Here is a 105,127-nt window from a genome sequence, read left to right on the forward strand (position 1 = left end):
GTCACGATACCAGCGCTATTACCCTGCAGTAACGTAAGTAGAAGCAGTCCTGCTGTCAGACCAGGTCAGCAGTTCAGTACCACCAGTGCTCACTAGTTTCATAAAGAGTTCCTTGATGCTGTATGCATCCCTCAGGAAAAGGACATTGTTAAATTAAAAACAGTCCTATTGGACTTGCACAGGCTTGCTTTACCTCATTTTTTCCTAGAGTGAAGGCAAAAAATAACTGGTGTGTGTAGTGTCTTTCTGCCCTGCATTGGCAGCCTGATGCCCCGTACCCACTCCAGGAGCCTGACTCTCTTCTGTTAATAACAGATCTTTTTGGGAAGCATGCAACTTATTTTCACAGTGGTAAGATGCTTCAGGTCTGTTCTGCATGAGTCTTGTGTTTTCACTGGGGTAAGAATGGAGCAGCAGCAAAAGAAATCAGCACTCTGTGAAACACTAATTAAGAGAATGGCCAGAACCCTCTTTATTCTGTAGCAGTTGCATGTTTCTCTTTGAGCAGGAAGGCTTCTAAAAGCGAAACATAACTAGCGTACATATGCAGTGACACAGGAGGGCTGCACATAATGTTCAGGAAGTATCCATGGTTTGGACAGTTTCATCCACCACCTCAATTTCCAGGAGTGCTACGTGTTCTGTGAGAACAGCAGTAGTTCCTTTTTCACACTTGTATCTACCATACCTGTTAAAGAAAACATTGAAAGTTGAGCTGAAAGATGGTACTACCTAGGAAAACTCATTTAAAAGTTCAGAACTAATTAGCTTTCTGTGATGTGGAAGTTTCTTACACTAGTCCAGAGTGACACTGTGCTTATTGTAGAATCTAAACTGATTGCAACAACTAATAGTTTTAGCTAACCTAGCATTTTTATGAAATGTATGGTCTTTAAAAAAAAGTAGCAGGGAACTTGAAAGGCTTTGTAGAAATAAGTTGGATCTCATTATAGCATAGGCCATTGTTGCTGTTACTCCTGCTCAAAGCACAAGCTTTTTGTTCTTCTCTAGATTAATTTTACCAGTGTATAAACTTTGGGTTTCCATGCTAACTGTAGCTATCATTTAACACAATGACTGCCTATAACCAAGCCATATTTCAGAAGTTTTGCTGCATCTGACTGTAAAGGAGTTGTCACTCTTTTCCCATTTACACTGTAGAAGCCATAATCTCACTTAAAATGTTCAATAAGATTCTTCTGGCTAACCACCTATATAATGAGAAGTTCCTGCCCAGAATAAAGGGTCGTGCATACAAGTTTGTACAGTAAGAAACCAAAGGATTTTTAAGTGAAGCAGTGCAATTCGTTTTGGCTATGGCCACCTGCATTAAAAAGAAGGGGAAAAGAGATTCCTTTGAAGTGCACTATTCTGGTAGCGTACTGAGAAGTTGCACAACTTGCTACACATAACATAGGAGTACATATATCGCAAAATCCTTTAACTGGGGGCTGTAATTTCACTGACGAGGCAATGTAATTCACCGAACAACACATCTGAGCCTTTAGAGGTACAATTTGTCAGCTCTCCTAACACGCCAATTCTGCTCACTTGAGAATCTCAGCACCTCTGTACCCTGAATAGTCTCAGTGACGCAAGACAATATTACATACTTAAATGTAACCTTGTTTCCCAACAACTTCCAAAGTTAGAATGGTTACAAGCATTCAAAACAAGTCACAGAATAATGTCATTTTCAATAAATACACGCAGTGAACACCGAACAACGAATACAGGCTGGGCTGCACCGCGTGCTCCTTTTTCAAATCCCCACGCTACGATTACGCAGAACTGCAGTGGGAACATGGTGATACCACAAGTGGGCACCACACTCTTCAGCAAACATGCAAAGCGGGACCTTCTTGCTACCTGATAGATCTAGTCAGTCACAAATGCGAACCTTCATCACACACAAACTGCCTGAAACGCCACAAGCAGTCTCTGAACATAGCAGTGAGGTGACAGGTAAGCAATCAGTTTCTTTCATACACCTCTAAGTGCAACTAAGCCCCTTGTCAACTGCCTAGTACAGCCATTAATTTTGTTTTCTCGTTTAGCTGAAATTCAGTAGAGAGATCTAGAGAGTACTAGGACAACATTTAGTATTATGGAAAACAGGAGAGGTTAGGAGCAGCCTGGGTAACGCACAGCGTCAGAAACACTAACCTTTCGCCTTTTCTGTTGGCCACATCGTATGGACGGAGGAAATCCAGCTTATTCTTGCTTATGACACAGATATCTATGTTACTGCCAGAGCCCAGATCATTGTATATGCCAGCTGCGATGGCATCTCTCACAAGCTGTTTGGCTTCCTCTTCCTGTAAAAGTAAAAAAAAAAAAAAAAAAAGCTGTCAATGCACAAGCGTTGGCATGTCACAGAAATGTTTGTCCATGTGGCAGGGGAAGCTGTGAGCACTCACAACAATAAATGAGATAATCACCAAGCACTACAGAGCACGAACAGCAGCCTACTGAACAGTGGGACAGCCTTCACCCTGTTTGGGCTCCATCCCTCTCTCGCCTGAACATAGAGGCATCAGATTTAGTAAACACAGTCAAGGAAACAAAATTAAGATTTTTGTCGCAATGAGTGGAGAAATTAAATGTGTGGATTTTATCTTCCAGGCTTCTGTGCACGCGAACAAGTTCCCTACAGTGCCCTCTGTAACAGCTGCATACAAATTAAAGATCCATACTGGTTTACTTACACTCCTTCCCTAGGTAGAAGCTACTTACTCTTCTTCTGCAGTATCCAAAATATTTGTGTACTTTTGGAACATAGCTTGGTTTACAAAATATATTCACTGCAAGGCAGCCTCGCTCTGCACTGAATTGTAGCCTACTAATAGTTTTAATTCCCGTCCTGAAAACGGGTACAGAAAACTTAGCTGAACATACTGGCAGAACTAGGAAGCTCTATCAAAATATTGCAGATTTTGATTGACTTCTTAGCATTTAGATGAGAAAATGGGAAGTTTGCTACAGTCCCTCTTCTGCTATAGACTTCAGAAATTCCATAGGTAATTAAAGCATAATATATATACTAAGCATATTATATTTATGCATTTTAAAACATGTATTTCTACATTATTTAGTACAACTAGTGGAATCCTGGTTGTAAAAAAAACTCGAACAGGAAATAAAGCTCACTGCTTATTGCTGCTGCAACCATGCACTAATCCCGCGGAGGTTCAGATGTTCACATTCTTATGGGTTTTCCATTATCTACTTTCTTTTAAAAGTGCAAATATGCAGCTGGTGAGCTCTGCATGCTGCACATAACTAAGGATTTTTTATTATTATTATTTTTTACATTATTTGGAAGCTGTCTAAATAGTGTGAAACAGACAATAGCATCTCAATTAAACAAACACGTTAACATTAACGTCTTTTACAAGGACACATTTCAAAATCATCAAAACTCTCCATTAAAATATCACAACAGATTTGTGATCATCTTTGTCCCCCATCCCTAAATAAACGGCATGTTGACAAAGAGGCCTCAGAAGTGCAAGTTCTGATACACCCGATAACCTCGCCTAGTGCGGGCTATTACAGCTGCATTGGCTCCCTCTACAGCTCCCAAGGAGGGCTTATTTTTATTCCAAAAGCAACTCCAAAAGCTGAAAGTCACAGATGAGATCCAGCAATATTAGAAACGAACCAAAACCATTAAATCCTTAATTTTACACTGTAGCCAAAGATAGCGAGCATCAATATTGCAAAACAACCTTACTGCATTCATTTACATCCTGCAAAACACAGCGACGGGCGCCTGTTCTCAGCACCGGCGTGTCCCTGCCGTCACACCAGCTCCCTCGTGCCACCGCCCTGCAGCTCCCTGCCCCGTTGCCTCTGCCCCGCGCCCCGTCCTGCTGGCAGCAGCGTCAGGCTGCAGGGCAGGGCTGCCCCTGTACCCACACCCACCCCATTTTCATCTTTTCCGGGGCCTCTTAGGTACACACCTGAGCACAAAGCACACCCTCGCCGCCAGCTTAGGTTTTCTCCAATGTGTTACAAGAACTTACTGAAACCCTACGAGGAGGGCAGGCCTGTTCCAAGAAGGAAAGATAAGACTGAAAAAAGACCAGGAACACAAAATTTTGTCTCAGTTTTAGCTTAAGGTCCTTCATGGCCATTACTGCACAGCTAGCCCGACGCGATCAGCGGGGTAACTGCGTGCTGCGGCCACTCCATCGCTTCGCTGGCACTTCCTACATCTCAGTCATCTTCTGCCGTTAGACATGAATGAAAGAGCCAACACCGGTGCTGCTGCTGGTAGAGGCAGCTTTACTTGCTTCCTTTTAAAGGCCTCAGCGTCCCTGCCACTGTCCTGCCCGTGAAAATCACGATGCTGAGAGCCCAACGCCTCTGATTCAGACGGCAGCTGCACCAGCCCCAGCGTACAAGTGCAGCTGAAGAGGAGCCCAAAATTAGCTCAGCTACAATCACGTCTGCTCCCAGCGCATACTCTGCATTCTCCCATGGCCCTCTGTAAAAGAATTTGTAAATAGCAGCGTTCCTCTTCCAACGGCTTCATTAAGGTACTGACCAAGAGTGGGGCTTTTTCAGTAAACTGTCGAAACAGCCTAAGTTCATATTAGCCTCAACCCTTAAAAACAAGAAACCCCACTTCCACTGAACGACACTTTCCACCAAGCTGACTACAACAAAACAGACACGCCGTGAAAACAACTCCTCTATGTTTCCTCTGTGTTTCGGCAGTACAGCTCTGATAAGCAAGTGTTTTCTCCTTCAGCTGATACAAGGCTGCTTGCACAGATGTGATGTGTGCTAACGGCGTTTTATGTTTATTTTCACAATACTACAAAGAGAAACAAATAGTGTGTGCACAGATTTTTTTTTTTTTAATTAAAGTGGCAGCAAAACCAGAAACATTTCAAGCTATTATTTGAGCTGCTGGTACAATAGAAACATCTTAGGAAAAGCAAAGCAGAATATGAGTGTTTCTTCCCACCCCCCCTTCATATTTTTTTTTTTTTTTAGAATTATGTAAAATCTTGCAGAGTCATCCCATTTTTTTATTATTTCTTAAAACGTACTCTATTAGTCTACTGTTATCAAAACGCCAGCAGTTCTAAATGACCAGTACAGTCAACAGAGTTCAGCTGTAACCACGCTACAGCATCTGTTACACTGAGAAGGTCTAAAATGTAATCTCAGCTCCTTCATCTGATATAGTACAGCCTAGTTCAGGAACCTGCAATCATTTTAATTATAGAAAACCCTACTACAGTGCTATGTTTACTCCTCCTCCCCTTTCCATAATTTAGAAAGATGACCAGAATAGCCACGAGAGGGAAAAAAAATATCCTTGATGGAGATGCTGCATGCAAAGTTCTAGCAAGGACTGCTGTTTTACAATCCGAAAACGGGGGGGTTGTGGTGAAAAGTGCTGACACAGTCCTAAGTGTAGGGGCACGAATGAGTCACTGTAATAAGTAATCTTAAAAAACCCTAAAAGTTCAGAGCATATAAAAGGAGCACTTCCTACTTTACGGTTGCAAAGACCAAGCTAACTGGGAATATCATTCTCTCGGGTCCACACTGCTTCTTAAATGAGATTACAGCAAGAGTGATGTACTGTAATACAAGTCAGTTGTGACAAGCAGCGCTTTATAGAGCTATCTGTTTGTCTCCATCGCTACATCACACAATGTGTCCCAGGACTCCAATGTGCAACTCCATTTACCACTACATGACAAATGGGCAGCACTTGTAAAAGGCGCAAAGAGGTCCAGATCAGCCACGTAATGGTCACCACAGATGTACCGTAGTGCTGGAGGGGGAACAAACAGACCCCCAAGTTCATTAAACTGACCAGTAATGGATCTTTCAAAACGCGTCTTAGGAATAGCACAGTAAAGGCTAAAATAAATAACTCAGCATGAAAGGCTAATCTGAAACGGTGTTTGATAAATTATTTATAACACAGACAATTGTCTGCATTTAATATTGGAGCTACTGGTAGCATCTTTAAAAGATGATTTATGTGTTGTAATGCCATTAAGCTTTATATGAGCCCACTGCTAGCTATAAAGTCTGCTGAGATTTAGAGAATGAGTTTTAAACTGTCACTGCAGCATCATAGTAGATGGAGACTGTATTAAATCTTTACTTTAAACCTGTTATCTGGAGAGTTGCATTTTGTAGACACTCAAGAACTGATAGATTACCTCTCCACAGCTGCTATGGTGCAAGTCCCAAACAGCACCAACGAGGAACTTTTACACATTACTCTTGTATACGACTTGAATCAAGTTTCTCCTCTCACTTAAGCAATTTCCAGGTTTCAAATACTACTGAAGTAAAGAAGACACTTCTACAGAGGATGTGGACATTTCTGCCTCACGTTAATGCTATTTTACCGATAGCTTTTAAGCAGGTTAATCATGATGCCTACAGTACAGGGAGCAGTTGAACAGCTTTGTGAATATTATTTCCTAAATTATTTTTTTAAAAACTTCACAAGCAAGTTAAACAAGATGTCTTTTCCGGATTTAAAAACTGCAGAAAGCTTTTTTATTTTTTAATTTTTACCAAAAAGGAATAAATGGCTCCTGCAGGTCACCAGTATCCTGTCAGCACCGGAGAACTGCACTGCGTATCAAGTATCTAAGTCTCAGTAAGAATTTGAAATATTAGCACACAATGAACATCACTGGGTGTAGGTAACAATTTAAAAAAATCTAAAAGCATGTAACAAAACTGACCTTTACAGCAGAATGGAATTTGTTCCAATTCCATAATGTAGAAAGTACACCCTAGTGAAAGGCAGAGTCCACCAGACGGCAGGTGGGAAGGGAGTGCAAGGAAGCAGAGGGGAAGGAATCGGAAGCTGCAGGGAGGGCAGAGATGGTAAAAAAAAAATCTATAAAGAAGTGTTGGGAATTGGAGGCTAGGAAAGTGATACCTCTTGAAGGACATGAGCACCTACAGAAGCATAATTAGACTTTGGAAGAGTAATCAGCAGACTACAACATGCGAGAGGATGTGCAGGGCTGTCTGTTGGGAGGAATCGTGGCAGAGATCAATACGTAACTGGAAGCAATGCTAAAATCTGTGGGTAAGTCCAAAGAGATAACAAAACTGGGAAGCAAAGTACATTGCTTTTTTTTCTTTCATTGTAAGGAGACGTTGAAAGGCTTCATTTAGTGAGGACGAATTTGTTTTGGCTGCCTTTGAAGCTGGAAAGGGGCTGGCACTTGTAATTTCAACCACTCGGTTTCACAAGCCTTCCCCAAAAAAGAGCGTGAATTTCAAGCAGTACCTCACAAGCAGATGAAAAATATAGTTTGTTTCATAAATCTGTTTTATAAAAATATATAAACTATACCTCAATCACTGTATCTTGCTTTTCTTTCAGCTTTGATGAGATGAACAAATTTGGAAGTCTTTCTAGCTCCCCCCCCCCCCCTCGCTCCTTCCACCACCAGCTTTTGTTCAGTTTCTAAAAAGTCACAAAGTAAAGCAAAAGGATTATGAAAATCAGAATCTGTAAAGATTAGCAGCATCTGGGAGACACGTAGCAGTAAAACACAAAAGATGGGTCCTGGGAGCAAATACCAATTCGTGCATAAAGGAAGGGTAGGAGCTATTGAATATTCTCAGTAAGGGCGATGGAAAAATTAAAAGGACTCGAAGACTATCAAATATGATTACAATTTCCTCTCCAGAACGCATCCTGTCGAATGCTGGGGATCATGCCTTCTGTTTGGAACGGCTTTCATAATAAGGCAACTTTAATTGCATTTGTCTAAATTCTACCTTCTCTGCAAGTTTTTAAAGTTGGGACTTCATTTTTATTTATTTAAATAGAAGCACAACCGAATTTAAGTTAGATACATTCCTGTATCTCCTTATGCCACTACACCACTTTTCCCTTCAGAACGTGGCATGTTCAAATGCAAACTCTACAGAGATGTCTGTGGCACCACCACTGATCCGATACATTGAAAGACAAAAAAAATTGCTGAAAACTCTGGTTATTAACACATCAGGGTTAATACACTGCCTACTTCACACAAAAAATGCAGGAAATCTAGTTTTGATAGGAAGTAATTTTCAGCACAAATGGCATAGGCAGAAAATTATGCAGAAAAGAAATCAGAGCACAGCAGTGACCTAGCAGCCTTGTTAAACCTCAGCAAATTTAAGTTTGTACGCAAATTTACCTAAATTCATTAATATATCGGATAATTCTGTATTGCATTTGATGCAAATTTTGTTGTGAGTAATATATTAGTAAATGTTTATTTTTCTAACTGCTCTTACTAGGATCTTCTCAAATAAAATATACCTAAGTCCCTAATTACTATTCTCAGTAATTACATTTTTTTCTTGTTCCATTGGTACAGACGCCTGCAAGCCCATGCTCATCGCCACCTCCCCCTTTCTGATACCGTACACCACACAAGTATAATAAACCATGTTAATATTTCATACCAGTGTGAAATATGCTGGAGTATCAATTCAACATCTGCTGTCTTTAGGGTACTGGCGTCCCGCAGAGACACTTTCAATTTGTAATTGAGTTCTATACTGAATTAATCAGCAGTTTATCTTTTTTAGTAAAATAATGTCTTCCCCACTAACCTGGATTTACATTAACAATTTATGCCAAATTACCTGCCAAGGCAAAAAACTTACATGATTCGGAACTCCTATTCAATAACGTTAGTTCCTATATTTCATTCCTTACACGGAGACTAGTACAACACATAGCTCCGCTGGTACAGAATTAAATCACAAGCTCCTCTCCCAGCTGCGGGACTTCTTTTAATACTATTTCCATACTTTGAGCTAAGAATTAATATGAAAACACATTTAATCTATTGTTTGTATCTGTGTAAAGTTCACGTTTTTCAGGGAATCAATTCTCAGAATAAAATGAACTCGCTCAACAACAGAGCTGTAAATTCTGCCAGGCTGAAGTTCTACCCGGCGCGGTACCTCGGCTTTCTGTACCACCGCATCACCTTGCACTGAGGCACTGAACCTTAGCTGCCAGGGTGTAGCAAGAAATGTAAACCATGGAGGGAATAAAAACAGAAAATCTATGCCTTAGTACTGTGCACCAAAAGATGGATATCCAGCAATAACATCTGGCTTCAAATACAGCAAATTAACTTTCATGTGACTATTACCTAAACTCTAAAAAAATGATGGAAGGGAATGAAGGTGAACATTTTGTCTGGGAAAAAAAAAAAAAAAAAAAAAAGTCTTTGGCCCTGGTCATTTTTTCTTCCTCAAAGCACCAAAAAGCTCCATAAACCTCGCTGGCTCGCAGGATGCCTCCCCCCGGAGCGCAGGCACTATGCCCCCAGCCTCACACCAATTCGGTCTGCTCCGCTCATGCTCTGCCTTCGCAGTCCTCGCTGCAGGACGGCACTCGGGCTCCGTGCCACCTGAAATATTTTCCAGCATGTTTTGCCTGGGTTCTGCGGTTATGGGAGATACACAAGCTGAAACAATTTAAACAGGAACACCTGCTCCTGAGAAATGCATCAAAAATAATTACCTGTCCTACATCGACCCTCTGCAGTGAAATGATCTCTTAACATGGAGCTCTGCTTCTGGCTGCCTTGTCTACATTATTACGTACAAAGTTTAAGTATTACTTTGGTAAAGGTGAAGAAATGGTTGCTCCTTGTCATGCAGCAAGGCCCAATTTAAAACAAGGCAAATCTTATTTATTTTGAGAGCCCATAAACAGAAACCTAGAAGAAAGTGCTACGGGCTACTACTGTAACCCAGATTAATACTGCTGGCAGTTTCCCACCTGATTTCTGCACAGAAATTGTACTTTGATATATTCAAAAGCACACCTCAAAACTTCTCCAGTAACCTCAGCCGTTTCAGAGCCCACGTAGCTATGAGGCAGCACGGACCATTTTAAATCAGGTTCGTATTTCCCATTTAACATTGGCTCAACAATGGAAATCAATCCACGGCACAATCCTGCGGAAGATGAGAACAGAACCGACCGACCAGCATGCCAAGCAGGAAGTAGTTAGGGTACAGCAAGTTTAACCTAAAAAATATGGAACAGCACGAGAAGCCTTTATTTTCTGGATGGCTGTCTGTGGTAATATCTGGTATTTACCCACGGAAATTCAGGTCCCTGAAGGAGAAAATAATACAGGTACGTAAGGAAAGCATGAAATCTGTATCACTGAGAGCTCCATCAGGAAAAGGCAGTGAAAACATGCCACTATCAGTCTCCGTTATTGTCACTGAGTAATGAAATAAACAGATATACAGAGCACATAAATACTAAGTACTTATTTTTGTTCACAGAGTCAGATTTTTTTTTCCATTTACTTAATCTCTGTGTTTGACACCAACAGGAGTTCAAGTATCTCAGGCAGGCTCTCCAGCTTAACTCTGATAGTCTGGCTTGATCTCTATTGTCTGCTGTCTGAGTTCAGCCGACAAACCTCCCAGCAAGTGGTCACCTTCCCATGGAGTCATTAAAGCTCTGGATGTCAGCTGGTGGGATTAGCCTGCAGACTTGCACACCTGAGCCCTATGGCGGGGACACAGGCATTTTGATCACCATCACTAATGAATACAGAATTCATATGCAGCTTGTCATTGTTCCTGAGCCCCGAATCACACAGATGCAGTCTAAATAAGAATGATGAGAACTGTTGTTGAAGATTAGAGAGTTTTGGCAGTTTCCAAAAATAGCTCACTATTATTCTCAGTAGTTAATACACAAAAACAATGCCACCATATTGAGGGACAGTAGGAAATATAAGCACAGAAACATTTTTGAATGATCTGTGTATCACCTGTTTAAAAACGGAAAAAAGTGACATGTTTTCCTAATTTTTGTACTAAGCCTGATACTTACAGTAAGATAAACAAATAAAAAGTCTGTGGTGGAACTAGTGTTCATACTACCTTCCCCTTTGATACAGCAAAGACCTTCAGTGCGCACAGAGCATCCCGGGGAAGGCGGATAATCTCAGGGGTACGGGGCTGCTCCCACGCACCTCAAAAACCAGTGGCAAAGCCAGGAACAAAACTGCGGACCAGAAGAGCCTGAGACTACACATTTTAAACCTAGGTCACTTCCAGCCCTGCTCCTTTCAGTAATTTCTTTGTGAGCACACCTACTCAGACAGTCGCAAAGGTTGCTACCTCCCACTGCTGGTCTGCTTCTCGCTTCTCCTTTTACAAGGGATTACCACACCTGCCAGCTGGACTGCTCCTGAGATTGCTCCCTAACCCAGGCTTGTCAAAACCAAGCAAGTCAGCAAAGGTAGTTACTGCAGAACGATCACAAAAGCCAATCTGGCCACCAGGTGAAGGAACACGTCTCTGGTGGGAAAGCGGGACGCAGAGTATTTTACCTCCCGGACAGCAGAGCTACCCCTGCACGAGGGCCAGCGTCTGTGCTTCGAGGGGAACACAGTCACAGCACCGCCACCCCCTTTGCAAATCCATTCCTAGCCTTCCAGAGCTTCTGGTTTTCTGTCATCACTGCTTGACTTCCTGCCACGCTAAAAACGGTGTACTAAATGACTGTAAATATCATCTCACATTTTTGCAACGATCCATTTTAGGTGTAATTACTAAATAGCTGCCAGACTCCTATCCCCTTCCATTGTTCCCCACCTATTCTGTGTCCCTGAATGCATTATGAGACGTATTTTATTTTTTCTCTGCAGTAAGTAATACTGCTTTCTGTGGCTTCTACTCATTCTCTTCCTTTTAGATTCTCCTTTAATAAACTTGGCTGTTTCAATGACATACAAAAAAGAAAGTTACAGACAGCCTGTGTCCATGCTTAAACATGAAGCTGTCCATGGCTACGGTACAGCCTCACTGTACATCAAGGAATTCTTCCACAGACAAAAAACCTTCTACTTTGCAAAGAGAAGACAAATACCAGGACAAAATATATAACGTTCCTCCCCCGTTTCCCTTGGAATTCACCAACCACAGTATACATAAAGCCAGGATTCCACCAGCATCTAATACCATAGACAGACTTTTTTTTTTTTCCCAGATCATGACGGTTGCCAAATCTACTGCTTCAGAGCACTTCTTCACTATTGTTTAACACGGCAAGGCATGAGCATATTTGCAAATTCTGACTAAGGTTTAAAAACCATATGGCTACTCTGCTGAAAGAAAAATTGGCTGCAATGAAAGATCTAAGCTCAAAACACTCTATTAGATGTGCTGCTCTTCCACTTATGTTTTTTAAAGTAGATCTATAGCTGCCCACATGACAGATTAATATTGTTCCACAGTAGTTAGGTGCTTGGCATTACATTTTGAAGCATCTACAGGCCTTCAGGGCTGAAAGTGTTCACATCTTCAGCAATCTATAATGGTTCCTCTAGAGGCCAGCACTTGCTTCATAATGAAACATGCCTCCATAAATCAGACTGCAGAAGTGGCACTTGTGTACGTCACCATCCATCTTAGCAGTTTCTCTGAAGGATGTTGGGTAAAGATCATCTCCCGGCATTGCAACCAGGGAAAGGACCATCACAGTTGGCATTGATAAAGCATGTGCTACTTAAATCTGAAGACACACTAAGTCTGTGGAAAAAAACACATCCTGCTGGTGTTAGCATGCCTCAGGCAGTGGTAGAAGCTTCAGCAACTCATCTTCAAAAGGCAGAGAGCCAGGGCTCTAGAAACCTGCAAAAATTGGCTAAGCCTGCAGTCTTTTTTTTTTTTTTCCTTTTTTTTTTTTTTTTTTTTTTTTAAGTTGAGAATCTTCAAAGTCTACAATTCTAACTGTAGGGCACAGCAGCTGCCACTGCAGATTTGATCCTCTCAGCTTTTGGCAGCTCTCAACTTGAAATTCTAGCAAAAGAATTTTTCAAGTTGCTATTATTGCCTGTCATAGATTTATAAATATTGTGCACTATCTGCTGTGGCATGGCTCTCATGGGACACCAGTGCATGCCAAAAGCATAACAGAATGAAAAACAGTTCCTATTCTTCAAATAAATGCTAATTTTTTTTAACTGTGCTCATACGATGTGTTTGGTGATCAGCTTCAATAGTACAGAATTTATATCAGAGGGAAAAAAGCTGATTGTCTTTTCCAGTAGTATTCAGCTGCTACTTTCATTAAGCTTGTTTAATTACATTCCAGATGCTAATTTGCAAGTCGATACCAGAGGGTGCAGGACAGTTTGCCTTTGAATCATTTTTCTGTGATGTGATGGTCTTGCAGCACACCACTACCCTTCAGTAGCCCTAGCTAGATATTCTGACAATTAGTGCGAAAGAAAGCAGTATTGATCTTGACAGAAAAATATTAATCCTCTACCCATTTCATTAAATTAATCTCCACAAATTTTAGATTTAATCATCATTGCCGTTTCATAGCAAATTTTACATAAAATACACAGTGTAGTTCGGATTTAATTTAATTTCAGTAGAAATGTGCTATTTGGTTATTTTATTGGAAAAAACAAATCTGGCATGAAAAGTAAATATTTTAAGATGGCAGCTGTAACAGCATGAAGAAGTGTTTAAAAGTACAGCTTGAGCTCTACCACTTGAAACTTTGCTGGTTTAGATATTCTGATTATTAAATTATTAGACAACAGAATGTCTCATAAAAACAAAGGAAGGGTTAAGGGTTTGAGGCTTGCACACAAGCCTCAAACATCTAAATATCTATTTCAACAAACTGGTAGGCTGCATTTCCACATGCTTGTTCTAACAGTGAGTATCTGCTGCCATTTACGGTTGTGTATGAAGACAATTTAATTAGGATGACCTTTCTAAACAGGAAAGGTTGGAAATTTACCAATTTTGGGTGCATTTTTGGTTGCTCTTACACAAAGAAAGACTTAAAATACAAGCTTGAAAACTAGCTGAGAATGAGGTAAGATTTTTAGTTTCAGAGCATAGCTCTTTGACATTTGTATCTTTGAAAGGGGACTATTATGCTGTAGCTGTTGATTCCAAGGATTTGTAGTCCATGTTTTCAGTCTGAATAGCACACATGCCAAGTGCATAGTCACAGGAGAGGCTGGAAAAGAGACTGTGTCATTCTCACAGCAGTATGAGGGGAAAAAAGGAGTAGAAAGACTACCTCTACACCTAGTGGTTCTTTGTATTCGTTATCTAGTGCAATGCTACTTACAGAAGATACTTGAGTGCCTATTAAAAGGTTCCAATGTTTTTGATAGCATTTATTAATATACTGGAGGCCAGAAATCCAGGTTCTTCAGATATTACCTAAAACCCTGAAGCAACATACAAATCCTCGTCTCACTGCATTTTTTAATTTTGCACACCCACAATTATTTCATATATATAACAGCATATGACATAAGTGTAAACTTTAAGTTTCAGTGAGGAACTCAAGAGTTTATGGATTATCCCCAGAAAATACACTGCTGTCATGGCAACCTCTGGAGGGGAGAAAATGGCCCACAGCAGTTGCCCTACAAAGATGAGGAACGTCTGAAGACCTTTTCTGAGGTTCATCAACTTTTTGTGCATTATTCAGCAATACTGAATATCTAGTAAGACTTTTTTCACCATTTTTAGTTTAGCAGACACTGAACATGGTCCTAATAAGTGTAATGAAATACTAGAGAGAATACAAAAACATGTCCTTGGATAAATTCATTTGGAAAAAAAAAAAATAACAGAAGAACTTATTCTGATCTTCATCAAGACACTCCAGCTTTTATAGCTCTCCTTAATGATTCTCTTTCATGAACAACCATAACATTTCTCAAGTTTGATCATTGGCAAAACACAAACAACTCACAACCAAGCCTTCCAATAACCAGCTTTTAAGTAGGTAATAACAACAAGAATGTAGTCGCTAGTTCTGAACATAGCCAGTCAACCCAAAATCTAACTGGTTTCCTATGCTACTGGAACATTTTTTGTTATTTTTACAATCACCTATTCTCTTTTAAAGACAGAGTTGCATAAAGAGACTGCCTGACTACTGAGCAAAAAAAAAACAGCAAAAATGACTATGCAAGGGCTGTTAAATTCCTGGAGTCAACTATAATTAGTAATGTACATGTTTTTCAAGCTTTCATCTACACTAAAATCATACAAGTTTTTCCATACTTATATTTGCAAGACTTTATACATTTATTCAAATTTTGTACCCTAATTTTTTACAGCTTTACAGTAAGCTGACATGAATATATTATAAGTACTTGAGCAGACTTAACTTTTTTAAAGCAAATCTCAAATTCTTCATGTCATGAGAATTACTGTAGACAAAGAAACACTGAAAGAAAAAATCATTTCTTACCTCCATGTCTGGTTTGTATTTATCTTCAAAAATGGCCATAGCTGCTAGCGATCCAGAACCTACGGTAACAAAATTAGGACACTTATTTAGCCAACATACTTAGATACAAGATTTTGGGTTGGTTCTTACTAATTTATTAAAGAAAAGGTAACGAATAATCAACAACACAAATCAGACTGCGAGCCTACCTTTGCTTACAACTACTACACAGTCTACCTCTTGAGGTCCAACACCTAATTTAATCCTAAACCTGTTATCTGGTGCACACGGACTTGTGTTCCCTGTCCCGACAGCCTTTTTATCACTGTAAACAGTGAGATATGAAAATGAGGTTAGCAAAAGTGAGTTACCTGAATGCCAGCTTCAACTCCTGCTCCTCCAGTCCCCAGCACACACACACCAGACGGTACGGCACCGGATACTGGGGGAACAGATTGCCCTAACGAGCTGCCCCAGCACAGCCACCTTTGTGCAGGGGACGAGTAAGCCAGCAATGGTAACCGGGTTGCTGGCTGCTGCCATCAGGTTATTTCCCATATCTAACAGTTTTTACACATTTATTTCATGCCATTATTTTTACTTTCAACAACAAACTCAATAGACGAAATGACAAAGATGACATCACGAGTTTAACATTACTTCTCCTAAAGCCCACGCTGCAAGCACGATAATGTAACGGAGCCCATCGTGCCCAAAGCACTAACTGCAGGTGTTACAAATACACTTCCATAAATGAATACAAAAAGCAGTACAATACTACTGGAAACTGGAAACGTGCTTTGTTCAGAGTGAATCTTCAGGAAGGGATCTCGTCTGTCTGGGGCCCTAACCATATTTCAGCATGTGCTACTTTTGGGGAGTGAATAAAGTTACCTGCAATTTTTTACTCCAATTAGAAGATTTTTTGGCATTTATTACTTTTTAACTTGTTTTGCATACTGCTATCTGTTTAGCTGGGTCACAGAGAAAGCCATATTTTCTATTTAAAATGATTTGTGTATATCGCTTGACCACCTCAATGGTTTAGTGAAAGAAAAAGGCAGCGATTAAACAGTTTCAAATGAGGTGTCCTGCTGATTTTATCAAGTCTGCTGAATGTATAATGAAAAAGGAGAAGCTGACAGTGACACTGTTGAGAAAATACAGACTACCTTATCTGAACCATTTAAGGAGGTCCAATTATAGATCAAATTTAAAGGGTAGAAACAGCAGATTTACAGACACAAATCAATGAACATGGTAATCCCAATGAATATGACAGATACTCCTGTTACAGAATATTGCTGTGGTTGAGGATCATTACCTTTACAGTACCAAATACATCACATCTAAAAGCAGTAGGACACTCTAAGTGCGCACTTGTATTACAGGCTGTGACTATTCATTTACACCTTGGAGCAATATGCGATTCCATTTTTTAAATGCTGAAGCTGGGAATAAAAAGGATTTTTAAGCAACTAATAGCAGAAATGAACTGCTGATACAAACAGCTGATGTCACAGAACAAATCACCAAATAAAAGGAATTTTACTGATCCTTCAAACAAGGTCAAAATAAGGTGCATTCCAAAACAAATAGAGGACTTAAACCATGGAATAATTCTTTTTGTACAATGACACTGGAACATTTCTAATGAAAGGTTAAAAAAAACAGTCTGCGATATGGTCTCAAGCTAAGACCATACTCTTAATGCACTCAGACGAAGGCCTACCATAAGCAGAATGGGAAGCCTTAGAACACGAGAAGAAACAACCTTACCCTTCAATTGGATTTCTTTAGAAACAAAGTTAGTTTGAAGCCTACAAGATTTTGTAAGAAATAAAATATAAAGTTAGCATCTTACAACTACTGAGCTAAGAAAAAATGGTCTTCGTTTCTTAAAACTTCTACAGACAAATAGAAACTAATCAATGCTGATAATCCAGTAATTTCATACATGGCACAATTAGACTGGATTTATTCCTCCAGTTCTCCTTTTAAAAAAGTTCACAAAAGAACCCACGGACAAGAACTCAGGACTTGGAAAGGAAAGGAAAAAAAGGAAAAAGAGATCCTTATGTTACATTAAATCCTTTATGTATAAAGTGTGTACGGTTAACTATCTCACCACATTACCACGATGCAAATAATCGTCAAATTTAATATCAGCTTTAAGTAAGTAAATGTAGCTGGTCCTACAACATAGGTTGTTGAAGAGTTGTTGAAAATGTACTTAATTATCACTACATGTAAACATTTACAGCTAAAAATCAAGATTCCAAGGAGAACAGGAAGCAATGCTGGAAAAGCAGCGTAAACTCATTTTTTTTCCTCAACTGGTCACAAATCCCAAGGTAAGTTTTATAAGCTTGCCTGTAAAAAAAAAGTATCTTAGCAGAAGTCTGCAACACAGCTAAATATTCTCTGAAAGAACAGATTTTTGAAATCTTAACTACCACGATGGAAGTTCCTTACTCTTCCTAGCACCAGCTGTAAGGACTGTGTTTTTAGGAACACCAACGTATGGAAACTTCTGAGTTCCTCCACCAAAACAAATCACCTGCTGTTTGACACCTGCAATGCGAACTGCTTGAAAGCCGTTACCGAGGTGAGTTAGTGCAGCCACTTGTAGCACGCCAAGGCAAGGAGCCTCAATCCACCCGCTGTGCTCCCAGAGGACCGACCCCTGGTCCCGCACGGCACGCACAGAAATGCAGGAACGCGGCGCGGGCGCTGCTCTGGAGCAGCCCCAAGCTCCCTGCCCGCACACCCCACAAGCCCGCAACAATGTCTGGAGAAAGACAAAATCCAAGCACTGCAAAATGCAACCCGCTAACGGGGGATAGACGCTTCCAGCTCACACAACTGATCCAAGTCAGCGAGGATCCAGCGCTGGAGCAAATCAGCCTCAAATCTATTAAAATCATCAGGAAAGCAGTGATGTATTGAAACCTTGTATAGCATCTTCAACTGAGACCAGACCCAAAGTAATACCTCAACAGCTATTTATCTTAGCTTGAGATAGATAGTTTGAGATAGGTAGCTTGCCGTTAAGTTTGGGAACTTAACACCACACAGTCCACACCATCAGTGCAGAAAGAGGAACTTCTCTTGGTTGGATTTTTTTTTTTTAGAGAGAAGATGTTAGTTTGTAACTCTTCTGTAAATCAGCAGTAAGGGTAATTAAAACCAAATATAATCAGTAAATTCTTCGTGTGTTTGTGTTACATAACATAGAAATCTTTTTGATGGATTTATTAAAAACTAACGGCAATGTTACTTCAACACCTTGGGAAAGAAGAAAAAAGTGCTGCATCAATTCCAAAGAATTTATTTCACAGCCATTTTCAGTAAGCTACGCTTCCTAAACAAATATTCAGGAAATACTGATCTGGCACCTAAAGATACAAAAGCACCAATAGCCAAAAAATAAAGAACTATAAAAACTGAGATGCAAAGTTGTATTCCAAGGCAAATACCTTTCAGCCTTGCAATTAGCAAGGACCAGAGAACTTAATTAAAAGACCACAAGAGGTTTTTTGTTTTGCTTTACTTCTTTAAGAAAGACTGGTCATTTAATAAGTTTTCACAACTGAATTATTCAAAAAATTCCTGGACTTGACTGTAATAATCTGACTTTAAAAATGCCTTTGGCATTTACATGAGGAATCGCACCACTTCAGTGTCAGATTTGTAGTAAAACATAATTGTTGATACCTAGCAGAAAATCCAGCTAACAACTTCCATTGTCTTTTGCAACTGCAGGAGCTTTTCTACGACAGATGAACTGGCCCTTTTTAGCAGAGCACTCACCGAGGACAACTCCTCACTGCTAAGCACAGCCTGTTTTCATCAGCCAAGGACCTGTTTGCTACCTCAGCCTGCCACACCGGAGGATGTGCACAGCCTTGCGAGAGTAACATTTAGCAATTCCTAATCCATCAGTGTCAGGGCTCTCTGACAGGGCATTTATTCACACGCACTCATTGTTATTCAATTTGCTGTTCAGCCTAGGTAAAAATTCGGTGATCTCCACAGCCCCATCGATCGGGATCATTTTTCACCCTGGTTCCTGGCTGAGGGGCCGAGTCTCAGCGGTGGTACTGCTTGCTCGGCAGGACAACATTGCCAATGCATGAAGAGCTGATTTATGAATATGGAGCAACACAGGTACCAGGGGACTAGCTTCTGCCACTAGAGACTACTGGAACATACTTACTGTTTCCAAAAGCTGAACTACAGACTTCAAGTGGTTTAATTTTATGCACGCATTTCATTATAAGTCTTGGCCAGAAGCTTTCCTAGACAAGCCAAGCAATCAGACAATCTTGCATCGTTTGCTGAAATCCAATTTTGTCCTTTGTCAGCATAAACAGTTTAATTTGATGTTTTCACTCCTGAGTAAGCACTGAGTATCTTTTAAATCTTCCTTGCAAGGGAGGACATCACTCTATCTGTCCACAAATACATTCAAGGCAAGATATTTTAGCACAGTAAAAACAAAAATAACCCAACACCTCAACAACATTTCCCATTAAGAACTTCATTTCCAGAAACTGACTGGCCAAAGATACGTATCCTGATTTAATAAACCACCCTTCAAACATCTGTGGAAAAACATTATGGTCTGCATAAAACAGCAATACAACTCCTATTACTATCTCTGATTTGACCTTTGATACATTTTCTGCTGTTTCAGTTCTCTTTCATTTATAAGCGTAAGCAGCTTTTACTAAACTAGCTGTTACTAAAATATATCCTAGACATTAGACAAAGTAGTATCAGCGTACTGCCTATAGAAAGGTAAAGAATATTTGTGCTGAGAAGGGCTTTGTGTGGAAGCATGGAGAGAAGTAACATGCAATCACCAGACAGACCTGGCACAGCTGACAGCAAATCAAAGCTTAAACTAGAGTAAAATTAATCCACTGAGAGCCTACTCCCTACTTACTTGAACTTGCTCTCCCACTATGTTATTTTTGTAGAGGGAGAGGAATGGAATGGCCAGGATTTCCAGAAATCCCATATTGTAAAGCTTTGAAAGCATAGGCACAGAAGTAACCATGAACATAACGGCAGCTGTGCGACGTTATTCAGGCAATCAACTCCTAGTAGTTAGCAGTGTAAAGTCATTTACGGTTTTACAGTTTACTACAATATTGGACATAAGGCAATTATAAGAATCAGACATTTACCCCATTTTTTTCTATTAAAGGCTAAACAATGACATCACGTAACATGACTGCTGCATGGATTTTCTTTGCTGAGCACGTAACGCGCCAATTGCTAAGGTAATGGCACCATCTATCGGTACAGTGCCACCTCTGCAGAATTTCTGGAAGCTGATCGCAGTTCTCCTGCCCAGAGTTAACCGCACCATTCAGTCTAACAGCTGGACTGCTTTACTAGTTCAAAGACATGGAAAGCTTTAATTGTTAAAGGCTGCGTGTTAAAAATAGGTTCATTAACTTCCAGCACAGCAAGTTAGTTCAGAGGCCACAGCTTCTTGGAATAGCTACCACATGCACACCTAACTGTCCCACACAAAGCCTCAATCTCATCAACATTGGAGATAAAGTCATATATACAGCCCTGGTTTGTCACTTACACCAGAATCTTTGCTTTTCCTCCAGCCTTTTTGTGTTTCCTCCAGCCTTCTCAAAGACTTTTTTTTTTTCATGATAAAAAAATGATCTCAAAGTTTCTTTTCTTAATCACCTTCAGCTCTAACAAATGCGGAATATTAAAGCTCTGATAAGAACAGACTGCGATCTCTTTAAAATTATCAGGAACATGCAACGGAAATTCGAAAACAAATGCAAAGAAAGTGGTGGCCTGAAGGTCAAACGAATTGGTACAAGAAACTCAGTTAAGTCAAGCCTTGACAACTAGTTTGAGTGTTTTTTCAACCCACTACTTCCTTAATCACGTTCAGAGAATGGGCAAGTTAAATCCCTGTCCCAAAGAAGTACACATTTTTCTGACAATTAAATGAAAAAGCCCATAGCATAAATTGTTTTTACAATGAAGCTGTTTTAGTTTATTGCACTGTACTAGAACTCCACAAAAACTGCTCACTAACAACTTCTGTTCTTAGTGTTGTGGTGGCATTTTGGATCCGTTTCAGGAAAAAATCCCCAAACCACAGGTTACTGCATTTCTGGTTCCTGCTCTTCCAGACAGCAGAAAAGCCAATTTATAGATACTCCAAAACCCACAAAGAAAAAAAAAAGTGCTTTAAAATTTCCAAGAATATAGCTAATGGCATTTAATCTAGAGATAACAACCATGAAGAGGAAAAGATTAACTAAAACTGAAGCTGTATTTTCCCATCACAGTCAGCGTAAAAGCTACATAGAGCAAGTCTTGCTTACTAATCTGACCTATTTCATTTTCTGCTTTCAATTTACTTTTCTGATTTATGTAGACTCTACATTACACTTCTGCAACTCTGCAGAAACCAATATTTCATTTAAAAATCATTCAAGTCTTCAAAATGAAAGGTAAATCTGAAACGAGTGTCTTCTTTTGAGTTCAGAGACCAACTGCAACCCTGGTTATGTTTGGAATTTTACCTTTTCCAGCTTTTAGAATATTCTTGCTAGGAAAATGATCTTAAAAAGAACAGGTGATACAGCACATGACTATTATCAGCTCAGAAGGCACCAGTTTTATCTCTTCCTAGTGTCTCAGTTACCTTTCTTACCAGTTTTTAGTCTTCAACCCCAAACTGTTGTCTATAAAACAGAACTCAGAACTGATCAAACAATGAAACTATTGAAAATACAACTGTGTGCAAAAGGATTTACAAGTTCAGTAATATTTCAATATGTGCGTGTCCTTCCCTTCAAAAATGTGTGTGTTAATTCCCTTTTCAAAAAAAATAACTAGGTAGAACAGCAACCACCAAGGCTCTCCTGCAAGTCGAAGGTTGTGTTTCTGGATCCTTACCAAAGGGACTCTTCAACCTTCCCTCAACAAATGAAAAACTGAACAAGATGCCTAGCTAATGAAATTTATCTAGAGGACACAGACAATGAATAGTTTTAAGATATAGTACGAATTATGAGTTAAATCCACAAATTAAGATTAAAGCTGAATGAAGATTCTGTATTCTGTAATAGCGTCTTCTCAAAAATACTCATAATGGCCTCTAATGCTCTATCAAGGAGATCGCAACTAAACGGGCTTATGCTCAAGAGCCACTTCAGTGTGAGACTTTTGTTACTGCAAAGCACCACTGAGGAGTTCAAAAGCTTAATTCTCTCCTGTAGGTATTCTTCATTTGCTTCTGTGGGAGTGGGAAACACGTTTTCAATGTCACACTCCCTAATTCAGAGCTGAATGAGATGTATAGAGAAATGCATTTTTTGCTTGCTTTTTCTAATTGTTGGCAATGAAAGCATTATGCATGACAAACATTACTGTTTAAGCTGGTCTTTCTTCATTTTTAGAACATAAACTGCTAGCAGTAATAGCAAAGAAGGGATCTTCACAGTCTGCAGGCGCTCAAATGCAACACTTGTATCAAACTATGGGAGTAAACAATGCTTCCTTAAGCTAGGTGATTCCTTTTCAAGTTGCAAATGTCAATTTCTGAAACTGACAAGCCAGTTCCTGGAGTGTAAAGACCATAGGAAACACTGATTGTGAATAGGAAGTTGAAAAAACAGCTAAAGAGGAATATACTGTGTGTCTCATACAACAAATACAACAGGTCCAAATGAGAAGCGAGACACGTTTATTCCTAACGGAACTGCAGTAAAACTTCAGGAAGAATGCAGCTCCCCAGCAAGATTTTATATGGACCATAAGTTAGCACTGTCTGCACACCAACTTTCTACAGATTTTTTTACTTTAAGTTTTTGCAAAGTCTTTTGCTTTGAGGTAAGCTGGGAAACCAAAAGAGCAACTTTCTGAATACCATTTTTGCGCCGCTTAATATTTAGATAGTGTAACAGCCCATATCTTTAAAGCATTCAAAACGGAACATCTCATCTGCTGTAAAAATATGGGTACAGCTTTATCTCTGAAGTCTGAGCTCTGTACAGCTCACAGCAGACAACAGAATTTAAATAAAAATTACACTTTTTACCAGACAGTTGTGTCAGAGTACTAAGGAACCAGCACTTACCCATGGTAACGTAAGGCAGTTTGTCAGTTGATCCGTGGGGATATATGCTGTAAAGGTGAGGTCCTGTGACATCTACTCCCCCTAAAACCAGGGCAGCACCGATGTAGCCTTGATACCTAGGGACAATGTTTATATGTGAACATGGAAACCTACGATAAAGCTGTGCTTTTTTGTTTGTCTTAAACACAACCCATGCATTTGAGAATTCTTCCATGATTACACCAGGTACATCTCCATAATAGAAAGACTGCTTTTACTATTTGTAAGCAACAGCCTAAGTTAAGAAATTAACTAAAACATTAAATATTTCACTGTCAACCAGAACAAGCATGCATTGGACAAGCAAGGAGGCTGGAAGATACATTTGTGCTGACAGGGAGAGAATTCAGAACAGTTTTCAAGCCTTGCATGAAATTCCTGTACCTGCAATTAAGTTTATATTTAGAGACTTCAAAGAAAATATATTCCTTCGTTTCCTCCATGAGATGTTCTTGGCTGATTGAACTTTTTAATTCATTGTCTTATGACATGCTTAAGGCAAACTGCCCAGCAATATAGCATCAAGCAAGTTATCTGAATTATTGTAATTCACCTAGGTGACTCAGTTGAACAAAGTTGGGGGGGTTGGGGAGAGGAGGGCTTTATTTCACTCTGCTGGAGACTCTTCCATAGTCTGAACAATCTCTCTAAATTAATACGCTTGTTTCTTTCCTTTTTCTCCTTCAGCAGCATTCTTTACTTCTACAAAAAACAGTATTGAAACAATATTGCAACGCTTAAAGATTTGGAGAACATGCCCTCAATCTAATGGCACATTTTAAATCCCGTTGCTATTTAGGAGGTACAACTGCCATACTTGTAACAGTTTCCAATCACTCAAGCAATCAGATAATTTTTCCTCGGGACAACTGCAGTACAACTTCCAACTGTTATATTCACTTATCTCACCAAACCACAAGCAGAATTCTGTATTAACAGAAGCTGCAAGCTTCAAATGGTTAATTGTTCTGTTCCTTTGAAAATAAAATAGATTTTGAGATCGTGATTCTATTACAGGTCATAAAACTCTCAACTTTAAAAGCTTAGATGTTACATGATTATTACTGGTCCAGCCATCTTGTCACAAAAACATACACATCAATTTTCACCGAAACAGTTCATTAAAGTATTGTCCTTATATTTTTGCAGTATAAATGCTATCAACACAGCACAGCTCTAGTATCAGTTCTCTAAAATATCACAGAGCAATTCTTCAGTCTTTTCTAGAGTCTTGTTAGGGAGATTAAGTAGCTTGAGTCACAGCTGGTAGTTCTAGTGGCATTATTAATAAATAAGAACATTTGCTTACCTGAAAAGCATTTGCTTTAGCATTCGATTAGCTGTGACAACGCGTGGAAGTCGTCCGGTAGACAGCGAATGGAGCTCCAGATTGGAAGAAATCAGTTGAGTTGTCATTTCGGTATCCGCGGCTGTTCCAGCACCACAACAACTGGAAAATATTGCAAGCACCTTGATATTTGTTTTTAAGCAGCTTAATATTTGCTGTTGGTAAAGCAGACAGCTAAAAACCTCACACAACAAACGATTTAACACTTACTAGATGTTAGGAGAAATGAAGTGTATTTTCGAGCAGTTCTTGTCAGCGACAACCATTCCTTCGGTTGCTCTCGTGTCTGCTCCGAGGACCACGCCATCCTGCGCAAGGAGAGAACGACTCCCAGAGCCCGGCCTCGGGGCGCTCAGCCCTGGGGGAGCTCAGCACCGGGGGGTTCGGCCCCGGGGGGCTCGGCCCCGGGCCCGGCCCCGCCGTGACTCAGCGGCGCCGCAGCGCGCGGGCCCGGCCCGCCGCCCGCCGCCAAGCACCGCAGGGAGCCCGCCCGCCGCCCCTCACCTTGAAGACGACGCCCGCGATGGTGGTGCCCGTCTTGCGGGCCGCCGGCAGCCGCTGCCCCTTCTGGACGAGCTCGGCCTCCAGGAGCGAGTTCCTGCAACACAGGGCGAGCGCTGGGGCCGGGCGGGGGGCCGGGGTTGGGGGGGACGGGCTCCGCCGGGTCCCGAGCCCCGCAGCCCGCCCGCCCGCCCGCCCGGCCGTCCCCTTGCCCCCCGGCCCGGCCGCCCCGCGCCTCACCGAGCGCAGTTGTCGAAGCTGAAGCCGCCGCTGGGCGCCTGCAGCACGGACACGGCCGCCATCTCCTCGCTGCGGCAGGGCCGAGCCGAGCGGTTCCGGGTCGGCCGCCTGCGCGCGCAGCGGAGCCGCTGCCGGGGCTGGGCCCGCCTCGGGGCCCCGCCGGGCGCTGCGAAATGGCGGCGGGGCCCGGCCCGGCCTCACGAGCACGGCTCCCTGCGGGCACGGCTCCCTCCTGCAGCGGAGGTGCCGGCCGCGCTTCTGGCCCCGTTTGCTTTCGGGTCCCTGCCCTGCTCTCAGCGCTCGGAGCTGGTGGCAGAGGTGGTGGGGCGCAGGGAGAGGGGAGGGGGGGATCCCGGTGTGGGGCCGGAGGCAGTGTGAGCCCCACGGGGTGAGTGCTGGTCCATTTCCAGGCTGAAACAAGCGACAAGAAAGCTACATGGGTGAACTGCAGTTTACATGTAATTTACACCGAGCAGCCGAAGGTGGTCGGTCCTGCACTACTAGTCCCGTTCCCCCATGCGCTCATCAGACCGACTCCGATCTTACAAAGAACCTACAACGGCGAGAGAAAATGCAAACCCACCTGACCCTGCTGTGCTGTCACTGCCATGGCTGCATGGCGAGAGAAAATGTAAATGCCCGCTTTCAAACTTGGCAAAGTCCTGCCGTATCCCAAGGAGACCAATGGAATTATTTCACTATTTTCTAGATATACTATGTCAGAGCTTTGTCTTAGCTTTCTTTTCTCCAGGTTTCTGACATATGAAAAGGAATGGCCCGGTGTTTTCACAGACAAAAGAACTTGTGGCAGCTTTTCAATAAAGGATGCATCTTAAATGCAAACACAGTGAGATTTTTCGGAAGTCTAGCACACATCTTATTACACAAATAACTTACTTGCTTTCTAGAAAATAAGGAAAAAAAAATAAATAATAATAATAAAAAAATAAGTGTCTGAAATTAAAAATCTTGTTGATTTTAAAAAGTCAAATGTTGCTTGTTCCAAACATTAAATGTTAATTATACAAGAACCTCTCTCTTCTAGAACACCACAAGAATGTAATCAGTGCATTGGCTTCTTGCCTAAAGGAGACTTTATCCAAGCATTTTACTAAATAGCTTCCTCCTTGAGGTGCTTCATCGTCAGAGCACATCTCGAGAGTATGTGGCATTGCTGACAGGAGCAGGTCTGGCTTTCATTCCAGAAGGAACGATAGCTCTTGCATCAGAAGTGAATCAAACATCTTGCAGACTCCCTCTGAACAAGCACCAGTTAGCAGATGGCCTAAAAATGAAGCTAGGGTCCCATGCGTCCAGAACAAATCTACCTGTCTGCAGTGTCCCTCCGAATTATTTAAAATGTTCCCCATCAGTGTGTTATTCAGATAAAGGTATGCAAACAAAAATGGATGGGTGGGCAAAGCTATTGTGCAATGTCTGCTTTTCCCTGTTCAAAAACAGATGCCAACGGGAGGGGAAAGAAAACAGCCAGGGGGAAGAAAAACAAAATCCAGCATTTTTCTTGATTGCCAGTCTTGTAGCAAAATAACTAATGCAGTGTTCAGACTGGAGGAGCTGGAGAGCCAGGCATGGCATTTGTCCCTGCCAGTTAATAGAAAAGGCGTGTGAAATAGGAAAGAATCAATTTTTATGTTAGAGATAGGGAAACTCCAGATCCTATGACTTGCAAGCCCTTGCTGAGGACACCTTGCAGATGGCTAACTCTGAGAAACGTGCTGACGCTGCCCAAAGTCTCTGTGCCTGCTGAAAGGTGGGGAAAGGCGCCTGACACTTGAAACTGGAAAGAGGAATGGGCACCTCTGTTATTTCCAAGTGCCCTTTGGCTCCTCTCACTGCCAGAAAGCATCGCTGCTCTCATCCACACCAGCTGTGGGCTCCCAGGGGTACATTGCTAGGCTGGTGGAGTTCCAGAGTTCACATTTTTGGCATTGGCTAAATCAGACAGTGTCCTTGCGTGTGGATTCATTGCCTCTGTGTATTGTAGGTCCCAGAAGAAGCTTGGCTGCCTGGTTTGAGGTGGAGTGCAGTATACTGACAGCATTTGTTCCAACAGACCACAAAAGACCATCTATACGATAAAGCACACAAAGAACCTGCACTCTCTTCTCCCCCTTCTTTCAGCCCTTGTGTAACTAAAAATCCCATTTTCCTGTACACCAGTTAGGCTGGGAAGCTGTCTGAGAGGAAGAATACCCTGCTGCCAGATGCTCTTTTTATTTATTTATTTATTTTATTATTTTTTTTTTATTCTAACACAGTTGTTTTTCTCTTCACTTGATAAAGTTAAAATAAACAGTCCCTGGGGTGAATTACAGGCGTCAAAATTGGATTGGCATACAAACTGTAGAGCAGTTGGTGGTTGGGAGTCTGGGGAAAAAGAAACAGCAGGTTTTAGCTAGAGGGGACAACAGCTTTATTTCCCTCTTGGTCCTTGACAACCAAGCAGATGTCCTACGATTATTGTTTTACCTTCTAGTAATATAGTGTCTTCTCCTATCCTCCCAGGTATGCAACTGGCTCTCTTGCAGATGTGCAGGTAGGGCTCTCCCTTAGTTCAAAGCTGTCCTAGTGCACCACTAGCTCCATCTATTGCTGGTTAACAGCTGGCTGAGTTTCAGATAAATGCTTGTTTCTTCCTCTCAGCCTTATAGGATACCAATTTCCAGTCCCACGTATGTAGGCACTACTGATGGTCTTAAGAACAAGTTATTTTCTGATCATCTTACACAGGATTTTTACAGCTGTTTGCTTGCAATCTTTTCTTCTGGGTTGATGCCCCCAATAGACACGAGGATGACTTGTTCAAGTTTTCTACAGTCCTCCAGTGTCCTCCAGTGGGACATTATCTGTCTGCTTCAAGCCTTAACCTGCAGTCCAAGTTTATCGCCCTACACGACATCTGACAGGGAAGTTAAATAGCACCCCAAATACCTTTTTTTTTTTTTTTTTTTTTTTTTTTTTTTTTTAACTTACCTGGGATACAAGGAATGCTTGTGGTTTTTCTCAACAGGTGGGCATTCAGGCTGAAGCCTACATCTTTACAGTTTGTATCTGTGTATAATTTACAAGCTCCCAGGTATTTTGGTGTCTGCGTTTACACCCTGCCTTGTTCCCCAGTTTTGTGTCAGTGCTTTCTTCGTGTGTGAGTGCCAAATGACATCTTGAATTCTCAGACCTTATTTAAAGAGGCAGTGCAGAACTTGGACTGCTTAAAAAAATCTTCAGTACAGTTTTACTCTATGAAGCTTGCACCTGCTCCTGCCATATTAAACACAAACATGCTTTTTCTTCAGGGTAACAAGTGTAAATCATCAACCAGAGTTTTGCTTTCTAGGATAAGGGAGTTACAAAAAGTAAAGTCTTCGCAGAGGAGGGGTTTTTGGTCCTGCGAAGGCAGGACTGGTTTTGTGAAACGGGCGATCAAGTGGTGGGTGAAGGGTTGCCATTGTTCCAGCTTTCCTGATGGAATAACTTGGCACCTAAACCTGTTTGTGTAAGGCTTTCAAAGCACAGTCAGACAACCCTGATAGCCACAGTCAGCACAACAGCTGCGCACACTCAGAAAATCCCGAGTGCTCCACAGCACGCCAGCGAAGCCTGCAGAGTTGGTAGGTGAAAGCCAACACAGAGCCGGTGGTGGGAGCGCAGTGCCCAGCGACTTGGGGCTATGGGACTGGTGCCTGCGACTGGTCAAACTGAAAGGTGACACATCACTGCAGGCACGGGCATGTGAAATGACAGGCAATGCAAGAAGCCTAAGAAATGCTTTCTTGTGCCATAAGTAGCCACGCTGGCATCTCTTTTGCATGATGTCCTGGTGGCAGAACGTCTGACTTCCCTCGTGCTTCATGTCTGCCTGCAGAAATCGGGGGGGAACGTGCTGGGCTCCTGCACCACCCAACCCTGCGTGTGACCAGTTTCTGTTGGCCAGAGGCAAGGCAGATTGTCCAGAAGCTGAGAGCACATACTGTGGTTGTGCTTGAACCCTAGTCATGGCTGTCTTGTGTGTATTCCAACAAACACAGTCACAAGTTCCCAAACTAGCCAGGAGCGACCGTAATGTCCCAAGGTGAACTTGTGTTGGGAGTGGAGCCAGGCAGAGATAATCAGCGAACAGGAGAATAAACGCACCATGTGTCTCTCCTGTTCGAAACCACTCTAATTTCAAACATCTTGCCTCAACAGCGATCTGTTAACAAACTGCAGGCCAAGAATCTGTCAGGAGAATTTAAATACAATTCTGACAGATCTGAACGAGATGGACTAAAACTTTACCAACCTGTGGGTACAAGAAAGCAAATCAAGGAAGCGCTTCCCCAGGTTGGGACAGAAGGTGATTTCTGAGGGATCTTCTTCGCAGTGTAACTGTTGCTTCTGAAAGCAGGAGATCTATTCAAGGTGTCCAAGCTCATTACAGGAAATACAGATACCTAATCTGAGAGGTTTGTTCATTACATAAAAACTGAAAGAAGAGATTGAAGCTGGGAGCAGAGAAGTGGTGCAAGCAAGTGATGATGCACTGAATCGTGAAGCAAGTTTTCAGGAGTTTCTGAAAGAACAATTTTCTGAATGGGGGGAACGGACCTGGCAGAAATACAGAAACAAGAAACAGGCTGTCTCCCTGCTTAGGGCGGACAAATGAAGTGCCTGAGGAGCCTTTTGCTTGCTTTTAGCTAGATTCTGTAGGATGCTAGAAACTCAAGAAAGTCCAGTGCTGATCTCATGCTATTTTCTAGCATTATGATACTCAAATCATTCTGCTACTGTCTATCACTTGTCAATACTGTTTAGGAGAAGTGCCTGAATTTCTGGTGTTCTGTTGACAATTGGAAAAGTCCTTCTGTTAGTAGTGTTGGATTGAGTTTTCAGCTTTATTTAGGTTCTGTCAGAACAGGCTGGCAAAACCAGACAAGTTGGAAAAGGAAGAAGAGAGTTTCAGGTGCGTAGAGGTCTGAGCAGCTCTCTGAGATGCTGCTGTGTGTCATGAGAAGGGTGTGAAGTGGGGATTGCTGGGCTAGTTCCTCTCTAGTTTCTGTTGTAATACCCAAGCATATTTTATAATTCTGTGGTTTGTAATTTGTTGCCCTAAATATCCATGTTTTGCCTTTAGTACGGGTATTGTTGTGACAGGAATCTAGCTTAATGAAGAGAAGGAAGCGTCTGATTTCGCAGTCAAACGGACAAGCGGTAATAAGCCCTCAGCTCTGCTTTGGAGGTCGGTCTGTATTTCATCCCACTGCACCCAAAGTACTTTTGGCTTCTGTGGGGTCATGACAGGAACCGCTGACCATCCTAGAGGAAAAACTGAGAGTAACTTAGATACTGAAGGCAGGCGATCCACTTCTGAACCGATAATTTCAGCCTCACAGCATTAATTTCCTGGCACTGGGAAAAAAACCTTCGCTCTGTACCTAGTGGAAGCCAAGCCTGGCATCCTTTTTAAGCCTTAAAAGTCACATTGGCTTTTCTCACCGCTCACTGTTGTGCTGTGTAAGTAAACACGAGCTATCTCACAGAGGCCTGTGTGTGTGGGTAGGGCTGCTTTGCAGGGCAAGAGCATTTACTGCGAGGGCTGCTGGACCCCAGCCGGCCCGGGGGTGCTCCGAGGAGACGCGGTGGCCCCAGGCACCCTGCATCCCTCGGAGCTGCCCCTGCCTCGGCTCCGTGGGTGTGCTGCTTACACCAGTGGTTTGTAGACCCTCCCTTCTGTCTTGTGACTGAGGTGAATAGATCCAGGAAAAAGATGGTTTCTCTACTGCCAGGTTCCTGCAGCAAAAACCCGGGCCATCTGCGTCATGGTCTGGTGTGTGCCTGGTTGCATGGTGCTGTGGCAATCGCTGGAGTTCTGGTGTTGCACAACAGTTGCATGTGGAAAACTTTACCCTTTAATGTGAAAAATGGGAAAGACAGATGTGGTCTGTGTCTAATGTTGTTCTCATTCTTACTGCTCTCATCTCGCAGCAGCTCTCCTGCCGCTGCCTTCCCTCACTCTGCGTGAGCACCAGAGCTCCTCTTTTCACCCCAGAAAGCAGGTGCAGAGTCCCCATCCCCAGAAGAGCTCTTCTTTCTCACCTCAGAAGATGGCAGAGACACCAGCCAGAGCTCTGGGACATTTGTGAGCCTGAGCTGATGCACATCAACCAGCCCCGCTGCTTCGGAATGGACCTCACAGGAACAAGAGTTAAAAAGAGTTAAAAAAAAAAAGAGTTAAAAAAGTTTTTGCTAACTCTGATTACAGGTTAAAGAAGAACCACAGTGGGTGTCTGGCTAAACCAACAAAATCCTTTCATGAGAAAACTATGGAAAAAGGATATTAGAAAGATATAGTGTTTCACAGAGGATCAGAACCAAATGCCCTGTCTTGATCGTAGGAGGACGGGAGATTTAGGAGTAGTTAGCAGCTTGAGAAAAAAACAAACAAAGATGAATTATAACGGCAGGTCCTATTTTTTTCCATTAAAAGTTTCTAGGCTACACAGATTTGTTATAAATGATGGCACTGAATAACAAGCCTTGCCCAAGCTCTGCTGAAAGGCTCTGTAATATCAGCAGCTGATGCCCTCCTGCGCAGGGACACAATCGAGTCTGCTCCTCCAGACAATGCACCTGTCACTGGAAAACAGAAAGCTGGCAATTAGCAGGGGAGGCTCTGTGTTGTGCTTTCATCCCAGACAATAAGAAGGGCCTGGAAGGGTGCGATTAAGGCTGGCATCTCCACAAGAGACTGTTGAAACAAATCTCACCGAGACTTGTGGGCATTTGAAAACACAAAAACAACAAAATAAAACCCTAGTTAAATCTAACTCTACAAACAAGTGTAGAAAGCAAAGTAGCACTGGAATTGTATCACTTGCCTTAGAAATATAAGCCTGGCGTTGTGGAGGAAAGACTTTCTTCTCGACTGAGAGATCTTGTAGCTGTCAGTGGTGTATCATAGGAAATAAACACCATGCAGGGCTCGGCATGCCGCAGCTGCAGTGGGAGTTTGTATTGCTTAACCAGGACGAGGGCGAAGTGTCAGTGCCTGCAGAAGGCCGGTGGAACAGACTTTTTACCCAGCTAATGCAAGTTATAAGCCCCAGGCAATCCTCCATACCTGGCACTCTGAATGTTTAAAGCTCTCCCAAATTACTAGCCCTACAAAGGCCCTGAAAGCCAAGTAACATCAGAAATAGCTGCTCTCAGCTACTCCTTGTGACCAGTACTGAAACTGGAAGGGAAGCCGCTGCCCAGCTCAGCCTTCACAGAGCTCTCTTAGAATAGACTGAACTGGTCAGCAAGTCTCAGACTGGTGGAGGAATTCTTCCAACTGTCAGGCATCAGGAAAGCCAGAGAGGTAAATTGGGAAAACCTCAGTGCTATCACCTCCATGTTCTCAGGTGTATGATTCACGATTGCTGTATGCCACAAACTAGTTACTGCTGTGGGTCTCCAGTGACAGATCCCAAACTGCATTTTCAGCAGCGTGAGGGGCATGAGGCCAGCAGAGGAGGCGCAGATCCTCACCCCGGAGCTCCAGCATGGCTTGCTATTCACAAGTGGCTCAGGTGTGGGCTGTGTGCTGGAGCCTGGTAACGGGGCACGGTGGGGTGAGTCCTGCGGAGCACTGCATGTTTGCTGTGTGAGGATGTGAGCCAGCGCAGACAGGCTCCTGAGACCTACGTGCCTGGGTCACTCGGTCCCCTCGGGCAGGTGGTGCTGTTCCTGCCCTGTGCCCTCAGCTTCCTGCGGCGCACGTCCCTGACATGCCAGACTCTTGATGTGAAGTTGTAGCATCAGGAAGTTTGGTCAACCCTGATGTGACAGACTCGAGAGGAGAGGGGGAGAGGAAATAGACAGAGCTAGACAAATAATGGGATCGCCAAACATGCAGGTGTCTGGCCATAAAAGCAAATCAATGTAAACCTTTAGTGTGCAGAACACAGAAGCTTGTTTGGAAACCTGAAGAATTAGCCAGAACACGTGTCCTCATGCCTCTCTCCTGCAGAGCTGTGAATGTGAAATTGCATCCACAATCCAAAGTCCAAAGGGCAAATTGTACATTTGATGCTGCTGCTAGCTCGGCCAGCCGGTGGTTGCTGCGTAGCCACAGGCTGCTCCTCAGGGCAGTGTGCATGGATGATAGGTGGTGATCCCGTGTTTTATCCAGAGAAAGTGAAAGGATTGTGTAGATTTTTCCAGACACTGCTGCTTCTGATAGCCTGATCCATGTGAGATAGCACATGTTAACAGCTTGCCCTGAGTGACAGGATGTCCGGGGCTGATGTCCCCATCAGCTGGAGCAGTGGGAAGTTTTGCCATGAGTGGATCAATGCAAATGTCCAAATATTTGTTAATTCCTTGCTGAATACTGATGGCTTTCTTTTGGGAGAGCTGACCTGGAGGACCTGCAAGAGGTGAAGCCAGGCCTGGTGGGCCCCTCAGCCAGCTGGAGTTCGGGGGCAGTCAGCTCCCCTGCCGCTGCTTACACGCTGGAATCTCAGGGTGTGGGAAGGACAAGGAGAGGAGTTTTAGCACAGAAGTATCTGTTCCAGGGATGTGTTAAATGTCCAGGTTGAGAACACACTCAGAAATCCATTAGTCTTCTTCCTAGTGCAATGGCAGACTGACCATCCAGAGCCTTAAATCTGCCACAGACTTTAATTTGTGGAAGTTACAAACTGCCAATTTGCAATGCCTTTACGCTGGGGTGGATGGCATTTGGTGGAAGGCTTTGTTAGTGAGACTGGAAAGCAGAAGCATTTGGGGCACGTAGAAGCAGCTTGAAGTTTTAATTTCTGCATGTGAGAGACATCAGGGCTCTGTCTGTGCTCACCAGGAGAGTGTCTGAACTCGAGGAAGCAGAAGGCTCAGGTTCTTACCTGTGCTCATGAACAGCCCAAGTGCCCCCTTTCAAGTACTCAGCACCAGCCAGGAGAGCAGAAACAACCGCTTCACTTTTCTTTTTGAATAATAAATAGCAAAGCAGTTCAAGATGGTTTGTTAGGATGAAGAAAGAGTCTGTGTTTTCAGGTCCTTCCAAACCTCGCGACAAGTATCCCTTGCAGAAGCAAAGGGAAGCCTCCATATGCAGATCGATAAGGATAGCTTTGAACTGCAGAAGCAGCACTGCTATCAGTGTGAGGCACCAGCACCAACAGCAGGTTTTCAATTTTTCAGTTGTGTGAAACCATAAAATAACTGAAATACATGAGACTTGTTTTCACAGCCCTGGTACTGGGTGGGCGAGAGGTAAATCTGCATCTTCTTTCCCAGTGCCTCCTAAGTCAACACTTGGCAAGCTCTGTCTGTAGTGAATCCAATTCAAACAAAGTTTGGGTTGCATTAAACCCAGCGAGGAGGAGCTGGGTCAGAGAGAGGGTCAGTCTTGTGTATTAAAAAGTGGGGAAAAACAAATACCAGAGTAGAATTAACATGTAAAGCTGGGCTAGGGAGATGTTTGAAGGATAACTCTGCAAGGGGACAGGCATGCAACATGACCTAGTGATCTCTAACACACACACATCACTTTGTTCCATTTTTCAATACATCTTATTTAGACACGTGGCTTTCTACTCCACTGGGCAAATATTTGATTTATAAAGATTAACATGTTGATAGCCCATGTGCTGGAAAGCTCTTCCAAGGGCTGTGTGAAAGATGTGCCTTGAGGGTGGCAGATCAGGGTTTATGAGCTGATAAGGCTAACGCTTCCTAAAATGCACCTGAGCTGATTTTTTTAATTGACTGCATATAAACAGAATTGCAACCTATTTAAAAATAAGCTAACCCAGAGTGACAGCATCACCCAAACTGCACAACACAATTTGTCCTTTGCTCAACTGCTTATTAGAGAGATTTACAGGCATTAAAAGTACATTGGGATTTCACCATCTTACTGTCCCAAGGTCATACCTCTACTTGCTAAGGTCTTCCTGCACTGCCTGGACATCTCTCAGCTCTAAAAACTGTTATTTCTAATTTATTTTGAGATGTATGGAATGAAGGTTGACTCTAGGAACTGCAGTTGCCTTAAGGGGACAGATGACTGTCTTGAGTATTTGCTTTCTGTGAATTAGTGCAGATACAAAGCTGAATTAGCAGAACTGGTGGTGATGGCTGCCTTCATGGCAAAAAGCAAACAGATTGCAGCGCCAGTGTGCATGTGTGGCTGCAGGAAACCTGCTGGGGAGCTGAGACATCCAAAGGAAGCTTTCAGCAGGCCAGGTCTCAGACCCCTCTTTTCAGACTTGCCCAGCACTCCGGGGCTTTTCAGAGCAGGTAACTCAGGCAACATTCACTGAGCACTGGAAACTTTTCTTCACCCTCTCTGCATGTGCACAGAGGATGTTTTCTGTGTATGTCTGTAGAAAAGAGGGGTGATGCTGGAGGCTGTGGTCTGGATTCCATTTCTAATGCTACCAGGAAATTACATTTATTGCCATTACAAAAAGTTGGTTAACTCTGTCTGAGGTACAGGCAGAAAGAAAATAGTTTACCATCTGCTGGGTAACTCTCTTACTAAACCTAATGTAGCTGTAAGTTTGAGAGATACTTCGCACTTTTTCATCTGAAGATCCTTGGTCTACACTTGGGCTCTGTCCATACCCCTTGCTCCCCCATCACGCAGCGAGGTAGGACCCAGTTCTGGCAGAACTGCAGCGAGCTGCAGCGCCCGGGTGCGCCAGGGCCGCCCCCCAGCTGGCGGCGGTCACCAAGCAGCCCCGAGCAGCTGCCTCCAAGGTCCATTCTTCGGAGGGAGATTTATTGCAGCGAGCAGAGGCACCGGGATGCGGTAATTGCCTTCATTCCCGGACGAAGACCCCGGAGAACAAAAGCCAGTTGCCCGTGAATCCGTGGCGTGCTTCAAGCATTCGCCGGGAGGGAGGAGTGGGAGCCGAGCGCGGTCGCTGCAGCCCAAGCGACGAAGCGAAGGGGAGCTCGGCAGAGGGCGGCTCAGCCCCGGGGCGGGGAGCGCTGCCGGCCCCTGGAGGTGGCCCCGGCCTCCAGCCCCGCCGGCCGCCCCCGGCCCTGGGGCTGCCCGGCCCGCCCGGTGCCGGGGCGGGGGAGCCGCGGAGCGGAGCGGAGGAGACCGGCGGCGGAGCGGGGTGCGGAGCGCGGGGTGCGGGGTACGGGGTGCGGGATGTGCGATGTGGGATGCGGGATGTGCGATGTGGGATGCGTGGCGCGGTGGCCCCGCGGGAGCTCTGCCCCGCAGCCCGCCCGGCTGGCGGCTCGTCCCCCGGGACGGCTCTGCCGGAGCTGGCCGCCTCCCGCGCCACTCCCGTCTGCATTCCCAGGCTGCTGGCTGCTCCCGCTGCCCCCCTGCCCGGCCCCTGCCCCATTCCCTGCCCCTGGGGCTCAGCTCCGCCGAGAAGCGCCCGCCCGGCTGCCCCCGGTGCCTTCTGCCGGCCGCGGCTCCCTGCAGGCAGCGGCCGGGCGGGTGGGAGCCGAGCACTCCCCCACGGCCTGGAGCTGTGTTCACTCTTCTTAAAGTGTTCACTCTTCGCTGCTGAGCTTTGGAAGACTCATCCGAGAACGTATTTTGAGTCAGGGCTTCAGAACCCATGTCCTTAGCCCCTTAGCAGTCAGTGCTTTGGGATGCGCTTTTACTGTCTGCACAGCTCAGGAGTCCCACTGAGAGCACAGGGACTCCTCGCAGCCAGCAGTGTCACTGCTGAGAGACGGCTTTAGGACTTGTTTGCACTGGAGAGCACATTGCCAGTTTCCATGTCTCTCTACATATCCTTATCGACGTCTCCACCAGCTCGTACATGGCTGTACCCCCAGCTCTCCACTCCATTGCCCTGGCCTGGCACAGCTCTGCGGGCTGGCTGCGTGCTGCTGGGCGGTGTGCTCGGGCTCTGACCGGGCATGCTGGGCTTACTGGTCCGCAGGACCTCTGCTGGTGCTGTCCCCATGGACTTTAAGAGAAATGAGAAAAGCTACCCACGAGTTGGCACGGTTTCACGCTGAAATTTATGACGGCACTTTTATTTAGCTAATGCAGATAAAGAGGCTAACTTGCCTATTAATATCGCACATCCATATATGTTTTATGATTAGTTATTCTGTATCCTGGAAACAAATGTTAAATGAGACCTCCAGTTCTTTAAGAACTGAGGCTTGTTTTGATAGGGTGATAGCCAGGATAGGTGATTCAGAGAGCCCTTTTTTCATTTTTGATTTCAGACTTAGTGAGGAAAGCAGCCTTGCTCTGAGGGCTGGCTTTCTGCAGAATGTTTCTGTCTCTGCAGTGCATCTCTAGTAATATTTTGTTTATTCTAGCAAGGGGTGAAAGCTTACCAGTTGGTCAGCATGTTTAGGAGAGACTCGAGATCTGATTCTTGGTTCTTCAGCTTTCTGGTGAGTTTTACAGCAATTTTAGTAATTTGAATATTTCAGATAATATTAATAATTTGTATGAGCGTTAAAAACATCTTCTCCTACAGCTTGGTAGTCTGTCCAGGAGTTTCTTGGTCTTTGCAGCCCCTGCTGAGAATCAGACTTCTAAAGGTTAGTGTTCTTATCGGCACTTGTATATTTTTAGTCTGTATTGGTTTTAATCTATATTGTTTTTACAAGCAATATTTAGCACAGAGAAACAATGCATAAAAGGGTGTCCCACTGCAGAAGCAAAAGTAAAGAAACTTTTTCTGACCTCTTTTTTTGTGGCTGTTGTATCTGTACAATAACTTCTTGTGGGAGGACGCTGGGCGCTGGTGGGCAAGCCAGCCGGGGAGGGGGCAGCTGGAGAGCTGAAGTGGTGCTTTCTGGAAATTGCTGTGTGTCCTGCAGGCTGCGTGTTGCCCGAGGTACACGCTGTATGCTGCGTGTGTCTTTCTTTAGGCTTTGCTCCGGTCACGATAGAGACCTCAAGACACATGTACGAATATGTGGCCACTCCTTTGGACTGGTGGCATGCAGACAGATATTGTGACCAGCGCTTTGCCCAGCTGCTTTTCGAACCCCCAGACAGTGAGCAAGCTTCCTTCAGCCGACTGCTGCAGTCCCACCACATCAAAGGTTCCCTCTGGCTGAACGACAGGGATGGTGTCCTGCACAAGCCAAAACGGAGACGTGAGTATAAGTGGGTGTGGACTATTTGGAGACATGCTCACTGCTGGATCTTTTTCATCCTGGAAAAGTAATCTGACTGGAAAGGTTGCCAGTTGTTTTTTATTGTCACTGGGGTGATGCCTCCCGGCACAAGCGGGGACTGGCAGCCGGAACACCAGTGACCTGGTACACCAGCAGCCCAGCCACTGCCAAGATTTCGCAATGCACTGCAACCAAAGAGAGTTGCAAAGGGGCTCATCTGCTCCCTCCTTCTATGCCATCCCCCCATAAAACAGCTTTGGCTTTGTTCAGCCTTGCCATGTGTGGTCTTCAGATCTGCAGAGCAATGGTGGTCTTGCAGAGACAGGACCATGAGAATGGGGTTTCCCAGTAGCAAGGCTCTGCATGGCAGATGCCTCAAAGGTCTTATTTGACTGTTCTCCTGGTTGCTATAGCATGGGATGCTTGGGGACATGCAGTTCCTTCCGGATTCATTGTTTGCAGTGCTGTTTACTAGAAACCTACATTTCTGGAAATTATACTTGCTGTAATCATGCAACCTTGGCTTTCCTGCCTTCCTGATTCCCTCCAGGCACAGGGGAAGCTGAAGCCTTGCTGCATACACGCAGGATGTTCTCGTGTGCAGGGGCCGTGAGTCCTTAGCTCGGGTAGCAGTCCAATGAAAAGCACAGTTTTATTGCAGTGGAAGATGAGCAAGCTTTGGCCATGCTTATTCTTTATGCTGGCTGAAATTTCTCCTTCTAGGGGACCATGTGGTACCAGTCCTGGTGTTCAAAGACAAAACAGACACAAAGTACGTGAAGGTGCTTTCTGACTTCCCAGAACTGCCTGCTGTCACAGCCTGTGCCCACCTCCAGTGGGACACCAGGACCCAGGAGATCGCCACCATCTTCTCCTATGCCGTGCCAGCTTTTATTAATGAATTCCAGCTCCGTGGCTTTGTTGATGAGGAAGGCTTTGTTCGATTTGCTCTCATTGTCCACGGGCACCATTCCCCATACCTGCCTGTGTTCCGTGCTGATGGACAGTGGCATCACTTCTGTGTGACCTGGCAGCAGGAAAATGGGACCTGGGCCATCTACGCCGATGGTAAAAGGAGGGCGTCTGCCAGCGGTCTGTGTGCTGCGGGGCTGGCTGCCCCCCAGGCCATCTACGGCCAGGGCACTTTCATAATCGGTCAGGATCAAGATTCCCTGGGGGGCACCTTCAGGGCGAAAGAGTCCTTCAGTGGGAACATCACAGACTTGCACATCTGGCAGAAAGTCCTGAGCGCGGAGCAGATTGAGAAAGTTCGGTCGTGCTGGATGGTAGAACAAGAGCTTGTGTTTGGGTGGAGCTCAAATGCTCTGGAGGTGGAAAGCACCGTCCAGGAGGTGACCGCTCAGTTTCTTTGCCCAGGTAAGTCCCGCTCCCCTTGCTGCTGCAGCTCCCTTCCGAGGTGGGAGGCCAGCACGCAGGGACAGCCCAAGAAACAAGTCCCATCCTCAGCGAGGGAGCTGTGGGGCTAGTGAGACTTTCTCTTCTACCAGGAGAAATGCCTTACTGGTCAGTGATGCTGCTCCCTGGGTTTTGCACACCCAGAGCTTCCATGCCCTGCTGAGAGGCAGATGCTGCTTCTCAGCCAGGTCAGCTTGGCAATGCTGATAAAACACGAACACAGGACCTGGCATTGCCGCCTCCTCCAATGTTTTCCTGGATGTTGGAAGCAGTCAGAGCCCAGTGCAAGCTCTGCTCTGACCGAGCAGTGGGGCTGCTTACGGAGCAGTCCGCAGCTTTTGTCCTCAGCAGAGTTCGAGGGTTGCTTGCAGGAAACGAGACCTGCTTGGGCACGGCGTGTCCCTGGGGAATGGCGGGCCTTCTCTTTGTGTGTTTCCACAGGGCCTGTTGAGGAATGCCGAGTTTTTGAAGTTGGCAGCAATGGATTCCGCTACATGCCTTGTTTGCAGTCTTTGCCTTTTATCTGTCGCTACAGAAAGGGTACAGCATCTGTTATTTATTTATTCGTTGGTTCCACAGCGTTCACTCCTGGGGGTCCTAGCTGGGACCACGGTCAGTGATGGGGAGGCCTGGCTCTGAAGAGATGGCACGCAAAATGTGCTGTAGCAGTGACTGCTTCATTTCTGTGTGCTCTGGTGGGCTAGTTTGTTACTCTCTAGGGAAGCTGTGCTTGTACGCACCGCGTGGCTCCTGGATGCAATGCTGCAGGGGGCCTCCCAGTCCAGGCACCTCCAAACTCACTGGCAGCGGGACGTGGGGTGGAGGCAGAGAAGAAGAGTTAGACTGTCTCTCCAGATGGGATCTTGTACTAGAAATAAAACACAGCTGCAAAGTCTCCTTGTCCTGACTGTCCTATAAACTCACTCAGCATCCGAGGAGCATTCCCCAGGCTTTGAACAGGGCATATGTTAACCATGCTGCTAGACACCGCAGCCATAGCTATGCTTTTGGTTTATTCCCAGATGCATACTGGCAACTGAAAAAAGCTCAGCTGGAATCCAGCCATTCGCTTGTCAGCCGTGTGAACGCGCTTGCAGAGAGGACTGTGGTGAGTCCTGCAGGCCCAGCTGCAGCAGCTGGCTGCCCCGGGGCGCTGGCAGCAGCGGGAGCTGTCGGGGTGCTGGCTTCTGCTGGCGTTTGATGTCACTGTGCCAGAAATTATGCCTGTGGCCTCTTCTGGGATGCTGTTGGAGAGTGTGGCCTCAGGTTGTCACTGACACTGAGGCTGGACAAGAAGTTCACAATGTCCGTGCAGACCTTCCCCTGAAGGCAGGCTGCCCAGGGAGGTGTCTGCACAGCAGCGAGCAGGGCCTCGCTCAGGGTCCCCAGCACGCGGCGTAGCTGATGTGCAGGCAGAGATCATGGCCATACACTGACTTAAAATATATTTTCCATGGCAGATCCCCGAGAACATCTTCAGGAGTGATGTCCGAGACATGAACCTCTCCGTCGCTCTCGGTTCTCTTGATGTCCTGGCAGCTGTTCTGAGGGAAGGAGAGGCACCGGTGGAGCCCTCAGACCTGCTTGCGGTGCTTCTGTTACTAAAGCAAGTTTCCAATGTGGAAGTCCGGGAAGGAGAGGAGCTGAAGATACTGGAACAACTGAGCCGATATTATGTGGAAGTGACTGAGTTAATCCTGGAAGAGCACAATATTGAAACGTGGTTATCAGTCAGCCAGGTAACACGCCACCAGCAGCCCGGCCAGCCCTGTGCCACGTCGGTTCATCTTGCTGTGTGTGCAGTTCCTCGGCCTACAGCACAACCACGGGCTGAAGACCTCTCCTTGCGTGGTCCATGTAGCCTTTCTGGCCGTATTCTAGAGCTCGATTATTTGCAGTGAGCATGGGCACGGAGCCTTTTTGCCAGCTCAGAGAAGGGCTGGCTCCCATGGCCATCTCTGCTTTCTTCGAGCTTGTCCGCTTTGTGCACCCCGGGTCTGCAGGACTGCACACAGTCTGCAGATTCCTGTTGCTTAGTAGACTCCTTGCTCCCACATCCCCCTGTCTGGCAGGGCAATGCCCTTCATTTCCAGTTTGTTGCATTTTATGTAGGTGGGCTGCCAAGAAGTTGTCTGTCATCAGACCCCACGCTGTTCAAAACACCATCAGGCTTTATGTGAAGAATTTTCATTATCCCACCCCCATTAGGGTTTTCCCCGCTGCCTTCTTCCCTTTTCACATGGGTCTTTTATGTCTTTTGTATGACCCAAACTCTCCACCTGTCTCTGGGAAAAGTGTGACAGAGTCTGGCCTGGCCAGTGCTCCAGGAACTGAGCCAGGGTTCTCCAGAGATGAAAGGATGCTGAATAGTTCGGAGTTTACCTCGTCGCTTAGAGTCGCTAAGCTAAGTTATTGTGGTCTCTGTGGCCACAATTACTCACAGCTTCTTGATGATGGCCTAAAAACAGCCTTGGCTCAGATTAGCTGGTGCAGGCGGTGTATCTGCGGAAGGAGTAGGGATCTGTTTTGTTTCCAGGAGGTTCTCATGGCTGTGTTGTGTACAGGGGAGGCACCTGTGCTGCCCAGCACATGCAGGACCTGGAGTGATTGGGCCAGTCACCTGCTACATCTCCAGCAGGGAAACCTTTATTTGCTTGCTATTTTAATGGCTGTTTATAAAGACCTTTAACTTTCCCTTTTTGCCAGTCTCTCCACTGCTGCTGAAGGAACTGGGAACTGGGAACATTTTTCTTTGAAGAAGACAGAAAAAAGCAAAGCAAAAGCATATGAGAAAACTCATGTGGGCTGTGAGCAGTGTGAGCTGGCAGTACAGGTGCTGACTCCTCTTGTTCTCTGCCCGTTTCCAGGTTATCAGAGGGCCTATGGCTGTTGTTGAGCTCTGCGACAGAATGGTGTCACTCCTAGCCCCACTGCTGACCGCAGGGAGGACGAAGATCACAATTCAGCACAGGAATGTTGGTGAGTAGCACTGGTGAATGGCAGGGCAGAGGCGGGCATCTCGCAGGAGCCAGCTTAGCCATCCCGCCTGGTTTCCAGCTCACCTCTTGCTAACCCTTACGGCCTCCTCCCCCTTTCCTTTGTGCAGAAGTGTCACAGTGTGGGAGGCATCTCTCCAACCCCCCTTTTAGTTCAGAATTTCTCTCCTGGGTGTGCCTGAGCCAGTGATGGCTCAGGTTGGACATATCCCAGCTCCTTTCCGTTCAGCACATGGCATCACTGGCTGCCTAACAGGCATCCTTCTGTATCAGGATGGAGGGGAGGCACCTACTGTGTTCCCCTGCTCAGTCCACTTCTGCAGGCTTTTATCTCTAAGAACAGAACTTGAGCCATTGTGAGAAAACAAGTGGGTTAAAAGGACTGTAAAGAACCTTTGGGTACAAGAGACAAACTGAGCCCAGATGCAGATGAAAGGGATCTATCTGCTGCTTCAGTACCTGATCTTGCCCCTGCCACAGGGATGGAGGTCAGGAAGCTGGAGCTGAGCAGGCCAGAGCTGAGCAGTGAGGCATACCTGATCCACAGCCCCGAAAAAGACAGGCCTGACCTCATTGAAGTTCCTGAGGAAGAGATGCAAAGGCTGAAAGCCAAAGGTAGGCTGCAAAGCCTGTCCCTGGTTGTCCCTACGGCACTTCCACAGCACCTTTAATGGGAGGAAGGGTCCTCACCATGCCCGCTGGCAGCCCGGAGGAGTGCTTGCACCCGTCCCACAGGGCTCTCTCTGCCCAGGTCTCAGCAGGATCACGGTGAAGAACATGTGGTTTGGCTACGGCTCCCTCCAGCGCTGCCTGACCGGCCACGATGGCCCCACGGCCTCCCAGGATGTGGCTGCCTCCGACAGAGGACAGAAGTGAGTGAAGCAGCACCCCCGTGCCCCAGGCTGGGGGTTCTTTCCAGAGCCTGTGCTGAGCCTCTCAGTGCCTCCACTCTGGGGTCACCTCCACCCTGCTCCATCCCACCCCATTCCCCCTTGCCCCCCACTCTCCGGGGCGGCCGGACAGCAGCGGGGGGCTCAGCAGTCGGTGCTCTGTGCAAGCAGAGACCTGGGCACAGCGGGCAGCGCTGTGCTGGGCTCTGCCCGTGTCCCGGGGGCTCCCAATGCCGGGGAGCGAGTCGGGGGCTGTGGGGAGATGCAGCGGGCCCCGGCCGGGCAGAACTGGCGGCTGCAGGAGCCGGGCAGCAAGGAGCCGGGCAGCAGGAGCCGGGCAGCAGGAGCCGTGCAGCAGAGCCCCGCTGCTCCCCGCGCCCGCTAGGTGGGGGTGGCCGCCCGCACACCGCTGCTCGCCCAGTGCTCGGGGGTCCCCAATGTCCCTGCCTCCGGAGCAGTGTCCCCGGAGGTCCCCGGCTGCCTGGTGCCCGGTGCGGTCCTGCCCCCCAGCCGGATGGCGGGTCCCCGAGCAGCACAGCACGCTTTGCCTCGCAGGTACCTGCGCACCGCGGTGGGCACCGCCGTCATTTCGTCCACTCTGCTCAGCGACGACCAGGAGATAAGCACGTCTGTGCGCTACCGCCTGCAGCACCACATCGAGGTACACGGGCAAGGGGGCTGGGGAGCCCCGGGGAGACCCCTCCCAGGCCAGCGAGCCCCCCAGGCCTGCCAACACTTTGCCCAAGGCCTCCGGAGCTCTTGGGCTAACGCGTGTCCCATGCCCAGCTCTCACCCTGACTCCTGTTTCCCCGGGGAGGCGTTGTCTGGGGCTGGCAGCCTGTGCTCTGCTACGTTGCAGCCCAGGGAGCGATGTCGGTGTGATGTACATGCAGGGCTGTGTAACCTGCTCTTGTCCATCTCTCCTGCAGGATCTGCCCGATAAGCTGCCGGGGCCCATCTGTGCCTTCTGGAACTTCAGCCTCAGGTGCCTTGTTTCTCTCCAGGTCCCCAGATCTACAAGCTTTTATTTCCACTGTAAACCGAACACAACAGTACAGATATAATGGTAAAAGTAGGGACCTGTAATTCTTTGCATGCTTTGCATGCTGACATCCTTCATCTGATGGAACAGATCTCTCCCGGGAGGAGTGACTTTGGAAAAGTCACTCAAAAGCAAGTGACTTTTAATGAAGTATGTACAACTAAAATGGAAAGTTCGTTAATTGTGATTGTTGCCTGCAATAAAGAAGGGCTGGGCCAAGATACATAGCACAACAAACACTCAGGGCTCCCATGCCTCATAAATATTGCTTGGCATTGAGACGTGTTTTTGCTGAATGTCACCACAGTGAGAGCACCGAGACTGTGATATATTATGGATTTGTAATTAAGTCATTCAACTGCAAAAGACCTCTTTGGAGTCACAGTCTTGTAATAGGCATGGCTGCGTTTGGGGAAGGTGACCCAGACCAAACCAAAGTCCACATGAAGACCTGTCTCTGACATCCCCTTCTTCCTCGTTTCAAATCTGCTTCTTCTGGGACAATGAACTTCCCTTAGCACCTTGTCTTTGCATCTTGTGGATGGCAATTTCCACGCGTTTCTTTGTCTCTTGCTGCATGTTAGCCCAGATGCTGGCGGGATGTGGTCGACAGCTGGCTGCTCTGTGGTGACTTCTCTCCCGGATTCCACTGCCTGTTTCTGCAACCACACCACCAACTTTGCAGTGCTGCTGCAAGTGTACGAGATGCAGGTAAGGGAGCAGCCTTTCTCTGCTGCTCTGTGGGGTGGGTGCAAGAACTGCAAGCAGCATGTGGCTAATTTGTGGGGGCTTTGTGTCTTTTGTTGCTTCATGACTGGAGCAGAGGACCACCAAGGAGGAGATCACACTACAGACCTTGACTTTTATTGGATGTGGAGTTTCCTTCTGTGCCCTGATTGTTACCTTTATTTTATTCTTGGCAGTTGGGTAAGAAAATTCCAGACACTTGTTGCCTTCTCTGTTTTTTTTGTTTGTCATTTTGCTTCAGAACAAGGATACAAACAAGGTACGGTTATGTAGGTGGGTGGGAAGAAGCTGCCCAGTAAGCACTAGTCAGGACTTGTGCACCCTTTAATGTGACTGCAGCTGAGGGCTTCGTGTCTCCTTCCTCAGTGTCCCCAAGAGTGAGCGAACAACTGTGCACAAGAACCTGATCTTTGCCTTAGCTGCAGCAGAAGCTCTGCTCATGTTCAGTGAACTGGCCAAGACCAACCAGGTACGCTCACTGAAACCACCCCGTTTACCCAGCAGGACCACTTCTGCTAGGTGTTATTGCAAGAGCAAGCAGAACAGCAGTTTAATTCCTTCTGATAACATTTTGTTAATTACCTGTAACTTGTAAACGTAAGCAGTTACAGAACAGCAACACACAGTTCTGTCGCTTTCTGTGTCCACTTCTGTATCCTGGGGCTGGATCAAGCAGCTCTGAGATGAGAGACCTGCAGGGAAAATCCAAGAAGTGTAGAAAAAAAATGCTATCAGTTCCCTCTCCCGTGGCTTCAGATGGTCCCACAGAAGTGGCCTGGCCATTTCATGTGTTACAATTTTAAGGACTCTTCGTGGTGCTTGTGGATGTCTAAATACATTCCTGCCCACCCTGCAGCACAGTTTGCAGGTTCCTGTCTTCTTCCTGACCACGCTGAGAAGTTTCCAGAGGTCTGCCCCTCCTGTAACAGCACGTGATTTCTCTGCAGGTGGTGTGTTTCATGGTCACTGCCTTCCTTCATCTCTTCTTCATGGCAGCCTTTTCGTGGATGCTGGTGGAGGGGCTTCTCCTGTGGAGCAAGGTGGTAGCAGTCAACATGAGTGAAGACAGGAGAATGAAGTTCTACTATTTGACAGGCTGGGGTATCTACAGTTTCCTCTGCATCGGGAACTCAAAAAAAAAAAAAAAAGTGTCAATTTTTTCTCTAGCAAAAGTTTCAGTAGGAGAGATTACTCCCAGTAGTGATGCTGAGTCAGACAAATGTTTGGTTTGGTTCAGTATGAGAGCCGGGTGCCACTGCTCTGTAGAGGCTTTTTTACCCTTAGGTGTCAAAATGCCAGTCTTAGAGTGTAAGTTAAAAAAACTTTTTTTTCTAAAACCAAGGGTTCAATTCAAAGAACTGGAGGAGGAAATTTATGGTAAGTTCTTGTTCTTGGAGAGAAATAATACTGTGATAGTAATTAACATATGAACAGCCTTTATTCTGTGAGTCCTTTGGGGATGTAGAACTCATTGGAATAAGCAGAGTTTTGTATCAGAGGAGCCTCTTTAGGTCAGGCCTCTTTTGCTCCTTGCAAAACACATACCTAGTTGGATAGTGGACTACTGGTATTTTGCATTGTTTTATGTCTTTGATTGTCAAAAAAGCATTGTGAGGAGTCAATTGCTTTGATCAGGGCTCAGGACTTGGAATGCTTTATACCTAAGAGAATGAAGTTGACAGCACATAAATCTGGTCCTGTAGAGCTGGGGCAGGTTTTGGCTGCAGTAAATTGATGTTGCACAGGGGCTTTAAGAGCTAAGCTGCCTCATGCTGCAGCGTGTCTGGCCACGGGGGGTTTGAAGCAATTGCCTAGAGCACAGCCGATCCGCCTGGGTCATTCTTGCTTTTCCTGGGTTCTGATTTCCTTTTGTGTGTGTGTTGCAGGCCTTCCAGCCGTTATCGTGGCTGTGACCCTTGCGACTTCCTTTAACAAGTACGTGGCAGACAGCCGCTGCTGGCTGAACGTTCAGACCAACGTCATCTGGGCCTTTGTCGGGCCGGTCCTCTTCATCCTGGCCGTAAGTGCCGAAACCTTCCTGCACGGTGTGATTCCCGCGTGCCTGGTTTTGGGAAAGCATCGCAGGGTCAGCGGTGGCAGCACTCCTGTAGCTGAGGTGCTTGCTCGCTGGACCGTTGTCCTCGCTGCTTTTACGGGGGAATTTTTGTTACACTTCATACATGCTGACACAACACAATTACATCTTTTTAACCAAAGCAGCTTTTTGATAGAAAAAAAAAAAAAAAAAAAAAAAGCGTTTTAAGAAAATTATGCTGCCCTGTTCTTGTATTGTCTGTTGGGCTAGGAATGTAGGTAAATGTGTAGGTTGACTGTGACATGGCCTTAATTAAAGGCCTCTTTGTGATATGGGAACAGCTCCTCCCGGGAGCAGGATCGGTATCACTCCAGAACAGCACGGTAGCAGAAAAAGGTGCAATGCTTAAGGGGACTAGAGCTGACACTCAACAATACATCCTGTGGGAGAGGCTTTGAGATAAGTTTTATAGATCTGATACTTGTGCAGATAGCTCTATGCAGTATTTTACTTGAAGCTTTGTCAGGAGTGATACGTTCTCCCTATGTTCTACAACTAGTTATTGACTTCCCAGCAGGAAAGCCTCACCACACTGAAGCTCACAGAAGCTCATGGGGTCCTCTGGCTCTTTTCTGACAGGTGAATACTTTAGTGCTTTTCCGGGTGGTGATGGTGACCGTGTCCAGCGCTCGCAGGAGATCAAAGATGCTGACGCCCAACAGCAGCCTGGAGAACCAGATCGGAACACAGATTTGGTGAGCAGGGCAACCAAAGAAGGATGCCAGATGAACCAAGTGCAGGGCAGTCAGGCTGTTTACCATAGTAAGAAGCATTTTCCATATGTTTGGGACTTGGTGGATCGAAAGGAGCCCTGGTAGGGGTTACATACATGGGGAAGGAGAAGCAGCATGGACTTCTGTAATCAGTTACTGTAGGGAGACCTCTAAAAAACTGCTGCTTGAGTCACTACTTTATCATCCTCTGTGATTTTTTATTGTTGTTAGCTGGCGCCGGATACCCCTGCTAGACACGCATTGTTCCCCTCTATCATAAATAAATTTTCCCAAATTTACAGAAGCAGCAAGATAGGGCAATGCAGGAGGGCAGGGTGACATCCATATGCTAATCAAACAATTGCAGAAGCCCTGCTTGTAGCAGCGACTCGGGGGAAATAGCTGTCTTCTCATGGCTAATGACGTCAAAGAGCTCCCCTCTTGCTGACTCCCAGTGATAAAAAAAGAGCAGGGCTAGCACACGGGGGGCCGGGAGGTGAAGCGTTTGGTTTTTCTCCTCTAATTTTGTTTGCAAAGGAGTTTGTTTCATAGCTGCCCTGTCGGGTGCTGCTTGCACAGCACACTGTCTGGTAGGCACGTGCTGGGGGCACAGAGCCATTCCTCACAAGGAGACAAGGAAAGCTGTCTTCTAGCCTGCAAAGTGCAGAGCAGAGCACTCCAGACCCCTCAGTGCTCTGCAGCCTCGTGCAGATCCCCGGGCAGATGGCAGCGAGCCCCTGGCAGCGGTTACAGGGCCAGGGAGGACACTTGGCAGGCCAGGGCACTTTGCCAGGAGGTGCTGGGCTCAAGCACACGGGGCACGGCTGAGACCCTCATGGCATCTGGGAGAGGGGTGCCGGTGGGGTGCCAGCGTGAAGCATTTTGGCTTGGAAATGTTCCTGGGTAACTCTGAGCTCTTCTTTGCAACAGGGCCACAGCCAAGCCTGTCTTGGTGCTGCTGCCCGTGCTGGGGCTGACGTGGGTGTGTGGGGTCCTTGTCCACCTCAGCATCATCTGGGCCTATGTCTTCATCGTGCTCAACTCCCTCCAGGTGAGTCCTGTGCCATCGGGAGCCTCGCCTCGCAGCCAAGTAGGTACCTGCAGCTCCTTGTGCTTCAGCATAACCCATCTCTCCTGCTAGTTAGGAGTAGTTGGCAGTCTTGTGTATTCCGGTGCGACTCCTGAATGCTGGCGTACAGAAGAGTCACTGTTACTAACACATTCATATCGATAGGGAGCTCTGCAGGGCAGAAAGTAGCCCTGGTTTGTAAAGCAGTACTAAATATTTGCTTCCAACTTTACTGGTTTCTTCAAAGAGCTTAAAACTTTAAGCAGCCTGTATGTGGTTAAGAGAGCAAAGCAAATGGTAATAGTTACAGCAGCCAGGAGCACTCAGCTCTGAGGTAGAGCTGTTCCCATGGCCTCAGGATAGCTGAAACTCGGGGACACATGGTGACAAAATGTCGTAAGCACTTGCTGAAGTCCCAGAACTTGTGCTTGCCACCTGCAATTCAAAGCATCAGCCACCTGGTTGGTGAAAGCTTTCCGAACCTCGAGAGAAAGCAGCTGTAGATGGAGCTAGAGAAGCACTAAACAGCACTGCTCCTGGCATCTGCAGGAGAGACAAACGTCCCCAGGCAGCACGCAGGCTTCTCTGCGGACAGGTAGAGAGGAGAACATGCATGGACACAGTCCAGCTCCCAGTGCTAAGCCAGCACCGATACAAAAACCATCTGGGTGTACCCACGCAGTCCGTCCTGGGCCTTTCTACCAGATATTCACAAACACATTTTTCAAAGTCCCTTGCCAGGTGCTTGAGGACAAATCTTACTCCAGGGGATTCAATTCAAGAGAGCAATCAGGCACTATCCTCGAAGCCACTGGGATTCAGAGTTCTCCACCCCCATCTCCCTTGTTCCTTTGGCTGCAACAGAAAATGGCCAGCGCAGAGGCTTTTGTCTATGGAGCAGGAGAGTTCCAGTGCTTCCCTCTGGCATACTTGGCAGGCTTCAGTGTAACATTGGCCCAGATCTCCAAGGGTGAAAGGCAGGCTATCAACCACAAGATGTGGTTGCTCCAAGGCACATTCAGCCTGTGGCTGGCACTGGTCCAGTGGCTGGGTGCTGCTCATGCACATCTGTCAGCTCTTGGATGGGGAAATCCTAAGGCCAAAGGGCTGCCTCTGGACATCTCTGCTATTGAGGATACCAGCAGGGTGGCAGGAAGCCTGTACTGACTGTACTTAAATACAGCCTCAGTTCTCCTTGCCTCCTCAAGCCATGCTTGAATTATCAAGCAGCAGAGAACGCCAAGCTCAGTGCTGTGAAGAGATGCTAAGATGAACAGGGTTGAGGACAGCACCAGCATCTTTTTGTTCACAGCAAAACCATTTCTCAGCACAGCTGAACTCCATCAGCATCAGCAGAGAGAGGCAGATCAGAGTACAGCTCCCAGCACCATCCTGTCAGTCTTTCTGATGCTGAAAGGTCTCTGCCTTGCTTCAGCTTTCACGCTGTAAAAATGTGAGGACATGTATCACAGCAGCGGCGTGCTGCTGAGGGTCTCAGGCTGGTTAGCTCTCAGGGCAGCTGCTTTCCAGGAGCTCTCAGGGCTGCTCTTCCCTCTGCAACCTCGCAATGGCAAGAGGAACCCCATGACAAGTTCCCTGGTTCAGTGACTGCTAACGCCTCATGATGCTACCCTGACAGCTTCCCTTCCCAGACTGCATCTTCCATGGTTCATTCAGCCTTTGACTCATCACTGATGACAGCAGAGAGACTGCATGATGCAGGTGGTTGTAACATGGATTTGAGGCATATGTTTTGTTTGTTTGTTTGTTTGTTGTTTTTTTTTGTTTTGTTTTTGTTTTGTTTTGTTTTGTTTTTTGGAAGGGCAAGAAATATTTTCTGAAATGAATAAATGTGTCCTCTGGATGAGATGTCTCCTGAGACCCCCTCTCAAAAACCATAGCAATGTCCACCTTGGGTGAGAGAGGAGCAGGGCTGCTGGCTGGATCCGGATTTGTTTTCTTCCCTTGCTTTCGTAGTTACTGCTTTTGTTTTCCTTCTTTCTCCTAACACTCAGAAGGAGCCCTGTCTCTTGTGTGGGCAAACAGTCGAGGGTTTGCCCATGAATGTGCTGTGCTTGTTTGCCTTCTGCTCCTTCATTGCTAAGTTCAGGTCAATTTAAATACTACCCTAGAAAAGAAAGTGTGATGCTGGTGGGCAGCTGTGGAGTTGAGAGAAAGCAGGGATAAAAGCATCACATTTCAGCTCCTTTGCTGGCTGTCCTATTGAGGACAGCTTCTATAGATCACCTTGGGATTTCCTTTAAGGCCAGTGTGCTTCTTTATGTGCTGGTGTTGTGTAGGAAAGTTTTGCTGCTGTAGTTGTTTGTTTGTTTGACTGCTTTCTGTTTATCTGCTGAAACTGAAGCCTGTTTTCAAGGTTACTCTGTGCGTCGACACCAAACATGACAACTCCTTCTCCAGCCAGGCAGCACAGGAATTCAGCCCAGTGAGAAGCAGCGCTGCGTGGTGCTGGGGAGGCTGCAGTGCTGCTGCCAAAGCCCCACCAAATGAGTCCCTCACTCCATCACCGTGAGGGGTGACTGGAGGGGACCGGAGCCACCCCAGGGCTCCTTCTTGCTCAGCTCCGCTGATACTGCAAGGGCTTCAGTACCTCTGCCAGTACAGGTGAAACCACCCATTGGTCTTGTCCAGATGAACTTTGCCAGGCATTGGGCTTTGAAATTCCCATGAGACAGCTGCAAGAAAAAAAAAAAAAAAAAAAAAAAAAAGTTGTTTTTCTGTACGACACTGACTAATTACCCTCGGTTCGGTACCTATGGGCACCCACGGAGCACAAGCAGCAGCGTCTGGGACAGGTCTAGGGGGCTGCACAGGACTGTGCTGAGTAGCTATTTCCTAACGATGGCCGCTTGCCAACAAATGTGGGTTTGTCCCCCCCCTTCCCAGGCTGCGTGATGCCCCGAGCCCTCACCGGGCTCCTCCAGCGGGAGCGCAGCTGGCTCGGTGTCTCCAAGCCCCCCCCTGAGTGGAGCTGGTTCCATTCGTGATGGAGGTCCCCGAGGAGGACGGCGGCTCTGCTTTGCCCCGGGAGCTGGCGGTGTGGGCAGGAGCAGGGCAGGAGCCTTCCTCCAGCACCGCTCCGCGCCATGGCTCTGCTTCCGCCCGCTGCAGCTGGGCCTCCTCTCCTTCCTTGCTCTCCTCCCAGCCGACCTCACCGCTCCCTCCCCCACCCCGCTTTCATACAGAATGATTATTTCAAGGAAGACCTGCCTTGGCAGCCCGACCAGAAATCTGGTCTGGAGGAGTGACCAGCATTGCTGTCTGAAGGACAGGTCATGGCACGGCGCCAGGGTATTGCTACCATTACGCCTGCCAAGAGCTCGCAGATGAAGAGCAAGGCTCATTGAAGACAAGACGGATTACTTTTCTTGCTGCAGCTGATTTATCTAGCTGCGATAACAAACACCCCGCAGATATAACATAAATCTGGTGGGCCAGATAGGGCTGCCTTAAGGCCAGAATTGTTGGTCTGGAGCTGTAATTAGCCCCTGGCGGTGGCCTCCAGGTGGTGCTCGCTGCGGGCTGTGCCCAGCGCGCTGCCCATCGCGCGCCCTGCGTGAGCCCAGAGCGGTCAGCGGGCTCTGACCGAGCTTCGGGCTGTGGCAGAGCATTTGCTTGCGTGCTGGTCCCCGGTATTTGCGTGCAGGAGCACTGATTTGGTGAGAAGGGAGAGGGTGGCCACGGCTGTGCTGCCTGAGCTGCGAGGTCCTGGTCTGGAAAGGGGAAAGCTTTGTTCGGGCTGGGCAAAGCCTTGGGATCTGTACCCCTTAAACATGCATTGGAGTTTCCTGCTAATGTGTGATTCCTGCTGTGTGATTCCTGCTAACACGCCGCGGGCTGTCACTGTGTGGGACAGCAGATCTGCCCATGGCATCATGCTGTGTTTTGTGGGAGGGTGGCTCAAGCCCAGCTCCCTGGGCTCAGCGGGAAGGGAGGGCTGCTTCCTGGATTTGGGTTCCTCTTGCAACAAATTCCTGGTGGATTCTGTCTCTGAGATCTGAAGGAGGTGTTTCTGGGGGCATTTTGCATGCACGAGTGAACAGGAGTGTGGGAGAGCTTGGGGGTGAGGGGAGCAGCAGGGCCAAGCAGGAGATGCCCGCTCCCCCTCCGTCACACAAGGGAGGCGTGGAGCAGCCTCTGCCGAGTGCCCAAACTGTGCTGCTCCCGAGCTGAAACGGGGGGAGAGGAAAAGGAAGAGTGTCTGGGGGGCGACCTTCTCTCCTTTGGATTCTCTGTGAAGAGCCTGGTCTCGGGTCTGATTTTAAGGAACATCCCTCCAGCCCAGCTGTCCCCTGGCTGTGCCATGCCCAGCGTTTGTGCCTCTTCTCCTTAGGTCGCCACCTATTCTGATACTCATCAAGTTCATTTCCTCCTACGGAAAGTAGCAGGCAAACAGCTGTACATCTCTAACTTCCTGTGCTCTCTCCTTTTCAGGGCCTGTATATATTCCTGGTCTATGCAATCTATAACAGCGAGGTAAGAGAGATCCCTGGCTGGTGCTGTGTCACTGCAGAGCAAGTGTTTAGTAGGGGTTAAGGGGTAGTTGGGACTGTAGTAGATGAAACAGACAGTGCAGCCCAGACTGTGCTTCTGGGACAGCTATTGCTTTTTCTTCATGACTTGCTGGAGGATCTCTTTCTCTGCAAGAGTTGCTGTGGCCCTCTCTAATGTCCTTGCCTTGTTCCAGGTGAGGAATGCCATCCAGAGGATGAAGGACAAGAAGAAAGCACTCTCATTCACAGTAAGTTGCAAGGAAGCCTTCTGCCCCCATTTGTTCATCACTTAGCCTCTAGAAGAGGGCCCTAGGTATACATTTGGACTTCTTTGAGGAGATGATGTTGGAAAGAAGTCTTATTTTTCCTCCTTACTTGTCCAGTGTAGGAAGAATGGCAGAGACTGAATCCCTTCTTTGCAGTCCAGCTGGACAATGCAGACCCAAAGATTGTCTGCCCTGGTTAGAAAGCAGCCTTCAGTCCCAGGGTGGGATGGGAGTCCAAGCGCCAGGGGCAGCAGTGCAGATAAAACCAATCTTCAAAGTTGGACCTGGATCCAGCAAAGACAGGTTGCAGATTTCACTGTCCTGTGTCCCTTCCCTGTTGCCACAGAACTGCTCTCATCCCATCAACTACTTATCAAGTCCAAGAAACACGACCTCCTGGGAGACCGGGAAACTGAGTCCTGCAGCTGAGAGTGCCTTGTCGAGCCCTGTGCAGAAAGATCCACCAGTGAAGAATATCACCAACAAAGGTAAAGAGGATTGTCACTGCTGTTGGACCAGGCTGTGGGATGAGAGTAAAATGTTCCCAAGGCGTGAAAGTGGCAGTAGGAAATAGTTTTTTTAGCTTCTGGGAAGAAAGGCTTCAACCTGTTTGGGTACAAGGATTTACTTGCAATTATGCAGATAACCTGGATGGTCCCTTTGCTTCAGTGGAAGATATTTAGGGGGCACAAAGCACTGTGTTCTTGGTAAAGCTTGAGTAATATCTGCTTTCTGGTCTCCAAACTCACTGTGCTTCTTTCCCCCTAGGCAACTTTGGAGCCAAAATTCCCATGGGGATTTCATCAATTATGTCACCAGAGAGACCGGTATGTAACGTCTTCTGATATTCTTCCACCTTCACCCATACGCAGAGCGTAACAGTTATGCAGGAATGGTATATAGCGGCTCTAGCGAAGGGCTGGGCCTCGGAACACCTGGTGGTGTTACCAGCTCTGGCACAAATTCAGTGGTTTATGTTGAGCAAGTCTCAGAAGCTGTCTGACTCATCCATCCTGTTTGCAGACCGAGGATAAGGATGATTCCCTCTGTCCCGGGGTGTTACAACACTTGCCAAGTGTTTGTAGTGGACCAGAGACAGTGTGTTATCACAGCATAGATGCCCTGTTCCTGAGGACCAATGATACACACGTGGTCTGTCTGGACCGAAACAAAATAAGGTCTTGATACGAACCTTGAACACATTTATTAAAATATGCACTGGTTTTTAGTAGCATATTCATTTAAGTCATTTAAATAACTTAAGATATGTGTCTTCATGCCCATAATTGCCACTTCTAGTAATCAGGCCAGATGCAACAGAGTGTTTGCCGCCTCTGCAGGAGCTTAGGATGCTGCTCAGGGGGAGGAGAGCGCGGCTGGCTGGCAGGGAGACTCTCCTGGCTGGGGACTGCCTTGGCTCTGCAGTGCCAGCAGGGGCTTGGCTCGGGAGGCTGTTGCCTGACCTCTTGGGCTGGCCTGGGGCAGGGCAGGCAGCTGAGGGCAATAGGGGAGAGCAGGAGAGTGCCAGCAGGGGGGCAGATGGGGAGGAAGCCCCCGGAGCAGCCACTTTCCAAGCAGAGAGCTCACCTCTGGCTGCAGGAACCAGCGCTGCCGCAGCTTTGTTCCTGGCCGCACCCAGGGCTTGCAGCTCCTCTCCAGGAGGGGGGCGCATCTGGAGGCTGATTTACGGCAGGGGGTATCGATGAACAGAAGGAGCTCGTGAATTTGAGTACGTGAAGCACCGAGCAGCAGTCGGTACAGTTCATGGCAAGAGACTCCCCCCAGGGCCAGCAAGTTTAAAAAGGGCAGGGGGGACTTGTTGTCTGTGCAGCAGCTGAGCTGCATCCATCCAGGGAGGGCAGCCCTGTATTGTTCTGCAGCCATTTCACTCCCCCAGCAGAAGTGAGCCTGACGTAGAGCTCAGCAAGGCATGGCCTAAAGTGGAGAACAATTTAAATTTGACTACTCTGATACCACTTCCATCTCCCACTATTGAAATGATCATCAGTCCTTGTGCACTTGACATACAAGTGCTGTAATTTCCTCAGAATAAAATCCAACACTACTTTCATATAAGTCTCTCACTGAAGGATCTCTCTCTCCCTCTCTAATATTTATCCTTTGAAAACCCGTGTCACATAGACAGCTCTTATTTATCCAATAGATAATACTTCTATAGCTGGCATATCGTTTTGAAGCCACTCAATAAAATCCATATTTTCATCTCCCTTGATTTATATTGCGGTTAATGCCATTCCTCCCTTGTGCTAAACACCAACCAGGATCCGCAGGTGATGCTTTTCTCAGCCAGCCAGGTGCTCGCTGTGTAAACTGGGACCAGGGCTAAGCTCCCTGGCACAAAATGCGAGACGTGGGTTAAAGAGATTAGCCCAGAGGCCTGGGTTTTCTAATGCAGGGAGCATTAGGAGGCAGATTTCCTAAATGCCAAGGCCATGGCATTTCCTAGCAGGCAAAGATAGAAGCCGCTTTCCTCTGTGTGAGGGTCACTTAGGACTTTACTGTATCTTTGCTGCTTAAGCAATTCATTTTTAAAGGACTTATTTCCTTGCTAACTCGCTAACTTTCCTTGCTGCCTTCAGCAGCCTTCAAACGGCTGGGCTGCTGCCCGTGTGTGTGGGGGATGAGGATGGGCACAGCGCCGCTCCCCATGTGAATCTGCACCCCAGCAGCACCGTGCCTGCAGGACCCCCCCCCCACCGAGGTGGCCCCGGGGTGCTGAGCAGCCCCGTGGTGCTGGGGAGCCCCTGCCCAGAGCCAGGCTCCTCGGTGGCGAGGTGGTGGGTGCCTCCGTGCCCAGGTGGTGCCACCCTCCGCAGGGTGGGCGCTGCGTTCCGCGCTCATTAGTTATATAAGTCAGCGCTGTTTTTCCTGCTCCCTGACTAAATGAGTCATGTAACTCGCTGGAGGAGCTGTGAATTAAGGATGTCACTGGCAGCTGCACAATGGCTTGGATGAAGAGAAGATGCTACTTAAAAACGTTTGAAAACACTTAAAATGACAAAACGCTGAGCGAGTGAAGATACAAACACAGACAAGATGTTCTTTGTGTTTCAGCTTTTTTAAATGTTGTTGGGTGATATTTATTGCTGTTGGGCTGGGAGCAGGAATTTCACACCTCGGAGAGCATTAACCATCACTTAGGCACACGGAGCAGGTTTACGTGTGGTCTCTCCACCAGAGCACGGGCAGAAAGTTCACTCTGCTGCACTCCTGGATTGTGCTGCAGTCTGTAGCAGGCGCACAGGCTGAGAGGAGCAGGGGGTTGTAGCAGCAATAAGCAAAGCACCCGGGACCTCTGTAGGGCCAGGACGCGGGCTCTGTGTCCCTGCCTCTGCAGGAGCTCGGCTGGAGGCTGAGGGCAGTGAGGACGCTGCCACTCGGTGCCCACGGGGAGCCTGCCTGGCCCTGGGGGGTGGCGGAGGGCTCCAGCCACCAAGCACGCAGACCCATGCCTTCTGCTAACAAATGTTCTCCCCTCTTTCAGGCCGTAGAGCTGACAGCATTCAAATCCTCAGGTAACATTTGCCTACATCATTACCTTTAATTGTTGTTACTGCTGATACTGCTTTCTCTGGCTGCATCGTGGAGCGTGGATCGGAGGGTGGAGGGCAGCTTATTTTTACTAGGACTTCAGAGAGTGTTTTATTTCCAAACTGCCCTGGTGGCTGCAGCCCTGGCGAGGCCGTTGGGGGATCCACGTCCCCCTGAACAGGGCGGCAGCAGGCGCTGAAGGTGCAGGAAGGCCTTGCTTCGCTGCCTCCCTGCAGCACCCAGCTCAGTAACCTGAGCACCCAGCCGTGCTCAGCCGCCGGTGCCTGTCTCACAGCTCCCACCTGCCTTTCCCCAGGGTCTCGGCAGCTTTCCTGCTGCCTCCACGTGTCCGCAGCTTGCTGCACACCAGCCCCTTGGGCCGCTCGGGCAGCGGAGCTGCAGGCGGCTCTGGAAGGCAGCGGAGATGTGGTGGGTACAGCAGGCAGCTCCGGCAGGGAGCAGCACGCCAGGCTGCCTGGCGAGATCCAGGCTGCTGTCAGGAGCCCCAACTCTCTGCTGCCGCGGGGTATTGCAAAACAGCAGCTGCCTCAGAAGGCACTGGCGGGTGTTAGAAGTGACTTTCTCCCAGAGAAGGGAATCCAGGGAAGGTGGGGTGTTCAGACAGGGATGGATTTATGAGCTTAAAAGCAGCCATTTAGCTTCTTCTGTTTCAGGTTGTAGAAAGGCCAATGTCACCATGGAGGTGGGTAGAATTGAAAAGAGAAATCCCTCCTAAGCCCCAGACCTCTGCTCGACAGCAGCAGCGCCCTGCTCCCTCCCTGCCTGGCTTTGGCCAGCTCCCCAGCTCCCCTGTGATGGGTGTAGCATATTTCGGTTGTTTGTGGTGGTGTTTTTTTTAATCCATCACCAATGAGTACTCCAAGCACTCTCGGTGCAGTCGCTGGATGGGGTCACTCAAGCAGATAGTGCAGTGAAGAAGCAGCGGGGATGGACTGATATTATTTTTCCTGCATTGTTACATTTTCTTTTGTCAAGGGATGCAGTGCATTAGCAGGTTTCTGATTTTGCTCCACATTAAGTGTCTAAGCAGGGCATGCTTAGACTATTTTCGAGAAGATGCCACCCAGAAGCATTACAGCTTTCCTCCCCACAGTGGACACATGAGCGAGGCAGAAACAGTGGCACCCGGGAATAAATGTGCTGCAGCATTTCAGGCGTAGGAGCGGGGTCACGCTCAGCGAGACGGACCCTGAGCACAGGCATTTGTGCTCTGTCCCCCACGCTCTCACCCTCACCTGCTCCTGCGTATATTAATGCGGCCGCATTGTAATTAAACTCCAGATGTGTAAAGAGGTGGGTTGTTTAGTTTGTCTTTGTATTCTCAGGTAAGCCCTCAGGAGCGCTGCATGCACTGAAGGAAGGGTGGGAGCCCCCCCATCCTTCAAGGTGGCCGTGCCTTCTCCAGCGAGTTTAGGAGAACCCAATGGTTTGGGGGCACGCAGGGGGGTGCCTGGGTCCCCACCGCTGGACCAGCAGGGCTGGGCTTGGTGCCTGCCCTCTCTCTGGGTCAGCAGCCACACAAAAGCCATGGAAGCAGTAGGCTGGGGCAGCACGTGCGTGCCCACCCTCTCTGCTAGCCTGAGAGCAGCTCCGCTCGCACCTGGGGGTGATGGGTGCAGCCTGAGGGTGACTGAGAAGATCTCCTTGAGCCAGAAGAGCACTCCTCTGCACACTTGTGTGCACGCAAGCCACCATTCAGCACAGCGCTGGCGGGCGGCTGTGCTGCACTGCACGGGGCACAGGGCTCTAAGACGAGTGCTTCCAGCCGTTAAAGAAAGTAAAATAAAAGGCAGCAGTGCCCGGCTCTGGTCATGCCTGGGAGATCCCGGGGCAGGTCAGCGTTGCACAGGGTCTTCACAGCTTGTTCAACAGAGCAAAAGGCGGCATTTCTCTTAGGAATAACAGCCATCAAGGGAAGCAAGCCATAAACCTGTGTTTGATGGTGGTTGAGAGACAAATAATTTCAATGCAGACACTGCTTCTGCTCTTCTGGTTTGTTTTCTGCCCAGATAGTTTAATGAAAAGAGATGCATTTTGCCCAAATTTTAACACTTCCAACCAGCTCTAATGAAAATTACCAGAGGACCAGCAGTAGACCTGCAGGTGATGTGAAGATGCAGGAGAGAAGCCACCCGCCCCGCTGCCCGCATGGGGAGAGCTCGTGGGCTGGAGGAGCACGGGTGGGAAACTCGGGGCATACAGGATTCACTCAGAATCTCTCAGGGAACCTGCACGAGGTCTGGGATGGGGTCCAACTCCTTTAACCTGCCCCACTCCAGTGCTGTAACTGGTGCTGCCCCTCTGCTGCTCCAATGCAGAAGGCAACCATCAGGTCCTTGGTGGAGATGGGAGCAGGCTCCCAGCCACACTTTGCAGGCGGATCAAACCCCCGTAAATACCAGGCCAGTTTTAGAAGCACAAAAATGAGTACTTCAGCAGCATCGCAGTGGCAAGGAGGCAGGCAAGGGCTGTGCTCTGCCCCCTGCATCCCTCCCCCGCCTCCCCCAGTATTCGGGCTCCCCCCAAGGACTCAATTCTCTTGGAGAGGCCGCACGTTTTTCACAGTAATGAGCTCCAGCCCAGCTGTACAAAGATGCGCGTTGCACAGAGCACTCTGCCCAGATTCATTACACCCATTATGTAAGAAGGGGATGGCCGGGGGGGGTTCACATATTTGTACAAACAATAAGTACCGTCTTCCTTGTCTTGGTGAACAAGAGCTCCAAGAGGCCTCCACATCCTCCATCTCTTCAAGTGATGGCTTCTTTGTTTCCCCACGATAATTTCATTATTCTGTTTGAATACATTTATATGTTGCTAAGCCACACATAGCAACATGGATCTTGTCTCCATGGCCCAGCCTTTCTCTGATCAATACTGAGTATTTCTGCAACTCTCGCAATACCGTGCTCAGTAGGGTTTCTTTCTAAATAATAGGGAAATTATTAATTTCTGGGATTCAAAGATGGTCAGGCACATGGGCACTCAGGGAAACGCCGACCCCACGGGGCTGCCCTGCGGTGGGATCCGCCATCCCTCCCCGCTGGGCAGAGGGCACCTCATGCCCTGACGGAAGGAAACGCAGCCTGTGCAGAACCAGTGCTCTCTTCCATGGTAGCATAGGTATTTTTCACCAACTCACCTTGAAACCTCACTCTTCAGTGCTCTCAGACCTGGCGGTGCCTTGGGCAGTGTGTGCGGTGTGCTCGTTCCTGAGCAGGGTCAAGGAGGGGGGGGCTCCTCACAGCTGCCCTTGCCGACTGCAGCAGCTCCCTGTCCCAGGGCCATGTCCCCGAGACCCCTCCAGAGCCAGGAGAGCTGGGGGATGGCAGAGCAGCGCTGGTGGGGCCCGGGCTGCCTCTCCTGGACCGGGCAGCCACCCAAGGCCAAAGGGTGGGCTTTGTCCCCACATTACAACCATGGGTACCCCCCGACCCTGGGAGGGAGCCTGGCCCCACTGCTGCCCGGCACAGCTGAGCCCATCTCTCTTTTGCTTTAGGTTTCTGAGAGGCGGTTTCTGGGTGCCACAATGCTGTGGTGGCCTTCGAGCAGCCTGGAGGATGGCGGGGCAGAGGAGCTGGCTTCATGCAGAGGGCCTCGCGTCCAGGCAGAGCTGTTAACCCTGTGCTTCTTCCTAGCAGCATGTGCGGACAAAGCCAAGGCAGGACTGGGGTAGCTGGGGGTCTCATGGGGCCGCTGGGCTTCGTCTGGTGCCGAAGACACCCTGCACCTCTCCGGGGCCGTGCAGAGCACCCCGCAATGTGGCTGCTGCCCAGCCCGCGTGGCTCGCCCTTGGGTCCCCGCAGCAGCACGGCCAAGCCCAGCCGGTGGAGCCAGGAGCCCCAGGGCGCTGCTGCCTGTGTCGGTTGTGCCACCACCAGGGCTGGTTTTGCTCTGACAAGGCGGTGGTGGGAAGCTGTACTGGGGGCTGTGCCCGTGCAGGCGAGGACGCTGCTTTCCCCTGCCCTGCTCCTGCCCGGGCTGCGCTCTGCAGGGGCAGGGCTGGGGACGGGCTGCATGGGAAGCACACGCACCAAGGAAGACAGCGGCTGGCTTCAACGCTTTTCTAAACCAGCTGACTTTAATAGCATCTTCTGCTGTGTTTAGGACAATAAAATCTCTCCCTGCTCCTCCCTGGGCTTCCCGTCTGGCTGGCGTCGCTCTCTGCTCCAGCTGGCGTTATGTTCTCCCTCCCTCTCTGTTCTCTGCATCGGACTGTTTTTCCTGTTACTCTCCTAGTGTTTAGAGGACATAAATTGTGTTGTTTTTTGCTGATTACGATGACAGTAAATGCTGATTTTTAAAGGCAGACTTCTCTCCTTGTGCTTTATCCATGGGAATGGTCTCACGGCCAGGCACAGCAGCACGTGGTGGCTTTACGAGGCTGGGTGCAGCGGAGGGCAGGTCCTGGACACCTCCCGATCCCATGCTGCCTGCCGCGTTACGCTGTGTTCCCTGCTCTCAGCACAGCCTGTGCTGGTTGGCGTGGATTGAATTGCTGTTGGAAGCTGCAGCCTTCAGAGCAGCTTTATACTGGCCAAAAGAGCGAGGTCTGAGTGCAGAGCCATCGCTTCTGGTGCCCGGCTCCTGGCAGAGCAGTGTCTGAGCGTGTGGGGCAGTGCCACGCGGGGCCGCCTGCAGGCAGGCCACCGAGCTGGTGGCACGGCTCTGCACTTTGCTGGGATTCTGCTCCCTCCCTCAGTACGTGGCTCACCGGCGGCTCTAGGCAGCAGTGAGACCAAGAGCTACATGGAGAGTCCTGCGTGTGCCCCTTGCCCCTAAATGCTGTCATCCCTGGGCTCACTTGCAAAACACATTCAGAGTCGCTAAGGCAATTCTCAGCGGCGCTTTGCACCAGGTCCGGAGACACCCGTGCCTTCCTGCCGAACCACAGCAGCAGCTCCCTCCCGCAGGGACCCGTGTCCCCGTCCCCTCTGAAGGTGGCAGCGCCCCAGGGGAGCTGTGGGATGGAGATACCAGGGGCTGAGCCCTGCCCTGGTACCAGGAGGGGGTGGCACCAGAAAGGACCATTAGAAACACAGTCAAAAAAGACAAAGTCTGTCTTTTTAAATGAACTGCAAAATTTATTACAGTGGTTTGCTCCTGACAGGGAAGTTAATAACCTCCTGCCTGGGAAGGAAAGGTGGGGAGTGAAGAAGGAGAGGGATGAGAGAGAGGAAAGGATGTGAGAAAGAGAGAGACACTTAAGGACACTTTTAATTTTCTGAAAATAAAACATCTTTTACCGCCGAAACCATTTTCTCCAGTTCTTTAAGTTCACAAAAAGAAGAAGGTGAAACTGAACCACAGACTTCAGGAGGAGAATGCACAAACGTCGGAAAGCAGAAACAAACATGCTCTTCTGCATCTAACAAGCTTCCGTGGATGAGCGGCTCCGGGTACGGCGGTCTGCGGCAGCGCTCGCCTGCAGCGTGAGAGCTCCTCAAGGCACCAGCTCTGCGCAGAGCCTTGTACAAGAGCCCCCTCCGAGCAAGGACACCCACCCGCAGCGGAGGAGACACCTGAACCCCCGCCAGCCGCACCGAGGGAGCTGCAGTGGAGCTGGCGGGGCCTCGCTGCTGCGGGGGGGCCACGCGCTGGGCACCCGGCCGAGGAGGAGGCGTGGGGCGGGTGGAGGCTGAGCTGGAGAAGCAGCCGCAGAGAGCAGCTGGAGCCTCCAGCACTGCCTGCGAGCCCCCGGGCCCAGCCTCCCTCTGCGTGTGGCACCGTGCTTGCTGCCACGCAGGGACAAGGCCGTGGTGGTGGGGCTGGGCAGGGGGGGCTCTGCCGGGGGTGGCAGGACGGGGCCCTGGAGGCCTGGCTTGGCCCCTGTGAACCACGGCCACGGGGCTGTTTGTATCACTCCTTGCTCCGGCGCTTTGGAGGTGGGTGCAGGGGGTGCTGCTGCACCCCAGGCCCCGGGCACGTGCTGCCACGTGCTGCTGTGGCTGCCCGGTGCCGCGGCACGGGGCCTGACCTGCACGTCCCTCCTGCCCAGCCGTTGTGCCACCTCTGCCAGCATCACCTGCGGGCAGGGAGGGGACAGAGCCCACCCCTGACCTCGTCCTGTCCCTTGGCTGCTCCTCAGGCAACACAAGGGCACAGCTGGTGGCTGGAGCGAGCTTCAGTGCCGGTGCTGTCCGGGCACAGCGACCTGCAGGCTCCCAGGCCAGAGCTCTCAGCCCTTCCTCCCTGCGTCCACTCCTGCCCTGCTGTGGGGAGCTGCAGCAGTAGGGCCATGGGCTTCAGATCCCAGGGACGGGCCCCTGCTCCCAGCACTGACTCTCTTGGAGCCTCTGCACAAAGCTTTGCCACCCCAGACACGAGCTGACCTTGGGCACAGGGTGCACTGCAGCTGCCGAGGGCTGCACAGCCACGGCTGCTGCCCCCGCACCAGCAGGCGCTGAGAAAAACCCGTCTGAGGGCTCGGCAGTGCCCGGCCCCTCCTGTGCTGCTCGGCACCCAGCAGGCAGTGACCCTGCGGGAGCTCTGGGACTCTGTTGGATCCTGCAGAAATCCTCTGCCACTGTGCCAGTGTCTGGGCACACCGCGAGCCCTGCGAAACCACCACCTGCCGGGGCTTCACCTCGCTTCTTCCCCTGCCCTGTGCATGAGCGGTCCTGAGACATGGCAGGGCTGGGGGCAGGGAGGGCAGCGGCAAAGAGATGGTGCATAAGGACAGCAGCAGAGGAGCATAAATAGGAGAAAAGCCGAGCTTTACCCTTCCTCATGCCACAGAGCTGGGTCAGGCAGGCGGCGTGCTGGGCACCAGGTGTGCAGAGGAGCTGCGGGGCCACGTTGCCAATGGGGCAGTCCAGTGGCTGAGCCCACAGCCCCACAGCCATTAACAGTCCTTACTGTGTATTAAAATAAATCATCTGGGACCTTTCCAATAGTACGGGTTAAATAGCATCACTGAGAAGCACGGGGCGGAGAGGCGGCAGCAGCCACCCCGGGCGCACCTTTCCTGCCCCGTGGTGCTGCCGTCAGCGCCGGGGCTCTGCCGAGTCCGCGCACGGGGCCGCGCTCAAGTCCGCTTGGCGTGCAGCATCTCGATGAGGAGGTTGTTGCAGGGCACCTCCCCGCTCAGGTGCTTGTGGTACAGGTACTCCTCCGCCTGCATGCTCAGCGCCCGGACCTCTGCCAGCCGCAGCAGCAGCTGGCGAAACTTGTCCGTGGAGTGGGGGTAGTGGCAGACGGTGTACTCCAGCAGCGCCGCGTTGGCCTTCTCCTGAGCGTCCTTAGCCAGCGTGTGGTTCTCCAGGTACTTCACATCTGCAAGAGACCGGGGGGTGCTGAAACGGTGCCAAACACAGGCACCTGCCCCGCTCTGTACCGGGTGCACCGGGAGGGACCCGTCCCTGTGCGACCCAAGCTCCTGCGGTCACCGCGCCCAGTGCCAGCGCATGGCACGAGGGGTCCTGCTGCGCTGCCATCAGTCCCCATCCCTGCCCACCTCGCGGGTGGCCCTGATGCTGCAGACCCGTGCCCAACCCGCAGGACCCCACCTTTGGGTGGCCCCGAGGCCGCTGCCCTACTCCACCGCTGCACCATGACCGAAGCCGTGGCTGGGGGCATCACCAGGGACAAGCCCAGCTTGTGGGCTGGGGGCTCTCTGCTTTGGGCACCCAGGGTGACCGTCACGGGCCTGCCCTTCCCCTGCAGCCGCAGCGTGGGCGCTCGGTTTGCTGCTGCTGCTCCATGGGCAAGGCGCTGGGTGTCAAGCTGCGTACCGCGGTGCTGCGTCGGCAGGTGTAATGGTTTAGGCACTGTGCTGCTCCCCCTCGGCTGGCTACAGCCAAACACGGATCGTATCGCAGCACCCGCCTCTGGGAGACCTTGCCACAGACACGGGCGCTGAGAGCACTTGGGGCGAGCGGATTTAGCAGCTTTACTGTGCCACCACGGCTGCGTGGGCAACGGCGCCGCCAGCTCCTGGCACCAGGCTCAGCTCTGGGTCTGCAGCTCAGGCACGGCCCGGCTGTGCGGAGCTCCTGGATCTGGGCATGGGCTTCAACCAAGGCAGTGGCAGGTCTGGGGTCTAGTTCAGGCTTTTGCCCCCCAAAAAGAAGGGAGTTGGACTTGACTTTGGGGTTCAACGGGCTGTGTCCATGGACAACGGGCCAGGCAATGTTCTGGAGGGCAACGCATGGTGCTGATGGTGAGGGGGCCGAGCCCCGGCACAGGCACAGCGGGGAGCGGAGGCACTGCCGGGGGGCCCGGGGGACGCAGCCTCCAGCCCTGCCGGGGCCGGGCGGGCGCTGTGTGGTGCAGGCACGAGTGCCATGGGTTGTGCCAAGGCACACTTTATCAGATCACCCTTCCCTTTTCACTCCTGCGGCACATTTGCTCCTATTGTGGCCATCTCCCTTCTACCCGGGGTTGTTATGAAATCTCTTTATCTGCATAAGGTTATTGTGCAAGTCATTAAAAAAAAAAAAAAAAAAAAAAAAGAAGTTATATTGATAAATGTCAAATCTATCCCCTGAGTTGGCTCAACAATAGCTAGTTCTACTCGATGAACTCACCTGGTTCTCTGAAAGACCCTATTCACTGTTTAATTGAATATTTGAATAATCTTTTCATTCCTGCAAGGAATAAAGAATGTTGTCCAAATAACATTGACTCACTTCATTTAGCGACACTGCAGCAGTTGCAAAGACTGTCCTGTGACAAAGCCTCCCATCACACATACAGATATGCCTGGGATTATTTCTATGCCCTCAAGTGTTCTTCCTATTCACAGCTCCTTTTGTTTGGGAGAAGCTGCTGATAAATTGCAAACGCTTAAGGGAATGTGGGCTATAAAAGCCTCTCTTCCTCCCCTCCCCAAGAGTAGCTGCTTCATGAATGTAAGTCATGAAATCGAATGATAGGTCAATCCATTAAGGCTCTATTAAGCCCTTCTGTAGAACAAAGCTAACCTGTGCCGTCCTCATAAATATTGCTATTTTGAGAAGCCCTAATTTTAATTAAATCTCTTTACCTGCTCAGGAGAGAAATCTATTTAGAACTCAAATGGCAGCTCTTGTGAGCAGGGCTTGGCTTTGATTGTGCTATGCCAGAGTGGTAAATGTGGAAATTCTCTTGTTAAAGGCAATTACATCCTGCACATAATACACAATCCCATCCTCTACAGCTGAGCCTGCGAAGGGCAAATTACTCCAAGTGAGCTCTGCAATATGGAGAGAAAAAGTTGGATTTGGGGCAACATGATGTCTGGGAAAACACAGCTATTTTATTCCATGCCTTCCCTGGAAGCCGCTGCTCCGGGGACGAGGAATCCCACCCCGTGCTCAGCACAACTTCCACGGGCACAGGCGCTCACCACGCACCCAGGAGGATGCTGCCCCTACTCGCTGTGACATGTGGTGGGGACAGGGACGGGAAGGGGGGACAGGGCAGTGCGGCGGGGACCAGCCTGACCCCCGCAGACCCTGCGGGGCAGCGGCTGGGGTGTGGGCCCCACCAGCTTCTTCATTTCCCAGCCCGGGCACTGTTTGTGCCACGCTTTATCACTGTTTGAACAGCAAATTCCGTATCTAATTTCTCTGGATTTCAAAACAGCTCTAAAGAAAAAGAAAGCCCTGGGAGGAGATGCCGCAGCTGCAGGAGGGAACAGCCGTGGGGCTCCAGGCCCCAAGACACCCACCCTGCCCAGGGTGCTGGGATCCCACAGCGAGAGACCTGCTGCTGGCAGGGAAATCCACAGCACACCCCAGTTCAGCCACTGGGGAGCGGATTCCCGCTGACCACACCACGCCAGGTGCTTCCCCTACCCCATGAATGCAGCAGGAGCCGGCTGGAGCAGCGATGCAGCCCCTCCAACAACAAAGAGGCACAGGAACACCTCGGTGCCCATACACTGCAGGAGCACAGCTTGCGGGCAGTGGGCACAGCGCTGCTGGCACCAGCACCGCTCCCCGGGGGGACCGCGTGGCTGCAGAGGGACAGGGACTGGGGCCAGGGATCGGGCTGGGGCTGGGGCTGGAGATTTGGTTGGGGATGCGGACGGGGATGCCCCAGGCTGGGCTCACAGCTCCAGCTCAGCCCCAGGGCCACACTGCAGGGGCGCAGCCAGCCTCCAGCCCTCCCTGGGGCAGCGCCGCTCCCTGCCCCACGCGGGCAGGCACAATTAGCGGTGTGAAGCCGAGGGGCTGCAGCAGCAGAGGTGCGAGCCGGGAGCACGGCAGCCAGCTGAGCCCCTCGCTGGCCCTGCCACCGTCCTCACGCCGGGGGGTGAGAGCTCCTGCCGGGACGGGGCCGAGAGGACGGTGTCAGCACCGGTAACGAAGGCGGCTGGGCTGGAGGTGGCTCTGCCCGGACCCCATGAGCTGCCCTCCTCGGGGCAAAGCCTGTGGGAAAATGCAAAAGGCGCCGCACCCCTGCGATGGCTGTGGTGGATGGGGGATGCTCCTGGGGGCGGCAGCGGGGCCGGGGCTGGGGCAGAGCCCCAGGGACAGGGAGGGCTCTCAGGGCAGCGCCCGCGGCTCCCGCGTATTTTGTCTGGGTGAGGAGGGACCGTGTGAACCTGCCGCGTCGGCCGACCGCAGGCTCCGAGGCAGCGCCTAATCAGGAGAAACGTGCAGCCCCTGGCCGGGGCCCTCTGACGCAAATCCCGGGGGAGATAGGGCCGTCCCCGCGGCCGCCTCTGTCAACACGGCTGTTTTGCAGGGCTGTATCACCCGGTGCAGCGGGTGGGTGACCAAAACAGGCTCTGCCTGCAGGCACCTGGGGCCGCACTGTCCTCCGCAGCCACGGCGGAGCAGAAAGAGCCTGAGGAGCTGCAGAGGCCTCTTGCATGAGGCAGGGCATCCGAGAAGCTTCAGTCCTTGCTCTCGGTGCCTTGCCAAAAGCCCCGTTGTCCCCATCCCTCCAGCAGCCAGCCCAGCTGCTCCCACCACCTCCCGTGACGCCTGGGGCTGCCTCGTGGTGCTCCGACGGCCTCAGCGCTGCCCCTGGCCCCCCTGGTGGATCCCTGCCCGCGCCCCGCTCACCGAGGCTGAAGAGGATCAGGAACTTGAGGCAGACGAACTCCTGCCGGTCCACCTGGAGGGAGTGCAGGTGCAGGACCAGCTCCTGCGCCCGCAGCACCAGGGAGTGCAGGATGGAGCCCGCCTGTGCCGCCACCGTCGACAGGTCCACCTGCAGGAGGGGGCGAGCATCAGCTGCGGCACCCTGCACCATCCCCGCCGTGCCCACCAGCTCGCCCCAGCCCACGGCTGCAGCCAAAATGAGGGGAGTAGCAGTGAACAGCGGTGGTGCCGTGGGTTCCCCACTTCTCCAGTGCTGCTCAAAACCAGGGCCCCCTGCAGAGCTGCGTGCTGCTGAGTGCTCTGTGAATAAACACCCGGCTGTGGATTTTCCCCTGTATGAAACATTTTGCTCCAGACCCAGGGTCCCCACAGGGCAGTGGGTCAGGGCCATGGCCTGGGGCCGGGCAGAAGGCTCAGGTCTATCTGCAGAGTGCAGCAAAAACATTGTCTTCCGCATAAACAGCCCGCAGCACAAACAAACCGGCCAGAAGTGAGACAGAAATCTCGCCGGCCCCGCAACCCCAGGGGCAGTCCCACGCTCACCTCCTGGCCGGTGACCAGCAGCACGCTGTGCTCCTTGCCGTGCTGCAGCTGCCGGTAGACGTGGTCGAACACCAGCAGCTCGCTCCAGCAGTTCTGCAGCAGCTTCATCTGGTCGCCCACCTGCAACACAGGCAGAGCCGCGCCGCTGATGCCCCCGCGCTCGTGGATGATGCCCCAGGCTGGTGGAGCCTGGGCTGCATCAGCACCTCCTCGCTCCCAGCCTGAAAAGGGGACGAGGGCAGCCCCGGTCCCTCCCCACCACCCCAGTGCTGCCTTGTGAGGTTCAGCACCGCGCTGCAGCCTGGCAGCACGAGCTGCTCATGGGGCCCGGAGCGTTGTGCTCAGCAGAGGCACGAGGGATGGTAGCAGAGGCAGCGGTGTCAAAAACTCCTCTGTTTTCACTGCTCTAGCAGCCAGAAGCACAGCGGTGAGTCTGGCCAGCATTGCCATTACATGAAGCAGAGCACGGGTGAGGCCACCTGCCAACAGGATGAGCAGTGCCTTGGCACGGGTACGGCATCACCGTGACGTGTTGGAGGCCTGCCAGACCTCTGCCTTTCCTGAAGGCCCACGGGTGACGGACCCACAGAGCCATTCCCACCCCAGGCCAGCTCCAGGGCCAGGTTTGCCTGCTGTGGGCTCGTGGCCACAGGGGCATTGCCACCTCCACAGGGAGCCCCACTGCTCCCGGGGACCGGGACTTTGCCCCCACCATCACTGTCAGCCAAAAAAAAACACCCACATTTTTTAAGTCTCTGGGATTTCTGTGTTCCCTCACAGACTGCAGCCTACCCGCCAGGTCTCTCCTAAACTCTCACCCACACATTTCTGTGTGGAAATCGCAGCCTGCCTGCAAACACCCTCCTAGCGAGGAAATGCTTTATCCGATTAATGAAACGTTAATTGCCAGCACCTCCCCTCAGCACAGGTCTGGCTCCTGCTTTCCTTTCCTCCTCCCTTGCATGTCACCGGGCTGTGCCCTGCTCGCTGCGCTGCCACCTGGGGCGGCTCCATCCCCGCCTGTGCGTCCCACGCAGGGCAGTGCAGACCCACCGCCCCCCAGGCATCCCGGGGAGGCTCCGCTGCCAGGGGGGACCCCACGGAGAGGGAGCGGGGCTGGAGGAGAGCAGAGGAGGGGAGCGGGGTGGGGGCACGGCCGGCTCGGGGCGCCCGCTGTGCCTCGCCGGCGCTGGCTGCCCCTTATCAGCAGGAATCCTGCCGAAGCCGCGCACAAATCTTTAACAAAATGACCACTGGCCGCATCCCCTCGCCCGGCACCCCGACGGGGGAGTGCGACGCTGCTGTTGCACAAAGGCCCTGTGTCTCCCGCCTGTCCCTGGGATTCTGTAAAGCTGCAGGAGCGCAGCGCCCGTCCTCCCACCACGGGCAGCTCTGGGGGAGGCGCGGGGCAGCGCTTTAACCCTGGTGCCTCCCAGCACTCGCACCCTGCCCGCACCTCTAGGTACCCCCGCACACAGCCACGTGCATCACTGCTCGTGCGCTGGTGTGGATGCGAAGGGACAGCTACCAGCGTGCACGGCCAGGTTTGCGAAGAAATTTCTGGAAATGCCCCTGTGAAGAGGCTCAGCCCAGGGAGGCAAGCTGCCAGGGCCTCCAGAGTCTCCTCGGAAAGCCAGGGGCTGGAGGCAGCACCAGCGATAGCTGGGATGAGCCAGCCTAAGCGAACAGCTGTGTTTGGCAAAAGGCAGAGCCGTGCCCTGTCCCCGTGCCCATGGGTGCCGCAGGATGTCACCACGCTGCTGTCCCGGCCCCGGCAGCAGGCAGGAGGCAGCCACAAAGCCGCCGTCCCCACCAGCGGGCCTGAGCGCGGGGTTTGTCATCAATACTTCCCTCCCAGCAAATTCAGCGCCACCAGAAGAGCTCTGCAGGGCCATTGTGCTCGCTGCTTTTAATAGAAGGAAGACAGATGCAGTATCATGGAGCTGGATAATACCATCGTTTGGCTGAAGAGGCTGCAATAAACCAGGGTCGGTAGATTGCAAAAGGAATGGAAGTGGGATGAGAAAGAGCTTTATGGTCCCTGAGCCCGGCACCCCCCGCAGGCTGCCTGGACGTATTTCGGAGGTGTGGTGGTGGTTGGACCCGGGTGGCACTGGGGAGGGAGGTGCCCGGCGGAGCAAAGCGCCTGCAGCAGGGCTGCCCCGGCCGCGTGCACCCAGCCCTGCACGGCCCGAGCCCCACAGAACGCGGGGTTTCTGCCCAGCTGCTGAACAAAGAACCGGGGAAAATCTCATTCTGCGTCAAAACAAAATGGAGATTTTCTGCATTCTGAGCGACCTCCGGCCCCAAGGCCAGCGGCTGGTGAGCGGCGCAGGGAGCCGGGCTCCCCGCATGGCCGCACGCTCCCAGCCGGCAGCACCCGGCCAGCGCCGAGCCCCCCACTCGTCTCCTCGTGTTGTTTTGTAACCTCCTTCCTGTGCCTCATTCCTGACCGGGACGAGCTCCAGAAGGGACAGGCTGAGGGTTTTGCTCTAAAAAATGCTTTAAAGAAACTCATCTTTTCCAAAAGGAAACACTTAAACAATCCCGAACCCCCTGTTTCTTCCCGTAACAATGCTAGCTGGCTTCTCCCAGGCTCCGCAGGCAGTTTCAGTGTCGCCTCCACCCCACCCACGGCACACCTCACCCTGCGATGCCCGCTGCCCGCCCCAGTGTGCTGCGTGTGGCCTTGCCGGCAGCACCGTGGGGCCGTGGTGGGAGCCCAGCGGAGGCTCCACGGGCCCCAGCCCTGCACGGGGCGGTCGGGGGCATCCCTGCACCCCGCTCCCACCATGGGGGCGGCCTCCCCGGAGCCCCCGCTGCAGCCTGCGCCGTGCGGAGGAGGGGGCTCCTAATGGACGGCCCTTCGGCGTCCATCAGTCCTCCCGGCGAGGCGCAACGCACGCACACTCGCCTTTAAAAGTTAAGCAAAGGATCTTCCTCTTTTAATGTCAAGGCTTTTCAACGGAGTGCTTTATCGAGGACCTGATGCAAGCTGTCTTTAAGAGGCTTTTTTTTTTTTTTTTTTTTTTTTTTTTTTTGAAGAAAGCATTTAACCCATTCACAAAACGCGGCAGTGAAACGCTCCCCATGCGGGGCGAGCACTTGCCTACCGCCACAGCCGCGGAAAAGGCCTTTCTGAGGAAGGCAGGTCCGCAACCGGCAGAAAAATCCATTTCCTACAATAAATGGGGTTGGGCTGTAAAGATTCAGGGAGGGGGCAGGCATTTCCCCCAGCAGCTAAATCCCTGTGCTGCTGCATGCCCTGCCACGGGGCATCCCCCTGGCACTGCTGCCTGCACTCGGGCATCCCTGCAGCGCCATGACCCCAGCGAGCACCAGCAGCCTCGCCTTGCTCCAAAGTGCTCAGCAGCTCCAGCACACGCATCCAGCATGGGTGGCAGCATGCTGTGGGCTTCAGGAGCACTCGGACACCTCCCGACCCAACCGCACCCCAGCGCTGCCCTCGGGGACTGTGCCCACATCCCGCTGCAGGGCTGGCCCCAGCGGCTCCGTCCCAGTGCGGGCACACGGTGAGCACCAGCACCCCGAGCCGCAGCCCGGGCAATTACTGGGTGCGAGCAGGACCTGTCACCTCGGCTGCTGGGAAGTGCGAAAGTGGATTAACCGTCCGCCGGGTGCCGGCAATCAAAACCCCACACAAGTGTAAGGTGTTAATGGGCAGATACAGGCCCCCTTCCCCCTGCCCAGATACCACTGCCATGGGCAGCTTAAAGCAAAAAAACAAAAAAAGCACCAAGCCCAGCACAGCAGGGCTGGGCTGACACCTCCCTGCAGGCAGAGCACGCGCTGCGGCCCTGGGCTGCTGCCCTTTGCCCATGCCGGCAGCAGCATCGTTGTGCTGCGGCAGCGAGGGGCCTCGCCAGCCAGGCCAGCAGCAGCCACGGGAAGCAGTCACATTTACCCCAGTGCAGAGGATGCTAAACATTGCTGCAGCATCCATGACCAGAAGGAGATTTTAAATCTGCCAAAAACGCGCTGGCTGTTGGCCAGGAGATGGGGGTCAAGATGACCCATGCGTGCTGAAGGCAGAGGAGCAGCCGACTGCAAATGGCCCAGCGGTGGCTGCGAGATCGCTCACAAGGAGCGAGGGAAACCAGCCCCGAGGACAGCACAGTGCCTGCTGCCGCAGAAGCCCCTCGGAGCGGCGTTTCCCCCAGGCTGGGGTTCACCCACGGGAGGGGAGCAGCGAGGAAGGGCTGCGGGGGATCAGTGTCCCTTGTCCCCTGGCTGTGCACACCCATCACAGCGAGCCCACATGCCCAGCCGCCGGGGCTCTGACCGGCCTCGGGCTGAAACCATGGCGATTTATTTAACATTCCTGGCTGCTCATCCCAATCTAAAGGTCATCGCACCCCTGTGTGCAAGATATTTATAGATACGTGTAGCAATATCACCTACCTATCTGGACCAGACTGAGCAAGATATTTGTATATAAAAGGAACCCTGAGCAGACACAATGTGAGTGTGCAAGCGTGCGTGTGCACGCACATCCCTCTCTCTCTCTCTCTCTCTCCATATATATATAAAAAATTACATCTGAAAGGACAAAGTTGCCTGAGACTCACGACCCAACAAAATATATTTCACCCCCGGCCCATATTTTTCTTCCTGAAGAGCTGCTGCAAATCTTCCCTCAGTCCTGACACATCTCATCTAGACTCAGTTAAAGTTCGTATTTATGGGCGTCAGCGCTGACCTCTTCCACCTCCGCCCGCGCGGCCTCGCGCCACGGCTCCGCGGCCGGCCCTCGATAAACAAGCGGGCCCCCAAATCCCCCTCTGCCGCTCAGCATTATTAGTCTTGCCTCCGAAGGCCAGCGCAGTCCGTAATTCTCCGCCTGGTGACACAAGATGAACGCGGCGACATCAGTCTCGCGGCGGATTGGCATGGGGACCCTCGTTTGTCAGTGGCAGACTGACAGAATTACTGGCCCTTAAATGAAACGATATATCTGGGAAGTTAAATCTGTTTTCAATCTGGCTGCCCCGCGCCTGCGGGCGGACGTGGCGCGCGAGCTGATGTCAAGGGGCCGTTAGCCCCTCTCCCCCCGTGTCCTTCCCAGGGCGCAGCGGTGGAGCCGGGGGGGCTCTCCCCACGCCCCCAGCCCTGGCCCCGGCATCCAGCTGGGAGGAGACGGCAAAGGGTCCGGTCTGCCCGGTGTGCTGGGGTCCCTCACTGGGCTTTTGGTGCGGGAACGAGAATGGAAACGGGACCTGCTGGCTCTGGGGGGACCTGCCCCTGCTCCCCCAGGCAGGGAGGAAAGCCTCGCCCTGGCATCCCCAAGGGTTTGCCCCCTCCAGAAGCTGTCAGGCTGCAAAACGCAGCATGAGCCGGTGGCCCCAGCACCCCTGGCAGCTGGGAGTGCTTGGGGAGGGGGGGACACTGCACATGGGGGACACAGAAAGGTGACCTGTACGCACTGCCTGCTCAGCACCATCCTGCAGCGATGCTGGTGCATCGCTCTCTCAGCCCAGCACCCCCAGAAGCTCTCCCCTGGCTGGGGGCAGCAGCGGCCGCCTGCACGTGGCCGTTCCCGGGGCCCCAGGGAGCTGCGGTGTCCCTGCTCCGGGGAGCTCCAGCCGTGCCGCGGGGACTGCCTGCGTTACAGCCATCGATCCCCGAGGCCGCGGTTTTACACTGTGTAGTGGGCTTTAGGGCAAAGCCATAAACTCTGCACTAGCAGGAGTTCATTTACCGTGCGCTTTTATGCGCCGGGCAGGAGAGGGAGAGGTTCCAGGGGCTGCCGAGCTGCTGCCCCGTCCCACACTCTCCAGGGGACACCCGGTGCTGTGCAGGCTGGTGCTGGCTGCGGTGGGCACCCGCTGGGCAGCACGGCTGCGCCCCTGGCCCGCTCCCACCCCAGGGGGGTGTGCTCCCAGCTCAGGGGGGTGTGCCTGGGGGGCTCTGCTCAGCTCCATCCCCAGGCACCACCAGGATGTGCTCAGGGCTCCGGTGGCCCCGGCCAGGTGAGACCTGGTGGCACTGTCCCAAGCCCTGCAAGAGGAGGAGCGCCCTCGGAGGTGCATTCACATGGAAGCAGCCTATTTTCGTGGTGCGATCAGGCAGACAATAGAGTTACAAGGCTACGCAGCAATGCAGCTGATGGCTGAATTTACACTGTTTACAATATCTCCTGCAAAACAACAGCCACCCTGTTCCCAAAATCCAGGCTGGACACTGATATGATTGAAATAAGCCCGACCCAGCCCCACAATGGGACTTCCTGACAGTGTTTTGGATAGCCAGGGGCTATTTTGAGCAGCGAGGCTGTGCCCTGCGGTACCCATGGGGTGGGCACGGCAAAGAGCATGGCCCTGTCCTGGGCATGGTCCCCGTGGCACTGGGATGGGCGCTGATTTTGGCCAGACCTGCGTGGTGCAGCCTCACACTGAGTGCATGGGAAGGCACCTGCCTCTCCCAGCAGCCATGGGACTCAGCTCACAGCATTGTGCCAACATTGCAAAATGTTCTCCCATTTTTGCAGCAGTTTGGGATCTTAGTTCAGCCCAGGACACAAACATAAAATAACTGAGACCATGGCGAGGCTGGCAGAGGCTGCCCCAGCCCTGCTCATCCCTCTCCTGGCCCCAGTAAGTATGTGGGGGCCTGGGAGATGCGAGGGGCAGGCAGGGGGGACCGCACCGTGCTCACCAGTGCAGGGGCTGCCGGCAGCTGAGGCAGTGCAGAGGAGCTGCCCTCGGCCCAGCCCAGCCCTGGCTCCCTGCTGCTGGCAGGCACCCACCTGACAGCATCGATTTTCCTCCTAAAGGCGGAGGAGAGAATTGTCTCAACTATAATTCCTCAACGTTACATTTTTCAATTATACCTAGAGCCTGACACCGCACTCACTCTGCTGGCGATTGCCTCCGCACCTGCCCCCGCCGTGACGCATCGGACACGGCGAGCCCCGCGGTGCCGGCAGGCTTGTGGCACGGCTATTGCCCATCGCCAGCACGTCAGCCCCGATCCTGCCCGCTGCAGCACCCCATCCTGCTGGCACTTTAGCCCCGCTCCCCTCACTGCCCACATCCCCATGCCACCTCCGTCCCAGTGCCCAGGCGCCCTACCTCCAGCTCCTTGAAGAAGATGCAGCTCCGTGCCCACTCCACGATGGAGAAGAGGGTCTGGTCGGCCATCTTGCACATGAGGCCGAAGGTGCTGAGCTTCTCGTGCCGGCCTTTGCCTTGCTCTTGCTGCAGGCAGGCCAGGATCCGCGCCTTCACCTGGGCCTCGTCGGGCTCCAGCTGCAGCAGCTTCAGGATGACCTCGGGGATGTCGGGGGGGGAGCTGCTGGGGTAGGTCTCTGGGTACATGTAGGGCATGGACTCGTGCGCGTTTGTGTAGTGGTCGGGGTACTCGGACTTGATGGTGCGGCTGGGGAAGGAGGGGTAGTGGTAGCCGGCGAGCGGCGCGTGGCTGGGCACAGTCATTCCCAGGGAGGGCGTCCCGTAGGGGCCGCGCTCGTAGTCGACGGGCGTCAGGGCGGCGGGGTTGGGCGGCAGGGTCTTGGACATGGCGTGGATGCTGTGGATGGTGGAGGACAGGCTGTAGTCGTTCTGCACGGGAGACACGATCTGGGGCACGGTCTCCAGCTTGAAGCCGTTGGCACGGATCAGGGCTTTCTTCTGCTGCTTTAAGGCACGGTCCCGCTTGTACATGGGCCCAAACTTGTTTCTGCCTCCGCGCATCCGGTCTGCACGCACGGCTGTGGGGCAGAGGCGGCACAGGCTGCAGTGAACCCGCGCCGAGGGGGAGCAGCGCGAGGGGGGGCAGATAAATGGGGCTGGGGGGCCCTGGGACAGCTGCGCAGAGAGCTGCGGGCAGGGCTGTGCTGGGGGGCCGGGGTCCGCTGTGCCTCAAAGCCCCTGGGAATTGCAAGGAAGTGATACTTGGCTTGAACTATGAAATGCATGGGGGTAGGGGAGGTTGTGCCCCGTGTGGGCTTAGAGCAGCGCACCAGAAGCCTGGGCAGAAAAGGGGGGGGGCTCAACGCCTGCTTTCACTTTTACAGCCCTCAGCCCTGGACCAGCCCCAGGATTTCCTTGTTTCTGCCAAGCCTGGGGCAGCACAAACTCTGGCTTGTGTGCACCCAAGCTGCACTCTTCCTGCAGCCCTCTCCCATTTCCAGGGCTCTCGGAGCCCCACACACAGCTGCGAGGTGCCTTCGGGCTGCCCGGGGCTCAGCCCAACCACCCTGCTCTCAGAGTCACCCCGATGGCCTGCAGCAAAGCAGGCATTCCTGCTGAACCCCGAGGAAACCCAAGAATGTGTCACTGTGCGAGGACACAGGTGCTTCTCTGCAGCGCAAGCCCATCCCAGCCCCACGGCCGCCAGCCCACCCGCACAGCCCCGCTCGGGAGGCCGCGAGCTGGACGCCTCGGCAGGCACTGGAGGCGAGCGAGCCAGCGAGCAGAGCCCGTGGCTGAGCATGAAAGGGAAAAGCCCCTCAGCTGGCTCGCAGCCTCGCTGAGAGCAGGCGGTTCTTGCTTTTGTGTTGCCGCTGTTACCTCTGCCTCTCTTTCACCCGTGTGCCCTGCGGATGCTGGAAGCGTGGCCGGGCCCCAGAGAGCTCCCAGACTCTCCGCAGGCAGGCTGGAAGGGCGGGAGCGCTGGCCGGGAGCAGCAGCGTTCGCAGGGAGAGCAGGAATGTGCTCCCAGGGGAGCCGCCCTGTGCTTCCTCCCTCATTCTTTATTCATGGAAACAGCATCTCGAGCCACGCGGCCACAGGCATCCTCTGCGACCCGGGATGCCTCAGCTCCCCGGCTCGTGGGAGCCTGCCCCGCACGCAGCTGCCTCGGGCCGTCCCTGCCTCCAGGGTCTGCTGCCAGCACCCCTATGGGGCTCCCCCCGGGGACACCCCAGCACAGCCCCAGCTGGCACCTGGCCTCTGCCACCAGCCCCACACCGTAGGGCGCACCGAGAGCCCTCATCTCCTACCCACGCCAAATAACATTTGGGGGTTTATTCCCCCACCAGCATTTCCCCTGCGCTTTGAGAAAGGGAGCCCAGGGAGCACATCCCAAGCCCGCCTGCATCCCCCCTGCCCAAAACCTTCCCCAGGTGAGCACTGGTCACCTGCTTCCATCTTGTACCAAGAGCACAAAGACTGAAGGGGGCTTTCAGCTCCCCTCTGCTCCACTTTTCCATTTCAGGGCTGCATCCATTTCTAAATCCCTCTGGATTCACACCCTGGCCATCTCACGGCTGAGAGCCTGGAGCAGGGGGAGAGGTGGGCAAAGGGAAGCCCCCAGCCCCCTGCCCTGTGCCCTTGGCCACGTCACCACCCCCACGGCAGCCCTGTGCCCCCAGCCCCGCGGCTCCCCCGGCCACAAGCTGCACTGCGGTGGAGGGGGCCGGTGTCACCGCCGTGCTTGTCTCCAAAATTAATCATTCGGGGCTTGCTTTTGTCCTGTGTTGCTGAAGCATTCTCCGTGTAGCTTGGCTTCCCCGACCAAAAAATGCAATAACGAAGGCAATGTAGGCTCCGTTTTTTAACACGAGAGTCCCACAGGAATGCTATTTGCCTCTGGGTGCCTCCCTCCCCAGCGAGCTGCTGCAGCTAACAGCAAGAAAATAAACAAAAAGAGACTGTTTGGAACGAGCCGGCTGCTGATAGCCTGGCCGCTGCCCTCCTAGCCAGGCAAAACACGGGGCCAAATTAGCTCCATGGTGAGCGAGACAAAACTAGCCAAAAATGGGAAACCAAAAGTGCATCTGCCCCCCAAAAACGCTGCCTCTGCCTGTCCCTTACAGCCAGCACCTGCCCCACTCCCAAACCCCTGCCGGACGGGTGCGGCGCTGGCCCAGCTGCTGGCCCACGCACGGCAGGCTCAGGGTACCAGTAACTCCAGTCCGGGGAGAAGCAGGGAACTGGGATCAGTTTGGAGACAGGGCTGGAAGCTGGACCACGCCGGGAGTTTGCAGGGGCTGATTCTGCAGCCCAATGTTGTGTCTCAGCCCTGCGCCTCCGCCCCAGCAGCGCTCCAACCCCGCTCCCTGGGAAGCGAGCGGCTCGCTCCCTGCTAGTACGCGCAGTACTTTGTGATTAACCCGCACTTCGCCTTGAACTCCGCGCGGATGCAGCCCTGCCTGGCCAGCCCGGCCAGGTGAGAAGCGTCAGCCCAGCCGTAAAATGTGAAGGGGTTCAGGGCAGAAGGGGTTGGGGGGAGCTGACAACGGCAGGAGTTTTCCTTTCCATGTTTGCGTTTGCTTTTGCTTTGCAATCGCTTGCCAGCGAAATGTGTCCTGGATGGATTTTGCTGGCCTGTGCTAAGCGCTGCAGAAACCACAACACAAGACGCGGGGATGTCAGGGCCCGACTCGAACATCTCAGTCAGGATCAGCTTCTCTGACACGAGCGAGGTGACGACAGTGGGGGATGTAATTGCACTCCCCGAGAGTCAGGCAGCTGAGAAATCTGTTACACTAAATGTCACCAAGAGGAAAAATATAATTTGTGGTGGGTCTCACGCAGTTTTATTGTGAGTCTCGTAATATTTAACGTTTTCCTTAAGTCTCAGCTTCTGGAATTATGTGATTAAGGAAAACAATAATTCCTCTGCTATTTCCCAACCGTTCTGCCAGCAAAGAAAAAAATCCTGGAAAGTTGAAGCCGCGGCAGCCAAAACCCCCGGAGAAACAAAACAAAAACAAAGGAACGAAAAGCAGAAGGCAAGGCGAAAAAACGAATTTTTGTTTAACTTGGGGAGGAAAAACGGAACCGGAGCAGCCCCGGCAGTTACCGGCCCGGGGGGCGCGGCGGCGGCCGGGGACAGCGCGACCGCCGCGGGGGGAGCGCGCAGGGCGAGCACCGAGCACGGAGCCCCCCGGGCCGTCCCGATCCGCCCCATCCCGTCCCTTCCCGTCGGGTCCCGTCCCGACCCGAGCAGTCCCGTTTGTGCCTACCTTCCAGGCGCATCCCCACGGTGAGGCACTTCTGGAAGCGGCAGTAGGGGCAGCGCTTCCGCTGGGTCTTGTCGATCTTGCAGTTCTGGCTCTCGGTGCAGGTGTAGTGCTTGTTGTTCTGCACCGTCCTCTTGAAGAAGCCCTGCGGCGGGCAGCGGCGGCGATGCGGCGGGCACCGGCCCCAAGCCCCCGGCCCCCGCCCGGAGCCCCCCGTCATGCCCCGAGCCCCCCGCCCGCCGCCGGGGCTCCCGTCGCGGCCGCGCTCCGGTGCCGCCGCCCGGCGAGATGCCGCTAACGAAAGCGGGCGAGGGGCGGCCCCCGGGGGTTCCGCAGCCCCGGCCCCGGCCGTGCCTCACCCCCCCCCCCCCTGCAGCCCCCTGTCCGCTGCCCCCTGCCCGCCGCCCGCTCCTACCTTGCAGCTCTCGCAGGTGAGCAGCCCGTAGTGGTACCCCGAGACCTTGTCCCCGCAGACCGGACACAGCTCGTCCAGGTCCTCATCATAGGAATAGTCCATCCCCGCCGGCGGCCCTGCTGCGGGACACGGCGGCGGCTCAGCGGGACGGGGCCGGGGGGACGGGCACCGGGCGGCCCCGAGCCCTGCGCCGGGAGCGGGAGCGGGAGCGCGGCGCGGCGGAGAGCGAGCGGCAGGTGCCGGCGCCGGAGCCCTTTATAGCGCCTGGAAGAGCAGCTCCATGCTGGTGCGGGCGAGCGGCCAGCCCCCCGGGGGCTGGGGAACCTCCTCTGGGAGAGCGGGCGGCTGGCGGCTGGGGACGGGCTGGGGAGGAGGGACCTGGCAGCCCGGGGGCAAGGGGACGCGGGCACGGCCCGGCACGGCACGGCCACGGCCCCCCAGGTACGGCGGCCCCGACGGCGGGCAGGAGGAGATGGGAACAGAGCCCCCGGGCTGGGGCTGCACCAAGGGGCCGAGAGCCGCCCGCGTCGCCTGGGCCCAGGGCACAGAGCCCCGCAGCACCCACGGCAAGCACGAGCCCCCCGAGCCCCCAGTCCCCCAGGACTGCCAGAGCAGGCCCGTTACCCCCACGGCTGCTGGTGGAGCCCCAAGAAAGCTGCGTGAGGAGCGCTGGGGCGTGCAGCACCTCCAGCACCTCCCCTGGGGCCACTGGCAGCGGTAACGGCAGGGACGTGGCGCCAGCCGGACAGCCACTGCTCGCTGCTGCTATTCAGTTCCCTGCCTCACTTTTAGGGACACTCACGGAAACGCTCCCCGACAGATGGGCGCAGAGCACGTCCCTGCCATCAGCTGGGTTTTGTTCTCTCTGAGGAAGTTTCCGCAGGCAAATACGGCCTCCCCCAGCCTCCCTGCCCCATCCAGCTGAGGAGTGACCGGAGAAGCGGCTGCACGGGGGCTTGGTGAGCTGCCCCCTGCCCCTGCCCACACAGGGCAGTGCAGGCAGCATGGGCGCTGCCTCCAGCTCTCGGTGGGGATGGAGGAGCCGCTGCTGCCCGCACGGAGCTCAGCACCCACACGCAGCCCACAGTCCTACTCCCAGCCGTGGGCCTCGCCTGGGTGCACATGGGTGCAGCCCAACTGGGGGCTCCTCCTGGCCAGCAACCAGGGCCAAACCGAGCCCAAAAACACAGCAAGGAGTGAGTCTGGGCTCAGCACAGCTGTGCCTGGCCTGGCACTGCATCACCAGGCAGGAGGAGCCTCCTGCTCCCATCCCGGCCAGGCACATGCCCCGATCGGGGTGCTCGGCCATGGGGAGCTCGAGGCTCCCCCGCTGAGCCAGGCACGGAGCTCAGCCCGTCCCCTCGGAGCCGGCCCGCTCTCATCAAGAGACGCTTCCTGGCTGCCCAGCCCGGCGCCATGAAGGGCAGGAGCCTGCTGCCTGTACAGCCCATGGGGACGGAGCCGCAATTTGAGGCATTTTGACGCCCAGCGGAGCCGCAGGGAGGGCACAGGCCCCGAGGCTGGGCCCATCCCGCACATCCCATCCCGCACATCCCATTCCACGCAGCTCGTCCCCCACAGCTCGCCCCATACGGCTCGTCCCACACGCCCGTCACGGCCCGCGGGTGCCCCGGGGAGGAAGCGGCGCTGGCAGGGATGTGCGGCAAACAGGAAGCGGGCTCGGCACAGGATCGCTCCAGAGCCACCAGGAGTTGAGCCCGGACTAAGAATAGCAGCAGGCAGCCCCCGGTGCGGGCTGGTTTGGCCGGGAAGGAACGTGCCTACAGCTCACAGAGCCCCCCGGCCGCAGCCCCCACGCTCACTGTGAGCTCCAGGGGAGCTGCCGGGAGCCGCGGAGCTTCGGCTGCCACCGGGGAGAGGAGCCCAGGAGGGGCCAGGGGGCCCAGCCGCCCCCCCTGCTTGCTCCAGGGTGTGGGGGCTGCATGTGCTTGAGGGGGCTGCGACAGAGCTGGGGAGGCCAGGAACCCCCAGCTCACCACCCCTTGCACTCCCAGAGCCCCTCCATGGCCTTCGCCCACCACCCCCTTGCCCCGCAGCTGGATCTGGCATTTCTGGGAAGCAGCAAGGCCAAAGGGATGAGGCCATGGTGAGACCTCGCTCTGCTGCCCTTGGGGCCCAAAGCAGGGCCAGGAGACCCTGGGTGTCCCTGGGTGTCCCTGGGTGTCCCTGGATGTCCCTGGGTGTCCCCACACCCAGCTGATGCTGGCGCCTCCATTCCCATGTCCGCTCATGGGGATGGGACGGGAAGCGAAGGCCCACGCACGGCTCCCGCTTCCTTGCCAAGTGTCCCCAGCCTCCACCATGCCAGAGGGACCCCACGAACCGGGGACACGGGCAGGGGACAGGCAGGTCAGGGTGGCCGCGGGTCTCCCCACCGGCAAATACTCACCGCGACACGGCGCTGCGCCCCGCTGCGCACGGGGTGGGGTGGCAGGAGAACTTCGCTCGCACCTCCGGCAAGCAGCCCCAGCCCAAGGAGCCTCCACGGGTGCCGGGTACCGCTGCCCCCTCCGGAGCGGGCTGGGGGATTTATAGGGCCCGTGTCCGCTGGGGAGGTGTCGGGGCTCTGGCTGCGCGCACAGCGCCCGGTGCAGGACACCAGCCAATCTCCTCCCCGCGGGGGCCAGGCTCAGCCGAGGTGGACCAACTTAGTTGCCTTATTGGTTTCTGTGGCCACGTGACCATGCAGAAAAACATCATAATTAAGCTACAAAATGCTGCCCATAAACTAGCATTAGAAAGTGACAGGGGAGATAAGTGGGACCTCTGCGGCAGATAAAGCACCCGGAGAGAGGAACTCCGGCGGGAGGCGGGGGGCACGGGTGGGCAGGGGTGAGCGCACCAGCGCCTGCGCCCGCGCCGGGGCCACGCTGATTTATGGCTGAGCGGGAGGGAGGGGGCCGTGGGGCGGCCACGCCAGGTCAGGCCGCGGGGCAGGACGCCTCGGGAGGAGCAGAATCTGCGGGATGAGCAAACCCAGTACTGGGAAGTAGTGGCCGAGGCCTCCCCAGCTCTCGAAGGAAGATGGGCCACCCAGGCCAGCACCCACAGTGGCCGGGACAGGCACAGAGCCCAGCTGCCCACTTGGGGTGCATGGAAAATGTGCTCGGGGACAAGGCGTTGGGGCAGCAAAGTCCCCACCACGTGGATTTCCCACCTCCTGCACGGCGCCGGGCACTGTCCTGACCCGCGGGCACTGTGGTGGTGCCGGGGCCCTGGTTTCCATCTCCCTGTGCGAGCAGCGAGGTGAGGCCCCGGGTGAGAGGCTGCTCACGACGCCTCTCTCCAGCCAGGGCAGGGATTTGCTCGTTCTTCCTCCCCACAGCCCCCCTGTCCCTCACCCCAGTGTCTCCCAACGTGCCTGTGCACAGAGCTGGTGGCTCATCCCAGCACCATGGCCCCAAGGACTTTTTGCAGTGGCTCCAGCGGGTACCGGGTCAGCAGGACCCAGGCTCGGGGCCACGGGACGGGTGTCACCCCGCAGGGACAGGCCCCAGCACACGGCCTCACCGCAGGAGGGAGCGGGGAGCCTGAGGCACGGGGCCGTGGGGAAGGAGCGGGAGCCATGAGCTGTGCAGCCCCGGTTGTTTTTTCCTTGCTCTGCAGCTGAAGAGAGGAGAAAAGTAACGAAAACACAGCCCTGTAGAAGAGCCAGGCCTGGAGAGGCAGCTTCCGCCCCGATCCCAAGCAATTATCAGCCGAATGCCAGATGTTCCGATGCAATGCCAATGTCAGGGAAAATAAATCTTTGGCAGGTTCAAGGTCCCCGCCGGGCCGGCACACAGCGGCTCGCGGCTCAGCCCCGCGCGAGGCGGGGACGGAGCAGCGCGGGGCGGCCGCACCGCTTCCTCCCGCCGGGCATTGTTCCCCCGGGAAGCCCCGGCCTCATGCCGGCCACTTGCTATTTTTGAAGCTAGGTGTTTTCAGGGGTAAATACGTCCCTGCTGGCCTTGGGCACCTTCCTTTGCACAGGCCCTTGCCAAGGCCGTGGCCCAGCTCCTGCGGCGGGCGCGCGGTCGGTGCTAGTTCTCGGGGCTGTGCGGCGGGGCCGGGAGGGAGGGCGGGCTGGGGAGGTGCAGGTGGGGGCAGCCACAGGGGGGCCTGCAGCGAGCCAGCTCCTGGCGAGGTGGGCACGCAGGGTTCTGGCACTGGGGATGCCCAGCTTGTCTGGAATTAAGGCTCCAACACCAGGGCACTTTGCAGCAGCGTCACCCACCACTTGCCCAGGCTGCTGCTCTCCTTCCCGTCCTGCTGCTGGGCTTGCTGTGGGATGCGGGGCCGGCAGTGCCTGCGGGCACCCTGTGTACACCCACAGCAAGTGCCATTCAGGCAGCAGCAGCCGGGCATGCGGAGCCCGTGCCAAAGGCTGTGCACAGCCCTGGGGGTGCCTGGGGACCGGCAGAGGTGCAGTGTGGGGCAAGGGTTCAGTGGCAGAGGGACGAGTTGGTGCCAGCACTCAGGAGGAGACAGGGACCCTGGGCTCACAGCGACACGGGCCCCCAGGGAGGTGCTGGGAAGTGGGGCTGGCTGCCACTGGGTGCCTGAACCCAAAGGCCCTGCAGCAGCTTCGGTGGGGGTGTCCCCAAGAGCTGTGGGCACAGAGGAGGCATCGCCTCCCCCCCAAACACAGTGACACCATCCCTGTCATGGCTGAGGGACTGGCACAGCCTCCGCTTCGTGCTCCCGATGGGGCCAAGCCCTGCCATGGCCATCACCAACCCCACCCATTGTCACCAAAGCCCCGGCCATCACCAAGGGGCCGGCACGGCCGCAGCCGAGCCCGCGGGGCCGCACCACGCAGCCGCGCTTTGGCTCCTTGCTGGTGCGCAGCCTTGATGCTCGGCAAAGCGTATCTCCTTCTCGGATGTTATCTTCATCCACTCAGCTTATCTGCGGCGGGGCAGCCCTCCTGCCTGCGCCACGTTCCCGGAGCGTGCCTGCAGCAGGTGTGGTCAGCACTACTGTTGGCCAGGGCCGGCTGCCCGCACCGCCGGCTGCCCGCAGTCCCTGACTCCGGGGCGCGTGGCGATAACGTGCGCGCGGCGAGGACTTTGGCGATAGCGTTCCCGATGACATTACCTTGTCCCCCGCATTCTTCCGATGCCACGCACGCCTTTGCTCGGGGGTGCGGGCAGGCCCGGCGCATGGCGGCGTGTGCAGATGGTGCGCAGGCAGCGCTGGTGGTCTCCTCCCGGGGGGACTCATTGACATATCAGTCACATAGTTCTGCATAATTGGGACTTGGATGCAGCCTCTCTTTATGTTTCCTCTTGGCAGTTGCCAACAACATGAAGCACTCCTGGGTCAAAATGACAGCCTTTTGTTTACTATTCCTGCTTATGTGCCTCATTTTCTTCAAGGATAAGAGCTCTTTATAGGAATCTTTATTGTGATGAGGTTAGCAGAGAGAAAGATTTCTCTCCAGCTTTCTCTCTCTCTTTCACAGCTGATTAGCAGGGTCAGCCCGCGGGGAGAGCGATGTGGAGCTGGAACCCAGCGCCCGCCTCGGGGTCCCACCGGCCACGAGCCACCCCGGCCCCGGTGCCGCCCCGTCCTGACAGCGTGGCCGGGAGCAGCGCAGCCCCAGCAGGGCCCCGGGCCCTGGCAGGGGAGCGGTGGCAGGAGCTTGCTGGGGTCGCACACCTCTCACCGTGCTGCTGCTGTCCCGGCCGGGGGGCCTGTCCTTGGCCTGACCTCTGGTCAGCCCTGCTGAAACACCAGCAGCCATTCGTGCACCTGCGCCAGGCAAACCGAGCGGTGAGGTACTCAGACTGGTCCAGTGAACGCAGCCCCGCTGGTCCACTGCTCGCAGCGGGCTGGTGGCCGGGTCTGAACGCCAGGGGCAGTGGCTGAGCAAAATGTGAGGGCAAGGCAAGCCAGAGCAGTTGGTGACACGGTGGGGAGCTCAGACAGGGGACGTGCCCAGTGACAGACACGAACGGAGGTCTGTTCACAGCCCAAAGCCTGGCAGAGGCCCCCGAGGACCACCCCGGCAGATCTTTGCTCATCGCTGGGTCAAGCCGTGGCAGCACCACCGCGGCATGGGGTCCCAGCCTCACCTCGCAGCCCCGCGGCCGAGGGGTGACGCCCCTGGGAGCTGCACCTCTTTTTAAGAGGAAAGCAGCTTATCCTTGAAAGTTACTTTGCGAAGGTCAAGAGTGGGACTGTGACAGAACAGCCTGACAAACACATCTCCCAAAGTCCTTGGGCCCGATAATGTATGTCCCGTGCAATGTTGACACTAGTGATCCACCAAAGATCAGGTTAACAAGTTTGACGTTAGTGACAGCGTGATTTGTTCCGCGCTGGCTCTGAATTCATAGAGCGGCTGGCCTTCGGTGATAAACTATGGCACCGCGCGCACGAGGCTGTGGCAGTTGTCACCAGCCGGAGCACGGAGATGAAAAGGAAGCAGAGCTCTAATCAAAATACAGTGGTCAGTAGAGGTTGAGCTGGAAATTGAAGTGTGCTGGTACTTTTCCCACTCCGGGCTTGCTCTCCAGGCAGCCCTCTGTGCCCAGGCGGTGCACGGCGAGGCCACCCAGCGCCTCCGCGCACCCCCAGCCTCTCCCGCAGCTCGGCTTTAAGGCTAGGACAAACCCAGCGCCCCCCGTGCGCCGTGTCCTCCGCCACCTCCCGCGGCGCCTCGCCACTGCCGACCTTCAGGGCCCCCCGGGGGAATAAATCCAGGCGGCGTGGCAGCAAAGACGTTGGAGCTGCGCCGCAGGTGAGGAGAAGTGCTGTAAATAAGAAACATTAACACGACGGAGGGGCAGGAGAAGGGAGGGCACTCGGCAGAGGAGCGGGGCAGCACGGCTCACGCGGGGACGTTGAGATGAGGACACAATTTGCCCTGGAAGGAGTGGGGAGGGGGCAGGCACGGCACTGCAGAGGGCAGCAGGGACCCTGTGAGCTCAGGGTCTGGGACACGGCCACCCTGCAGCCCTGTGGTGGCAGGGATGGAGCAGCCGTGCAGGGCCGGGGAGGCTTTTGGACCGGGCTTGGGGCCAGCATCAGCGGGAGCAGCGCCCGGGCTGGTGGGGACCCGGCCGGCTGCCACCACTCCGTGTCTCCTCCTCAGCTCAGGCTCCGCTCCGAGCCCTCCCTGCCGGGCACATCCAGCTTCGTGTGCTGGTTCCTGCAGCACTGGGAAGAGGAGCAAAGCTCTCCTGGTGGGGAAGGAGGATCTTCTGCACGGACACCCAGACGGGCTGCTGGAGCAATTCTCCCTCCTGACGTGACCCTGTGATTCTCCTCCCTTACCCTTGCCCACACCCACGCCACCCTCGGGAGGTGCCGTGTGGGGACCGCGGGTCAGTGCGAGGCCGTGGCCTGCGGCCGGAGCAAAAACCCTCCCGCAAACACGTGGCCCCGGTGCAAGCTCAGGCCCGGCCCTCAGATGAGGCTGAAGGCGCTCAGCGCTGATCTATGGCCTGACACCTTTACTGCGGCTGCTGTAAGGGATTATTGTGAGCACAAAGTTGCAGCTCAGGGGGAATTACTGCTTCATCTGGCTGCAAATTACTGTCAGGGGCCCAGGCTGGAGCAGATCACTGTTCAGCCAGCCCTTTGCCTTGGCCTGGTTTTGAGACAGCTCCCCTGACCCTCTTCTGCTCCCTGGGGCAAAGCCCCGTTCAGGTCCGAACAAAAGGATTTCTGCTGTCCCTGAAGAAGAAATGCTGGGGAATTTCCTAAGAAAAAAGGCCTGTTGGGTCAAAGTCCTGTCCTCACAGGCACCTCGCATGGACCCATCTGCTCCGCGCAGGACCCAGAACCACCATTTTTAGAAGTTTAGCAATTCACAAGCTGAAGAGCAATCCCAGGACAGACCCAGAGCCCAGGGTTCGCCTGGTGCCGCCGCTGTGCCCAGCAGTGCGTGGGCCTCAGCGCGCACCCCCAACACCCACAGCGATTAACCACGAAAAGCACTTGTCAGTGTCTCACCACACACCCACCTCGGTGACATGGAAAATCTCCAAGCGATTTCTGCAGAGCCTCCGGAGCTGCTGGTCAAGGCTCCCCACGCAGCCGCTCATGCAGATGATGCCTCCTGCCGCAGCTGCTGCAGCCGCCCCTCCTGCAGCTCCCGGCCTGTCCCGGCCACCCCCGGGTCCCCAGGTGACAGCCACGCCACGGCCACAGCACCAGGCACGGCAGGCTGCAAGGATGCAGCCACACCGGGATCATGCACCCTGGGGACACCCAGCCACCCCGGCAGCACCCAGTCCCTCCCAGAGCCCCCCCCCCTGGTTCCAGTGCCAGCCCCCCTGTGCCAGGGAGAGCCGTGGGTGCCACCGCACCGGCGCCCAGCCCCACCGCGCAGGGACGGCATTGATGAAAGGAAGCAGCAGCCTCGCCAGCGGTGCAGAACAATTCACATTTATTAGTTCATACAACTAACACTCGCTACACATGCGTTCAACACTTATTGGTCACATTTCCACAGGTAGTCAAGTCACAGAGCGGGGCAGCGGAGCCGCGCCAGGCCGGGCTGGCAGGGAGCTGCGCCGGTGCCGCTGCGGCAGGGCCGGGAGGAGCATTCCCGGGGCGCAGCAGGGTGACGGGGACACGGCTCCTGCCAGGCGCTCCCCAGGGCGCAGGACCCGACCCCGGCTCCCCGCTGCTAACGTGCCATGCCAGGCAACATCCTGCTTCCCTGATTTAGGCAAGGGATCGTGGGAAAAACGCAGTGTTTTACTGGGAGAAACCACTGCTGGGAGCATCTGCTCGTGGCCTGATGGGTGCCGACACAAGCCAAGCTGGCAAGAGCCGCATCCTGCACAACACTGCACTCCGTCAGGAGGGAACTCGGAGCTTGGTGCCCCCGTGGCACCGCGGCGCTTCGTCCCGGGAACAGCAGCAGGACCCCGGGGGGGCCGGGGTGCCCGGTGGTTGGGGACGTGAGGTCAGAAACCACCACGGGTGCAGTTAGGCACCAAGAGGCAGGGAACTCCTGCCGTTCACACAGCCCGCTCCTCTCTAGCAACAAACACTGGCAGCATTTTGTTTTTCTCACAATCCCTTTGAGATGATAAACAGGATGTCACACGAGGTAGTTTTGTTATGGAAATCGAGTCAATAATGTTATCAACTATTACAAGACATTTCATAAATCGAAAGAAAACAATGAATCACAAAAGGCTTTGTTAAGGTTGATCGTCATCTGGTTTCAATTTCTGCTTCTTTTTGCCCTTGGGGGCGTTTCTTCCACTGAACCGTGTTGCTTCTTTCATAGACTTGTTAGAGGTCAACTGCACAGTATCTTTTTTTCAATTTTTTTCTTTCAAGGCAAAGACACCGCCTATACTGCCCTCACCGGCTTTATGCTCTGCTGGTTCCAACTCAGCGTGCACACCCTGGCTGCTGGGACAGCCGAGGAGGTGGCTTTTAGCCCCACAAACCTGCTGCCAGGCTCAGTGCTGCTGCTCTGCCGGTGCCGGCCCTGCCCGCAGCTGGATGGCACCGTTCAGGATATCCCCAGCAGCTGCAGGTGAACCGCTCGTACACGTCAGGACACTTCTCAGCCGGACTGAATGAGCCTTCAGTCCTGGCAAACACGAGGAGGAAGTTGTACCAACTGGAGATTCAAATGCTCTGATTCCTAAGCCACACACTGACGGCAGGAATGGGTCTGCCAGGGAAAGAGAAGTGCCCCTTTCTTCCTTTTCCATGAGCACCTGAACCCATTGAGCACTGAGGGCAAAAGGACGCAGGGATTTACACGCTGCTTTGAACATGGAAGCACAGAGGAACCTCTCCCACTCCCAGACGCTGACGTGCCCGGTGAAGGCGTGCAGCTACCCACAAGGCTGGCCCGGCACGCTGCGCCCTCCCCACCCCGGCGGGGCTGCTGCAGGGCTGGGGGCTGCGGGGCCGGGGGCTGTGAGGTGCCAGCCAGAAGCACGGCACAGCTCCGCCGCGGGGGCTGCTGTTTGCTCCCCAGCCCCACGCATCCCGGGGGGGTTCCCCACAGCCACCGGAGGGGCCTACACAAACGTCCCACCAGGAAAACCAGAATTCTGCCCCCAGCACCTCCGTTTGGGGGCTTTATTCAGGTCTCAAAGAGTCCTCCGAATAAGTCACGAAAGAAGCAACGGCTGCAACATCAAAACTCGGGTTTCTCTGGGTCCCATTTTAAATACTTATCCCTGAGCTGCTGTGCATTGCAAACAACACACCGAGAACCCAGAGAAACGCCACAGCTTGATACTGACATCTCACGCGTTACCCCCGATTTAAACATCATCTAAAACTTAAAAATTAGCTTCGTACTTAAACTAGTTCCCCAAGTTTCCCCCTTGCTCCTGCCTTTTATGTGGCAGGGATGATTGCCGCTTATTATCCTGAGAAATACAGAAATAACATTTTCACAGACACCAAGCTTCATAGCTTCAAATCAAAACCAAGAGAGAAGAAAGAATGAACGGTAAATAGCACATTCACGGGAGAAATATTTGTTGTTTTTAAAAATGCAATAAAAAGAAATTCAAGTTGTTTTTTTTTTTTCGTTTTTTTTTTAAGGTTGGTTTGAAGGACAAGACTTAAAATCATTAACCTGAGCTGGCTGTGCTTCTGTTCTGTGCACACGTCTGAAGAGCCCTTGTCCGTGCCGGCACACAGATGTGCCGCGCGTAAGGAGGGGCAGGACGGGCAGCGAGGGGCTCAGAGTGATCGGCGCCCCCGGGACGGGGACCGGCAGCCGCCTCCCATGCAGGTCACTCCCGCGGCACAGCCCGTGCCCACGCGCTCAGCTGGGAGCAGATGGAGCCACGGCCCCGCGGGCGGCAGGAGCCCGGCCGAGACACGGGCGCGAGATGAGCAAGGGAACAGCCACTAGCAGGATTAACAACTAAAAAGGAGCTCGCATGGGTGTGAAATGGCCGTAGGGACAGCTCCTGCTGTACCCATTTTGCCATCTCCAGAACCCATTGGTTCAGAGGTGCGTGGCATCTCTGAGCATCCTGGCAGTGCCCCCATCCCACGGCCCTCCCTAGGGGCACGTCGAGGACAAGAACTTGCTCTGATGCACGCAGTGGAGTCACGACTCCGTTCGTGTGACAGATGCTTGACCCAAAGGCAAGCTTCGGAAGAAAATGCAGAGGTTTTCAAAGAGCTTTTGTGCAGGTCCCGGGGTCTTGCCACTCGAGCGAAGACTCTTCCCCTTCACCTGCAGCAGCACTGCCTGCTCTGCTCTGTGCTGGCTGAAGAGCTGCAAGCTGTAAAACAGCACCTAGGAGACCGAAGCAGAGCTCCTCTGAATATGTGAGCCTGGGCATTTCAAATTTATGTCCCGAATCTCTGTTCGGATTAAAAGTAACTCTTCAGCTTTCTATTTGCACAAATACTATGAAGGAGAGGAGGGGGTCAGTCAGCCAATTTATCTTTCAAATCGGGGATAAAAATTGACTTGTCATGGCAGAAAATTCTACCAAAGACTATTATTGTTGATTGATTCCTCTATGACAGAAGGTCAGATAAGCAACAGCAGATAGGTACCAAAGATAATGAACTTCCCCCTACTAGCATTAAGCACAAATAAAATATGAGTCCCTGTAAACTGAATGTTACGTGAAGAATGGAACAAAAATTCCAACCTTTCCAGGGTGTCCTTCAAACCAAATTCACAAATACATCTAGCGGCTGACCTAATGTCTCTACATTTCTAGCTACGTTCCTACCTTCTCATAATACCTGAGTTTGCAATGCAACACATTCACTTTACCCTGTTTAAAAAATACAAGTCATTAGAGGACTTGGTGCAGAAGATATTCCGACTGACTGTCCGGTGAGTTACATTCTGGTTTGGTACATCAGCTTCTGCCTCACTTGTCAATTTAGTAAGGCTTTTTTACTCCCTACAATAAACCCGTTACTTGTTAGCAGATACTGCTGCCAATCAGCATTTATACTATTTGGTTTGTATAATAGAAAGCAGAACATTCGTGACCGTTTATCATCTTATATGAATTTAGGTGTGGTTGTTGTTGTTGGTTTTGGTACAGCATTAGTCTTGGGAGTATTTTGGATAAATACAGAATAGCGAATACGTTATTTTTGTTGGGTATTTGGCAATAAGATGACCACTTCTATGTACACTAATTAAAACAAACTCTCATTCATCAACAGATTATAAGAATTCAGTAATCATAGAATAAAATTGCTGCTATGCAATTCAACAATTCATTGAGTGTATAAAACAGCAAGCCAGAAGATAACCCGTAATAAAAAGATCATATCAAGCTATTTGGAAATTAAACTTAAAAGCAATAATTTCTAACTTACAAACAGATATACTAAACTCTTACCATTTACACTTGAGGTATATGCTGTATGCAGAAGGCTTTCCTGAGAAATATGTGCTTGTCTCATTTTACAATCAGAAAGTAAATGAGATTTACAGAACCAGCTTTGGATTTGTGAAGCTCTATCAAACCGAACTGCTGCTGGTCCCAGCAGCTGTTACCCGTAACATCATATTTAAATAATGAAAAATGAGCAGCTAGTGGACTTTAGAAAAGGGAAACTGACAAGCTGGAAGATTCCCAAGCAGAATCACAAAGAACGCGATGCCGCCCTGGGTCTGCCGCTAGCCAACAGCACGCCTCCGAGGAGAGGTCCGAAGGGAGCAGGCAGGATCCCTGCAGGGGGGCAGGCGGCACCCAGCACCCAGCACCACTGTTGGCTAACCTAGAGATGTGCCAAGCTAGTGGGTCACAAGGTCTCTTGGGTTGCAGCTGAACCCTCTGGGATGCAGGGGAAGGAAAGACTTTGGTGAAGGCATTCCTGCTCACCACCACATTCATCTTCACCTCACAGCAGCTTCACTCCCGAGCAGTACTCACTGCGTGCCATGCACAGCTGCTACCAGGACAAGACACGAAGGGAACAACTGGTTCCTCCTCCCCTGAAGGTACAGAAGCTGCTTCCCAAAGTATTTTAAAATCAGCATTCAACAATTTGTTGAATTTGTTACCTGAAGATCATCGATAGAGATACAGGGAAGGAAGTCCAGACAGGGTAACGTGGCTGCCCAGGGGAATCTCCCTAAGTTAACTGTTATTGAGAGATCAGAACAGGAGCTGGTCCCCTACGTCCCCACCACCACCACGGGCAGGATGCCAGATTTCCTATGAGAATACCCAAATTTAGATAAATGCCAGGACTTAGCAGTTACTCATGCAGCTAACCAGCTGTCATTAAACCATTTCTCCATGCAGCGGAGCGGTGTGGAGGTTGCTAGATGGAAATCCAAGCCTTGCAGCACCTGGGACAGACAGCTGACCAAGTACTGCACTCACAGCATTTTTTTCTGGTGCAAAAAGAATTCCACTGGGCAGTAAAACTGTCCTGGCAGAATACAACTGTGGATCATGCCCTCCCCAAGTCCAGCAGAGGAAAGCGTGCCAGAGGATACTGGAGTCCCTGGCCACCATTACGCAGGTTTCATTTACCCACGAGGTGGGTCAGCTGTTCCCAGATGATGGCTGCAGTGCAGAAATCTCAGCAGACAGACACCAGCTTGGGGGGATACACTAAGAGGGGCAATCCTGCCTCTTCTCTCCTGCTTTTATGAATGTAAAATGGATGTTAAGGAAGCGATTAGAACTTATTTGCAGTTCTCTCTCTCAACAAGAGTACCTTGCTGCTGTAATGCCAGAGGCCTGCTACGACCTGCAGCAGCACAATTTCAATCGAATGGAAAGGTGCAGCAGCAGTGGCAGCCCAGCTGATGAGGCTGGAGACGGAGGGCAGATCGCACCCCTGCAGCTCCAGGAGGGAACGGGTTTGCAAGCCCTTCTCGGCCTGGGAGCCCTGCAATCCTGGGGCAGAATTCAAGGAAACTGCGGGCACTGCCATTTGTGGCTGAGAACTGCCAGAGGAAGAAAAACCAACTGGCTAAACAAACTTTTTCTTCTTTTCCTCTCCCTGTCATCTTTTTTTTTTTTTAATTTCCTTAAACAATAACAAAAATAAAGCTTGGCACTTCTCTAACACCCACTTCTCCAAAACTGTCCATGTGGGATGCTAACAGCTCTGTCAGTGAGGTGAGGCAGTTTGCGCTCTTTGACAAACGCTTTTGGATACAAATCACGGAAAGAGCAGTGCGCGAACAGCATCTTCTCCTTGAGGTAGTCTTAGTCATCTCAGTCCCCAGCCCCAAAATACAAAAGAACTAACCCTAACAAACACTGTCACATTAAACATCTTCACATTCTGTAAACTGCTGGAGAATGCATCTGCTGCATTCATACAGAACCATGTGCATCGTGTTGAAGATCATACATTCAACTCTGTCGTGAAATAAATATATAGGAAAAAGAGTACAAAAACAAAAACAAACACAAAAGGTTCTTGCTACAATGGCAGGGACACCCGTTGCCCTGTCTCAGCACTTCCCTCCTGCCCTGGTCATGTTTCCCCCTTCCTCTCAAGGTGAGCCCGCTCCCTGCCTGAGGCACAGGGTAAGGCACGGGTCGGGGGCAAGCTGGGCTCACTCTTTGCTCGCGCTCGTCTTGCAGGAATGTAGAACGGCCTTAAAAAGGAGAGGCAGCTGCTCCAGCGGGACGTTCACCATTTTTCCTGTTAAGAAACAGATCAGAATTAGCAACCATTCCTGAATCAGATTTCCGAGAGACACCTAAGCCAGCACCGCTGACGATGGTTTTACCTTGAACCTCTCAGAGAAACAGTTAATCATCCTACTGCTACATTAGACATTTGATACCCATTTGGACACAACAGGATTTATTATTTACTGAAATGAAAGCTAAATAAATGGGCAAAGTCAGATCAAAATGATTTCTCCACAATGGAGTAGTATTTATAGAAACTGGGAAAGACTAAATGCTGTCTCTCCTCAAACTCCCTTGTAGATCTCGGTGAGTAAATTATGTGAGCTATTATGTGATTATTATCTACTTTGTTACAGCAGGCTAGGATGAAGCATACGGAGCCTTGACACGGGGAGGCAAGTATCTTCCTTTACCATAACACTTGGGAACAAACAATGCCTTAATAACACCAGACAGTGCAGATCTAATTACTGACACAAGTGAAGCTGACGGTTCACCTGCGTATTTCAGATATGCTAACGCCCAGAGGAGCTGATGCCCAGGGTTTTACCCGGTAGGACTGCAACTGCTCTGCTGTCCTGTGCTCCTCAGCAGCACTTCAGGGACCTCTCCACCTCTCATGTAACCTCTCAGACCAGGACTAGACCAATTTAAGACAAAATGCCTCTGAGCCAGGACTGAAGGGAAGAAAATAAAATATAAACCTGACCCAAGTACTTAAACCGAAGCACTTGAGGGACAAAGCCTGTCTTCCCGGGAGCAGGGGACTATGAGCAAGCAGCACACAACGCCGCACTGTGCAGCAGAGGGGGACAACTTGCCCTGTGTCAGCCTACCTGCAGAACTGGGGGTGACGGGAGACCCCTTCAAAGACAAGGGAGAAGCTTAAGTAGAAAAAGGTCTCACGTAAACACCCTCTGGCAAAGTAGGCAAGAATTTCATTCTCATAGATTAACTGAAAAGAGGATTTCCTAATTTGCACATGATCGCGGTGGGAGAAGAGCTCAGAAAGTTACCTGCTATATATCGTATCTCTGGCAAACACATCATTAAATCCGGAAAACGGTTGGGCTGATGGGGGTACTTGTACTCTGTGAAATCCTGGCAGACATACCAATACCGCTTGTTCAGCTGCTCCAGCTGGGACGCGTTAGTCAGACCCCTAATGTCTGAAAGAGCATATGATTAGAGTGATGAAAACACGAGGAAAACATCTGAGAACAGCAGATTCACACTTACTGCCACCGCTTCAGGAAGGACAGACTGATTCCTAAAACTCTACGCTGGGTCACTGTTTTGGAGGCTGACTTCGAATGTCTAGTTACCCAGAGACTAAAATCTCACTCCTCTCCTGGTGTGCCTGCACCCCCAGCGTGTCCAGGTGCAAGACTTCCTTCCACAAAAGACACGGATGAGAACAGCACAAGTCCTGAGCTGCTCATCTGCAGAGCTGAGTGAACTCTCTCGCAGGTATCAGCTCCAGACCTGAAATCCCTGACTGCCTTTTGTAAGGCAGCAGTGTGTCAAGGTTTAGTCCTCACAGCAGTTCTGTAATGCTTCCTCAGACAGAAACACGGTGATTTTAGCTGTATCATGATTTTAGCTGTATCGTCTGGCTGAGGAAAGCGGCCGACTCTATAACTTCAGGTATCGTCGTATTTCTCCCCACCTGCTTACGAGTTATGTCATATCATTTATAACCCGGTCAAGCTCTTGCTTTACAATGTAGCTTTACCAGTGTCAGGCAACGTGCACAAAGGAAAAATGGACATTTCCAAGCCATCAACAGGGCAGGAAGTCCCCCTGTCACCTTTCAGCATGATCAATGGCATTTGCTTGCTGCTGGGTGTCCTGGGAGGGACACCCGCGGCCGGAGCACGGGAACTGCACGCCCCTCGCTGCGGCTCGCTGCCGTACGGCAATGTGACGGAAGAGGCATTGATCTGCTGCCCAAACGCTGACTTTCAAAAATAATTTTCAGGTATTTCACATAAAAAATTGCAAACTTCAACTAAAAATAAAAGGAGGCAGGAAGTTAATGAAAATACACTTCGGAAAACAATGGAGACAGCTACAGAAGTGCATTATCCAGTGTCAGGAAACTGCCCAGGGAAGCAAACCGGATCCGAGCCCGGGCACACATTGAAGCGTCAGCACTATCTCCTGGTGAAGACGAGTGGGGGAGGAGGCAGTTTTCAGCACATTTTTACAGACTGCAACTATCTTTCACAGTACAAAAAGACTCTGGGGACATTTATTTCCAAAATTACAGCTGAACACCATCTATTAAGCATTTGCCTCTCCACGGTTTTCCTCATTTATGCACACACAACATAAAGAAACGTCCCAAGAGGCTCCACGGATGTTTAATTACGACAAGCAGCTACTGAAAAGGGAATCACAACAAACCTATCGATTCCAAACTATTTCAGCCCATTGCATTTGTTAGGAAATGACCAGGATTTCCTCACTCACTGAAGAATTAATCCGCAGCTCATTTTGCACTGACTTTACTCAAGATTTTGAAATGTCAAGGGTCTTGCAACGTTTTGGACAGCCAGCTTTAGTAGAGTGGTTAATCAACAGGAGGATACAGCCCCTTATTAGGCAGAATTCATTGCTTGCACATAAACACTTCATTTGTGAATACTTTCCATTTTAAAGAGGTACAGGCACAGGAAAATATATTGATGAAGAATCTAAATAGCAGGAAGCCAGCTAGGTGACCTACGCATAAATCCTGAAGGTAAATATTTTAGAGTCAGAAAAGCTCTAAAAAAAAAAACAAAACAAAACAACAAGCAAACAAAAAAACAGGGAAAATCAAGTTTTACAAAGCCACCTTTTCAAGCAGAAGAATAAACAAATACCTTTTTCAGTCAGGAATCTGTGAAAGCTCGTCATGCAAATAATCAATACTTTAGGAAAAAAAATCACGTGAATTAACTGTTTTAAAAGAATCATTTAGTTAATTGCCCAAAGAGCTACCTAAACCACTAGTACTTTCAGATGACACATCCTTGCCTGGTGAAAAGTTCATTAGCAGTTGCTAAGTAATGGGTCACCCACTGTCCTCTAGGAATGTTTCACCAGTCTCTCTGCTATGGTCTTACTCCGATACTGGCCCGGTTGCTACATATGTAGATCCCTTCCTCCCATTTTTCACCAGGGAAGCGAAGACTGTTCAGATTGTTTCAGACAAGTTCTCCGGCAGGACTGATTCCTCCTCTTCATTGACTCACCTTGGTTTAGGAAGTTAATGGCTTTCATGCACGCATACTCCTCGTTGCTGACCTTCAGCTGGTTAAATTTGCGAAAGAGGTAGATCAACCGCTCCATCACCTCCATCCCCTCTTCACTGAATCTGGAGGACAGAGATCACACATCAGCGCATTCAGGACAGTCCACACAAGAAAGGTAAAAAGCTTATTAAAATAACTTCAGAGATTTTAAGATTTTTTGAATTCCATTGCAAAATTTTTGTCAAAACTGCTTCAAGTCTGCTGGGACTATTAAGCTGAAGCAGAAGCAAGTGTTTCAGTTCATTATCAGCCAGTTCTGACGGAGATTAAGGTCTGACGGAGCCAGAAATGTGCAATAACTTCTTGTGTGCTTGTAGGCACGCTGCTTTGCCTCTCTTCACTCCTATTTCCCCAGCTTTCCACCAGGACAGTGCCTTCTCACCCCACTGGGCAGGCACCTTTCTTCAGTCTGTATTTCCTGCCACCTGCAGCAACTGAATTTATCCCTGCGCGTGGCCAGCAGAAATACTGCAGCATCCTGCAAGGTGCACTGGTGTCCCAGACAGCTGGACAACACCGCACGTCCAGCCTGGGGGATTTAGGCTTGGTACTGTTGTACAAAACATTACAGAGGAACACAAGGTCTCTGCAACAGACTTCTAACCTGACACCCAACTTGTTGGCTTTTTGCTTTTTATTTTTTTAAACAAAACCCTCTGTTTCACAGAGCTGCTACATTAATTTTATCCTTTTAATACAAAATCAGTGCAATTAGCAAGCTTTGGCTCTACCCAGGGTTTTTCAACATGAACAGAGCAGCACCCAAACACAGCTGCATCAGTGGTGAGGGCTGCAGGAATACGGGCACCAGACCCCGCTGCACAGGAACCACCTCCTGTTGCCAGTAGCAGAAGTGCCCACAGTTTCCTTTACCTATACACTATTTGAATGAGCATTATTTATATCCCAAAGGATGACGCTGCCCCATGCACAACAGAGGAACATTTCAGTCATCTGATGGACGGGTGAGGAAGATCACCTCCATCACCTCCCTAAAATTCCCACGAGTGACTGGTAAGGATTCCAGACATCCGCACAACCCCATTGATTGCCCGTGTGTTACGGCTCCCTAATCTTTGTCGACTGAGAGCTTCTTGAAGTGAGACACCACAGTAAGGCTGGGAGCTTTTCCACAAACACAAACATGCACACAGCACGAATAATCCTTGTTAAAGTGAGCGGAACTCCAGGGCACAGATGCCTGCCTGCACGCCAGCACAACAGAGGTGATTTAAGGCAGAGGCAGAACCCGAAGGGCGCAGAGCAGCTCCCGGTGCCTGCAGGCGATGTCCCACGTGTGCAAATGGCCAGTACCGGCCTCTCCTGAGCGCCTCTCACTGCGATACCACCGGTTTCAAAGACACCACATATTGCATAAATCCTGAGAAGTGGGACAGAAGTGTTGAGGCAAGCTTCAGCTGCGCTCCGGCATTGTACAGCACAAAGAATAAGAGCACAGCCAGAAAGCCATCTCTGAATAGAACGAAAATAGAACCCTTTTCACTGAATAACACCTTATTTTGGCATGTATGTTTGTTTACTTCAAAGTTATTTGTAAAATGCATGGTGGAGCTTGGCCTCAGAGAAGTGAAAACAAGCTATCTGAACTTCAGGTCAATTCTTCAGGAAAGTAATATTGTAAGTGATGAAAGCCTTGTCGGCTAATCTAAAGTTGTACAAGTTTCCTTGCTCTCAAGTTAACATTAAAAATCTCGCAGGTGCAAGATTGCAAAGCTCAAGAAGTTAATGAGCACAAAGACCACTCAGTCGTCTGTTGGGTTTAATTGTTTTTAGAGCGTGCACATTTTTACCAGCCACTCATCACTTCATAAATCCAGGAGAGCTCTTCTCTCATTCCTGCAGTTGAACTGTCTTAGTTTTCCGTGCATACTTTCCTCCCCCTTTCAAACAAAGCTGTTCTGTTTTTCACAGCCCTATTTCTTCCTGAGGACTGACTCCTCCACACACTTTTCCTCGCAGTTTACACCAGGCGAGGTTCTGGCTATGGGTTATCAGGATCAGCTGGGGAGAGGGGGAAGGGAAGCGGTATCAGGAGAGTGCTGGGGGAGGTCAGGCATCTATTCATTTCATAGTCATCTACAGAAAAACAGCACAATAAAAGAAAACATTTGATCCAGCAGGCCACGAGAACATTCAGCCCATTGTTAGAAGTGATTAAAACACAGGAGCTCATCCCATATGTTCATTTGTCACCCACCTAAGCATTAACATTGCTCCTGTCATTTTGTAAATGAGACTGAAATTTACCCCAAAACGCCAGACTAGCACTGCTTAAATTAATTTTTCCAACTGGCTGTAAGGCCAACCTTCATTTGTAACAAAAAACAACACCAGAATCCAAGGAAACTGAGGTTCTCCAAGAAAAGCCTCTCCTTACGAGTCCCCTTACAAAGCTGAAGGAAAGAGCTCTTTCACGAGTACGGATCCGCGCGGTTACGCCGGGGGCAGCCACAACGACAGCTGAGGCTGAAAGGGCACCGCTCAGATCCCTCATCTGTGCAGCTTCCCGCTAAATGGCTTTTTGGTGCACATTTTCCCTAATGCCAATTAATACTTGAAAAGCTAAATCAGAAGAAGAGACTACAGAGACGTCGCACTCCCAAGCACACCTATTTTCAGCCCTGTGCACAGATCTGCTCTGAAGGACTTCTGAGGCTACCGGCTTTGAATTGCCCGTTTCTGAAGGGCGAGGATTCCTCCTTTGTCTTATTTTCTTACCTCTCGCTCATATTTATCACAACCCCAAAATGAAACGCACGCGTCTCTTTAGAGGCTCCGACCAGGACAGCGCGAACAAAAGGAAGGCTGAATACGGGAACAAGTGGCATTGTGTCTTTCTGTGACCCTCGCTGCTCCTCGCAGGAGCGGCACCAGATGCGGGCTGAATGGCTGGGCGCAGGGACCTGCCCCAGGAAATGAGGCACCTGGGGCCAGTCCTCGCCTCCTCCTGGCCATCACCGCGTCCGCCTCCCGGCTTGTGAGAGGTTCACAAAGGGACCGCGTGAAACCGCTGGGTGCTGGGATGACCGGGCACACAGAAGTGTTTTAAACCTCCGCTCCCCAAACACCCAGATCCCCTGCGGACTCCCGCAGAACCGCCGGGTCTGTCGAGGCAGAGCACCAACGGGGCGCGTGTCAAACAGAGGGGGGGCAGCGGCTGCTAGCAAAAGAAGGACCTGTCCGGCACTGAGACTACGGACGAAAGAGGAAGGAGAGAAAGGGAAAACAGGGAAAAAAAAAGAAAAAGGCACCACCCTGGCCAAAATGATAAATGAAAGACAGGTTCCTCAGAACATCAGATAGTACAGACCACGGAAAAAAAAACACCAGCTAAGTTGCAACATCTTTAAATTTATGCAATCAAAACACTGAAATAGCAATTAATAATGAAGGCTTTGATAATAAAGATGACTAGCTTTGTGAACAATCGTTCCACCGGCCCAAGTGATTTTTAAAGAAGACCTTTTGTTCTGTATCTCAGGGTTACCAAAGTGTCAGATTAGTTTTACTCTCTCCACGGTAAAGGCAGCTTGCAGAGCTGTGCTGGAGGAAGCCAGCCTTGCTACAGGAGAAGCATCCTTGAGATGATCTAACCAGTACCTGTTTTCTCCTCCAACAGCTGGGAAGCCTCTGACTGAGCTATGTGCTCAGGACAGGATGGAGCCCTTCTGTTAGTGCTGCTGTTAGTTTAAAAAACAAAAACAAGAAATGGACTACATCCACAGTTGTTGTTTTTTTTTGTTTTTTTTTTTTCCCTTATTTGCAGCTTGATTTTATCAACTTCATCAGCTTTTATCAAAGAAATAAGAAAAAAAAAAGTATTTTTAAAATGTGCCGAAAATTCTTAAAGAAGGATATAGAGAAAGCTCAGGAAAAAATAGGAAGAAATGGGCCACTCACTGAGAAACACAGAATGCGAGTGTTTTTGAGCTGCACGAAGCCACAGAGACTAGACAGAAACAAAACTATCAGACTCAATAGAAAACACAAACTGATACCACGGGATCAGTCTGAAATATATTACAAGTCTTGCCCTTTTTCTGTGCACAATTCCAAATGAATACTTCCCACATGATTTACCTTCAGCTGTCTCTCCAGTTTGAAGATGCAGGAAGGTCAGTCAGTTTGAAAACTGAGAGGAATTCTAAGATAAGTCACCATTAAGAGAGGCTGAAATTGAAACCCTAATTCTGTATAAAATTAATGGGGATGTGCGTGAGAAGGACAAACATTTTAAGTTAAATAAAAATATATTTTAAAAAGAGACTACTTAAATGGAAATTAACCTTCGGATCCAAATACACGAGACTCAAAGCAAAGGTGCATCAGGTTTCCTAAAAACGTTTGCACAGCTAAACACCACTTAACCTTCTACCTGTTAGAATTGCTAGCATATACGTTTTCAGTCTGAGGTATAATTTTCAGAAACACTGAGTCTATGCGAGCTCTTGGTCCTCACCAGCCCCAGAAAACAAGCCTGTGATTCTTACCAGTTAAAACCTGCAGGTTTTATAAATACAATCTCACAGGATCCTCTGAATGAAGCCTGCAGAGAAGACACATAAATGTGCACCCACTTTTTCGATGTAATAGATTGTCACATTTAGTGAATCTCCTGCCTCCCTAAATGCAGATTTTTGAAAGGTTTCCTGGGGCACCTAAGTGGCTCTTCTGAAGGCATTTGGACCTAAGGAGTGCAAACGTGAGCCAGAACAGCGTGTGCCCACCCTGCTCCAGGGACATCCACTCCAAAAGCACAACCGAAAGGAAACTTCAGACAGCATCATACACCGCCCTGAAAATGCAGGCTTTATTCAGCGCTGACTTGCCACGGTCCCTGTCACACATGAAGTCCCAAGCATTTGTTCTCGGCATGGAATAACCTTTCCTTGAAAACAGACAGGCAGCAGCAGCAGGCGAAGCAGCCTGGCCCCACAGAGGTGGTGGGGTTGGGAAGAGGCGCCTGGCCACCCCGCTCCCTGCCTGCTCCCCCATCACCACATCACGCGCCCTCGCCTGGGGCTCAGCCCAGCGCCTCACCTGTGCAGCTCGTCATCAGAGGGAGAGTACTTGGAGGTGACATCGGCGAGGTCACCAAAGATCTGCTTGCTGTAAACAGTCAGCGAGGAAAGCAGGATCAGCTCCTGCCAGGTGGAGCTGAGCAGGCAGGTATAGTCCTTGATCGAGAGTTCACAGAAGAACGGCAGCTTCTTGATCCAAGCAATCTGCCTGAAAAGCAATTCATCCGCCAGACGACACAACAATGCAAACAGCTCTGCCTGAGTCACTTTATACCTGCAGGCACAGTTAATATGAAGGCATAGAAATAATTAAAAACATCGAATGACATAATCTGACAAGGCACTTGAAAAGCAAGGAAAATGTCACCGGAATTGGTGTGCGAGCGCCCGGCATGCCGGTGCCCAGAGTGTCACCTGGCGGCGGGAGCAGCGATTGCCAGAGCCTGCCGGGGACTGGGGGAGCTCCCCCGGCAGCGGGGGCTCTCCCCGGGCAGGGGGCAGCTCGGCCGCAGCAGGCTGACCACCCGGCTTTATTCCAGCCGTGTGTGTTTTTCCAGCTATGGGGCTTATCACCAGCCCTTCTGCACGGCTCGGGCAGTCTCAGGGCTGAAACCATCGAACCCCGCTCCCGTGCAGGCTCAGCCTGGCACGTGCAGCCCGAGGCACCCCGCCACGGTCTGTGCACCCCAGCACCAGCCCAGGGCACAGCCCAGCCACGGGACACGCTCTGGTTTGTGCCTGCACTGTGGCTGCAGCTGCTCCCCAGGCGCTGTTCCCCGTGCCACCAGGGCTGCGAGCGCACACCTGGCTCCCCGTGCCCCCAGCACCCTGCGCAGCACGAGCTGCAGGCGTGCGCGCACACAGGCAGCTTACTGAAGGACAAGCTGAAACGTGGAGCTCGGGGCTGCCCCTCCACCGCGCTGCGCACACTCACCCGTCTTCAATGAGCATCGGAGTGCCGAGCGGCTCCAGGTCCTCCGCTGACACCAGCTGATTGATCAGGCTGTGCGACTGGGGGTCCAGACTGCGCGCTTGCGGGGGCATCAGAGCCGAGTGAGCAGAATAGCTAAAAAGGTGCGGGAGGTACTGATAGTGCATGGACACCGGCGTCCCAATATACTGATCCCTGAGTGCAGCGAATCCATTCAGCTCCACAGACCTACTGGAAAAGGAACAGCTTCTTAATATACTACAAGAAATCCACACAATTCATTAAAATGATAAAAATCCAGCTCCAACAGAAATGTTGATAAAAGCAAAAAAGAAAAAGGAAAAAGAGAGAAGAGAAGAGAAGAGAAGAGAAGAGAAGAGAAGAG

At 51.5% G+C, this 105,127-nt stretch overlaps 4 protein-coding genes and 1 long non-coding RNA gene across 13 annotated transcripts in view; 1 reads left to right on the forward strand and 4 right to left on the reverse strand.

Annotated features, from left to right (window-relative positions):
- Positions 1-448: 448 nt before the first annotated feature.
- PSMB7 (proteasome 20S subunit beta 7) lies at positions 449-25,701 on the reverse strand. Its single transcript, XM_035341527.1, has 8 exons — positions 25,531-25,701; positions 25,294-25,387; positions 25,000-25,097; positions 24,751-24,891; positions 23,403-23,518; positions 15,290-15,348; positions 2,167-2,318; positions 449-688 (listed from the first exon to the last, which is right to left on the reverse strand). Exons 1-8 carry the CDS (start codon positions 25,590-25,592, stop codon positions 577-579), a joined length of 834 nt encoding a protein of 277 aa, XP_035197418.1. The 5' UTR covers positions 25,593-25,701; the 3' UTR covers positions 449-576.
- LOC118175349 lies at positions 19,138-23,389 on the reverse strand. Its single transcript, XR_004754952.1, has 3 exons — positions 23,182-23,389; positions 22,972-23,104; positions 19,138-19,149 (listed from the first exon to the last, which is right to left on the reverse strand). It is a non-coding gene; the product is annotated as an uncharacterized LOC118175349 (long non-coding RNA).
- A 10,550-nt stretch (positions 25,702-36,251) lies between the features above and the next one.
- ADGRD2 (adhesion G protein-coupled receptor D2) lies at positions 36,252-62,261 on the forward strand. 5 transcript variants are annotated; one of them, XM_035341495.1, is made up of 26 exons: positions 36,252-36,638; positions 37,819-37,896; positions 37,983-38,046; positions 38,380-38,610; positions 39,355-40,008; positions 40,489-40,587; positions 41,070-41,155; positions 41,508-41,786; positions 42,915-43,026; positions 43,524-43,658; positions 43,795-43,915; positions 44,489-44,594; positions 44,863-44,918; positions 45,560-45,686; positions 45,799-45,902; positions 46,089-46,191; positions 46,670-46,823; positions 47,609-47,742; positions 48,397-48,512; positions 49,461-49,581; positions 54,055-54,096; positions 54,308-54,361; positions 54,726-54,867; positions 55,148-55,206; positions 57,885-57,915; positions 61,452-62,261. In XM_035341495.1, exons 2-26 carry the CDS (start codon positions 37,849-37,851, stop codon positions 61,457-61,459), a joined length of 3,186 nt encoding a protein of 1,061 aa, XP_035197386.1. In that variant the 5' UTR covers positions 36,252-36,638; positions 37,819-37,848; the 3' UTR covers positions 61,460-62,261. The 5 variants fall into 5 exon arrangements, with proteins under 5 accessions (XP_035197386.1, XP_035197385.1, XP_035197384.1 ...); XM_035341494.1 differs by lacking the exon at positions 61,452-62,261 and adding an exon at positions 58,606-59,242; XM_035341493.1 differs by lacking the exon at positions 61,452-62,261 and adding an exon at positions 58,972-59,242.
- Positions 62,262-64,912: 2,651 nt separating this feature from the next.
- NR5A1 (nuclear receptor subfamily 5 group A member 1) lies at positions 64,913-83,649 on the reverse strand. 2 transcript variants are annotated; one of them, XM_035341513.1, is made up of 7 exons: positions 83,284-83,649; positions 80,874-80,992; positions 80,462-80,603; positions 76,623-77,260; positions 69,532-69,651; positions 68,950-69,097; positions 64,913-65,227 (listed from the first exon to the last, which is right to left on the reverse strand). In XM_035341513.1, the coding sequence occupies exons 2-7, from the start codon at positions 80,973-80,975 to the stop codon at positions 64,980-64,982; spliced, it is 1,398 nt and encodes a 465-aa protein (XP_035197404.1). In that variant the 5' UTR covers positions 80,976-80,992; positions 83,284-83,649; the 3' UTR covers positions 64,913-64,979. The 2 variants fall into 2 exon arrangements, with proteins under 2 accessions (XP_035197404.1, XP_035197403.1); XM_035341512.1 differs by having other exon boundaries at positions 80,874-80,989; positions 83,284-83,648.
- Positions 83,650-91,383: 7,734 nt separating this feature from the next.
- Positions 91,384-105,127, reverse strand: part of NR6A1 (nuclear receptor subfamily 6 group A member 1) — a 65,342-nt gene continuing 51,598 nt past the window's right edge. For 3 of the 4 annotated variants that reach the window (XM_035341724.1, XM_035341722.1, XM_035341725.1), the window contains 5 exons: positions 104,746-104,973; positions 103,831-104,085; positions 98,710-98,831; positions 96,484-96,636; positions 91,384-95,474 (listed from right to left, as the gene is read on the reverse strand). In XM_035341724.1, the coding sequence (XP_035197615.1) occupies positions 95,386-95,474; positions 96,484-96,636; positions 98,710-98,831; positions 103,831-104,085; positions 104,746-104,973 (847 nt within the window). In that variant the 3' untranslated portion in view covers positions 91,384-95,385. The remainder of the gene's footprint in view (positions 95,475-96,483; positions 96,637-98,709; positions 98,832-103,830; positions 104,086-104,745; positions 104,974-105,127) is intronic. The other variant, XM_035341723.1, reaches the window with a different exon arrangement.

This window comes from Oxyura jamaicensis, chromosome 17 (assembly GCF_011077185.1).
Source record: "Oxyura jamaicensis isolate SHBP4307 breed ruddy duck chromosome 17, BPBGC_Ojam_1.0, whole genome shotgun sequence".
NCBI classification, from domain to species: Eukaryota; Metazoa; Chordata; class Aves; order Anseriformes; family Anatidae; genus Oxyura; species Oxyura jamaicensis.

Excerpts from the sequence above, each read along its gene's own strand:
- ADGRD2 (XM_035341492.1), top strand. The coding sequence starts at position 37,849 with ATGTTTAGGAGAGACTCGAGATCTGATTCTTGGTTCTTCAGCTTTCTG. Across the intron at positions 48,513-49,460 it reads CAGATCGGAACACAGATTTG|GGCCACAGCCAAGCCTGTCT; the intron begins GTGAGCAGGGCA and ends TCTTTGCAACAG. Across the intron at positions 54,362-54,725 it reads AGAAAGCACTCTCATTCACA|AACTGCTCTCATCCCATCAA; the intron begins GTAAGTTGCAAG and ends CTGTTGCCACAG.
- PSMB7 (XM_035341527.1), bottom strand. The coding sequence starts at position 25,592 with ATGGCGGCCGTGTCCGTGCTGCAGGCGCCCAGCGGCGGCTTCAGCTTC. Across the intron at positions 25,098-25,293 it reads TCGCGGGCGTCGTCTTCAAG|GATGGCGTGGTCCTCGGAGC; the intron begins GTGAGGGGCGGC and ends CTCCTTGCGCAG. Across the intron at positions 689-2,166 it reads GCCAACAGAAAAGGCGAAAG|GTATGGTAGATACAAGTGTG; the intron begins GTTAGTGTTTCT and ends TTTCTTTAACAG.
- NR5A1 (XM_035341513.1), bottom strand. The coding sequence starts at position 80,975 with ATGGACTATTCCTATGATGAGGACCTGGACGAGCTGTGTCCGGTCTGC. Across the intron at positions 69,098-69,531 it reads TGCTGGTCACCGGCCAGGAG|GTGGACCTGTCGACGGTGGC; the intron begins GTGAGCGTGGGA and ends CCCCTCCTGCAG. Across the intron at positions 65,228-68,949 it reads CCTGATCCTCTTCAGCCTCG|ATGTGAAGTACCTGGAGAAC; the intron begins GTGAGCGGGGCG and ends GGTCTCTTGCAG.